Genomic DNA, 144,179 nt, shown 5'->3' with positions numbered 1-144,179 from the left:
CAGAAAATGAAAGTGGTTCAGCTGCAGGGCTTCCGGGGAAGATGGCAGGCTGGCTAGATGTGGGGCATTTCCCTCCCGCCCCCCGAACTTCATGTACTATTGCAGAGTCCTCCCCAAGTGGCTTTTCATAACCATCGCAGTTTTAGCCAAAGCATTTAGCATTCTCTAAAATACTAGATGATATCTTACCCATCTATCTTCTGCTCCCTCTCCTTAGAATGTAATTGGCTCCTAGACAACAGGAACTCTTGTCTATTTTGCCTACTAACACCCCCCACCCCGAGAATGGGGGACTAAAACCTGTTCGGAAGCCCAAGAATGAGGCTTATTATTTTTGATCTTCACTCTAGGTCCAGAGTAATAGGAGTGGATTCTTTGCTGACCCTCTTCCCACCCCTCATCCTTTACCCCCCATGTTAGTATTTTTAAGTATTTAAAAATACTTAAAAATTTGGGCTGTAAGAAGAGCCTTACCATCTCTTACCTGGACGGTAACGTCTAGAAAACTGTCAAATTCTGAGAGCTGAGTGGGGACAGACGCCTGGGAGTTCCTGCATTTAATGTTGTGGGTTTGTTTTTTTAAGTCAACATTTCCACGTTTGTAGACTTGTGAGAGCAGGTCTATATCCACATCGGCTCAGCTCAAGAAATAGAAGCGAAAAGCTGATTGTACCATTTCTTCCCATTTTTATGCTTTAAACTTCTGACAGTTTTCTCCAACAGTCTCTCTTTAGTCCCATTTATCAATGCAAATATTGAGATGTGTCCATTCACTTACCTTAAGTCTTTAACATGCTTCTTGTGGCTCTCTGATCCGACTCTTCCTTGTTCTTCTACGCACCACCCCCTCCCCATGAGTCACACCTTCTCTCTCTATTTCCTTTACACAAAGGAAGCAGAAGCCTCATACAGGACTGAAGCCACATGTATTTCTGATCAAAGAGGAGGAGGTGGAGGGAAAACGAAGCAAGGGAACTGGCTGGAAGGCCAGGAGCTCCCTAACACAGCACATACAGGATGTTTATGGAAAGATCGTGGATTTCCTTAACTCTACCACATGTATATAAAGGTTCCAGCTGACTTTACATGGATTTGATGAACTTCATTTATCCATGAAGTCACATTGGCGAGGAACACGGTCTTCAACATCAACTCCTTCTTTGCTAACCCTTCTACTAATTCTTCAGCTTCCAAGCTACCACGTGCAAATGGGCTGCAAAGACAAGTCACGATCACAATTTCGACAGCATTTATCAATGGGGACTGTGAAACTCTCAGATGATGTTACCTTTCTCGAACAATATTGATACTTTACCTGATGGTGCTTGACTTGATTTTTTTTTTTAACATGGCAGCCAAAACACAAATTTGCTATTGGTAACAATGAAGAAATGTTTTTTAGTAGAATTCTTCTTGGGGAGAACACTGTTTTTGAAGCAATGTCTTGGTAAGGTCTTTTGGGAGTATAAAGCAAAGACTAGCGACCCAAGTATCCATCAGTGGATGAGCAGATAAATAAAATGTAGCACGTACATAGGATGGCATATTATGCAGCCTTAAAAAGGAAGGCCATTCAGACACGTGCTTTCATGTGGATGAACCTTGAGGACACTGCTAGGTTAAATAAGCCCATCACAAAAAGACAAATACTCTATGATTCCACTCAGATAAGGAACTAGGGTAAACAAATTCATTGAGACAGAAAGTAGAATGAAGGGGCCCCTGGGTGGCTCAGTTGGTTAAGCGCCTGCCTTCAGGTGGGGTCATGATCCCAGAGTCCTGGGATCAAGCCCTGCATCCTGCACCGAGCTCCCTGGTCAGCAGGGAGTCTGCTTCTCCCTCTGCCCCTCCCCCTGCTTATGCTTGCATGCTCTCTGCCCCTCTCTGAAATAAATAAAATCTCAAAAAAAAAAAAAAAAAAAAGAGAGAGAGAAAGGAAAGTAGAATGAAGTTTGCCAAGGGCTGGAGTGGGGGAAATAAGATATTTTTAACTTTTAATGGGTAAAGTTTCGGTTTTGCAAGATGAAACAGTTCTGGAGATGGGTTGCACAACGTTGTGAAGATACTTAACACTACTTAACTGTAGTCTACTTAACTGTAGACTTAAAAATGGCAAATTTTATGTGTATTTTACCACAACTAACAAATCTTGAAAACCTGTAAAAAAAAAAAAAAAGACCAAGAAATACAATACTGAAAGTAATCTAACATTTTAAAGGTTTACTGATTTAAGTATAAATCAGTAAATTAAGTACAAATATAAATTAAGTATAAATAAACCTTTTGGTGGCTTTCAAGCTTATACAGTTGTTTCTAAAATAAAAAATATATAATACAGATTTTTAAGAGACTATCTTTACATTCTTTTTCTCATAACTCTTCCTGTCCTCCTGACACTTTTGTACCCCAGTCGCCCTGGATTGGGGCATTGACCACTGTCCCACAGCATTCTATTTGGGAATGGCTGGATCAACCTAGTAAGGTAAAATTAACAAACTCCTGATTTTTGCTGAGGGTGATAGTTCCCAATACAGAGTTGCAGAGCCTCTACATAAGTCAACATAGTAGGTCAAAAAAGGATTGATTGGTTGATTGATGATTGATTGATTTTCTATATATTTTCTCACCAGCAACCTAGGTCCACAGTGGGCCCAGGAATCTGTGTTTTTCAAATGGTCCCAAAGTATTTATGATGATTAGCCAGGATCACCAGACTAGAGGGGAAGCATTAAAATATTTTCATGGACAAGAAAATAGTTGGGAGTAACACTCTAAAGTGACTTTGAAGCTCTTACTAAAGTTCCAAGTTTAAATTAGAAGACTCTTGTCAGGAGAAACCCTTACACTAGCAAATTGTTTTGAAATTCTGTTTTCTCTTACACGAACATCGCAATCATATAAACAACTTGATTTCCCTCCCTCAATTGTTATAGGGTATAGCATAGGCCTAGCTGAAAGCGTGTTTGTATTCTTACCTGTGCTCCTGGGAAAGGTAGGCTCAGAGCTTCCTGGTCTTGAGACCTATGTAGTCATTAAAGGGTCCATACTTAGAAGAGCCCCATACTGGGCCTGATGCCCTCCAGTTGCCATCTTGAAATTCTTTTTGTTTCTTAGGTTTTAATTTTAATTCCAGTTAGTTAACATACAGTGTACTGTACTATATTAGTTTCAGATGTACAATATAGTGATTCAACAATTCCATATGACACCTGGTGCTCATCACAACAGGTGTCTCCTTAATCCCCATCACCTATTTAACCCATCCCGCCAGCCCCCTCCTGTCTGATGTCATCAGTTTGTTCTCTATAGTTAAGACTATTTCTTGGTTTCTCTCTCTCTCTCTTTTCCTCTGTTCATTTGTTTTGTTTCCTAAATTCCACATATGAGTGAAATCACAGGTATTTGTCTCTTTTCAGACTGATTCACTTGGTGTTGTACTCTCTAGTGCCAGGCGTGTCATTGCAAATGGCATGATTTCATTCTTTTTATGGCTGAGTAATACTTCAATATGTATATCAGATTATATATATGCATATATAAAATTATATATTATCCATTATATATGGATATATTCCATGATATATATACAATGTATATATTTTTATATATATGATATATATATCACATCTTCTTTATCCAATCATCAACAAGTGGATACTTGAGCTATTATAAATAATTCTACTATAAACAAGCGGTGCATGTATCCCTTTGAATTAGTGTTTTTGTATTCTTTGAGTAAATACCCAGTAGTGTTATTGCTGGATTGCTATCTTGAAATTCTTTTTTTAATTCTTAATAGCTTTTTAACAAGGGGCCTCACATTTTCATATTGCACTGGGCCCCAGAAATTATCTAGCTGGTCTTGATCTTGGGGTACTGATTCCGAAATATGATGCTCTGGGCTCAGTTGGGGGAAGGGTTATGTGAGCAAAGAAGCAGGATTGTCCCTTTTATTCAAGATTCAATGTAGCTATTTTATACAAAATTTTCATAGTGATTTTGCCATGTAGCATGGCAATACTAACACTAGAACCCACAATTTAAAGAGAATCTAGAGCACATAATAGTTACATACAGTTTCAAACAGAAAGCCTCACAAAGACGGATGTAATTTTCTCATAAATATTTACAAGTTTCAAATTGCTGGCCATCAGTCACTCCATTTATCTTGGTGTTTCTTTGTGAATGAAGTCTATCCAGTGTCTACATCTTATTGAGAAAAATCTGTGAAGCTAATGTAGTAAGATGAATCAAGAATGCCAAAAAAGAAAGTTTCCATCCTGAGCCAAAGAATGAATCACTTGTGCATTCATATGTTGTAGAAATTATGATTCCTTTTTTCCAGTTTTACAAGGCTGACACCTATCAGAAACACTAATTCTTACGGTAACTGATTTAGACGAGGGCTCAAAAGCCATAAAAAGGCTGTTCATGGAAACAAAGAATGTATTTGTATGTTTATCTGGGAATTCTTGCCAGAATCCATTCCAAATCAGCAAAGTAACATTTACTTTTACATTTGTGCTTTAGTGAATTTTATGAACCCCAAAGGTAACTGATTTTTTCTTATAGAGATATAAACTGATATTAGGAGAGGAGACTGGGGATATGACAAAACGAAATGTTTGTGCCTATTTATTAGGCATGATTTTCCTTGGGGCGCCCGGGTGGCTCAGTTGGATAAGCGTCTGCCTCCAGCTCATGTCATGGGCCCGAGGTCCTGGGATGGAACCCCCGCATCAGGTTCCCTCTTTCTGTCAAATAAATAAATAAAATCTAAAAAAAAAAAAAAAACTTTAAAAATCTTTTTAAAAAGCATGATTATCCTTCCTCATCAGAAATCACCATAAGTCAGCTTTCTCAAAAGGCACTGACATTCAACGTCTGTGTTTCACTTCCTCCTTAAGGCACCTAATAATGCTGACACATGAAAAGTACTCAGCAAACCCTCTCTTCACCCTCTCTCTGATTATGGCCTCTCAGGGATCAAGCTCCTCCCTCCAGCTAATTTTTCACCCTTAACTGTCCTGACTGGGCACACCCACAGGTAGCCAACTTTTTGTAGTCTCTCTTGGACACTTCCATTACAATTTACTCATTCTTGGTCCCACTTCTTCTGATTTCCAAAATGAAAATAATCTAATATTAGGATAAGATAATTTCTATGTAAGGCTCATGTTTCGATGAATTAATGTATTAACAATTAGCATTCTATTCTCCTGTTTGTTTTGGGGGATGTCTTTTTACAATAATGGTGTTTCAAGACAGTAGCCAATGAGTGACTGTGAAAGTTGAAATTATGGCTAGGCAACTGGGAGTCTGAAATACCTCTGAGTCTCATAATTTAGACAACAGCCTATGGGCAGGATTGACTCTTTGTAAAAGATGCTTAATCATTTATTTAATCATCAAACATGTCCTAAGGACTTAGCCTGTGCCAGGGCATAACACATTGAACAAGATGATCAGGTCCCTGTTCCCTTGGAACTTACGCTCTAGGCATGTTCCCCACATAAATCTGTAAAAAAAAAATTATAAGGAAATATTTGGTAATGATCACTGCTATGATGAAAATAAGACCTGGTAATGTGAAGAAAAGTGACCACTAGGGCATGGACTGAGGGCTACAGCTGAGTAGTCAAAGATGTCCTCTCTGAGGAGACGACATTGAAGTTAAGACCTGAATGATAAGAAGGATGACATGGGATGGTCTAGAAAAAGAACATGTCTGACATGTGGGAAGAGCTAATGCAAAGGTCCTAAGGTTCCAGGGTCTTGCGGCTAGAATGTAGGTCACCAAGGGAGAGGTAGGCAAGGGCCAGTTTATGTGGAGTCTCAGAGGCCAGGAGGAGTCTTTGGGTTTGATTCTTAGTGTGACTAGAAGCCACTGGAGTGTTTCAAACAGGGAAATGACAAATTCTGCTTACGTTTTCAAACAACTTTGTGGCATTCGGGTTGTGACTTGACTATAAATGCCAGAGAGGGAGCAGAGAGGGCAATGAGGACAGAGATGATGGTGGCTGTGGATCAGGAAGGCACAAGTTGAGGTGTCAGCAGCAAAGTCAGGATATATTTGGAGACTGAGTCAACAGAAATTGCTGCTATATTGCATATGGCAGCGAGGAAAGGAAAGAGGCATCAAGACTGTATTCCTGGGTTTGAGTTTGAGTAACTGAATGTATAATAATAGTGTCATTTTCTGAAATGGAAAAGCTGGGGAGGGGTTTGGTAGAACAAGTTGTAAGGGGGAAATCAAGAGTCACATCTTCAAAAAAAATACAGAGTTTGAGATTCCTGTTAGACATCCAGGTAGAACTGTCACATGAGCGTTTAGATATCTAAGTCCGGAGCACAGAGAAGTCGGGGATAAAAATTTAAATTGGGGACTCTTTGGCATATAGATGGAAGTTTAAGCCATGGGGTTGAATGAGATTATCTAAAGACCGGGTAAATGGAGAAGCTGAGGAGTCAAGAACACTACCACTTAGAGGATAAGCAGAGAAGTCAACAAAGGAGCCATTGAGAAGTGGCCATCGGAGGTCTTTGGCAATCTTGACCAGGTAGTTTCAGGGTGATAGGAACAGAGTGAGGGGATTAAAGAAATATAGACATACTCCCCAAGCTTGGGCAATACCTTCCAAAGCTGTGCTGGTCTAGGAACATACCATTTTTCCCATTTTTTAAAATTATTTTTTCTACACTATGTGGCACGCAGAAAATATGCAACAAAAAAATACTGCAAATTTTTCACTGCCACCTACATCGCTCATAAATCTTGTGATGCCCTGAAAGAACCACCAAATAACCAGCATTAATAATTTTATTGGGTAGCTCTCCAAGCCAGCATGGAGGAATAACTAATAAAAGCAATTGTAAAAAAGGCTAACAAACATAGAAAAGCTGACTGGGAATAACTTATGCCTGACGAATCTCTATGTTGTAATACTACCAAAGCTACCACAAACACATGGTATTGACTTCTGTAGTTAAGGCATTCGCATTATAACCAATCCCACAACTAGCAAAATATTTATCTAGAGCTGTGACAGGCTTATTTCACTCGTCGCAATGTGCTACTGAAAGAGCATCTACTGCGCTGAATTCAACAACTATTTTTGTTGATGATGCAGATGGTGAGGGGAAGGGGCTGTGATTACTGCTGAAGGAGACACAAGGATGAGTCATAAGCTGTTCCTGCCTTCAAAAAGCTAGCAAGAACTCTCCTATCATCGGGGGGCTGCCACCAGGGGCAGGGGCCGAGTCTCTCTGGATTACCATTGCAACCCAACACCTAGACATGGAAGGTGCTCGTCTTGGTCTGTTCAGGCTGTGATAACAAAATGCCAAATACTGGGTCACTTAGGAATAGAAATTTCTCACAGTTCCAGAGAACAAAAAGTTAAGGATCATGGTGTTGGCAGATTTGGTGTTTGGCGAGAGCTTCTGTTTCATAGACAGCTGTCTTTTTGCTGTATCTGCATATGGTGGAAGGGGCTATGGACCATTGTGGGCTCTCTCTCTCTCTCTCTCTCTTTTTTTTAAGATTTTATGTATCTACTTGACAGAGCGAGAGAGCACAAGCAGGGGGAGCAGCAGAGGGAGAAGCAGGCTCCCCAATGAGCAGGGAGCCCAAAGTGGGGCTCCATCCCAGGACCCTGACCTGAGCCAATGGCAGACGCTTAACCGACTGAGCCACCCAGGTGCCCATAGGGTCTCTTTTATAAGAGCTTAAACCTATTCATGAGGGCTCCACCCTCATGACCTAAGTACCTCCCAAAGACCCCACCTCTTAATATCCTCACCTTAGACTTAGGTTTCCAACATAGAATTTTGAGGGTCATAGCAGCAACCCCAGACAACAAATGAATAAATGAGTGAATTTAAAGTACAGAAAGACAAGTGTATCTGGTGCAGAGTAGCTATTGAGCAAACAGCTCAAAATACATTACAGGATAAACAGGAAAAACATAAACAAGGGGATATAGGACTAGGACTACCAGAAAAAAATTTTTTTGAAGACTGTGATTCTTAAAATATGCCTTGAAGGGGGCACCTGGTTGTCTCAGTCAGAAGAGCTTGTGACTTTTTTTTTTTTTTTTTTTGAGCTTGTGACTCTTAATCTTGGGGTCATGAGTTTGAGCCCCATGTTGGGTGTAGAAATCACTTAACTAAACAAAACTTTAAATGGGAGGAGGGGCAGGGAAGAAATATAAGACTTTTGAGCACATAAGGAGATCCTTTAAAGAGGAAAGAGAAAGGATGTACATGCTGAAGGAGGCCCTTCACTGCCGGCCACATGAAGCCTACTGCTTGAGTTCCTTATCTAACAAGGAGCCAAATATCCTGTAGGGACAATGGGCATCAATGTCCTGGGTGGGGTCCTAGAGGGGCAACTTTCAGAGGAAGCCATTTTCTATGAACTAGTACCTACACCCCCCACCCCACCCCTACCTCACCCCCACTGACCTTATCTTCCTGAGAAATAGTGGTTTGGGTTCAGTCACCTATAAATTTTGGATGCAGATGCTCAGCCATCCAACTCCACCTATCATGCAAATAGACTAGAGAGTCTACCAGACAAGTAAAGCTCAAGTCCCATGCCCTTCCGACCCATCTGGAGGCTCAGAGAGGTGTACACGGGCAGCCACAAATGGTTGGCCTTCCTACCCGCTTTCAGGGGGGAGCACAGGCCAGCATCAAGGGCATGGAGGGCTGACTGACAACCTGGAGCCTCCGTGGAATCTTGCCCTGTTCACCCCCTTCCCAGCCATTCAGGGGCAGATGGCAAAGACCCTGGCAGGTCTAACAGGTTATAAGCAGGACAAACTGGGGGAAAGTGCCTCTCGCTCGCTCTCTCCTCCCTGTCCCCCCTGTCTTCAGCTGGTGTCTCAGAAATGTCCCAGGTATGGTTTAGTAGAAGGGAGAGAAGTGGAGCCAGCTTCGTGAGTGTGGGACCTGCACAGTTGCTCAGGGCTCTTGCTTTCGCCGTCTTGAAGTTCTTACCAATCTTTGAACAAGAGACCTCACAACTTCATTTTGCACCAGACCCCACAAATTGTGTGGCCAGTCCCAGAGGCGGGTGCTGGTCAGAATTAGCCCGCGGGGAAGAGCAAGCTCAGGCCTGACTCTCACCTGGGCCTTCCTCTGGTGCTGTTGACCCACTTCTGGGCAAGTTCTTTCTCCTCCCAAGCACACCCGATGTCAGAACAGAGGGACCCAGGGCTCTCTAACCAGGATCTGAGGGAAGAGCAGGGAACAGTTCTCAACTGTGACATTTCTTGCAAGGCTTATATTTTATCCTAAAAAAAGAAAGGAAAAAAAAGATATTTGCATTCTGTCCCATAATATATCTGTTGAGTACATTTTGAAAATAACCTAGGCCTTTCCCCCCAAATAATCTTGACGTAAGACTGACACTTGAAGAAGACATCCCCTCCTTTATCCCTTGTGCATAAGGGCTTTCTGCCCCCTGCCCCCCAAGTAACCTCCCAAGCTGTAGCAATGGGGGCACAGGGCTCAAGGAGAGGCTCTGCAGCCTCCGGCTCAGCAAACACCCCTTGCAGGACTCCAACTTCCTCTCTCTCCTCACTCAGCCCTCCCCGTGGCCTTCCCTGGCACATTATGTAACTCACGCTTTCTGGCTCCTTTTTCTCTGCTCTTCTTCCTTTTCCTCTTCTTATAAAGAAAGTCACATGTGCTCACTAGAACCCAACCCTAAAAGTGCTGTTTCCCCTCTCAGTCTAGAGGTGCCTCTTGGCCAAGCTGGTTGGCATCTGATTAGGCCTCCTGGCTCCTGGTAAGGCTCTGCTGTTCTGGGTCCTCCCCACATCCCAAAGTCCACCCCCCTTCCCTGCTCTGGACCTAAGACCCCCCCGGTGAGGGTTGGTGTGTAACCAACTCCAACCATGATGACAGTCAGGGCTCCCTGTGCCCTCCCCGGTCTGCACACACAGTGCCTTCTTCTCAGAATGCTTAAGGACCCCTACTCATCCTTGGGGCTCAGTCTAAAGACCCCTTCCCCTGGGAATCCTGCCTTGATACACCCCACACTGAGCCAGTCCTCCCTCACTGTTCTTTCTTCCCCTTCGAGGCATCCTTACCACATTGTGCTCCCTACATTCCCGCCAACTTGCCTGTATCTCTCACTAGGGCCCCAGCATGAGCAGGAAAGGGGACCTGCTAGCCTTCTTCTCCATTATACTCCCCAAACATGGCAACAAGAAAATTGTGGAACGCTGTTGAAGGCTCAGCACTACTAAGCAATCTTCATTTATCATCTCACAACAATTCTAGAAGGAAAGGATTAGGTGTGCCTGTTTAGCAGATGGGAAGAGCAAGGCTTGGAGAGGTTGAGTAAGTTGCCTGAGGTCACACAGTAGGAGGTGGTTCCTTCGGGTTGTGAGACCTTAAGGTCTCTATGTTTAACTCTGTCAGTCGGAGCTCAGTTAGAGAAGGAGAACCACCAGGAGTGATAGTGAGGGGTTTGTTTTAGGAATTAGACCTAGACGGGGTCATTGTTGGCGCCCATAAGTGGTCGGTGAGAGGCTCTGGCTCCTGCCTCTGGTGCTGGGCCTGCAGGGCAGATAGTGGGGAAGGAGAGAGGGAGAAAGCAAGGCCACTCTGGAGCCTGCGGACACCCGCGGGACTCCCGTGGGTATCTCCCTGCCTCCGAGCCTGCAGGATCCGGGCGCAGATAACTTCCAGGAGTGGCAGGCACCTCTGTCTGGGGTACACCCCCCCCAGGCCTGGGGTCACAGAGGCTGACAGAGGAGAACTGGCGGGGTCTCCGGAGCTGAGGGCCATGCCACCGAGTGAATCAGCAGGGATGCCACAGTGTGTCGGAGCTGCTGCTGCCTCTCTGGTGCCCTGCCCTGCCTTAATCTGCATTCACTCCCCCTCCTGCTGGCTTCACTGTTACAAACCACAGAATAAGATTTCCACTCCCAAAAAAAAAAAAAGAAAAAAAAAAGATTTCCACTCCCGAAATTCAATGTTTGCAACATGATAAATCACATAAAAGTACGTAGTACACTGATGTCCTCTGTCCTCAATCATTATTTGGAGGCCAACTATATCCCATGATTCATAAGTGGAGGAGGGGAAGGTCCTTGCCTGGGTCAGCCATCCCATCTCATGACTAGTTTTTCAGGGATTTCCCAAAACCTGTACTTGGAGTACAAAACCCAAAGCAGTTTTCCAAGCTTGCCACTCTCCCTGGAGCTCCGTGTGCTCACCAACCCAGAACCTCCCCAAACCCTGTCCTTTTGGGGCTTTACATTCATTTCATAGACATGATTGATTGAATCATTGATCATTGGTCATGATCCAACCTCCAAGCTCCATCTCCCTCTAACCACGGAGGTGGGACTGAAATTACCAACTTTCTATGTTTTATAATAAATTTAAAATTCAGTTAACATATAAGTATTAGTAGTTTCAACGATAGAGCTCAGTGATTCACCAGTCTTATATAACACCCAGTGCTCATTACAGCACGTGCCCTCCTTAATGCCCATCACCCAGTTACCCCTCCCCTCCAGTGGCCCTGAATTTGTTTCCTGTGATTGAGAGTCTCTTACAGTTTGTCTCCCTCTCTGAGTTCACCTTGTTTTATTTTGCCCTCCCTTCCCCTATGATCCTCTGTTTTGTTTCTTAAATTCCACAGATGAGGGCGATCATAGGATAATTGGCTCTCTCTGATTGATTTCTATCACTCAGCATAATACCTTCTAGTTCCATCCACGTCACTGCAAGTGGGAAGATTTCATTCTTTCTGATGGCTGAGTGATAATCCATTGTGTGTCTACAGACCACATCTTCTTTATCCATTCATCTGCCCATGGACATCTGGGCCCTTTCCATAATCTGGCTCTTGTGGACATCGCTGCTCTAAACACTGGGGTGCAGGTGCCCCTTCGGATCATTGCTCTGTATCTTTGGGGTAAATCCCCAGTAGTGCAATTGCTGGGTGGTAGGCCAGCTCTATTTTCAGCTTCTTGAGGACCCTCCACATGGTTCTCCAGAGCGGCTGCACCAGCCTGCTTTCCCACCAACAGTGCAAGAGGGCTCCCCTTTCTCCGCATCCTCGCCAACACCTGCTGTTTCCTAACTTGTTCATTTGAGCCATTCTGACAGGTGTGAGGTGGGATCTCATTGCAGTTTTGATTCATATTTCCCCAATGCCGAGTGATGTGGAGCATTTTTTCATGTGTCTGTTGGCCATGTGTGGGTTTTCTTTGGAGAAAAGGCTGTTCATGGCTTCTGCCCATTTCTTGATTGGATTATGGTTCTTTGGAGGTTGAGTTTGATAAGGTCTTTATAGATTTTGGATACTAGCCCTTGTCTGTTGAGACATTTGCAAACATCTCCCATTCTGTACACTGTGTTTTAGTTTTGTTGTTGGCTGTTTCCTTTGCTGTGCAAAAGCTTTTTATCTTGATGAAGTCCCAGTAGTTCATTTTTGCCTTTGTTTCCCTTGTCTTTGTAAATGGGTCTAGCAAGAAGTTGCTGCAGCCGAGGTCAAAGGGGTTGCTGCCTGTGTTCTCCTCTAGGACTTTGATGGATTCCTGTCTCACATTTACGTCTTTCATCCATTTTGAGTTTATCTTTGTGTCTGATGTAAGAGAACAGTCCAGTTTCATTCTTCTGCACGTGGCTGTCCAATTTTCCCAGAACCATTTGTTGAGGAGACTCTTTTTTTTCCATCGGAGAAAGTTCCAACCTTCTAACCAGATGTCTGGTTCTCCTGGCAACTAGCCCCCTCCTTAGGCGTGGCCCAAAAAATCACCGTATTAACATAACAAGAGACACCTTTAAACTCTCATCACTTAGGAATTTCCAAACGTTTTAGGAACTCTGGGCCCCAGGGGTGGGGGGGTGGGGAGCTTATCCATAAAAGCGCACAAAGAATCAACAACAACCAGGGGACATTTTGACTATAAATACCAAGACTGTCCAAGAACGTTTGGTTCGAGCAAGGCGACACGTAGCTGATCTAAACAGCTCTCCGAAGACCTGGGGGCAGTTAGGCCTCCCTGGTAAGGGCCTGCGGTGGCCTGAGCACCAACTCCTATAAAGATACACTTCAACCGCATTGAGATTTTATTCCTTTCTTCTCTGCTTGCCTGGAATTATGTGATTAATCCATCACTGGTTTGGGGTATGTTATTTCTTTATTAGTTCATTAAGAGACCTTACCCTGTAACGCTCTGGGCTTGTGAGATTCCCACAGCAAACCTGCATTAATTGCTGGCAAAGACAAACTCCATCTCCGAGCATCATCTGCCTTCCAAAACAAAACAGCCTATGATCTCAATATTGACTCTGATGTGTGTGAAGAAATGTAATAAAAATTACATGAGCATGTAAAATAGAGTATACAATTGTCTCTGTCTGGGCCCTCCACTTCTCCTTCAGGTTTCAACTGAGACACACCTTCCAGAAGCCTCCTCTGACCTCCACTCATGCCCACCCCTACCCGACTAGCAACTTCCGTTAGTCTGTGTCACAACATCCTACAATGAACATGGTCATTGAGTGGCTGGTTGTCCGAGCCTTCTCCAATAGAATATGGACTCTATTAAAGTGAAGACTGTTTCCCCGTCTACCACGGCATCCCCAGTGCTGAGCGTATTATGAAAAGTTCAGTAAGTAATTACTGGTGATGAAGGACAGTTGGAAGACAGGTCAGGCAGGGACAAGGGGCTCCCTGCCCCAAGCGGAAACCACCCTTAAAAGGATTTTGCACCCCCTTGGAAGGAGCCCTGCACCCTTTCCCACGTGATGCATAGGTGACCTGACTGGGTGACAGGGACAGGGAGGGGTAAACAGACAGCCCACCAAGGAGCCCATACAAACCCCTAGACTTAGGAACCCGGGTGAGAGCCCCCTGGGGTCCCCTCTCCTCGGGAGCTCCATGCCATCACCCGGCAATGGCTCAGTAAACCTTGCTCACTGCCCACCACTCATCTGGTCTACCAAGTGGCGTGACCAAGAACCATAGGTACCAACGAAGGAGAGATAAAGCCCCGAAGCACTGGCACCCTGACTGGATGAATCAGTTAACCATGAGAAGACAAGAGAATTTGTTTTGGGTATGGTCTAAATGTGTTTATAATTTGATTTTGTGGAATCCATAGTTGAGGGATAAGATTTAGGCTGTTTTCATAAGAACCACGAGAAAATAAATGATTAGATTGTGGTGTCTAAGTGTGGTGTCAATTGGATGAGGGCCCCCAAATATGGGGTGGAACCTGTGGCTGGGAGGGGGGTAAGGATTCACCTGAGGCAGACCAAAGGAGATGGATGTTTATTGAATCCACCGCAAGGGATGGGAGGGCCCTACAGGGAGGGAGGGAGAGCCTGTCTGCCTGGAGGAGGGGGGGGGTGCGGTTGTTAAAGGGGGAAGGGGAGGACGGGGGACAGCAACAAGAAGTTCTCCCTTTTCTGGTGACTGGCTGGTTAGTGAGGGCCTAGGAGTGTTTTGAGGTGGATCCCCTGTATTCAGTCCAGGGCTTGGGGTCACTTCGGGCCCTTGCATCTTGATCAAGTTTCCATTGCTCAAGCCTGTTGTCTAACAGCAGCCTCTATAGCACTTCTGGGCCTCTTGACTACTACTACTACTATTGATCAAGTGTAGTATCCGTTCTTATCAGGTTTTTTTTTTAAGATTTTATTTATTTATTCATGAGAGATTCAGAGAGAGAGAGGGAGAGAGAGGCAAACGGAAAAGCAGGATCCCTGGGGGAAGCCGGAGGTGGGACTCGATCCCAGGATCCCGGATCACACCCTGAGCAGAAGGCCATTTAAAAGCAGCCTCTGCATAGATGAAACAGAAGTTTCAACTACATTCAATTAGTCTCTTTGTCATTCTACTTTATGTACCTCTTTTTCTTCCTTTCTCCCCACTCCCACTCCTTTTCTTTTCAAGGCAAGTGTGGGATATTAACAAGTCAGGGGGTTTGTTTCTCAATTATACAGGTTCATTGTTGTTGTTGTTGTTGTTTAATGAGCCAAAAGATCGCTATTTCTCAACATTTGACACAAAGTAGAGAAGGCAATAGAATTCAGCAATTACACCATTTCCTGAGAGACACGAAGACATTTATCGTCATCAGATGGTTTGATAGCCACATCATCTAATGACCGGATTAAATGCTGCTAAATGTTATGACCTTGGCTTTGGAAACTTGCCTTCTCAGGCCCAGTAAGCTTTCTTTCAAATCTATCATATATATATATATAAAGCATAGCAGGAAAAGTATTTTGTGCTCAGAGACCACGCTTTTAAGAGAAAAAATCATCATCCTAGCAATTGCTCCCTGACACTAAATTATTGGAATTGATAAAAATCTATCGGGACGCGTTGGTGGCTCAGCGGTTGAGCACCTGCCTTCAGCCCAGGGCGTGATCTGGGGACCCGGGATGGAGTTCCACGTCGGGCTCCCTGCATGGAGCCTGCTTCTCCCTCTGCCTGCGTCTCTGCCTCTCTCTTTCTTTGTGTCTCTCATGAATAAATAAATAAAATCTTAAAAAAAAAAAAGATAAAAATCTATCCCACGGTTGGCAGTAGGTTAGAAGATGCTAGCATGTAGAAGTAAAAGAAATAAATGTATATCAGACCTGGAGGTATTTTTCTGGACTAACTTAAATTTCACCCTTGCTTAGATTTTTTCCCGACAGTGGTTCTCAAGTGGTGTGTCAGGGACACACTGGAGTGTGGGATCCAACTTTGATCTGATGAAAGTGCAATTCGGCTTCACTGTCAGTAGGTAGAGAAACTGCTGAGGGAAGAAGGTCATGCTATGCAGTGTAGGATGTGGTCCAAACCGCTAAGGATAAGATGTAAGAGGCAGAAAGTAAGGTCAGGCCAGCTCCCAAGAAAGGTCACGGGTTTCTGAGGACATAGGGTGTTCTCTAGTAGAGAATGTAAGCGACATGAGGGCAGGGATTGGCCCGTCTTGTTCACAGCTGTAATCCCTATTGCAGTGCCTGGCACAGAGTCAGCAGTAGGTATTTGATAAAGGAATGAGTGAGTGAGTAGATGGAAGTGAGAGAGTGGATCAGGACCGTACGTAGGTCTACGCCCACGGTGGCATAGCGCTGAAGGGGAACCATGGAAAGAGGGATGACGGTGGACGCCTTTACAGTCATGCTACATTTTGTCATACTCTTCTAGGAAATACGCTGTGCTTTTTGATGACTTAAATAGCACTTTTCAATCCTTTAATTTTTTTCTGTGTGCCATCAACAATTCTAGAATCCAGGGGTGCCTAGGTAGCTCGGTTGTTATGTGTCCCACTCTTGGTTTTGGCTCACGTCAAGATCTCAGGGTCATGAGATCAAGCCTTAAGTTGGGCTCTATGCTCAGTGGGGTGTTTGTTTAAGGTTCTTTCCCCTATCCCTCTCTCTCTCCGCTCATGCTCTCCCTCTCACTCTCTCTCACATAAATAAATAAATAAATAAATAAATAAATAAATAAATAAATAAAATCTTAAAAAAAAGAATTCTAGGATTCAGAACTTTATCTTCCTGAATTCCTATTCTTTATGAATCTCCTAAGGGAATGCTAACATATTTACAGTTCTACATCCAAGATAAAAAGAACAACTTTGCTTGGATTTTGATAGCTTCCATAGCAAATAGAAAACATAATCACCATCCCTAGAGAAATGCTCATTAAAAAGATGTACAATTCTTAAAGGGGGGGGGGAACAAAACAAAAATAGGTGCAGTACATGAAACAGAGTTCTTGGTTTAAACAGAAAGCTTGAGTTAGGCTGTGTTCTTTAAATTTCTGGGTCCCACTGTTCAGATACCATTCCTTGGTAGTCAAGGAGAAGGATCAAATCTTGGACCTTCATGGACACCATCTAGCTTTTCACTAACAACTTCCATATGCTCTGCTAAATATCATAATCTTTCTATTCTGCAACATTATGAAGTCACTTTCTTCTTTTGTGTTTATCAAATAATGGCAAACCCAGTTTTGGTGAAGGGATAGATCTGATGTGGGGGAGCTGGTGTGCAAGAGGTAGATATAGTGCTGCGAGAGAAGTTCCAGAAGAGTCACACTTGACATAAACACCAACCCCTCTTAGATACATAGGAAGCAGCAGGCAGTGGAAAGAATCAGTGAGTGACATGAGGACAAGATATCATTCATTTTACATGGGAAATTTCAAGAATACATCTTTTTTAAGGCGATTTTTAAGAGCCGTTTTCTGTTTACAATGAAACTGAGAAAGAGGTGCAGAGGTTTCCCATGTACAGGTAATCCCCTGCTTTTCAAAAGTTCGTGATACACCACTTTGCTTTTACAAAAGACCTCCATGAGTGAGGATCTGTTTCTGATTTTTACAGGAAAAGGTGAAAAGGAAAATTAGCCTTCAGTGACCGCTTTGCAGCAAGCCACCACAGAGGCAGCATGCACCCCAAGCAGCGGGAGTGGCCCCACCAAACTCACCGCGCTCAGCCTCTCAGCATCGAGCCTCCATGGCTTGAAGCTTGTCTGTGAGCATCTCCGCTTTATCTTGATTATTGTGTGCATCCAGTAACGAGGTGTGTCCTAAGATATCAGGATATTGTGGGGGGTCTGGGAATGCCCCCAAAAAACTTCCACGTGAGTTAATGACAATCATTTTTTTGTTTTATGCCAGTTAGCCCTATGAAAGTTCTCGTTGGAATGCTCTACTTCGGATAGCGGGGGGAAGCCTGTACCCCTGCCACTACGCATGGGTAGCCTCTCACATTACGAGCATCACTCGCTAGAATGGCACATTTTTCATGGAGGATGAACCTGTCTAGACCCCTCAGAATCATCCAGAGTCCCTAGTTACCTTAGGGCTGGCTCACTCTAGTACGTTCTATGAGTTTGAATGACATATAACCATCATCATCACTGCCCTAAACACCCTTTGTGCTCTGCCCATTTACATACCACCCACCTTGGCACTACTGATCTCTTTATGTCTCCACAGTTTTGCCTTTTCCAGAATGTCATATAGTTGGACTCATATAGTATGTAGTCTTTTCAGATTGGCTTCTTTCTCTCAGTACTACGCACCTAAGGTTCATCCATATCTTGTCGTGGCTTGACAGCTCATTTTTTTCCTAGCAGTGAATCGTGTGCCATCACTGGATTGTACCACAGTCTATTTACCCATTCCTCACTGAAGAACATCTTGGTTGCTTTCACATTTTGGCAATTAGAATAAAACTTCTATAAACATCTTTGTGCAGATTTTTGTGTGGACATGTTTTTATATCATTGGAATAAATATCAAGGAGCAGGATTGCTGTGTTGTATGGTGAGAATTTGTTTAGTGTTGTAAGAAACCACCCAACTGTCTTCCAAAGTGGCCACATTGCATTCCCACCAGCAATGTATTAGAGTTCTATTGTCCCGTGTCCTCAACAGCATTTGGTGTTTCAGAATTTCAGATTTTGGCTATTCTGATAGGTTTTTAGTGGCACCTTATTGTTATTTCAATTTTCATTTCCCTGATGACGTACGATGGGGAGCATCTTTTCATACATTTATTTGCCATCGGTATATCTTCTTTGGAGAAGGGCCTGTCAAGGTCCTTGCCCCATTTTCCAGTCAAGTTTGTTTTCTTATTGTTGAGTTTTAGGAGTTCTTTGTGTATTTTGGATACACAAAAGCACCTGCCTTTGGCCCAGGGCAAGATCCTGGAGACCCGGGATCGAATCCCACGTCGGGCTCCCGGTGCATGGAACCTGCTTCTCCCTCTGCCTGTGTCTCTGCCTCTCTCTCTCTCTCTCTCTCTCTCTCTCTGTGACTATCATAAATAAATAAAAATTAAAAAAATAAACAGACTATTTTGCTCTATAGCATTGCTTTTGTTCCTTTATCAAAGATCAGTTGACTATATGGAGGTCTATTTTTGGACTCTCTATTCTGTTCCACTGACCTATTTATCTCTTCTTTGACCAGTAGAGTACCACTACTTTGATTACTGTTGCTTTAGCATAAGTCTTGAAGTTGGATTGTGTCCATCCTCCAACTTTGTTCTTCTCTTTCAACACTGTGTTAGTGATTCTGGGTCTTTGGCCTTTCCATATAAACTTTAAAATCAGGCCATCCATTAATACCAACAAAATAACTTACTGGGATTTTGATTGGGATTGCATTGAATCTATTGAGCAAGTTGGGAAGAACTGACATCTTGACAATATTGAGTCTTCCTGTCCCCAAACATGGAATATCTCTCTGTTTATTTCTTTGAGACCGTTTATCAGAGTTTTATGGTATTTCTTATATAGACCTGGTACATATTTTGTTGGTTTTATACCTAAGCATTTCATTTTGGGGGGTGCTAATGTAAATTAATTTCAAATTCCACTTATTCATTGTTAGTATATAGGGAAGCAATTGCCTTTTATATATCAACTTTGTATCCTGCGGTCCTGCTATAGTCACTTATCAGTTTCAGCAGCGGTTTTTTAGTCAATTCTTTTGGATTTTCTGCACAATCATATTACCTGTGAACAAAGACAGTTTTATATCTCCTTCCCAGTTGTATGTCTTTGCTTTTTTTTTTTTTTTTCTTATTGTATTAGCAAGGACTTCCAGTATAATATTGAAAATGAGTAGTGGGAGGGGGGACATTCTTGCCTCGTTCCTGATCTTGGCAGAACACCTTTGAGTTTCTCAGCACTAAGTATGATGTGAGTTATAGTTTTTTTTTGTAAATGGTCTTTTTCAAGTTGAGAAAGTTCTCCCTTTATTCCTAGTTTACAGAGAGTTTTTTAATCGTGATTCGGTGTTGGATTTTGTCAAATGCTTTTCCTGCATCTATTAATATGATCACGTAGTTTTTCTTTTTTTAGTCCATGAATGTGATGGATTATATTAATTGATTTTTGAATGTTCAATTAGGTTTACATATCTGGGATAAAGCCTACTTGGTCATGATGTATAAATCTTTATATACTTCTTTAGAGTTGATTTACTAATATTTTGTTAAGGATTTTTGCATCAATATTGATGACAGATATTGGCCTATAGTTTTCTTTTCTTATTATCTTTATCTGGTTTCAGTACTAGGGTAATGCTGACCTCATAGAATGAGTTAGGAAGTGTTCCCTCTGCTTCTATCCTCTGAAAGAGTTTGTAGAGGATTGGTATGATTTCTTCTTTAAGTGTTTGGTAGAATTTACAAGTAAACCCACCTGGGCCTGACTCCATTTGGGAAGGTTATTAATTATTGATTCAGTTTCTTTAATAGATATAAGCTAAAACTTGTCTCCAAAAAAAGAACTTTAGTTATTAACTTGTAGAAAGTTGGTAAGATGCTAACAATTTCTGCTTTGTAAAGAAGATAGCACCAAAGGTTATAGTTTATTGTTCTGTAGAACATTAATCAGATATACGTCTAATTTCACAATAATTTAGAATGACATCAGTATTTTTTTCTCATACTGATGTATACACACTCTTTCTCTTATCTTTCTTTAAATGAGATTTGTTTACTGCTAATTTTCTTGATAGTGAGTTAAAATAAAAACCCGACCTGTGTTTAACTGTATTTGTATGAGAATTCTTTTTTAACATTTTGAAATTACACTTTTGACATTTTATAGGCGTACAACTTGGTCAAATATTTAAAAATCTTAAAAACACACATGCTCTTTTACCTAGCAATTGCTTATCTAAGTATTGATCCTAAGAAGATAGGATGTGCCCAAAGATTTAGCTCTAAGAATGATCATGGGTGTGCTGTATATAAAAGCGAGATAGAAACAACTATGTGACATTAGAGGACTGATTGATACCTAAATTTGGTTTAAGAATGGTTTTTTTCGGGGATCCCTGGGTGGTGCAGCGGTTTGGCGCCCGCCTTTGGCCCAGGGTGCGATCCTGGAGACCCGGGATCGAATCCCGCGTCGGGCTCCCGGTGCATGGAGCCTGCTTCTCCCTCTGCCTGTGTCTCTGCCTCTCTCTCTCTCTCTCTCTCTGTGTGACTATAATAAATAAATAAAAAATTTAAAAAAAAAAAAGAATGGTTTTTTTCTGGGTAAGTGGAATTTGTAGGTTGCTGAAATTTCTTTTATGTTGTTCATATTTTGTGACACTTTTGGAAGAAGAAAAAAGAAAGTTTAAAGATCACAAAGTCTAGTTACACTTCTCATTCTTGTTGACCTCTGTTGAGGTATGTAGCCCATAGCTATAGTCTTTCCCTCTGTTCCAGTTCCTGCCACTTACTCAGGGACCTTCGGCGTCTTTGAGTAGGATTGATCTCCCACTCTCACTTTTCAGTCCTTTCATGTCCCATTTCCAGTGGCCTTCTTCAGTTCTATAATTCACTTCATTCTTCTTCACTTCTGCAATTCAGCACAAAGAATTTTAGACCCAGTGTTCATTCACAACTGTCCATCTCCGATGTTTCTGTGCTTTTTGCTTTGTTCTGCTTTTAGGTGAAAATGCCTTGTTTTTCCGATTACAAGAAGAAATACATTTGCTGGAAAATTTCTTCAGAAAATACAGAAGGTTTCAAAGGAGAGAATCAAAACACTGCAATCCGGGGCATACCACCCAGCATTTTTGCAACCTTTTAAACTTGTTGTCGGGAAGAGTTTTTTGTTTACTTTCCTTTTTTTTTTTTTTTTTTTTTTTATTTATTTATGATGGTCACACAGAGAGAGAGAGAAAGGCAGAGACATAGGCAGAGGGAGAAGCAGGCTCCATGCACCGGGAGCCCGACGTGGGATTCGATCCCGGGTCTCCAGGATCGCGCCCTGGGCCAAAGACAGGCGCTAAACCGCTGCGCCACCCAGGGATCCCTTTGTTTACTTTCCAAAATGGAAATTTTACTTTTATTCTTTTTACTTTTATCATCGTTTCTGCCACTCGATGATTTACGTTTCCAAGCCCATAAATACAGATCTGCATCATCATTATTATAGCTGAAAAATAATTTATTTTATGGATGTAATATTCTTTATTTAACCCAGGATGTGTCAACCTCAGCACTAATATTTGAGGCTGGACAATTTATTATGGAGCCTGTACTGTACATGGTAGGATGTTTTGCAGCATCCCTGCCATTTACAGGTTACATGCCAGTAGCACCATCCCCTTAGTCCTGACAACCAAAAATGTTTCCAGCTAGGGTGCCCCTGGGTGACTCAGTCAGTTAAGCATCTCAGACTCTTGATTTCGGCTCAGGTCATGATCTCAGGATCCTGAGATCCAGCTCTATATCATGCTGTGCTCAGTGCAATAGTCTGTCCTTCTTCCTCCCCACCCCCCATCGCTCCCCCTCTGCCCCTCCCCACCCCCCATGCCTGCAAGCCTGTGCATACCCACTCCATAAATAATAAATAAATAAATAAATAAATAAATAAATAAATAAATAAATAAAATCTTTTTAAAAAACATTTCCAGCTATTCCAAATGTCTTCTGTGGGCAATCTTGCTCCAGTTGAGAACCACTGATACAATCAATCTGCTATTATTCGACATTTACATTTATCTATTTTTTTTTTACAATTAAAAACAATGCTGTTAAGGGCGCCTGGGTGGCTCAGTCAGTTAAGCATCTGCCTTCGGTTCAGGTCATGATCCCAGGGTCCTGGACTCGAGCCCCATGTTGGGCCCCATAGGGAGTTGGGGAGTCTGCTCTTCCCTCTCCCTCTGCCCCTCCCCCCACTTGCGCTCTGCTCTCTCGCTCACTCTCTCTCAAATAAATAAAATCTTAAAAAAAACAAAACCAGTGGTATTAATAAAGATCCTAACACATAAACTCAGCACTTCTTTGAATTACCTGCATAGCTTAAATTCCTAGAAAAGAATATATTTTAAATGTTGAGACCTATTCCCAGATAGCCTCCAGAAGTGTTGTCTCAAGTCATAGTATCATTTAAACAGCAGAAATGCCATTTCCTCAGATCTTGTCCAAGTGCTCTCCATCTTTTAAATCTTTCTTAATGGAAAGCAAAACATAATACTACTTTGCCCTTTAAACTTAAGAATTCAAAAATAAATAAATAAATAAACTTATGAATTCTTTGATTGCTAACCAGTTGGTAGCTTTTGCTATGTTTATTGCTCATTTGTACTACAACTTCTGTGAGCTGCCAATTAATGTCTTTTGTCCATTCTTGATTTTGTAAGAGCTAATCATTCTTTCTTCCAGTTTGTAATTTCTCTGGTCAACATTGATGCTGAGTTTTCCTTTACAGAAGGTAAACTTTTTTCTGTTGTCGAATTATCGGCTCTTTTTTTTTTTTTTTTATCAGCCTCTTTATTGGGGTTTTACTGTTAGTGGTGTTGTATTTAGAAAGATCACCTCTGACATCTTATGTTTTAGTGTTTTACTCTATCAGACCAACCTATTTTTCCTTCTTTCTCATCACACCTTAAGCCTTTGCAACCTCTAGACCAGTGCAAATCAAATTCAAATATGCATATGAATGAATTGGAATTGTACTAAAATTCACGTTCTGATTCAGTAGATTTGTAGTGGGCCAAGGGATCCTGCCTTTCCAAGGGGCTGACCAGCGATGCCAATGCTGTTCCTGGACCACACTTGGAGTCCCTAGGTTTTAGACCTTCAGCCCTCAATCCTCTGTACTCTACCTCCATTCTCTGGTTGGCTCTCCTCTAGATTTGCTTCCCTCCCTACCTACTATGAACCTCAACGTAATTTCAATTATACTTCACCCCTTTGTTTTTCTGGGACAACCCTTGTGGTGTCCACCCAGGACCGACAAAGCCACCATTTCTCCAGTCTCCAGCACCACTGAAGGAAACCCTAGAGCTGCTACTTTCTTCTATAACAAATGTATCATTTCTGAAGTCAGATCTGCAAGCTTTCCCTTTGTTCCTTGTCAGCATCTTTTCCCATTATTATAGTAACTTTGCCTAAATGTGACCTCCTCAACCCCATTCTGTCTGCTTGGAGGCCTCTGAGTCGATGAACAACAGTGAAAGACCCTCTTCGAGCCATCTAGTACAAGCCACATTTAGCACAGTCACTGCTGCATACTTTCTAAAAAGCTGCTCAAAACCCCAACGTCCTGTTAACCCCGACTCTTAGAAGTCTGCCGAAAGGCCTGTGAATGAAACTAGAGAATTTAAACACCACCTCGCCCCAGGGCGCGATCCCGGAGACCCGGGATCGAATCCCACATCGGGCTCCCGGTGCATGGAGCCTGCTTCTCCCTCTGCCTGTTGTGTCTCTGCCTCTCTCTCTCTCTCTCTCTGTATGACTATCATAAATAAATTTAAAAAAATGTTAAAAAAAAAAAAAAAAACACCACCTCGCATAGTCCTTACAACTTTAGTTAGGCAGGTGGAATCATTTCCATTTTAAGGACCAGGAAACGATGGCACAGCTAGTTGACACAACCACTGAGAGTCAGAGCATGGATTAGCACCCAAATCGGGTGCCGCTAGTCTTGGGATTTATCCATCCAGGCTCTGCTGCCTGGGAATCACAGGAGGCCTCATTGTTCCCAGGAGCTCAGTTCTACAATAGTGTCTGTATCCGCAACAAAGAAGAGGCAGGCAAATCAGTCGCAGGTTTCAGCTCCTGATGGCATGTTTGATTCACTCAAGGCACTTTTTAAAAAATGTCCTTTCCAGGACCTCATCGAGAGAAATTCTGTTCAATTAGTTTTCAGTGGGACACTACTATTTTTAACCTGTTGAAGAGGAACGTTATCCCAAATCAGTGCTTTTCAAGCTTTTTAGACTCGCTGGACCCTTGGCATGAACCTCCAATTACTGACAGGTAATGTGTGACAGGTGCGTGAGGTCTTTGCCCTCACCACAGACCGCCTCTCGGGTTGGGGTGCAACCTTTGTTACCCCTAGTGCAAATGTAGACCAGGCCGTCCTCCCAGAAAGCAGCATTTAGGAAAGGAAGAAATTGGCCTAGGGAGGATTGGCGGAGGGAATGTTGGACTTAAAAATCGCAGCTTTGCTTTCTTCCATGTGATTTCTAGTTTTAAATTTACCTGATTTAATCAATCTCATCCGCCAAATAAATTTGTCAGAAATTTTTCTGTACTCCACAATTGGCAATTTAAAACTTCAACACCTGAATCCCAGCGCAGGGCTGGGCAGCCTGGCGCCGTTGGGAGCGCGGGCCCTAAGCTCGGCCGCAGGGGCCCGTGAGGGCAGGGGGGGCTCTCGCCGCATCCTGGGTGCCAGGTGAGCCTGGGCTCGGGGGCCCGTGAGGGCAGGTGGGGCTCTCCCCGTGTCTGGGGCTCCAGGTAAGCCAAGGGCTCAGGAGCCCGTAAGGGCAGGTAGGGGCTCTCCCCGTGTCTGGGCACCAGGTGAGCCGAGGCTCTCCCCGCATCCTGGGTGCCAGGTGAGCCAGGGCTCAGGGGCCCGTGAGGCCAGGTGGGGCTCTCCCCGCATCCGGGGCTCCAGGAAGCCAAGGACTCAGGAGCCTGTGAGGGCAGGTAGGGGCTCTCCCCGCGTCCGGGGCACCAGGTGAGTCAGGGCTCAGGGCCCGTGAGGCCAGGTGGGGCTCTCCCCGCGTCCGGGGCGCCAGGTGAGCCGGGGCTCCGCTCTACGGCTGCAAACTCCCAGCAGCTGGCGACACCCAAAGCCCGCGCCCCCCGCCAGGAGCCCCGCTCGCGGGGAGGACACTCTTCCAGCCCTCGGGCGCCGGCAAAACCTGGGGACGTGACAGTCTTCCGCCGCTCCCCGCCGCCACCCCCGGGACCGCCACCCACCCCCGGGTCCGCGCCTCCGGGACCCCCACCCACCCCCGCTCCCCGCCGCCCCCCGGGTCCCCGCCGCCGCGGGCCGGGATCGCCCAGGTGCGAAGGGCGCAGGGCGCAGGGCGCAGGGCGCAGGGCAGCCCCGCCCCGGGGACCCGCGGGCGCCCGACTGGGCGGGCGGGACGTCCGTCAGGGGCGGGGGCGGGGGCGGCGCCCGGGAGCGGCCGTCCCCCGCGCGGCTATATGTCGGGTCCCCGGGGCGGCGGGCGGCGGGCGGCGGTGCGCACCGGGCAGGGGTGAGCTGGGCGCGCCGAGCGGGGTGCGCGCTGCAGCCGCCGGGGGTCCCGGAGGGGAGGGGAGGGGAGGGCGGGGCGGGGGGTGGGGGCGCTGCCCGGGCGCCGCTCGCACCGGGTCCCGCGGCGGCTTCCGAGGCTCCCTCCGCGGGAGCGGGGCGCAGGGGGCGCGGGGGCCGAGGCAGGGACGGGGGGCTCGAGGTAGGGACGGGGACGGCGGGGGGACCGAGCTGGGGACAGCGGGGGGGGCAAGGTAGGGACGGGGGAGCCCGAGGTAGGGACGGGGCGGGGGGGGGCCCGAGGTAGGGATGGTGGGGCGGCTCGAGATAGGGACGGTGGGGCCCGAGGTGGGGACGGGGGGGGCCGGAGATGGGGACGGGGGGGCCCCGAGGTAGGGGCGGGGGGGAGATGCCGAGCTGGGGACGGGGACGGCGCGGGGGCCCGACGTACGGACGGCTGGGGACCGAGCTGGGGACGGCGGGGGGGCGGCCGAGGGAGGGACGGGGGGGGGGCCGAGGTAGGGCCCGAGGTAGGGGACGGGGACGGGGGCGGGGGCGGGGGCCTGGCGGTGCGCTCAGCCGCGCTCGTGTCCCCGCAGAGCATGCAGGTCGCGCGCCTGTGCCTGGGGCTGCTGCTGCCCGCGGCGGCCGCGCTGGAGTTCGCCTACCACCACCAGGAGCAGATGGAAGCGTTCCTGAAGACCGTGGCCCGGAACTACAGCTCCATCACCCGCTTACACAGCATCGGGAAGTCGGTGCAAGGTAGGGCGCGTCCCGGCCGCGCGGCGCCGCGTCCCCGCCCTGCGGCCCCCGGGGCGCCCGGTGCCGGCGTGGTGGCCCCGGTGCCGCCGCGCGTCCTGCCGTCCCTGTGGGGAGCAGGAGGAGGACCTGATGGATACCAAGCGCCTCCGCTGCCCTTCGCGGTCACCGAGCCCCCGTGTCAGGGACGCCCTTCCGTCGGGCTGGCGCCGCTTGCCCGAGGGGCGCCCTTTCGCTTTTCTTGGTGGATGAACTTTGTGTCCGGAGAGCGTCCGGCTGCTACCGCCTGGCGCTGCCTTCTTGTTGGCTTCCTTACCTGTGGCTTGCAGGTAAGGCTGTGGCTTACCTTACTTGCAGGTAAGCTGTGTGGCTTCGCTAACTTGGTTTTCAAGTCTCCTGTAAGCTGCAGGGATTCCGTTCTGGCGGTGAGGTTTCCGTCGTGTGCAATTAGCCCCAGGACTTAGAGTGATGCAAAAACCATCATTTCTGGGGATCCCTGGGCGGCTCTGCGGTTGAGCGCCTGCCTTTGGCCCGGGGCGTGACCCCGGGGTCCTGGGATCGAGTCCCGCATCGGGCTCCCTGCATAGAGCCTGTGTCTCTGCCTCTCTCTCTCTGTCTCTCTCTGCCTCCCTCTGCCTCTCTCTCTCTTTCTCATGCATAAATAAAATCTTTAAGAAAAACCCATCATTTCTATAAGTTTCCTTTAACGTTAAATAGTATCATTGGTAAGATTTGTGTCCTGTGTAATTAGACCTCTTAAAGTTATGCAAAAGAGTGGCTCTGATCATGATTACTAGCTGTTTTAGAATCACCCATTTGAATAGGACGATTGCCTGATAATAAATGGATGCCAGCAATGACTGGGAAGAGCATTTTCACATTTATCATTTAATTGCTTCGTTGTTTTAATTTAGAAACTATGTATTAAGTATAAATGACTATACGTTGTTTCGTTTTTATAGACAAGAATTTGAATCAGAGAGATACTAAATGTTTTACTCAAGATCACCAGATGGTAGATTTTATCATCAGGACTGGCATTCAGATCACTCTACTTAAAGGCAAAGATACTCTAGGATGCGGCAAATAGTTTATCAAAACATTCTTAATGTTTTTATGTTGGTACCTTTAAAGGGATTACCTGATGCTTAAATCAAAAATTTGGTCAAGTTTATGCATCTCTTAATAAGGTGCGTTCAAACTCTACATCCAGATTTTAGCTCTGAGCCTTTGATGCAAGGAGTGTCTCTTAATTACCATATTCTCAGTCATTTAAAAAAAATTAAAGTCCTGGTTTTTATATTAAAGAAGACCTATTACACAAACTTACATGCAGTACAAAATAAAAAACGCTGGGTCATGTGTGTAATGGTATCTTTTTCAAACAACGTTGCCAGAGAGTTGGTGTCAGAATTACTCTATATTGCTCTAATAATCCAAATTATAGAGGTTGGGTGTGTGAGAAATCGTGTCTTGAATCAGCATATGTACTCAGCCTTTTGAAATCCTTTCCCCCTAGGGCTAAAGAAGAGCAATTTTAAGAGATCTAAGAATACTAATTATCTTAATAAAGCAAATATGGAACACAACTATCTTGAGTTATTGTTCAGTCATCATTTAAACCACAAGATGATGAGGGTGTTGCTAATTTTAAGTACTGAGTGATCTGGCAAGTTTTGGCAATTGGGGAATCTCTTTCCTAATGTGAACCGATCCATCTTGCATGATATCAGACCACAGTAACAGTGAGAGCCCTTAGCCTCCCCCCCTTTGTATGTCTGTACTCCTGTGGTTAAAGGACTGAGAAACTATCATGTAAAAATAAAATCTGATACCAGTAGTCAAATGGCTGTGTTGAATATTGTTCTGAATAATTCCTCTGATTAGGAAAAAGGTTCCAAGAGGTGGGTGTTAAACTGTACACTGTGTCACTGCATGTGTGATATCATGACCATTGAAAATCAGTGCTCAATTGTTGACACCCTTTTCACTAGATAGGCAGTTTTCCCTGGCTGTCCCACCCTCTGGTGTGGGATACATTTGCTTGGCAAACAGCTTTTACCATACATATTATTTATTTTTATTATGAACTTGGGCAATATACCTAGAAGAGAGTAATATTTCCAAATATATTCTTAAGCCAAATATATTCTTAGGTTTTGTAAATGCACATCACCTGTATTTTTGTGCTGTAATCATGGATCCTAGTCTGCCTTTCTCCTCAATTCACACGATTTCATTCCATATTTCTGCAAACTGACAAAGTCTGCAGATGTAAATTGGTTGCCTGCTATATAGTGTTTTATCCTCTTGGCTATGTGAATGGTCTTAGTCATTCACCTTTTTGGGGCATCTAGGTAGCTCTGATCTGTTACAAATCATGATGCTTTAAAAGTTTTTTTTTTTTTTTTTTTTGCTTTAAAAGTTTTGATACAGGTTGTGATGATTATCTTCCATTATAATTGGTGGGTTTTTTTTTTCAATTTTTTATTTCGAAATGCTTGAAACCTACACAAAAGTTGAGTCCACATATACCCTTCACCCGGATTCATCCATAGTATACTGATCATATTTCATTTGAACCTTTTGGAGGAAACCCTGTTATCTAATAACCTAGCAAAATCCTAGGTGAAACAAGAGAAGCAACTCAAAAAACTGACTACCGAATTGAGAAAAACTAGAAAAGGGACAATATTCAGTGGTTTACTCATTCCTCCATTTAGTTAAGTGAATATACCACCACCACCACCACCCCTTTTTCCCCCCACTCCTAACCCCCTCTGTCTAGCACGATGTTGGCCCATATTCAGTAATTTATATGTTTGTTAAATGAATATTTGCTGAGTGAAAGCCGTGGGAAGCAAGCAAAATTGTGTGCCATTCATTGCCTGCCAGTAGGTTGCCCCCTTTATTTTATTTTTAAAAATTTTATTTATTTATTCATGAGAGACAGGCCAAGACACAGGCAGAGGGAGAAGCAGGCTCCCTGCACGGACCCCGATGCAGGACTCGATTCGGGTCTCCAGGATCACGCCCTGGGCCGAAGGCAGACACTCAACCCCTGAGCCATCCAGGCGTCCCTAGGTAGCCCCCTTTAAAGGACAAAAACAACAAATCCCCAACAAGCCTCTTCACATCCCCAAAAATTTATATTTTTCTTTTTGCCACCACTTTTTTTTTTTTTTAGCTTTTTAATTCCAGTTAGTTAACATACAGTGTAATACTAGTTTTCAGCAGTTCTAAACAACACCCAGCGCTCTTCACAAGTGCCCCTCTTAATCCCCATCACCCCTTCTCACCTATCCTGCCCTTCCCTCCCCTCCCCTCTGGTAACTCTCAGATTTCTATGAGTCCATTTCTTGATCTTGTTTCTCTTTTTCCTTTGTTTCTTAAACTCCACATATGAGTGAAACCATAAGGTACTTGTCTTTCTCCAACTGACATCTTGCTTACCATCACACTCAAGCTCTATCCATATTGTTGTAAATGGCACGATTTCATTTTTTTATGGCTAAATAATATCCCGGTGTGTGTGTGTGTGTGTGTGTATATATATATATACACACACACACACACACCCCATATTTTCTTTATCCAATCCTCAATCAGTGGACACTTGGCTGCTCCCCTATCTTGGCTATTGTGAATCCTGCTGCTACAAACATAGGGGTACACATACCCCTTTGGATTCGTGTCTTGGTATTTTTGGGGTAAATACCCAGTAGTATAAGTACTGGAGGGTAGGGTAGTTCTATTTGTAACTTTTTGAGGAACCTCCATTCTGTTTTCCCAGAGTGACTGCACCAGTCTACATTTCCAACAGTGAATGAGTATTTCTTTTTCTAGTTTTAGGACCATTTAAAATGAGATTTTTCTGCCATCTCAGTTTTAAGAATTTTCTATCCTGCTAAGTCTAACCTTTATCTGAATAAAGAAGGTTGCAAAGGGCAAGGAGTAGATAATAAAAATCTATTAGCAAGTGCTTTCCACCTTACAGGTTTTAATACATCACTTCAATCTCAACAACTCCTGAGTAGGTATTGTTACCCTTGAGTTTACAAAACAGGTCAAATAAGGCACAGGGGGGGATCCCTGTGTGGCTCAGCAGTTAAGCACCTGCCTCCGGCCCAGGACATGATCCTGGAGACCTGGGATCGAGTCCCACATTGGGCTCCCTGCATGGAGCCTGCTTCTCCCTCTGCCTGTGTCTCTGCCTCTCTCTCCCTGTCTCTCATGAATAAATAAACAAAATCTTTAACTTCCTGTGCCTTTTTTTTTTTTTTAATTAACTTGCTGAAGCTCACACAGCCAGTAAGTGTTAGAGGATGCGAATACAGATCCGTGTACCTCCCAAGCACCTCTCTTTGCCCTTTAAAGAAGCAGTTTGACACAGATGTAGATAGCTACATGGAGACTGAAGTTGTTAGTGGAGGGTTTCAGAGTCCTGGTTTGGGCACGTTTGATTTGAAAGTATAGCTTCTGCCGAAGATCTACAGCTGGGTTGTCCATCACAGTAGGAGTCACCCGGCTATCCAGCAGTTGGAATGTGACTAGGGAAAATTGAGACGTGCTGAAAGTGATTTTGCAGCCTTAATGCAAAAAAAACAAAACAAAACAAAAAAAACCCAAAAAACAAAAATCTTAATGTTTGTGTTGATCACTTGTTGAAATAATTTAGAACTATAGGTTAAAAGTATATTTAAAATTTCACCTGCTTCTTTACTTTTGTTAATGCAGTCACAGTTACTAGAACATTTTACATGATACGGCTTGCAGCATATGTTGATTGGGCTGTGCTGCCCTAGACGGACATCGTTAGTAACTTTTTTTTTTTTTTTTTTTTGCGTGCAAAAAGAATCCGAGTTCATTTAGAGAATTTGGAAGATACAGCAAAGCACCAAGAAGGAAATTCAAATCTCACTGCACAAAGCAAACCTTTGGTAGGCTAAAACCGCTGGGTGTGCTGTTCTGCGCCTTTCCCTGCCTTGCGCTAAGCCGATGATCGTGTTTGTCCATGCAAACCGTGTTATTTCCAAAATTTGACTTTTAATGCCTGCCTTGTGTCCTACCAATGGATATCTTAGTGTCTATTTAACTTGTACACTGATGGGCATGTAGTTTGTAAAGTTTTCCTGTTAGAAACAATGCCATCGTGTAGACATCTTCATAGCTAAGACAGCAAAAGTTGTTGGGATGTGGACTTTGGAACCTCAGGACCGAGTGCAAATTCTAGACCCTCTACTCTGTAGCAGTGTGACCTGCAGTTGCTGGATAATTGGGGCACATAGTAAGTGCTACATCAAAGCTGCTGCTGGGGATACAGTAGCTGCTACAGAGGGAGAAGTTGCCCCAAAGGAAACTACCAGATTGTAGGCAGTTTAATGTATTTGATACATGTAACCAAATTGCTTTCCCAAAAAGATTGTCTTGACTTTTATGATCTTATAAGAAACGTATGCTAAGAGAAAACAACTTCTCTAAATCTTCTTTTCTTCATAAATCAGTATGGACGTTAGTGGTTTGAAAGGTGACTGTGGTATTTGTCAGTATGGAGTTTGGGTTGTACAAGATGAACCTGTTGTAGAGGGAGGCCTACTTTCCTGCCTAGCACCCATGGTTAACGACACTGTACTGTAGGCCTAAAAATGTCCTAAGAGGGTAGATCTTATGTTGCCTTCTTATAAAAGGCATAATAATAAGGATTATTGAAGGCTCAAATTTTCATTGTTTAATGAATAGGGGAGTATTTCTCATGATTTTCTCCCAACAACACTTACCTTCACGTATTCATTCGATAGATATTAATTGAACTACTGTGCCGGGAGTAATAACCATTTCAGATGCTCAGTAACCCCCTCCCCCAACCCGAGAATTGGTTTAGACTCCTGCCCCAAAGAGGCATGTACTGTGTTCTCCTACACAGATCTTTGTCCACCATCCTGGATGGGGGTAGATTTTAGCTGGTGATTTTCCCTCAGAAGAGAACATTGTGTATAAAACGTTGCCACAACATTTGCCTTTCTATCACACTCTCCATCTCTCAAGTGTGATCATAAAGCCACTTTGCTTGGGACCCTGTATTAAATGTTCTTTTTTTTTTTTTTTTTCTTGAGCAAGAGGGGGCACATATGCACACAAACAAAGGTGGGGGCAGAGGGAGAGTGAGCCCGCTTGACATTCTCCATCTCATGACTCTGAGACCACGACCTGAGCCAAAATCAAGAGTTTAACTGACTTAAACTAAGATGCTTTCCTGACTGAGCCACCCCGGTGTCCCTAAAATGCTTATTATGATGTAAATACTGACATATTGACCAAATATCAAGAAAACCATTAAAATCTAAGAACTTCTGTAATGTATGTGATTTAAAGCTATATTGGTTTGGCAAACCTTTCTGCTCCTTGAACAGTTTAAAAGGCAAAATCCTTTTCTGAAACCTATTACAAATATTAGCTTTGTTTGTGACCATTCAAGGTTTCTTAAAGATCTGCCTTTCTTTTAAATGCAGAAATGATTTAGGGATCCCTGGGTGGCACAGTGGTTTGGCACCTGCCTTTGGCCCAGGGCGCAATCCTGGAGACCCAGGATCGAATCCCACGTCGGGGTCCCGGTGCATGGAGCCTGCTTCTCCCTCTGCCTATGTCTCTGCATCTCTGTGTGTGTGTGTGTGTGACTATCATAAATAAATAAAAATAAAAATAAATGATTTAGACTTCCCCTACGTTTGTTCTATGTTTTATAAGAGGAATGTGAGACCGAATATCCACAAAGTGACATAGAATTTTACTCTGCTTCTTAGATCTAGTAACTATTTTTATTCCAAGTCTCAAACATATCTAAACAGCAACACTTTAGGGACAAGTGGCATTTGAGACTTTTAAAAAATAATGACAGCCAACATCAAGTAAGTTTTACTATTTGGCTGGTACGTTACGTGTTTCACCTGGTGATTCTAACAGTGGTTTGAATACCATTATTATCCAATTTACACATGAAGAATTGAGATTAAATGAGTTGTACATAGTAAATGACAGAGGAACCAAATTTTCAGTAAGTGATTGAAACCAATGTCTGCCTTGTGCCAAATACTGAACCTTCTTTACTATAAAGTTTCTCCAGCTACTTTTTCCTCTGCCCTGTTCCTTACCTCCTCCGCTCTGTATGTCCTGCCCACCCCATCTTGCCTCTGACCCTTGATCTGAAAAAGTTGACAAGCATCCTCAATCATCCAAGAAAAGTCTTATATTAATTTTTTTTAATGTGTTAAGTGATCCTCTGTGGAATTCCCTGACCCCCTTTAAGTATTCGGTTTCATCTAAACCAGTTCAGATTCCATCTTTTGTTATAAAGATAATTTTTTTTCTATATGCAAAACTCTGAGTATGAGGTGAAAGGAGACTTCTGAGATTCTGGTTTGCACACTTAAGGGGCATCCACCCACCAAAATGCCATCTCTTCGGAGACTGGCTATTCTCCTTAAGAGCAGTACCGCCCCCTGGGGGAATTTTGGAAATGTGAGCTGGAGGTTTAGGCCATAACTTAAAAATCTTTGGGGGGGGGGAGGGGAACGGAACCCGTCTTCTGATCTTGTCAGCAATGCACGAATAGTTATGCAGAGGAAAGAAGCTGTCACTCACATTTCCTAATGCCCTCTAAGACCAGTTTACAGTTATCTGAACCTAAAACTACATTCTGTTTTATGTACAAATAAAAATACTTTCCCATAGTCTTAATATAAACTGAACTTTTCAGGAATGTAACTGTATGTCAGTTGAGGGGAAATTCTATTTTCCGCAGCTCTGAACTTGACTGAGCGGGACTTCACATTCATAAAACCCTGACACCAGTGACCACGCAGCTGAATCAGTCAGCCTTTGTAGCAGATGCAAGTGGTGACTTTCAGGCATGGACATAATCATCTCACTTTCTCCTGTCTTCTAGTGAATCATGCCCCAGTTCTTACCTAGTGATCCCATACTCTATTCTAAGTTGTTTTCCTTTTATTTATCTTTATATAATTTGAATGTTCTATTGATCTTCTTGAAATCATGTATGTAAATGTGTTATGCCAGCATAGTAAAGGAAGATAGATTGGACCTGAAGAAAAGAGGCATAAACTGATAGGGTTAGGAACTGTGGAAGTAAAACCACAGACCTAAAAAAATAAATAAATAAAATAAAATCACAGACCTAGATTCAAGTTTATGTAGCCAGCATCCAAAAGGTGTTTGGTCTCTGTTCTTAATCAATGAATATGTGTGTCTGGAGGTAACACTGGCGGTGACAGCGGTGTCTGGAGTCAAGCAATAAAAACTGCCATTAGTCCTGTCTCCTTCTTTTAGTTTATATATCTAGAATGCCCCTTTCTTTAAGAGTACCTAAGATAAAAAGAATTCTAAAGGAAGAAAAAAAGTTTATTTCAAATTCCAACTTGCCTCTGGGTTAGGAGAAAGCGATTTTTTTTTTTTTTTTTTGAGAAAGCGATTAAATCAGATGGTCCTATCTAGTGATTTAAAGCAATTGGTGTTCCTCCTAGCTCCTTGGTGATTGAATGTAATAGAGTATAGTGGTCTGCTGAGAAGTTACTACATCCTAATTTGGGTTTGGTTAAAAGTTAATTATAGAGCTACCCTACAACCCAGCAATTGCACTACTGGGTATTTATCTCAAAGATAGAAATGTAGAGAAATAACAGGACCCCTGCACCCCAATGTTCAAAGCAGCAATGCCCACAATAGCCAAATTGTGGAAGGAGCCATGATTAGGTTTGACAGATGATTAGGTTTGACAGATATATATAATATATATTAATATGTATATATATTTCTCAGCCATCAGAAGAGACAAATACCTACCAATTACTTCGATGTGGATGGAACTGGAGGGTATTATGCTGAGTGTAATGAGTCATTCAAAGAGAATTATCATTGGTTTCACTCATATGTGGAATATAAGAAGTAGTGAAAGGGACCACAAGGGAAGGGGGGGAACTGAGTGGGGAAAAATTAGAGAGACCCCTAAGTCTAGGAAACAAAGGGTTGCAGAAGGGTAACTGGGTGATGGGCACTGAGGAGGGTACCTGATGAGATGAGCACTGGGTGTTATATGTTGGCAAATTGAATTTAAATCAAAAAAATAATAAAAGGAAACAGATAGGAGTTGCACATTAAGAGTGTTTCTCATCTCAGTAAGGATTGCTGCATGTCAGATGTTTTAAAGTACAAACTTTCTGGTCTGTGACCCATGGCATAATAGCTGCAGCAAGCTCAGCTGGAGGGCTTGGTCTCCATCAGAAAAAGGCTGCCAACTTCAAACAAATTGCCTTTAAACTGTCTTTAAAGTCCTTTAAAGGACTTATCGTGAACTTACCCAGAGCTGCAGATAACAACAGCCTTCGTGGGAGGGGGGGGGTAATAAAGGCATGAGCAGGCGTGCTCGTGTATTGGGAAGGGTTACCCTTTCGCAGAGTTCAGTGGAAGAAACCAAGGAAATCCCCCTTCTAAGTAAAGAGCTTCCCACCACTTGCTTTCCCAGATTTTTAATTTCTCTGATAGAAATCTCTGAGGAACCTAGAACCATACTTGAGCAAAACATAAACAATTATCCAAATACATGCCTAAGATACCTTTCTGACAAAGAACACAACTATGTTATGAACACAGACGAAATTTAGTACAATGTCCCATTTTTAGAGTGGGAATGGGTGTCCCAGGCCTTTTGATCACTCATTCAGTTCATTACGGCTTAGTTCTAAATGTTAACTCTCCCTGGAAGCCTTTCTCCATCCCTCGGGCAGAGTTAGCATCTCCCTGTACTCCTCTTCCTAGCACCTTCGGGGGCTTTAGCTCCGTTTGCACTTGGGGGAAGGGTTCAGGCTGTGTTCATCTTCATATCCTAGGCCTGGATGTGTGCTTCTGAAAGGACGAGCACTGGTGTCAACCCTAAAGAGTTTTTCCACCCATAGTAAGTGAAACATGAATATAAATCTACTTTCATACAGTATAGAACACAGTCACCTTATTACACTATATGCTTTTATGCAGTTACATTTCCCATCTCCAGCTTTAGGTATACAACTTTGTATCGGTACATAAATTGTATGTAGTAAGTACTTTAGTCTGTCAAGTATTTTATGGTATTTTTATGGTATTTGAGTGTCTAAGAAAAAAATAAATAGAAAATAGAAAAAAATTAAAAATAGAAAAAAAAATGCATTCCCCAGTTGAGTAGCCTGTATCTGAAAGTAGTATTATGGTGTAAATAAATCTAATTAAACAGTAATGAGGAAACTGTTGAATTGCTCTTTTTATGACAAATAACCTAAGTTGGAGAGGTTGATGCCGCAGCTCCAGGATAAGTCACCGGGGTGTTGGAGGTGGTAGGAGGACATGAGTGTCTTCAGGCAGTGAAGGGGATAATTGAATTATTCTGACAAGCCTAGAGTCATCGGGTCCCCCAAATGCTAACTAAACATGTATTAAAAGAGAGTAAATATAGGAGATATGCATGCTCCTCCTGTAAGAAGACTTTGACTAAATATCCCTTGTTTTATTTGAACAGTGCAAAGACAATTTAAGTGTCTATTTAGAGAATTTAAAAAGAGAGGAAAAGAATCCTGTGATGAAATCTGCCCCCTACCCCCTGACAGTTCAGCAGAGAATGTAAACCTCTCGATTCAAAGTGTCTTTTTTTTTTTTTTTCCCATCCACGCTCAGGAATGTTGTACAGATTTAAGATGAAGACCTCCAGCATGTTTAATTATCCTTGCTTGGAGTGGATCAGAAAGGCACAGGTACTGGAAATTCCCAGGTAGACAGACTGTGGAAGAACCTTAGTTTTTAGGTCCTACTAAATATTCATTCCCTTGCCCACCATTGGTAACTCAGTAAGTTCCACCCATTAATATCTTCTTAAAAGCAAGGGGTAGTAGTCATTTTTGTGAGTATAGATGCCTCAAGATGTGTAGAGCACACAGATCGTTTTAACATGCAGCAATTCAACAGCTTCCCCATTACTTTTTAATCAGAAAGATTTATATGCCCTTTAATAATAATACCAGGTGTACATGCAGTTAAATTTCAGATAAAGGCTACTCAATTGGAGAAATTTTTTTTTCCTATTACTCTTAGGAACTCGGTTGAATAATCTTAACCATCCTAGAGGTAAGCCGAGCTGGTTTATCATTTGCTACTGGTAAGTTCCTCTCTGTTTTTAAAGAAACAAAGATAAACTGGGATATACCACATTCTGGGTTTAATAAAAACAGTTTAATTGGGCTTGGTCATCTTTTGTTTTAAGAACATGTACTTTTAAGTGCACAAAATGTGTTTATGGGATCTACAGCATACACTAGTTCCAAATGCAGAAGTGGGCAACAATCGCCAAGGCCCTGAGGTGGACAGGGTTATTGCTGTGTTCTAGGAACAGAAGCAAAACCAGGCAAGCTGGAGCATACTGAGCAAAGGGAGAGTTATATTGGGTGACGTTGGAGGTGCGTGCAGGGACAGATCGTGGAGTACTTTGCAAGCCAATTCAAGCGTAGAAAGTTCATTCTGTTCTGAGGATAATAGGGAACCATTGGAGGGTTTTAAGGACAGCCATATAAACTGAGGCAGATTTTTTAAAAAGTAACTTTGGCTGCTGAATAGAGAATTAGAAAGGGGCAAGTATAGAAGCAGAGAGAATAATCCAGTTATTATAATCCAAGCAAATGGTGATGGCGGTGATTTTGATTAAGATGGTGTATTAGAACTGGAAGGAAGTGGAAGGATTAGAGATTTGTTCCAGAAATAAAGCCAACAATACTGGCTAATGGATTGGAAGGGGAAGGGGGAGATCAGGAGGGGAAAAAAAAAAAAAAAAACAGGAATGACCTTTAGCTTTTGTGCTTAGCTAACTGAATGTGGGGAGTATGATTGACCAAGATGGGGACAACTAGAAAAAGACAAGTTTGGGTTGAAATCAAGAGGTTTGATTGAGACAATTTTTGTAAGTTGAAGCCCTTAGTAGACAATCATTGGGGATGACCAGTAGTTGGGTATGGGTTTAGAGTTTGGGGGAGAGGTTGGCTAGAGAAATAAACAAATACACTTGAGGGTCATCGATATATAGATAATTTTCAGTTCCAGGAGTTTCAATACTAAAAGTGAGTAAAGATAACAGACCAGGATAGAGCTATAGGGCACTAGGCCATTAGAATCTGGTAAAGGTAGAAGCCAGTTAAGGAGATGAAAAGCAGCAATATAGTAGGAGGAAAAGTAAGAGTGGGGTCACAGGCATCCAGGAAGGGCAGCATCTCAAGAAGCGGTTTTGGGGTCCCCTTGACCACCCACTAGGAGCAGCAGCATAATGATCTACATAGGCAAAGACCCAAAAGGTCGGCATTGGCTTCTTTACTCTCCCTAAAAATCTGTGAGGCCCCCCCGGATAGGTGTTTTTCTCCAGCTGTGAACTGTCCCTCCACCCAAGGAAGGCCACTCAAGTCTTGGCAGTCCAGGGCCCTTCAGAGGAGCTGGTCATGTGACTGTGCAACCATCCAGAGTGCAGGCTTCTGCAAGATACCAGGTGCACCTCATGAATCTTCGTGTTTACTTTAAACGACACTTTGGCCTGGTGCGTCCTGGCCTTCCCTGCACGTGGGGGTACAAAATCCCATCGTTCATTAGTGAACATTTCAGGAGTACAGTGCTCGGAGTTTGGCTGGGGGTCCTTACTGCCACTGCAGGTGTTCCCAGAGATAAGGGAGGAAACAGGCTGTGTTAACTCTTTCCTTGCTGAGGTCGTGGCTAACCCACCATGTGGAATGCTGCTAACACTGGAAATCGAGGGCCCTAGAGTGACGGGAGTTGAATTGTAGATCTATTTATTCCATTGATCCTGAGGACATTTATGGAAGGCCTAATATGGTTTGTGGCACACACTAGCTAGCAGAGGAATATAGAGATAAAGAAGTTAAACATGGTCCCTGCCCTCATGGGCTTGAGGGCCTGAGAAGTGATTAGGAGGGAAGAGGACCCCCCCCCCCAGGAGATAAGGTATGGGAGCCACGGCAAAGAGATGCGCGTGGCTGAGACCTGCAGGCGGCCAGGTGAGAGGGGGAAGGTGAGGCCGTAAACAGCACATTCAAAGGCCTGGTGGTGAAGGAGCATCTGGACCTTGAGGAACGCAAAGTTCAGTGTGGCTGAAGAGGAGAGGGTGGAGGGGAAAGGAGGCAAAGTGGGAGGGTCAAGGAGAGGACCTTGTACGCTTTGTTGAAGATTTTTTTTGCTTCATCCAGGAGGAGCCAGAATCCTCCTAGGGATTCATACCTGACGGGAAAATGACAAATTTGTTTTCTGGATTGGAAATTTTCTGATTACTGTAATACAAAATGAAATGTAAAGTTAAGATACCCTCTAAGAAATGAGGTGGTGCAGCCATTCCGGGGCGGGGGGCGGGGGGGGAGTGTGGTGAGAGTATACACACCGGACTGAGACAATGAGAACACCAACAAGATGAAGTATCAAGTCTGTAAAAATAGCAGTTCCCAAGAACTATCAATGTGAAAACTTCTGATTTAAATCCCATAATTGGATTGAATTCTTCATTTAGAATGTAAAGATTATTTTACCAATACCGTTTATTAGAGACGTTTCAATAGGGACTCCTGGGTGGCTCAGCAGGTGAGCATCTGCCTCCGGCTCAGGTCGTGACCCCAGGGTCCTGGGATCGAGTCCCATGTCCGGCTCCCCGCAGGGAGCCTGCTTCTCCCTCTGCCTGTGTCTCTGCCTCTCTCTCTCTCTGTGTCTCTCATGAATAAATAAATCTTTAAAAAAAATTTCAATACTGTATAACACATACTATCTTTTCTTTTTGCCCTCACAGATCACGTGAAAGGATTTTTTTTAATCAGCAATTTTGGTGATTAAAGTTTCTACAGAAACTGATAAATATTAATATAATAATAATTATTATTAATTATATTTATTTATAATTATATTAATAATTTATAATTATATTAATATTATAATAATTTATAATATATAATTCTAGATTTATAATATAAACCTAGAATTCAGAAAGTAATGCTGGAGGATGTAGAAACAGATACTTTTTTCCCAGCTGTACTGAGATATAAGTATATAATACAGTATCATTAACTATGGTCCCCATGCCATACATTAGATCCTCAGAACTTGTCCTAGAAGTTTACCACTTGATAAGCATCTCCCCATTTCCCATGCTCCCTGGTCCTTGGCAATCACCAATCCACTCTGCGAGTTTTGCTTTTTTTTAGATTCCACATATAAATGAGATTATAGAATATTTATCTATGTCTGACCTCCTTTGGCATAATGCCTTCAGATTTCATCCATGTGGTCTTAAATGACAGGGTCTCCTTTTTGTGGTTGAATAACTTGTATCCCATTATATATCATAGAAAATTTAAATGTAACAGGCAATTTAAAATATTTATAATAGACTGTATACATAGTATGTGTTTTACTATATATGTGTTTTGTTTATCCATTCATCCATCTGTGGGCACGTGGGCACTTAGGCTGTTTCCATGCCTTGGCTGGTGTGAATAATGCTGCACTAAATATAGGGGTACAGATACCTCTTGGAGATAATGAGTTCATTTCTCTTGGATATATATCCAGAAGTGGGATTGCTGGATCATATAGTAGTTCTAGTTTTAACTTTTTTTTTTTTTTTTTTTTGAGGAACCACCATACTGTTTACCATAATGGCTGCACCATTTGCCATTCCCACCAACGGTGCACAGATACTTGCTACTTAAAAATAATGTTGGAATATTGTTCTTATGAAATACAACCATTTGCATTTCCAGGTGGTAGTGGCAGCACTGAGAAGGAACTTAATCATTTTCAAGGGAGGCTATTTGGGAGGAACAGCGAGGATGGGAAATGAAAGAAATGCAAGGGCTGTTTACAGAGCACTTGTTACATCTCAGGCACTGTGCTAGGCCCTTCACAAGTTTTCCTCATTTAAGCTATGTTAAAGACTCCGAATTCTTTACATTTCCATTTCAGAGCTGAGAACAAACAGATTTCAAAGATGAAGCACTTAATGACCCAAACTTTCATCTTGGTAACTAGTAGATTTGGGTCATTAACCCAAATTTGTCTCTTAGTGATTTACTTATATATTGATTCAAATATTCAGGGAGCTCCTGTTGTCTACTGGAATCCGTGTGACAGGATACGAAGAGCGACGAGGCCTGGACCTTTCTCTGTAGGAACTAGAGCTGGAGGCCCTACACCCAATCCCTTTAATGGGAAAAGCACCGTAATGGGGCAATGGTCATTCAGAGGCCTAACTTCCAGGATGCTTGATAAAATGGAGAAAGGCTTATCAGGGGAGCTGATGCTTTGAATGTTGTCAAGCAGACAGGTGAAAGGATGGGAATTCTAGGTATAGTGAATGAAAAAATAGACCACAGCCTGTGGGGCCTGGTGAGGTTTGCTGCCCGAAGGAGCTGGAGCATGGGAGCTGCGTGCCCAGGATGCCCTTGTAGGTATGGTCAAGGATGAAGACCACTTGCTGGTGACTGTTTCTACTGTATCTTAACATCTATGATATCTTAGTTTGTGCTCACTTGAAAATACCAAGTTTTAGAAGGATTCTGGTCATTATGGGGCTTTTTTTTTTTTTTTTTTTTTAATAAACAGATTGTTCAAAGAACAGTGATAAATAGGGAAAATATTTTGACTCCCGTAACTCTGCACTAAATATTTGTAGCCCTGAGGGAATCATGTTTCCATAGGACATTCTGTTCTCTGTCCTTGGGGGAAAAAAAGTTTTAAAAGGAAGAAAAAAGGGTATTTGAGGATTAGTAATAAAGTTCTACACTTTATTGAATGCTTACTATGGGCTGGATACTTACTTGTATGCATTCTTTTAAATCCTGGTATCAGTCTGGGAACTCAGTGGTGGTCTCTCTGTTTTACAGATGGGACACTGAGACTTGGAGAAAGATGAGATGCCCAAGACCTTCAGCCAGGAAGTGGCAGGGCTGGGAATTCATACCCAGGTCTGTGAGAAATCAGACCCCCAGTTTAGTTTTCAAACGGTCTCTAGAACCTGGAGGCTCCTGTTAGGGGGACTTGGGACTCCAACAGGGAAGGAAACAGACAGCTTGGGTTTTCCTTCCCTAACCCACAGCAGCTCAGCTTTAACTTTTTACATTGGATTTTACACTGAAATTTTTATTGAAAAAAAAAAAAAAAAGGTCGCATGACCAGCAATGAATATCCTGAAAATTACTGCATTGACCATGGTACCTTTGCAAGACTTGCCACAGGCAAGACAATGTGCCAGGCTCTCTGGTGGGTGCCAAGGAGTATCACCCGTCCCTGGCCTTTGGGACATACGTGTTGTACAAAGGTTCAGAGGCCTCTGAAACCGATCGAGACAAGATTGTATCCATTACAGAACTTTTTAAAAAAGATTTTATTTATTCATGAGAGACAGAGGGAAAAGCAGGCTCCATGCAGGGACATGGGACCCAACATGGGACTCGACATGGGACTCGATCCCAGGTCTCCAGGATCAGGCCCCGGGCTGAAGACAGCGCTAAACCACTGAGCCACCCAGGCTGCCCACCATTCACTCATGTTTTGTTTTCTGTTTTTATTTTATTTAAATTCAATTAATTAACATATAATGTATTATTGGTTTCAGAGGTAGAGCTCAGTGATTCACCAGTCTTAAAAAACACCCTGCGCTCATTACAGCACGTGCCCTCCTTAATGCCCATCACCCAGTTACCCCGTCATCCCCTTCCCTCTAGAGGCCCTCAGTTTATTTCCTGTGATTAAGAGTCTCTTATGGTTTGTCTCCCTCTCTGATTTTATCTTGTTTTATTTTGCCCTCCCTTCCCCTATGATCCTCTGTTTTGTTTCTTAAATTCCACAGATGAGGGCGATCATAGGATAATTGGCTCTCTCTGATTGATTTCTATCACTCAGCATAATGCCCTCCAGTCCCATCCACGTCACTGCAAGTGGGAAGATTTCATTCTTTCTGATGGCTGAGTGATAGTCCATTGTGTGTCTACAGACCACATCTTCTTTATCCATTCATCTGCCCATGGACATCTGGGCCCTTTCCATAATCTGGCTCTTGTGGACATCGCTGCTCTAAACACTGGGGTGCAGGTGCCCCTTCGGATCATTGCATTTGTATCTTAGGGGTAAATCCCCAGCAGTGCAGTTGCTGGGTTGTAGGGCAGCTCTATTTTCAGCTTCTTGAGGACCCTCCACATGGTTCTCCAGAGCGGCTGCACCAGCCTGCCTTCCCACCAACAGTGCAAGAGGGCTCCCCTTTCTCCACATCCTCGCCAACACCTGCTGTTTCCTGACTTGTTCAGTTGAGCCATGGTGTGAGGTGGGATCTCCTTGCAGTTTTGATTTGTATTTCCCCGATGCCGAGTGATGTGGAGCATTTTTTTCATGTGCTTGTTGGCCATGCGTAGGTCATCTTTGGAGAAAGGGCTATTCATGTCTTCTGCTCATTTCTTGATTGGATTATTGGTTTTTTGGGTTTTGAGTTTGATAATTTCTTTATAGATCTTGGATACTAGCCCCTTATCTGATATGTCATTTGCAAATACTTTCTCCCATTCTGTTGGTTGTCTTTTCTTTCCTTTGCTGTGCAAAAGCTTTTTATCTTGATGAAGTCCCAGTAGGTCATTTCTGCCTTTGTTTCCCTTGTCTTTGGAGACATGTCTAGCAAGAAGTTGCTGCAGCTGAGGTCACAGAGGGTGTTGCCTATGTTGTCCTCTAGGATTTTAGTGGATTCCTGTCTCACATTTAGGTCTTCCATCCAGTTTGAGTCTGTTTCTGCGTATTGTATGAGGAAATGGTCCAGTTTCATTCTTCTGCATGTAGCTGCCCAATTTTCCCAGAACCATTTGTTGAAGAGACTGTCTTATTTCCATTAGATATTCTTTCCTGCTTTGTCAAAGATGAGTTGACCATAGCATTGAGGGTCCACTTCTGGGTTCTCTATTCTGTTCCCTTGACTGTTCACTCTTTTTATAGAGGCTCCTTTTTTTTTTTTTTTTTTTTTTTTTTTTTTTTTTTTATACAGGCTCCTTTAAAACAAGTTTCCATCTGGCACTCACTCTAGGTTTTTAAAGTAAGTGGTAGGGTGAAAATTGAGTGTTTAGCAAAGTAATCTTAATTTTTAAAATCTTGGCAAGAAAGAGATCTTGGTATCAGGTATTAAAATTGAGGAGCTATCAGAATAGAGGGAAATATCATTTATATCCATATCTGTAAATACAGATACTTGAAAGTATCCATACTGTAAATACAGATATTTGAAAACAATCATAAGCCTGTTTGATAGTAGTTAAGACTGTTATGCTCTTCAGTAATCATGATTTTGAGCAAGTTTCTTAGCCTTTGGGGGCCTATTTACTCTTTTGAAAAATGGAAATAACAGTATTAACCTTATGGGTTTGGGAGGGTTAAATACATAGTTATGAAATACTCGGAATGTGATCAGCACATAAGAGATGCTACAGGAGTGCCTGCTGCTATTGCTGTGACATAAACTGGGATATAGAGCAACTCGGAAGCACTGACACGTGTTTTGGTGTTGAAAGCAGTGAAAGCTGCCATTCATCTTTGGGAAGATGCCCAAAGATGAGGGCATCTCTGCCATCTGGCACAGAGAGAGGCAGTGTTTGTGCTTTATCTCACTGAGCTTTTATAGCTCTCTATGAGGTAAATACCAATTGACAGCCTTGGAGACTGACTTGCCAGTGGCTCAGTAACCTGCCCAGGGCCACAAAGCAATTAGTTGGCAGATTCAGAGCAGAGCTCTAGGTCTTCAGAGCTTGGCTACCCCCACACCTGTAGGTTTAGGCTGATTCCTGCCAGCACACCTGTGACCTGGGCCATACGAGTTGTAGCGTCCGAGCCAGACCCTCCATTGGACAAAAGAGGAACATCAGGCTGTTGGATTAAGTGATTTGTCAAAGGTCCCTCTCTAGTTAAACTGTGAAGTCCACATTGGGAAACCAGATCTAAAAATAAGGCTGTGTCTCTCTGGGTAGGGCCCAATTGCTTAAGATCTGTTTGGTCAAGAAAAGACTCAGGATAAGTTGTCAAATACCAAAACACTGATTCCCCTGGGATTCAGCATATACACGCTCAGATACTGGATGACAAATCATCTTTTGCTCCAGTTGGCTTGGGTTTATATATTGGACAATGTCAGTGAACGTAGAATAATAAGGGACTTTGTTTTTCATTTTTTCACTTTTGTATTCGTTTTGAAAATTTGCGTCTTTAAGAAGTTTAAAATCATGTTTAACAATAATGTAATCTTAGGAAAAGACCAACCCATATTTTTATCATTGACCCTCAGCAGATGACAGCTTTCTATTCAATAGAGAAGTACATTGGAACGAAGTATGTTTAAGGATGTAGATTTGTAACCTGACTTATAACAGTAAAAAATGAAAATGATCGTCATCTAACTAATGTTATTAGATTGTATATGTAAAGTAAGACACATTTTATGTTTTACCACAATTTTAAAAAAACAATGTAAATGCCCAAACCATCAAATTGTACACTCCATCCACGTAGGTGAATAGATAATATATGAATTATCTCAATAAAGCTGTTCAAGGGATGCCTGGGTGGCTCAGTGGTTGAGCGTCTGCCCTCGGCTCAGTGACCCTGGGGTCCCAGGATCGAGTCCCACGTCGGGCTCCCTGCATGGACCCTGCTTCTCCCTCTGCCTGGGCCTCTGCCTCTCTCTCTCTCTCTCTCTCTCTCTCTCTCTCTGTCTTTACTGAGTAAATAAAAAAATCTTAAAAAAAAAAAAAAAGAGAAAAGGTGTTCGAAAGTAAAACCATGCATTTATCAATAGGAAATGGATTAGATTAAGCTATGCTCAGTCTATGAAGTCTTATGTAAACTTTATAAAAAGAGATAGATTTATGTGTCTGATAGTGAAGACTATATTGTGAAGGAAAAAAATTCACATCCAAACTTTTTTCTGCCCATGTATATATATGCACATGTCTATAGTTTTGTTTTTTATGAGTATCACTACCTAATAAGTATGGTTATGCAACTTGCCTTTTTCACTTAGGTGTGTTGGGGGTTGGTGCACATAGTACTCCAGGTGTCCCCTGCTGTCTGAAGGTAGAGCGTCCCTATGACCACTTCCCTCAGCCCAAATGGAGTAAAGTGAGTAAATTGAGACACCAGAAAGCATTGGTTGGACATTAATGACTCTGCAAGAACTGGAAGTAAAGTGAGGAAGCACTTACCATTAATTTATATGGAAAATTATTTGAGTGTTCGAGTGTTCACACACCCAAAAAGTAACTTCTCTTAGGCTTTTCTGATACCTTAGGACACCTCTTACTAGCAGATGCACAAAACAGGAGATGCACAAAGGCTCAGAGACCCACTTAGGTGGTGGCTTGATGCTGAGATGCTGCATGTGGTCCGGGGGTAGGAGCATGGCAGGGCCCAGGTCGCTGCTGGTCGGGTGAGCTGCAAAACCAACACCGGATGCTATTGTCTCTGCCTTTTTTCATGAAAATGAAGTTGGGTAATGCAGCCTTTCAAAGAGCCGGAGCAGTTGTGCCTCATTGTCTTTAGCTGCTTCCTACCATGCATGGTTTGATTTTTCTCAGAGTTTATTTAATCATTTCCATATTGATGAGTATGTAGGGTATTTACACCTGGCAGATATCACAATGTTACGATCGATACCCTTGAACAAGCACTTGGCCTCAATAATTTCTCACGGAAGGCATTGCTGAGTCAAAAGGTACATGCGTTTTCATATTTGGTGGGTACTGGCAAATTGCCCTTTGATAAGAGAGATTATTTACATTCCAGCACCACATGAATATGTCCATTTCCCCACATCCTAACCAACACTTAAAATTTTTCCGATCCAATCAGTAGGGGGGAAAATCTCCATTTTATTTTATTTTTTTAAAGATTTTATTTTATTTATTCATGGCGGGGGCGGGGGGCGCAGAGACACAGGCAGAGGGAGAAGCAGGCTCCCTGCAGGGAGCCCGACATGGGACTCGATCCCGCGTCCCCAGGATCAGGCCCTGGACTGAGGGCAGCACTAAACCACTGCACCACCACGGCTGCCCCAAATCTCCATTTTAAATTGCATTTTCGTGATTGCAAATCCTAAGGAGTATGTTTTCACGTTTACTTAATATTAAATAAACACTGAGCCTCTGTGGTCGATGCTGGAGACAGCAGTGAACAAACATAAACCCCTGCCCCGCTGAGTTTACTTTCAAAGGTTATTGGCCATTTGTACCTCCTCGTGCCTTTTGCCTCTTTTTCTGCTTATTTGTAGGCCTTAGATATTCTGGACATTCTTTGTGATACATGTGGCAAATATTTTCACCCATTCTGTGGCTTGTCTTTAATTGTTTAATATGTATACAATATAAATAATGTTTTCAATATTTTTTGGCCTTACATAAGTTTTTAATTTTTATGAAGTCCTGGTCATTAATCTATTTCTTTTTCTTCATGCTTTTATGTTTTATGTCTCATTTAAAAAGCCTGCCTTTGCCCTAAGGTCATAAATATAGTCTATACTTTTTTTTTTCAATATTTTGATAGCTTTAGTTTTACATTTGGCACCTGACTCCATCTGGAATCTATTCTTGTGAACGGAGTGTGTTTGGATAGATTCCACATCCTACATACAGTGTATGTATTTTGGAATGTTCAAATTTTTAAACTGTGTATGATTTCTATAAGCAGAAAGAAACATGGAGATTTTGAAAAGACACAGGTATCTGGCTGACTGGGTTGATAGAGTGTGTGACCCTTGATCTTGGGGTCTCAGGGTTGTGAGTTCATGCCCCATGTTGGGTGTAGATATAACTTAAAAATAATATCTTTAAAAAAAAAAAGGAAAAAAGAAAAAGACACTCAGGGAGTAGATGTCCAGAAGAAAAAGGGTAACATGATGGGAAAGAAGGCTGTGGTCTGTCAAATAAATTGAGTCCTAATGGGTCCAGGGAGGGACAGAGGCAAAACACTGACCTTATGTCCTGGTTGCTCAGGACATACATGAAACTTCTCAAATACATGAAATATCACAGCTTCAGATACAAAAACCGGAAAATAAGCCAGTATGATTCAGAGATTGGATCCTTTGGTATTTCTAGTTGTAATGTAATAGGGTTGTTCATCCATCATATGGGACAAAAAAAAAAAAAAAGACATTGGGATAATATTCTAATTTTTTTATTTTTTTTTAAGATTTTATTTATTCATGAGAGATAGGGAGAGAGAGAGAGAGAGAGAGAGAGAGAGACCCAGGCAGAGGGAGAAGCAGGCCCCATGCAGGGAGCCTGATGTGGGACTCAATCCTGGGTCTCCAGGATCATGCCCCAGGTCGAAGGCAGGTGATAAACTGCTGAGCCACCCAGGAATCCCCATAATATCCTATTTAAAAGTAACCCAACCTTGGAAAAAAAAGTAACCCCACTTTGGATTAATGACTGATTTTTATTTCCATTACTTCTGGATGGACTGCTAACTCACAGGTATGTTAATTAACCCTTTTTAGATTTAAGAGAGCCTCTTCAGGGAGTTTATATTTTACAGATTCTTTTGTTTAATGCATCTGAAAAGAATGCGTGTACAAAGAATTGAGACACCAGAAAGCATTGGTTGGACATTAATGACTCTGCAAGAACTGGGATTTGGGGAAGGTGGAAGAGATTACCTAACTTTTTTAAAAATAAGAAACTACAACCAAAATAAACTGATAAAATCTCTTTTAACCCTTAAGAGTCTTCATAAGGCTCTCCCCATATTTTTATAAAATTAGGGGGCCCCATGTGGCTGCTGTAGGATTCCTCAAGTACAAAACAGAAATAGGGAGGTGCCTGACTGGCCCTGCGGTGGTGAACGCTGTTCCCCCCCCCCCCCCCCCCAGCTTCTTACTGAAGCAGGTCTCCAGCCTCTGAACTTGAAAGAGGATGTTGTGTGGCCCAAACACTGGTGACAGATGAATAAGCCTTCAGTGGATGGATAATTCTTTAAAGCGGGCCGGCGTGGGAACTGGTCTGGGCCAATCCACTCAAAGTCCCCTCCATCCCTTTCTTCCTTTGGACTTAGAACCACACAGCCCTGTGCTGTGTTACACCGGTGAGCCCAGAAATGCCAGTGCATCAAGCACACACAACACACGCGACTGCTTGCTATGCGCCGGGCCCTGTTCTAGGCGCCCTTCCAAGGCCGCTTGTCTTGCTCCTTCCCATGCACGCCCCCCCTCAAGGTACAGGAGTAATAGGTCGTCTTTGACACAGAAGGACCTTCAGACTCCAGGGAGTTCGGTTGGGTGCCCAGGCCAAAATCCCAGCGCCGCCCCAGATGGTCGGGCTCGGGGCGGGCACCGCCACCCTGCTGGTGCCACTTGCCGTGTGCAAGGGGCAGGGCGGCGAGACCTCTGCGAGGGTTCCCAGGCCCCCCACGGCCCATCCTGGCCGAGCCACAGCCCTCCAGGGACCTCCGGAGCCAGGCCTCCAGGGGCCTACGGGGCCTCCCCGAGTGTCTGCCTTGCACCATGCGCGGCGCTGCGTCCCAGAGCGTGGATGGTTCGTATGTGTGCACAAGGGTGCGCGTGGAGCCACACTGGGGGCGCTTCTGGGGGGCTGGGTACATGCCTGCAGGTTTGGCGGATACAATCTCATTGCCACGTGTATGTCCTAAGTCACTAAGGGGTTTGCTTTTGGTTTTGGTGTTTATGGTGTGTGCTGCGCTCAGCTGATCTACAGTGAAAGATGCAAACTCCTGAACGTTCGTGGAAAGGGTGGCATTCTGGGGGGGGCCCAAGGGCTGCCTCTTTTAACTAAAACCCCAGATAATTCTGCTGCAGGTAGTCTAGAGGTCTGCCTGGGGGGTTGGTTTTTTTTAGATTGATTTATTAAGTAATTGTTACCCCCAGCATGAGGCTCAAACCCAGCACCCCGCGAGGCTTGCGCTCCCCCTGCCGAGCCAGCCAGGCGCCCCCAGAGGGTGCTTGTGACATGCAGCACCGCCAGCGCCTGCTCCAGGCCCTGCCTGCTGTGCTGAACTCTGGCCCCCGACAGGCTGCATGAGCACAGCCAAGGATTACTTGGGAACGACTGAACTCCCACTGAACTCCCACTGGATCCCATAGATCTTACATGAATTAAAAAAAAAAAAAGAAATTGGGCAGCCCGGGGGTGCTCAGCAGTTTATCGCCGCCTTCGGCCCAGGGCGTGATCCTGGAGACCCAGGATCGAGTCCCATGTCGGGCTCCCTGCATGGAGACTGCTGCTCCCATCTGCCTGTGTCTCTCCCTCTCTCTCTCTGTCTCATGAACTAAATAAAATCTTTAAAAATAAAAAATAATAAATCACAAAAGTGTAGCAACCCTGTCTAAAATTGCTCCAAGATTTCTCTGAATCTCCATCATCCCCCCAGGAGGGGACACTCCAGCTCCTCCTGCATTAGAAGGGCAGGAGGATAATCGGCAGGTGTGGGAGCCTCTGGCCCGACCCTGTGGCAGCCCCCCACCTGCCTGGGCAGAGGCGCTCACACCTTCTCCCCCCCTCTCTCCCCCTCCCCGGGCTCAAACCGGGCACCTCCAAGCGGCTGGGCTGAGTGGTGGGGAAGCCGGGCGGCCTCCTCCCTCTCTTGCCCTCCAGCCGTCCAGCCTAGCCCTGGATGGAGCGAGGCCGCAGCCCCAGGGCGCGCTAGGCCAGACCCTTTGGGCTCAGGGGATGGGGAGGCACAGGGTAAGATTCGGGCAGGCGCTGCCAGAGGGGTGCAGCCGAGGCAGGTGGGGGAGCAGCCGGGCTGCGCGTCTCCTAGTGACAAAGCGCAGAGCAGAGTCACCAAGCGCCCGGGATGGCCCCCTTGGATTGCGAGCCTTCACCCCCAGCTTCCTGGGTCAGCGCCCGTGGAAAGGTGGGGGCCTCGTGCATTCCCGCGCCTGCAGTCTGTCCTGGGCCTTCGGACCCGCGTCTGGGCCGCTCTTTTTTTTTTTAAGCAGTCAGTGCCCTTGAGAAGCTCTGGGACTTTTTTTTTTTAAATGCTGCTACACAGAGAAGTTGTTTTTTTTAAAATCCCAGTATAGTTACCATCCGGTGTAATATTAGGTTCAGGGGTACAATGTAGTGTCTGTCACTTCCATACATCACCCAGGGCTCATCATGACACGTGCTCTCCTTTATATAAAAAAAATTTTTAAGAGTTTTTAAATTTGTTCACCAGAGACCCAGAGAGAGGCAGAGACAAGGAGAAGCAGGCTCCACGCAGGGAGCCCGATGTGGGACTCGAACCCAGAACCCCGGGGTCACGCCCTGAGCCGAAGGCAGACGCTCCACTGAGCCATACAGGCTTCCCTTAAAATTTTTTTATTGAAATTTAACATATACTGTATTATTAGTTTCAGAGGTAGAATTTAGTGATTCATCAGTTGCTACAACACTCAGTGCTCATTACAGCACGTGCCCTCCTTAGTGCCCATCACCCAGTTACCCCATGCCCTCCCCCGCCTCCAGAGGCCCTCCGTTTATTTCCTGTGATTAAGAGTCTCTTACGGTTTGTCTCCCTCTGATTTTATCTTGTTTTATTTTGCCCTCCCTCCCCCTATGATCCTCTGTTTTGTTTCTTAAATTCCACAGATGAGGGCGATCATAGGATAATTGGCTCTCTCTGATTGATTTCTATCACTCAGCATAATGCCCTCCAGTCCCATCCACGTCACTGCAAGTGGGAAGATTTCATTCTTTCTGATGGCTGAGTGATAGTCCATTGTGTGTCTACAGACCACATCTTCTTTATCCATTCATCTGCCCATGGACATCTGGGCCCTTTCCATAGTCTGGCTCTTGTGGACATCGCTGCTCTAAACACTGGGGTGCAGGTGCCCCTTCGGATCATTACATTTGTATCTTAGGGGTAAATCCCCAGCAGTGCAGTTGCTGGGTCGTAGGGCAGCTCTATTTTCAGCTTCCTGAGGACCCTCCACATGGTTCTCCAGAGCGGCTGCACCAGCCTGCCTTCCCACCAACAGTGCAAGAGGGCTCCCCTTTCTCCGCATCCTCGCCAACACCTGTTTCCTGAGTTGCTCATCTGAGCCATTCTGACAGGTCTGAGGTGGTGTCTCTTTGTGGTTTTGATTTATATTTCCCCGATGCCGAGTGACGCGGAACATTTTTTCATGCGTCTGTTTGGCCCATTCTTTCTTGAGAAAGAATTGCCAGTGGGCAATGTGCTCTGTGACCCAGCTGCCTCATATCCTTGTGAAATTGGCAGGGCATGAATTGCTAAATATCTTATAAACTACCAAAGATCAAGATAAGATGTGCTTTAAAAATGGGTGAGTAAACTCAGGTGGCTTATTAGCAGCTGCATTTCCTCATGCTTCTCAGCCCACATTTTAAAGGGGAGGTTACCTGAGACGTAAGCTTAATTATACAGTTCGATAGTTTGATAAAGCCAAAGAGGTGGTCCTGAGAGATTTTCTGACCTTAAAATAGCCCACGCAACCTTGGATCTACTCTGGCAGGCGGTCCAGAGCCTGACGGCTCATTGCTGCTGCTTTAGGCATATTGAGCAAAAGCTGTAGATACAAGTACAAGGTGGCATCGGTAAAGCCACGGTCTTCAGCTTAGAAAAGACGTAAGGGGAGCCAGCGCTAAATATGCAGCCAGAGAAATAGTTGGGAAATTTAGCAATTTCGAAAATAAATGCTGGTTCCTAAAAAAAAAAAAAAAAAAATGCTGGTTCCTGTGTGTGTGTGTGCAGGCCTGCTTCGCAAATAACATTGACTTTGTTTTTTGAGGGGGTAGGAAAGCGGCCTAAAACGTTTCCTTTTAAATTCAGGTGTATATATGTATAAATAAATATCAGGTGTAGTTGGCACACAACGTTGCACTAGTTTCAGGTGTACGACATACTGATTCAACAAGTCCGTATGTTACACTCACCACAAGCACAACCACCCTCTTTCCCCACATAAAGCCGTCACATTAGCATTGACTGTATTCCCTGTGCTGTGCTTTCATCCAAATGACATCCTCATTCTTTTTTTTTTTTAAGATTTTATTTATTTATTCATGAGAGACCCACAGAGAGAGGCAGAGACCCAGGCAGAGGGAGAAGCAGGCTCCATGCATCCATGCAGGGAGCCCGATGTGGGACTCGATCCCGGGACCCCGGGGTCACACCTTGAGCCACCCAGGCATCCCGACATATTCATTCTGTAACCGGAGGCCTGTACCCCCCTCCCCTCCACCCATTTTGCCCATCCCCACCCCTGACCTTGGCAACCCTAAGTTCTCTGTATTTATAGGTCTGTGTCTGCCTTTTGTTTATTCATCTGTTTTGTTTTTTAGATCCCACATATCCGTGAAATCCTAGGATATTTCTCTTTCTCTGACTTATCTCACTTCACTTCATACCCTGTGGGCCCGCGTGTGTTGTCACAAATGGCAAGATCTCCTCCTTTCCTAGGGCTGAGTCTAGTTGTCCGTACACACCGCGTCTTTAGCCATTTGTCGGCCGCCGGACGCTTGGGCTGCTTCCGTACCCTCCCATCGCTAGTGGCCCTGCAGTAACCCTAGACGTGCATAGGTCTTTTTGAATTCGTGTATTTCCTTTTGGCAAATGCCCCAGATAAAGTGGATTTTCGAACGGTAAGCAGTTAGTTTCTCGAAGCTCCGACAGACCCAAAATCAGCACATGACTTTCCAGAAGACGTCTCTCCTTGATGAGTCCAAGGAGGTGCGTGTCGCCATTGGAGAGTGACTTAAGAGTTGCTTCTGTGTCTGTGTACTGCGTGTGTGGTGTCTGAGTGGTGTGTGTGGCATCCGTGCATTGTGTGATGTGTGCGTGTGTCATATGTGGTGAGCGTATGATGTACCTGTGGGGTTGTGGGGTGTATTTGTGGTTTGTGTGGGGTGTGTGTATTGGTGGCCCTCTCCGCGTCATGTGTGCTCTGTGTGATGTATGTGTGGTCATTGTGAGTGTGGTGTATGTGGTATAGAAGCACATCGAACGTAAGGTGTGTGGTTGTTGTGTTGTGTCTTCATGCATGTACAAGTGTCATGTGTATAGAGTACATGCATGTTGTGTGTTTGCGGTATGTTTTTTGTGCTCTGTGTGGTATTTGTTGTGTATGTGAGGTGTGTGTGGCATATCAGTGCACACACCACATACACCAAACACACACCACAATAATACCACTCACACCACCACAATAGCACTCATATACACCACACAACACCACATATATACCACCCATTCATATACACCATACACAAGACATACACTACAATTACCACACCCGCATCACACAACGCCCACAACTGCAAAACACTCCTATATACGCCACATACACCACACATACCCCCCAAACAACACACACAGGTCACACATGTACATCACACACACACAACAAATACAACATAAAAACACAGGCCTCACATGGGTCTCACACACACACACACACACAGCCCACACTCCCCAACACAGGCCATACGTACACACACCACATACAACACAGACACACAAGTTGCTCTTGTGGGGTGGGGAAAGGAGTGAGGAAGATGAAGCTCTTGTTCATCTTGGGAGTTAGATACCCCATGGGTTAGGAAGCGAGACACCTCAAGTTCTCGGGTTAAGGACAGTAACTATCCCAGCTGAGCTGGCAACGATTTCTCCACTCGGAGGAGCCCCGTAGGCCAAACATCGGTCTTAGTGTGAAGCAAATAAAAACCACTTAGGCGGGGATCCCTGGGTGGCTCAGCGGTTTAGCACCTGCCTTTGGCCCAGGGCACGATCCTGGAGTCCCGGGATCGAGTCCTATGTCGGGCTCCCTGCATGGAGCCTGCTTCTCCCTCCTCCTGTGTCTCTGCCTCTCTCTCTGTCTAACGTAAATAAATAAATAAATCTTTAAAAAAAACAAAAACAAAAACCACTTAGGCTCCAAGGCCCAGCCCGTTCCCCTGCCTGTAGAACGAGGACAGTGATGCCTGCCTTACGCATCCCGGGGGCTCCTGTAAGGACTAACTACTCTGATGAAGTGCATGAAAAATGCCCTGGAAAGTATGTAAAATACCAATATTTTAAGCAGATAGGATTCCCTAAAGTTTTCGAGTTGTTCCTCCGACTTCACAATAAGACATCACTTAAATAGGCCCCTTCCTTGGCAATCCTAATGATCAAACTCTCAGTGAAACCCTGGAAATGCCCAAGATGAGCGGAAACTCCTCCGAGGGCAGTGAGCTGTGACCCCTGTGACATCGTGCAGGACCCTCCTCGGCCCATCGCTTCGTAAGCCTGAGAAGCGTGTCCACGGTTTCCCAGGTAGGGCTGTGGCAAGGCCCTCAGTGCCTGGGCGCTGGCTCTGTTTAAGCCAGTGTTTGTATTTGTGTCCACTTTGTGACAATAGGGACAAGCAAACTGCTACTTTGTTAGAGGAATTAATCAGCACCAGCTGGGGCGCCTCCTGGGGTGGAGCCGCCACTCTTGGTCTCGGGGTCATGAGTTCAAGCCCCACATTGGGTTAAGAGATTACTTAAAAATAACATCTTTATTTTCATTTTTATATTTTTAAGATTTATTTACTTGAGAGAGAATTAGAAAAAGAGTTTGAGCCCAAGGCAGGAGCGGAAGGAGAGGGACAAGCAGATTCCCCATGGAGCAGAGAGCCTGACACAGGGCTTGATCCCATGACCCCCCTTGAGATGATTATGGCCTGTGCCAGAGTCAGATGCTTATTTGACCGAGCCACCTAAGCACCCCAAAGATAAAATCTTAAAAAAAAAAAAAATTAGCACCAGGGATGCCTGGGTGGTTCGGTGGTTGAGCATCTGCTTTGGGCTTGGAGTGATCCCCGGGTCCTGGGATCAAGTCCCCCATTGGGCTCCCCGCAGGGAGCCTGCTTGTCCCTCTGCCTGTGTCTCGGCCTCTCTCTCTCTCTGGGTCTTTCAGGAATAAATAAATAAAATCTTATTTAAAAAATTAGCACCAGCTGATGGTGCTGGGTACCACCCAGAGCTATAGTGTTGAAGTATGTTCATATTCTTGGCTGCATTAAAAATGAACAGAAACAGAAATGTAAGTAAATCTCATATCCACCACTACTTTGAAAGTGCTCGAGTGATAATCATATAGCTTCTCAGGTTCATTGACCTAAGAAGCAAATACGTGCTGTGGTTTTGTTGTTGTTGTTAAAGGATAAATTGAAAGGACCTGTGAAAGCCACAAACCTGTGGCCCTGCACTGACGTCCGTGGGGTCAAGTAGGGCCTCTCCTGAGTGTCTGTGGGGCCGAGTGACAGTGGTAGGCCCTTGTCACTCAGACTGGGCAGCTCAGCAGCCACTGTCCCTGCCCCCCCTCACCTTCCCTCCCCCGTAATAGTTTTGCTGCTCTGTTCCAACAAAGGCCTGCAGGGGAATGGTGATCAAATTGAGGCAGATAGAAGAATTCCAACCATTTACATTCCTTTTTCCCCCTGATCTGAAGTCCAATCTTGAGGAAGAGATGGGAGTCATGATTCAGCTGCCCAACACCCAAGCTTTCCCGATTCTTTATTTGTATCCTATGTTAGTCACTTGGCCTTTGTGGGCTTCATGGCTTGGGGATCCGAAGGCTCAATGGTTACATAAATCATGTGTGTAAAAATATTTTTGTGGTTTGTTTTCCGGTTGTGGTAAAAATTTAAAAAAAAATGTCCTTTAGTTCACATTCATGTTTACACTGGGATGATTTTTCTTATTTGTGGAGCTGTAAGAAGCTAACTCGGTGCTTTGGTTTGAGGTAGTGGACCTAGTAATTTCTTAACTCGTTTTGGAGAATAATTCTGTGTTTTCTTTGGGAAAAGGCATCCTGTGACTTTTTTTTCCTCCAGGACCCCACTCCCTTCCTGATGGCCTCACCTTTCAGGTGAACAACTCTGACTTTCCTCCATCCTGCGTCTCACCTTCATACACTGCAGGAGCCAGTGGGTCAGGCCATGATCCCTCACCTTTACTGTTTTGGAACCTCCCTTCTCCCCAGCTCTTTATTTTGCAGTTTTTCAAACCTATAGAAAAATTGCAAACGTAGCAAAATAAATATTCACACAGTCTTCATGTAGAACCACATTTGCCTTGTCTGAGTTCTATCGGTTTTGCTAACCTATTAGAAATGGTAAGTGGCATGCCACATTGTCTCTAAAGACTTCAGCATGCGTCACCAAAATGACTTCATCCTACCTTACCACAACACACCGTTATTAAACTAACAAAAATATTAATGAATAACATATTCCATTTAAAAGTTCTCCAATGATCCCAAGAATGCCTTTGTATAACTTATGGGTTTTTTGTGGGTTTTTTTTTTTTCCTTAAGGATCCAGTCAAAGTCTACACGTTGCATATTGTGTTAATGTCTCTTGGAGTCTCATAATCTGGGACAGTCCCCTCCCTTTTGTTGATTTCGACCCACTCCTATTGAACCAGTTTTATGTCATTGGTTCCTTAATGAGCCAATTCTTTATCTACAAGCTCTTGGGTTGTGCTCTTTCAGGGATGAGTTGGAGCCTCTCCAGACTGGAAATCCTAACGTGGTTTTCAGCCTCATTAGCCTGGAGATAGTTTTAAAAAAAAAATCTGTGTGATGGCTTCAATCCCTTTGGCAATAAGACACGTAAGAAGACGTGAAAGACGTGTTTATGGTTAATGGTTCAGCGCAATTAGCTGAGGTGACCGGTTTCCTAACCTGCCCTCTGGCCCTGTGTGCGTGCAGATTCCAGGCTTGACACCAACCTCAGGCATCTCATCCTGGGAATTCTCCATGGGACTCAGGGCTGGGATTGAAAAAGTAAACTCACTGGATGTCTGGTGATGAGAATGTTTGTGACTGTTTGCTAACAGATTTTGAAGGACCTGTTTTCTCAAGATAACCCCTTCTACTTTGTGGGTCCATCCTTCTATTTAAAAAACAAACAAAAACAAAAAAAAAACCCCTTAAGTGGGTATTGGTCTTTCTGAGCATATCTGAGCTGCAGATCTTCTGGAACATACATTGCTGTTGACTCTTGGCAAAAGGTCTCTATCCATATGTATGGACACTTTACATTTGAAATTTTTCTTTAATTGCTCCACTGTTGCGTCACTGCTAGAGCCTAAAGTTTGTCTTCAGCCAGTTCTGTGCACTTGAGGCCCTCCAGCAGACGTGCGCTTACCACGTTTCTGGCACTGTCCATAAAGCTTGTGGGGATTAAAAGAGAGCAGCCCCATGAGGTGTGAGTATTCTTAATCCCATAACAAAGACAATAAAACTGATCCAGTCAGGCAGATTAAGCAACTTGCCCAATACCACATGGCTAATAAGTGGCCAGGGGTTAAACCCTGGCAATTTGATTCTAGAACCTGCGTCAGTATATAAAGTGCCGCCATAGGGATACTGAGTATCTTTTAAGAAATCCCAAATGCTGTCTGTTGACAGATGAATGGATAAAGAAGATGTGGGGTGTGTGTGTGTGTGTGTGTGTGTGTGTGTGTGTGTACACACGATGGAAGATTACTCAGCCATCAAAAAAATGAAATCTTGTCATTTACAGCACCGTGGATGGAACTGGAGGGTATTATGCTGAGGAAAATAAGTCAATCAGAAAAATACAGTTACCATATGATCTCCCTCATATGCAGAATTTAAGAAACAAAACTGGATCATAGGGGAAGAGAAGAAAAAATAAGATGAAATCAGGGAGACAAACCATTAGAGACTCTTAATCATAGGAAACAGAGTTGCTGGAGGGGAGGGGTGGGGGGATGGGATAACTGGGTGATGGGGATTAAGGAGGGCACCTGATGTAATGAGCGCTGGGTGTTAAATAAGACTGAGGACTCACTGAGCTCTACCTCTGAAACCAATAATACATTATATGTTAATTGAATTTAAATAAAATAAATCCAGATGCTGTTTCGAGGCAGATGGTGTGTCACTGAAATACTGGTTTTGATGTCTTTACTAAACTATTGATTCCTTTACGAGATTTAAATCTCAGAACAGCGGTACTAGTGAGAAGTCCACCTTCGTTAATCCCACCAATCCATCAGGTGCCCTGGCTTTTGGCTGAGTGGAGTCCTTGAAGGAACCTCATCTCGGGTTGGCGACTGCGGGGCTCCTCCTGCTGTCAGGGGCTCCACATCCTTCTGTCCCGACTCCGGCCCACTTCACTCTCGAATGAAAGTGTTTTAGGGCACAGGTGCAGGGAGTGGGATGATGGAAAGGAAAAGTTCTGTCCTCCCAAGTAGCTCATAAGGAAACCTATAATAAATTGCCATTATTCCTTGCCACTAAAAGATGAGTTTTTTTAGGGTCATAATAAATAGGAAGGAGAAGCCAGCCTCCAGCAAATGATCTTTTTCTGGGTCAGATGGATCTGCGTTGACCTCCTCACAAATCACAGCTCTGTGACACCTACAGGAACTCCTAAGAAATCCAAACAACTGGGAAGAAAGAACTGGAACATCAATACTGACTGAGCACGCTCCTGACGCACCATCAAGGAGAACTCTCAAATGGACAATTAATGAGTAGCACTAGCTGTAATTATTGCATCCTTTAAAATAAGATTTTAAAAATCTCCTTAAGTCCTGTTTGCGTTTTAAGTTAATAGTCAACGTGGCTACTATGATTGCTCAACTGTGATGATCTGATTACGTTTGACTTCTCTCCCCGGGGACCAAAAAGGGAAGTTCTCAGCTTTTTATAGTATGAAGCCTCTAGAGGTTTTCACTTTGGGGATTCAAAAACAAGTTTCCTGTCTCTATATGAAAAAAAAAAAAAAAAAAAAAAAAAGACGACAACGAAAACTAGAGAGGAATATAGGGAGATTACGGTGGTTGGGGTATGAGAATGATGGCCAGTCTTAAAACTCAATTTTTAAAAACTTCTTATAATTTACAGCTCAAAAACTAAAATGTTTAGAGGAAGGGGAACAGATTCAGCCTCTGACCTGGGAATAGAGCGGGAGGACTCATGAGGGTAGATTTGCCAGAGCAGAAAAGCAGAGGAATTTCCTAGGATCCTCTTGTTTGGGTTGCTGGTTGATGATTAATAAGACAAGATGCTCTGCTTCTCTGGGAGTCGTGACTAGTTTTGAAATTTAAGAAGAAAAGAAAGTTTACCCGAACTCAATGCATCTTCAAGTTTTTCCTGTTTTTCAATGAAACAAGGAAATGTCTCTCAGCAATCAGAAGAATCCTTGACTTGGAAACTGAAATCTCCAACACCCTCTCCCATCCCATTCACCTGTTCAGGAAGAAATAATATGGAACCTAGATATCATTTCAGAACATTAGTGCCACGCTTCGGGACAAATGTGTAAGCAGATGAGATCCCAACTCCCATAATGTGGGAAGAGTCTCACTCAAAGCCAGATATTTGGTTTGGACATCCGCACGCTCCCATGGTAATGCTCCAAGAGGGTTCATGTGCTTTGGGATTGCAGTCTAGGAAATTGGATTCTTTTCAGATCCCACCCAAATGGTACTTTGTAGACTAGCTGCAGACTTTTCCATCTAGTCTCTGGACCAGGGGTGACCGTAGCTCCAACTGGACTTCTGAGTTGTTGTTAATTTATCCAGTCACCAATCCACTCAACGATCATGTATCGATCGTCTACTACGTATGTGCCAGGCACTGTATGAGGTTCTGCAAGCCCAAAGATACACCATCCCTTGTTGCAGGAAAACCTGTGGTTTCAATAAGCGTTAGGAGAGAGGCTGCAAAAGTCCCATGAAGGTTCAGAAGGGAGAGTAACTCAGGCTGGCAAGGGATAGGACCAAGGGAGGAGGAGAAGGGGAAAAGTGTTGGCTTTTTGGTTGAGCCTTGAAAAGGCCAGTGGAAGGTAGCTGCTTTGGTGGGTGGACAGAGGATTATTTATCCATTATGAAGAAATAGCATGCATTCCATGTGACATGTATTTAGGTCCTTTCTAAAGGAGCAGGTGGTTGGCTCCTTTGAGGACGACACATAATTAAGAATGCCTAGAGCCTGGTGTATGGGATTGTGGTTGTGGGGAGGATGCTGAGGCAGCAAGTGGACAGACTGAGGACAGACGTGCCATGCTGAAGGCTTGGGTTCTATCTTAATGCCCTGGGGAACTATTGCAGGATAAGCAGCAGAGCCATGGGATTTGTTTTTTTTTTTTCTAAATTTTTTTTTAATTTTTATTTATTTATGATAGTCACAGAGAGAGAGAGAGGCAGAGACATAGGCAGAGGGAGAAGCAGGCTCCATGCACGGGGAGCCCGATGTGGGACTCGATCCCGGGTCTCCAGGATCGTGCCCTGGGCCAAAGGCAGGCGCCAAACCGCTGCGCCACCCAGGGATCCCGAGCCATGGGATTTGATTCACATTTGATTGACCCCTCCTTCCAAATAATGGAAAGTTTATAAGACATTGTGCTTCATGTGGACTTTTTTCCCCCCAAATGATGAGAGTGACCTCAGAAATCAGAAAATCAGGGGACAGCCCGGCTGGCTCAGTCAACAGAGGGTGAAACTCTTGATCACAGGGTTGTGAGTTCCAGCCCCATGTTGGGTGTAGAGATTACTTAAAAAAAAAAAAAAATGACATCCCAAAGTACTTGAAAAAAATAGAAAATCAGTGTTTTCCAGGCCAGTATCATCAGTGACTTACAATTGTTCCAGCTGACTAAATGCCAGACTCAGGCTCGGGACCCCATACCTATTTATTGAATGAATAAATGGGGAAATGGAAGACTAAGCCTTTGTACGGGACAGTAGCTTTCACGGTGAAGATGTATCTGCTTTTTGTCAGGCCCGGACCAGGCCTTCCAGACGCATCTGTAAGCAGGGAAGCACTTAGTCCAGCAGGGCTGCAGCTGCTGGCTACGGTGCTGGCTGCTGCTCTCAGCTCGGTCTCCTAGCCGTGGGTTAGCAAAGCCTTTGCTGGCCTGTTCCTGGCTCCTGAGGTCAGGCAGGCCTGGGTTCCAGGAGCCACCGGGGCTACCGCTTTGCCTATGCCTGTGCTTTAGTGCATTGGTTTACCTGGCTTCAGGCCATCCCACGTTGCTTCCATGTGACATGTATTTAGGTCCTTTCTTGCCCATTTTTGTCGATTCATGTCCAACTTTGCACTTCTGGAACTCAAAGTATTATTTCAGCTCTGGAGTCGTGTCTATGTACAAATACTATTTGATGATACAGGCAGATATGATGAGATGATCCGGGGGGAAAAAAATCCTAAGAGATAGGCTTTGCCAATGATGTCTTACCATGATATTATTATTATTTATTATTATTATTTAGAGTGAGCACAGGCATGGGGTGGGGTGCAGGGGTTGCAAAGGGAGAGGGAGAGAGAGCAGACTCCACGCCCTGCATGGAGTCTGACGTGGGGCTCGATCCCACCACCCTGAGATCACAACCTGAGCCCAAACCAAGAGTTGATGGCTTAACTGGCTCAACCACCCAGGCGCCCCCTCCCCACGTGAGCAGTTTTAAAGCAATGTTTTTAAACTTTCCTCACCTCTGTGTCATCCCCACAAAACCTGTCTGGGGGGAAAAAAATTGCAGATAACCAGTGTTTTGTCTTAAGAATGATGAGCATTCGGTGGCGGGAAGGATCCCTTGGGGTGGGTTTGTTACGGAGGGCGTAACAGATAGGAGAAGCTAAACTCTACCCCAGAAACTTTTAAAACCCCAAATCTCAATGGGTGATGACAACAACATGAAGGCTTATATCTTTCTCACATTACACGTGTATCACAGGTCAGTTGTGACCCTGTTCCCTGCCGTCTTCCCCCAGGACCTAGGCTGACCGAGCAGCTTCTGCCAAATGCTGCCTGTCTTGCGATGGAGCCAAAGGAGGTGGCCACCCTACACGGCTCCTGTAGCTTCTTCCCAGAAATGCCACGTGTGTCATTTCCACCCACATCTCATGGGCCAGAGTAGGTGACCACACCTGAGCTCAACAAGGCCCCGGGTGTGGCGTCAACCGTAGTGACCCAGGCCCCTGCTGGCCCCACCTGAACCCTGGTGGCTGGCCATGGTGTACGGCAGCCAAGAGAGGGGGCTCTGACCGCGCAAGCCGTGCCGACAACACTGTTGAGAAAACAAGACTGTTCATGTGAAACCCTTAGAAAACCAACCGAAAGGGAGAGTTGGGTTTTATGGAGCCATCACTGCCCCGGATGTTCTTCTAACACCAAAGTGTGCAGTGTCATTTTATAGAAATACCTTAGAGGAGAAATCAGCGTGGATCTGAGCAATCCGGGGAAACTTCTGGAATTAGGTTTTGGGGAATGCACAGGATTTGAAAAGGCTGAAAGTCCAGTGACGTGTTCTAGGGCAAGATGGTCAGCAGCAAGGACGAGGCTGAGCCAGGGGGCACAGCGAGGGGCCTGCTGCCGGTGAGAGCACCTGTCCGCAGGTGGTGAACAGTCTGGGCGGAGGTAGGACGAGGGAGGAATTTGGATCTGATGTGCCAGAATTTACAAAGAAGTAGTCCTGGAGCCGCTTCAGTAACCGTGGAAGGCTGCGTAGACATTTATTGGCCACCTGCTGCGCACCAGGCACTGTTAGCTAAGAGCATAGCTGCGCGCTGAACGCGCAAACCCGACAAATAGTGAGCACGCGGGGGGTGCTCTGGATGTTGCGTTCTAGTCAAGACAGACATTATGCAAGGGAATAATTAAATTTACAATCTTTTTTTTTAAGATTTTATTTATTTATTCATGAGAGACACAGGCAGAGGCAGAAGCAGGCTCCCTGCGGGGAGCCTGACGTGGAACTCGATCCCAGGTCCCGGGGGTCACGTCCTGGGCCAAAGGCAGGCGCCAAACCGCTGAGCCCCCCTCCCCCCCCCCCCGCCCCCATGTCCCTAAATTTACGATCTTTTTTTTTTTTTTTTTTTTTTTTTTATTTATGATAGTCACAGAGAGAGAGAGAGAGAGAGGCAGAGACATAGGCAGAGGGAGAAGCAGGCTCCATGCACCGGGAGCCCGATGTGGGATTCGATCCTGGGTCTCCAGGATCGCGCCCTGGGCCAAAGGCAGGCGCCAAACCGCTGCGCCACCCAGGGATCCCCTAAATTTACGATCTTAATGAAAAATGCATGAAGAAGAAAATACACAGGCTTGGGGAAGGACCGGGGTGGCCGTGGGGGGTCATGTCCGGCCAGGGGGATGGGCCGGGGAGGACCGGACGGCAGGGCTGGCACACTCAGCGGACCGCCACCTCCTCGTCCGGGCCTGGCCACGGGCAGACGGCATGCGGGGTGCCAGGACGAGAGGCGGCGGCCCCCTGGCATCTGCCGCCCGCGGCTTATTGGGAAAGTGCCAGGGCTGAGGCTCCGGATCCGGGGCCCGGGCTGTGGGGCCCGCAGCGCCCCTGGGCCCCCGCACCAGGACCGCCCCAGGGCGGCAGGAACTCCTGCCCGGGAGTTCCCCGCATGGCAACCTGCACTCAGACCCATGGTCCTGCATGGCTGTGGGCATCGCCCGGCCGCCTCCAGGCAGCTCCCCCGGCCCTGCAGCACTGGGGTCCCGGGGCGCCCTGGTCCCCGTCTGCAGCGCAGGCCCTGCCGCCGAGCCCCTCTGGCCCGGACAAGAGCAGCCCCATGAGGATCCAGCGGCTGTCACTGTGGCTGTGCGAGGACCAGCTCTTGACAGGGTGCTCCTGACCCCCACCTGAGCGCCGCGGGGGTCGGCCACCGAGGGAGGGCACGGGCGTGACCTGGGGTCCCAGACAGGCTGTGCGGGGTGGGGGGTTGCCCGGTGTTTTCTGTCGCTCCCACGGGCAGAGGGCGAGCGATGCCGGGAAAGCCCCCAGCGCCGGGTGCCCCGAGGCGCACCCACTCCAGATCCCCCCTCGGGGGGCCGAGGTCCCGGTCCGGGAATCAGGGAGCTGTCTGCAAAGCCACGGGAGCGCGTGATAGCCTGGCCGTGTCCACGCCGCCTCCTGGGCCCTCACCATCCTCCTCGGGGTCCGGGTCCCCGCGGGGGAGGGAGGGGGTTCCCGACAGCGCAACCCATGCCTGAGGCCTGGGGCGCCCGCCCTTGATATTTCTGGTCGTCGTTGACATTTTGCACATCGTGGGGAGCTAGAGCACATCGTGGGGAGCTAGAGCAGCGCGGCACTGTGCTTAGGGGCGCGGTCCCTGTTGGGGCGGGTTTACAAACCAGGGCGCGAGCACCCCCGGGCTGTGAGCTGGGAATGAGGATGTGGCCGAGCAAGCAGAGGCAACCTGGAGACCTTGGCTTTTGGTCCCTGTTTGCCCGTGTGTGTGTGTGTGTGTGTGTGTGTGTGTGTGTGTGGTTTCTGGAATGAGCCCCTTGGCAGGAACCTCTTTGCCCCCCACTCCAGAGCCGGGGGACACATGACGTTTGGAGGCCAGGCGTTTAACGTGGCTCGGGTGGGCAGCGGGCTGTGTTCACCCCGCCACTAGCTAACGTGCGGCCTCGGAGCTGTGTGCTAAGCTGTGTGAGCGTGTGAACGGGAACGTGCACCAGTGAAATCGAGGCCGTGGCGTCAGGTGTTTGGCTCCCCCTGGGGAAGGCGAAGCAGCCTTAGCAGAGCCCACGGAGCCCGCCTTAGCCCCGGGTGGGCACCTGGGGGGTCAGCGGTGCCGCATCCCCGGACACCGGAGCGTCGTGGCCTCGCAGACACACGGACAAGCCTCATCAGCCCGGCAGCCCCCGGGGACCAGGCCGCCCCGTGGGAAACCGTGGGAGCAGAGAGCCTGACCCGGGTGCCAGCCCTCAGGCCGGGGTCTCGTCCTGGCTCAGTGGGTCGCAGCCAGGTGGCAGCCGGCTGATGCCCCCGGTGTGACCGTAGCAACACGACATTGAAACAGCTGCTGGGAACGTTTGCCCCGCGCTGAGGCTGCCTCTGGCCCGCCCGGCACTTTCAGGCCCGTGAGAGCAGCCTGGCATCATCGGAGGATTACGGGTTTCAGAATCACGCACACCACAAAAAAAAAAAAAAAAATCATCACACACCTGGGTTTGGGGCCTGGTGCCACCACCCAAGTCGGTTTCCTCAACACTAAACTGTGGGTGTTGCATGAGCTGCGGCTCAGGAACAGGGCTCAGCACCGGGGCCGCTGTTTAGGCTCTGATAGAATTTGGCGTTTTGTTTTTTAAAAAACTGGAAGGATAGGGAAGTGGGAAAAATTTTTCTTGGCTTCCCCCCCCGCCCCGGTCCTCCAACCCTCATCGCTCATGGTGAGCCGCCGTGCACTTTGCAGGCTCGTCTGTTAACGAGCAGTCTGTTGTACGTGGCCCTACGTAATACAATTGGGTATTCTGACTTCTTCTGCATGATGAAATAGTGTCGTCAGAAATTCTGTATGTCAGTTTGGCAGCGATGCTGTGATTCGCATAAAACTGCATATTTTTGAACACCTAACAAAAGGGCATTGGCTGAACGCAAGTGCTAATATAGTCAGGTGTTAAAATATTAAGCAGCCAGTTAAAAAAATGTAGAAGTTTATTTTGTTAACATAGAAGCATGTGACTATATGCAAAATGAGATGGTTTTGCCTAAAAATCAAGCGCCTCTTGATCTGTCTGGAGATTCACTGCCTCAGTCTCACAAGCTTTCAATTTTTAACGGGCCTCAGAATCACCAAGGGAGCCTGATAAATGCAGGTTTTGAGCTTTACCCCTAGAATTTGATTTAGCGCATGGGGCTCGGGGGTTGGCATTTTTACAGGGATCCAGGTGGCTCTGATCTGGGCATGACACTTCTCCCATTTCTACTCTTGAAGCTGTACTTAATTCTCCAAACTTCTCCATCTGCTTTCTCCTGAACTCCTAAAAAAGTACTTTGTGGCACTTATCACCTGCTGTTCTTGTCTTTGGGGTTTTGTGAATCCTTAGAAGTTATAAAGCGTTTCCTGATCTTCCAAGCAAACCGTGTCACACCCCGTGTTGGGCATCTGTGTCACACCCCTGGAATTTGTGTCAAGCTCCCAAGTTCCCGAATATAATATAGATACAAAAATATTTGGAATCCGGGACGCCTGAGGGGCTCAGTGGCTGAGCACCTGCCTTTGGCTCAGGGCATGATCCTGGGGTCCTGGGATTGAGTCCCACATCGGGTTCCCCACCGGGAGCCTGCTTCTCCCTCTGCCTGTGTCTCTGCCTCTCTCTCTCTGTCTCTCATAAATGAATAAATAAAATCTTTAAAATAAAATAAATAATAAAATATTTGGAATTCAAGTTTCATTTACTTTGTAGTAAAGGGAAAGGCCAAGCATTTCAGAACTCTTCAGCACACCAGGTATTAGAAAGGGGAAATAAGGGTAGCCTTTCCGACCTTGATAGGGGAAGAAAATGATGGTGTTTAAATTAACCTTACGCTGGCAATCGTGCTGTGAAACGTCAAGTTTGTCCTTTGTGCATTTGCTCTGGTCTAAGCCAGGGGTGGCCGGTGTTCATTGGAAAGGGGAGTTAAAAGCCTTCAAAACGCTTGTCATTCCAAAAGCATTTGTGTGAATATCTTCCAGGGTTATTTTTTTAAATAATAAATTTATTTTTTATTGGTGTTCAATTTGCCAACATACAGAATAACACCCAGTGCTCATCCCGTCAAGTGCCCCCCTCAGTGCCCGTCACCCAGTCACCCCCTCCCCCCTTCCTCCTCCCCTTCCACCACCCCTAGTTTGTTTCTCAGAGTTAGGAGTTTTTATGTTCTGTCTCCCTTTCTGATATTTCCCACACATTTCTTCTCCCTTCCCTTATATTCCCTTTCACTATTATTTATATTCCCCAAATGAATGAGAACATACACTGTTTGTCCTTCTCCGATTGACTTACTTCACTCAGCATAACACCCTCCAGTTCCATCTACATCGAAGCAAATGGTGGGAATTTGTCATTTCTAATGGCTGAGGAATATTCCATTGTATACATAGACCACATCTTCTTTATCCATCATCTTTCCATGGACACCGAGGCTCCTTCCACAGTTTGGCTATTGTGGACATTGCTGCTAGAAACATCGGGGTGCAGGTGTCCCGGCATCTGTATCTTTGGGGTAAATCCCCAACAGTGCAATTGCTGGGTCGTAGGGCAGATCTATTTTTAACTCTTTGAGGAACCTCCACACAGTTTTCCAGAGTGGCTGCACCAGTTCACATTCAGAAAAGACCCCGAATAGCCAGGGGAATTTTAAAAAAGAAAACCATAGCTGGGGGCATCACAATGCCAGATTTCAGGTTGTACAACAAAGCTGTGGTCTTCCAGGGTTATTGGTTGGTTTTCATTCTCAAGCTTTGTGCCACTGAGGTTACTCAAGGTAAATTTCTCATCTTGCAGTTCATTTAGGGGCCATCTGTGCTAAAATTGGGATTGAGTTACCCACCAAGTATTTTTTCACTTAGGTTTTATCGCTCTCCCTCCTTCCTTAAGCCAATTGATACCGGATAGCTGTGTCGTCAGGTTTCGTTGTCTTTTTTTTTTTTTTTTTTTTTTTAAGATTTTATTTATTTGAGACACACAGACAGAGAGACAAACAGGCAGAGGGAGAAGCAGGCTCCATGCAGGGAGCCCGATGTGGGACTCGATCCTGGATCTCCAGGATCATGCCCAGGGCCGAAGGCGGCGCTAAACCACTGAGCCACCGGGGCTGCCCAGCTTTTGTTGTCTTACCCTAGTCTTATGTGACAGACCAGCTGTTGCAAATTGGTTGTTATGTCGTTATAAATATTATGTTGAGATGATAATGAATTTTCCCCCTTGCCTGTGAAGCAACTAAATCTTCTTCTGTACAAATCCATGATTATTCTAGCTTAAAAAGCATTAAGAGCTACCAAAAAAGAATTCCTCAGAAGGAAACCTAGAAAACCAGGTTTATTAGCTCACTCAGAAAAAGCTCTTCCTTGGGGCGCCTGGGTGGCTCAGTCGGTTAAGCATCTGATTTTTGATCTCAGCTCAGGTCATGGTCTCAGGGTCGCGAGTTCAAGGCCTGTGTTTTTTATTGTGTGTTTTTTTTTTTAAGTAGGTTCCACACCCAGCCTTAAAAAAAAAATCCCCTTCCCACCTCTAGGGGCTTACATGAAAATATTAACTTTGTAGAATTGAAATTCTAGATGACCTGAGAGTTCATATCAGGCAATAGAAGGTTCTGGTTAATGAAGTGGTTCTGGGGCAGCCCCGGTGGCGCAGCGGTTTAGAGCCGCCTGCAGCCCAGGGTGTGATCCTGGAGACCCTGGATCGAGTCCCACGTCGGGCTCTCTGCATGCAGCCTGCTTCTCTCTCTGCCCCCCTCCCCCCTCATCTCTATGAATAAATAAAGTCTTTAAAAAAAAAAAAAAGAAATGGTTCTGATGGAAAATCACTGGACGGATTATACTTGTCCACGTGGCAAACGTGGGAACCTTCTTCAAAACCCTGCTCAGAAGGCATCTATAAACTCGTAGATCTGTAAACCTTTTCATGATCCCCCTCCTTGGAAAGAATGAACCATTTCTTTGATTCTACATACACAACAGTAACTTCTACCCACTTCTTTGGCCGTATAGGTCACCGGCTAATGTAATTATGTGTTTGCACACTGCTATTCTCCACTAGATCAGAAACTCACTGGAGTCTGGTCACCTGCCAAAATGCCCGGATACGGTAGTCCCAAGTGAAGGAATGTGTGAGCTAATGCGGGTTCTGTTCTAATCAGTCCGATAAACGGCTTTTTGTGGGTATTTTCTGAGAAATCCTGCAGTTACTAAATTTAAAGCGTCACCCTGTCATGAAAAACTTCCCTAAAATATTAACAGTAAATGAAGAATGAATGGGGAAGGGGCGCCTGGGTGGCTCAGCCAAGTGTCTGCCGTCGGCTCAGCTCATGATCTCAGGGCCCTGGGATGGAGGCCTGCCCTGGGCTGCCTGTCTCTCCCTCTCCTCTGCTCCTCCCCTTGCTCATGCACACACTTTCTCAGATAAATAAAATCTTTTGATTTATTTTTTTAAAGATTTTTTTTTTCATTGGGGCTGCAGCATCTGTGCTCCAAGAAGCCACCCCGATGCGAGGCCCAGGGCTCTGCGCCCCCCCACCCACCGCAGCCATCGGGGGACCCAGCGAAGGCACAGGGTGGTTTCTCCAAAGCACCAGCATTTGGGGGAAATGCGGAGGCTGCAGCCTGAGGCTTGTTGGATTCTTGGGAATCGCATCCTGGGATCAGCGGGGAGCCCGGAGGGGGAGGGCTTGGGCTGAGGGGCCCCCAGGACTGTGAGCCTGACCCACAGATTGTCGGTCTTTCTCCCCCCGCCCCCCGGGACACAACTTACTTTTCTATCCTTTTCTATCCTTGCTGTACAGGCAGGAACCTGTGGGTCCTGGTGGTGGGGCGCTTCCCGAAGGAGCACAGGGTCGGGATCCCGGAGTTCAAGTACGTGGCAAACATGCACGGAGACGAGGTACGTGTGCGGCCCGGACTCCGAGCGCCCTGGGGATGCGGAGGGCAGTGCCCACATCCCCGAAAGGCCTTCGAGAGGGTGCAGGGAACGGGCCCGACGGCCCGGCAGCTGGTCCCGCGTGGGGCTGGGGGAGCAGGGTGCCCGAGCCCGCATGGCCCCCCCTCCCCCAGCCCCTCCCTGGGTCCCCCAACTCCTCCCCGGAACCCTCCCTGGGCCCCCGGACCCCTGACCCCTACCCGGGCCTCTCCACCCTTCCCCAGCCCCCCCCCGACCTCTCCCTGGCCCCCAACCCCTCGGACCCCTCCTCAGGCCCCTTGGAACCCCCCCAGGCCCCCAGACCCCTACCCAGACCCCTTGGACCCCTCTCTGGGCCCCCCAACCCCTCCCCAGACCTCCTCCCCGGACCCCTCCCCGACTACCCCGACCCCTCCCTGGACCCCTTGGACCCCTCCCCAGGCCCCCGACTCCTCCCTGGACCCCTCCCCGGACCCCTGACCCCTCCCCTCCCCGGCGGGCCTTCCCACCTCTAGGGGCACCAGGGTGCCCCAGCCCGGGGGGCTGGACTGTTCCTCACGCAGGGGATCCCAGGAACACCTGGGCTTCTGAAAGCCTCGGGCCCCGCAACCGACCCAGGGAGCCTCCCCGCAAACCCTATCCCAGTGCCCGCCTCTCCCCCAACTTCTCAAAGACAAACTGGTTTTGTTCCGCTTTAGCTGCCCCCGTTTGGTTTGCGACACACCCTCCTGGCCCTGCTGCTGGGCTTTGGGCGGGACCCAGGCCTGCTGTCCCCGAGCGTCCCAGCCGCGGCCCCGAGGACCGGCCACCTCGACCCTCTGCTCCCGGTGCCGCGGGGAGCTGGGGACAGGGACGGCTCCGCGGGAGCCGGGGCCTGAGCGGGGGCTCCAACCACCCCGGGGCCCGCGTCCTCTCTCCCACCCCTCGGAATTGAGAGAGAGTCTTGAGCCCCAAGCCCCCAAGCCCCACTGCGGATGACAGCCAGGAGCTGGGGACCAAAGGCCTCTTCTCCATGAGCGGAGAAAAAAGCTGCACGGCCACCCTGTGGGTGCGGCCCCCACCTCCCTAGCTGGAGCCCTGCTGGGGGGGGGGGGCGGCCCCCGCCTGCGAGCACTGGCCCTGGCTCCTCCAGGACTCTGTGGGCCCCACACAAGCAGCTCATGGGGGACGTAGGTGCACTGAGGGCCATGGGGGACAGCACTGATCACACTTATTTTTTTTTTTTCATTTCATTTATTTGAGAGTGTGAGCTGGGTAGGGGATGGTGGAGAAACAGCAGGGAGCCCAAGGTGCTGCGGAGGGGGAGGCTCGATCCACCCCGGCACCTGAGCCGGGCAGACACCCAACCACTGAGCCCCCCAGGCGCCCCGATCACTATTTTGAAAATATTGCCTCTCTTACCTGGACCCCGCCCCACCGAGGACTGTGTACCGCCTGTGTCAGTACCCGGCTGGATGGTGGCAGTGGAGGCAGCAAGACCTGGTTCTGCTGATCAGACCCGCTATTTGCCTCCATGAACTTTCACCTTACGTCTTTATACCTTGTCTTAGAATCAGCTCTTTAAAGATTTTATTTATTCATTCATGAGAGACACAGGCAGAGGGAGAAGCAGGCTCCCCGTGGGGAGGCCAATGTGGGACCCGATCCCAGGACCCCGGGGACCACGACCTGAGCCGAAGGCAGACACTCAACCCCTGAGCCACCCGGGCGTCCTGAATCAGGTCTTTTTGAAATTAAAATCAATTTGTTGTTGTCATTATAAAATCAGTCTTGTGCATCTCCAACAAAACATCAACCACCACCAACAAAAACCTTGTGTATTGACCTTCCAAAAATCAGTAGTTAATTCTCCTAGTACTGTTTATCCTTCCAGATGCTTGTGCGTGCGTGTGCGCACTTTGGTTAAATGAGCTATGCTGATTTGCTGTTTGTGACATTTCACACTAGCTACCCTTTCAAGTTAATAAGAGTGTATCCTATCTTTATCTCCTATCCCCCTTTCTAGTTTCTTAAAATGTCCCCCAAATTGTCTAAATCAGGATCCAGTCCAGGCCCAGGCACCGCATGTGATCGATATGACCCTTGAATCCCTTTTGTTCTGGCCTTTAAAGGATCTTTTCACGACTCTAGATCTAATAAAGAGACCTGATCAGTTATCTATCCTGCAGAATGTCCCACATTCTGGATTTCTTCCTTCCTTATGGTATCATTGAACTTGGGCTTCTAGTTCCTGTTTCCTTCCAACTGGAAGCTAAATGCAAAGGTTTGCTGTATGGGTGTGAAACATCTTGGCTAACGTACCCTTAGGAATCGTGAGGATGGATTTGGCTGATGCTGAGGGTTTGCAGAAAGCAAACCGTGGCAGCAAAATCAACGTAGGATGGCCCCTTTGCAGGCAAGGATTGTTAGGAAAGATGTGATGCTCAGCCTACGCTCGTGTAGTATCTTGCTTGTCTTGGGTCACCTTGCTGTTGGCTCCCGTGCTTCTGATGACACCAGCTCACTGAGCCACGGTGATGGGACTGGCGAGCTACGTCTCCGCGGCGCTTTACAAGAGAATAATGAGAATAGCCCACGTTACGGAGCATGGGCCACATTAAGTGCTGGGTGGGCAGAGCTTCCTTTTTTTTTTTTTTTTTTAAGTATTTATTCATTTGGGAGGATGAGAGAGAGCGCACGCGAGAGAGGGAGAGGATGCAAAGCAGAGTGTGCGCTCATCGTGGAGCCCAGCGTGGGGCTCGATCTCACGGCCCTGAAGTCAGGAGCTGGGCCGAACCAAGACTGTGCCCCGTGGCCCTGGGCGTAGGCTGAGCCCTTCTGCAGCAGGCAGGTTGGTTAGGCCCGGTTCCCCGGAGGGAAGCAGCCGTGGGCTCGGTCACGGGTGTCTAAACCCAGCGCCGAGCCCCACCCAGCGTAGGTCCACCTCCTTTACCCTTTCTGCTGCCTTCGGAGTGTTCAATGCCATTGGATGAGAAGACTGGGTCTCCCTCGTCGTGTAAAAGAGGCCAAGCCCTTAGGGTGACCCTGGCTGTAAGTCCAAGTCCCCTCTCTCTCCCGTCCTTTTTTCTGCGCCCTGCTTGCCCTCCTTGATCGCCAGGAAGTCACGCAGGGTAGCCAACTGCACCCCTGGGCCTTTGCCACCTGGGCTTCAGGCTCTTTTCAGAACAGCGAGGGAGAAGTATTTCTGAGTTTCTACCTTTCGCCCGTGTTTTTCTCAGTCACCTGGGCCATCTGTTGAGACACACGCTGACCCGTCGCATTGTAGAAGCCCCAATTCTAGTTCTAGTTTCTGCAGGCTCCTAATGGGCGGTGTAGACGCATCTCAAGCCTAGTGATTGTCGTTCAGTGGAAGGGACGCGGCCGGCACACTGAGTGGGCTCCCTGTAGTTCTTTACTCCACAAACACTGGCGGAGCTGGAGAATGGGGTCTTTGTCTCCGTCCTCCTCCTTCTGTGACTGGTCCGCTTTGCAGTGAGCTAGAGCCATCGACAGAGTCATCGACAGAGTTCCACTGGAGACTGGGACCAGGCCCCAAGGCTGGGAACATCTGGTAGCCTCAGCCTCAGGGTGGGCGGGGGAGGTGCCTTCCCCAAAGCCGCCTCATCCCATGGTTTTTAAACTCTGTAGGAAGAAAAAAAGTCTTGGTTAATCTCTAGATTGTTAAGACCTCTCTACTTCCTAATAGAAATACTGAAGTGAGGCCTGACTATGTGTTGAGAAAGTTGAGTGCTGATAGGTTTCAGCTAATCCAGTAATAGGCAAAGTACAGGTCACAAGCTGGGGTCACTGGGTTCCCTTGACCTCAGGGCCATGGTCTTCAGCAGGATGGGAGCAGATAGTCACTGTGTGCTCATTAGGCTTAACTGAACTGCCAATTCAGTTTCTTTTGTGTCCCCCCACCCCCCCAGTCCCAAGCTCCTATTTCTTAAACATCAATGAATTACTTTTACTAGGGTGGGTTATTTGGGTAGCCTTTCGAAATATCCACATCACACTTAGAACTTCACATTTGGGTGGCATTCATTCGTAGTTCTTATGTTTTAGGTATATAAGCTAAAAGCAAAAACAATCCCTGGATAATAGTGACCATATTTTTTAACCTAAAAATACAGGATAAATGGATAAAGGATTCTCACATACACCTTCTAGGCATATAAGAGACGATTTATGAGATGCAGTTTGTGTGCTTAGATGTTTGTATTTAGAGGGTATTTAATGATTTATATGAACACCAGGCCATAATACCTTAATTTTGCCTCGGCTGGAAAATCTGGGATGTGTAGTCAACATGCAGTACAGGTTCCAAATGTACTAAAAAAGAAAGTAAAGCTTGTCCTTCCAGATGTCATTTACCAAGTTCTTTTTTCCACCATTATCCCAGATGGTAGCAAAATACCCTCAGTTAGGCAGTGTGGCTTTAGATTGTTAATTTTTTCCTTTTGGAGTTAGAATTAATCTTTATTCCAAGTGAAGGGTCTGATTCCTTTTAAGCATGTATTAAATTTCTCCTGTAATCGTGCTTTTTCTCTCCATCTCCGCTTTTGGTGAGGTTATGCTAGGGGACCAGGTACCTTGAGTCCCTGGCATTACCTGAATTGTATGTAAGTCCCCGCCCCTGTGAAAGTTGTTCTATATTGAAAATCGTTCAAAGGAAATAACTTGATGGTTGGTACATCTTCTGCCCTCGTTTAGCAGCTTAAGTCTTCACGTTTTCAGAAATTTCCTCCTTAGAATAGTCTTGACCTTGTAGCGGGTTTGTCAACAGTCTTCAACAATCGTTTACGGAGAACATGCTATCCTCAGAGCTGGGCAAGTTATGGGGCTACAGAAAGAGCCTCTCAGGGTCCCTGCCCTCAAGGCTTAGAGGAGGGAGTGGGGGGCAGGGTGATTGGTCAAGGTCGGTGGGGCCATTGTAGATGTATGGGTGCTATTAGGGGAGCACAAGCCTGCAGAGCTCTGGAACCCTGGGAAAAGTGTGCTAGATAATGTAATATTTAGGCTAATATCTAGGCAATCAGACAAAAGAATTAAATCGATAACACACTGTTTGGGGAGCCCCAGAGCTCACAGGCTTATTTTTCCACCCAGAAGCTGCACTATAACGTAGCATTTTTAAGACAGATTCCGTCGTCGGGATAGCTGGGTTTTGCTCTCGCTCTCACATGTTGCCTAGATTGGTGACTCTTCAAAAATTTATTTCCACTGTTATAAAACATTCTTCAAAGAGCTAGAATGCATATTTTGTCTCTGGCAGATTCCACCTTGACTGGAAACTAGAACTGATGGAGAATTTATTTGCTGCATTTGGATTATTACCATTTTAACTGGCAGATGAGTGATCAGGGAAAGGCCCCCAAACCTGGCATGTGCGCCCAGCCTCTCAGTGTCTTCGGGAGGGATTCTCATATTCAGTCTACACCCTCACAGGAAGTGGGCGTGCTAAACGGAAAGCTGGTGAAGCTGTTGGGATTGCTTTGACCGTGATCCTTTTTAAAATTTGGACCCTCTAAGGTTTCATATTCAAAGACTTAATTTTTAAAGAAGGGAAGTTTATGCATAAAACATGAATGAGTGCTTGAAACATTTATATTAAGGTTGGGAAGAATTAATTTGAATAATATTTGACCTAAATCTGCTGTTAGGAAGGCAGCGAAATACAGCCCCAACAGAAAGAGAGACTTTAACTCCCTGAAATTTTAGCTGTTTAAACTCAGCCTTTTAAAAATTATTCTCTTACTTGGTGTTTTACCATTTTTCCAAGATTTTTAGACTTTGTCCTCTGCAGTTAAGGACTTGTGATATGTTTTTGGGATATGGAGACAGAAAGTACTTTGGTTTTACATTGGTTTACTTGAAAGAATCCAGATTTTCTTGGTCTCGTAAAAATAATAAAGGTTTTCTTTAAAAAAAAAAATGATGCCAGAAAAATAAAAGGAGTAAAAATCATTCAGAATACTAGCACTCAGAAACAACCATCATGAATAGTTGCCAGATATCGTTCTAGACATCTTTGGATTTCTGCAGTAAGAGAATGAGGAGGATTCAAAGGATATAAAATAAAATGGGGTGTCAGACTACGGTACCCTTTAAATAAGCATGAGATTTCATGTTATGTGAACAGAATAAAACTGAGGTGAAACTCAAGTAATTGGTAGACTTGATAAATATGTTCTCAACCTAAGGAATTACCGGGTTCTTCCAAAGTCAAGAAAGAAAATTGGGGAAAAACTTTTTGAAATTGTAATCATTTTTAAATGATATATCATTTATATTTATATAGCATTTTTGGGGATGCCTGGGTGGCTCAACGGTTGAGCATCTGCCTTCAGCCCAGGGCGTGATCCCGGAGTCCTGGGATCGAGTCCCACGTCGGGCTCCCTGCAGGGAGCCTGCTTCTCCCTCTGCCTGGGAGAGGCGCGCGCGCGCACACACACACACACACACACACACACATTTATCATTTTTAGCTTTTGATGGGCTCTCATGCCCCCTTCCCCACTGGGCAGGGAGCCTGGTTTGGGGCTCGATCCCAGGTCTCCGGGATTATGACCTGAGCCCAAGGCAGACGCTTAACTCACTGAGCCAGCCAGGTGCCCCACAAGCTGATAATTTTGACTGTAAACACAAAAATCAAGGTAGTAGTAGTAGTAGAAGATAGAAATAAGTAGGAAAAAAATTGAAGTCAAAATTGAATATATTCCCGCTCTGGACCTGATGGCTACCTGTAAACATATAATTCACATATTCCAAATTTTCTTAGTCCCAGTTCCAATGGTTCCATGTTCATGGGGATTTCAAATTCATAAAATGTAGTTTCTTTGCTTGCCAACGAGGGGACTACAGTGAGAGATTGCCATTCAAGGCTTGCTCATCCGTTGTCACAACAGTCAATTCATACGGTGGGGTTTTCATTGGAAACTCCTGTCCTGCTCATGCCTACACTGGCGCCTCTACACCGCGGCCCTAAATCACCCGGTGCCCCAGATTTCCCAGGGACTGACCCCACAGCAGCATCTGATCTTAGGTAAGAGGCCAACGTTCCTACAAGGAGATTTCCTTTGAACCCAGGATTCTAGAGACAAGTTGACATAGCCTCGTCAGGCTAGTTCTATAATCAGGTTGTGAACTGCAAATTACCTTTTTTTTTAATAAAAAAAGTAATTCTCACTATTGAGGATTATGAAGCAAGATCTCTCATGGGTCTTGAGGTCCCCACTCGCTGGTGATACATCAGATAATGGTAGCTGGATATGATCATGTTTATTTTCATGGTCCTGCTTTTCAAACAAGGCCCATCAGAAACCTATCTGGCAAAATGGTTAAGGACACAAAGGTTTTCTTTTTCTTGTAAGTAAAAGTGAGCTGATTTAAAGAAAATAGAAACTAAGCAAGAGTATAGATAATATGCAGATATGGCCCCCCCCGCCAAAAAAAGCATGATGTGCAAATGGCTGAGGTTGCAGAAACCCAAGAAGGCGGCAACCGGGGCTGCACAGACGGGGCTGACCTTGCTCACTGTGTGGATACTTATTACCAAACAGGACTCTTCCCTCTTGGAACCCACGTGTGTCTGAAACATGGCCCGTGGGTCGCCATCCATGTGTTCTTGGGGGCCGGCTCCTGCCCTGTCCCTGCTCTCCCCCTCCAGTATTTCAGAAGGCAGAGAAAACGGAGACGATAATAAGAATAACCTTTATTCCACCTAATTCATTATTTTTAAAAAAAAAAAAAAAAAGAAATTCTTGGGGCAGCCTGGGTGGCTCAGCAATTTAGCACCTGCCTTCAGCCCAGGGTGTGATCCTGGAGACCCGGAATCGAGTCCCGCATCGGGCTCCCTGCATGGAACCTGCTTCTCCCTCTGCCTGTGTCTCTACCTCTCTGTCTCTCATGAATAAATAAATAAAAAATTTTAAAAAATACTTTTTAAAATGCTTTTTAAAACATTAACTTTTTTTTTTTATTTTAATACCATTCGCCGCTGCTGCCCCACAGGCCGCTGAGCGGTGGCCCCCTGCCCGAGTGCCGCATGGGGAGGTCACCGTGGTGTCAGAGCAGGCGTGGGTGGCAGTGGGAGCCCTTGTTGGGGAAACCGTGCCTCCGGACGACGCTCCTCACCGTCCTCCGCCCTAGTAACACCCCGTTTTCTCTCTCAACCTGCGCAGACCGTGGGGCGGGAGCTCCTGCTCCATCTGATCGAGCACCTCGTGACCAGGGATGGAAAAGACCTGGAAATCACGAACCTAATCAACAGCACCCGGATGCACTTCATGCCTTCCATGAACCCCGATGGGTTCGAGGCCGTCCGGAAGCCCGACTGCTTCTACAGTAACGGAAGGTGAGGGGGGCCCCGGGTGCCCCGGGAACCAGCCCTGGCCTGGGCCGCTCAAGGTTTCAGGCGACTGCCGGAGGCGGACGAGTGAGGGCCGGAGAAGGCGGCCTTCCTCCTGGGCCACCCGCCGGGCTCCCCTGCCCCCCCGGGCCGCCCACCGCCCAGGCCTCCTCGGGGATCCCTCCTGACTGGGCCCAGCACCCGTCTGTGAGCGCCCCGGGAGGGGGCAGGAGTCCTGCGGCCCGCGTTGTGCACTGTTAAATCTCGGGGCCTAAGTCTGCAGCAGGGACCCTGGGAATTACCAGTTGGTTTTTTAAAAGCCAGGACAGGAACTGATCAAAAGAAGAAGAGGGGGTCAGGGGGTGCCTGGGTGGCTCCTCAGTTAAGTGTCTGCCTCCTGTCCTCGGCCCAGGGGCAATGTCAGGGTCGTGGACAGAGCCCTGCGCTGTCGCTGCTTCTCTCTCTGTCCCCCCCACCCCACTGTTGAAGGGCATGTCCCCGCTCGCGCGCTCTCTCCCTCCCAAATAATCTTTTTTTAAAAATATTTATTTATTCATGAGACACACACACAGATACACAGGCAGAGGGAGAAGCAGGCTCCATGCAGGGAGCCCGATGTGGGACTCGATCCCCGGTCTCCAGGATCACACCCTGGGCTGCAGGTGGCACTAAACCGCTGTGCCACCGAGGCTGCCCCCTCCCAAATAATCTTAAAGAAAAAAAAAAAAAAGAGAAAGAGAGAGCCTTGTACTATTTCTGATTTAAACAGTTTATTAAAAAAAATAAAAATAAAAAAAAAAACAGTTTATTTTCTCACAATGGCCCCCGGGAGTTGAGGATTTCTCAGGGGTCTGCTGAACACTGATATGGGGGCAAACGTTTGTTTGCTTTTACCAAAAATAAATATAACCTCACCAGTCGATGACCCGCTATGTCGGGCCATCCTGCGGCATAGGGACAGCGGCGGCCCCCAGGAGGGGTGGGCACTGAGGAGGTTCCTGTGGCCTCTCCACCCGTCGCTGGGGAACCAGCACCGGCCTCAGCGACCTGGACCCTCCCTGTTCACTCTGGGCCCTGGAAGGCGGGAGTCCGGGGAGACTCAGTGGCAGCCCCCAGTCGGGCGGCCAATGGGGCCCTCGGGCCTGGGGGGCGGGCATCCAGGGCAGGAGCCCCCGGGTGCCCCAGCCCACGGTGAGTCCCTGGGCGGCCACTGGGGGCGACTTGGGCCTCCTGGGGGGGTGTCCAGGGCGGGAGCCCCCCGTACCCCCAGCGCCCCGCCCACCGTGAGTCCCCAGGTGGCCGGTGGGGGTGACTCGGGCCTCCAGGGGGGCATCTAAGGGCATGAGCCCCCACGTGCCCTGCCCACCGCGTGTCCCCGGGGCTGCAGGACGCCCACCGCCCAGACCCGCGCGGCCGGGCCCCTTCCCCGCCTGCCCCGGCGCACCCCGACTCCTCCGTCCTCCTCCCGAAGGGAGAACAGTAACCACTACGACCTGAACCGCAACTTCCCCGACGCCTTCGAGCCCAACGACGTGTCGCGGCAGCCCGAGGCGGCGGCCGTCATGGCCTGGCTGGAGGCCGAGACCTTCGTGCTCTCCGCCAACCTGCACGGCGGCGCCCTGGTGGCCAGCTACCCCTTCGACAACGGGGTGCCGGGTAAGGGGGCCGTGCGCCCCGGGATGCGTGCATCTGAGGCCTGAGGGGGGGCGGGGGGCCCCGAGGAGCCCCGGCCTCGTGGGGAGGAGGGGCGCGGGGAGGCCCCGAGGAGCCCCGGCCTCGTGGGGAGGAGGGGTGCAGGGAGGCCCCGAGGAGCCCCGGCCTCGGGGAGGAGGGGTGCAGGGAGCCCCCGAGGGAGGCCCAGCCTCGTGGGGAGGAGGGGCGCGGGGAGCCCCCGACGGAGCCCCGGCCTCGGGGAGGAGGGGTGTGGGGAGCCCCCGACGGAGCCCCGGCCTCGTGGGGAGGAGGGGTGCAGGGAGGCCCCGAGGAGCCCCGGCCTCGGGGAGGAGGGGGAGGAGGGGTGTGGGGAGCCCCCGAGGGAGGCCCAGCCTCGTGGGGAGGAGGGGTGTGGGGAGCCCCCGAGGGAGCCCCGGCCTCGTGGGGAGGAGGGGTGCGGGGAGCCCCCGAGGAGCCCCGGCCTCGTGGGGAGGAGGGGCGCGGGGAGCCCCCGAGGAGCCCCGGCCTCGTGGGGAGGAGGGGTGCAGGGAGGCCCCGAGGAGCCCCGGCCTCGTGGGGAGGAGGGGTGCAGGGAGCCCCGGAGGAGCCCCGGCCTCGTGGGGAGGAGGGGTGCAGGGAGGCCCCGAGGGAGGCCCAGCCTCGTGGGGAGGAGGGGTGCGGGGAGCCCCCGAGGGAGCCCCGGCCTCGTGGGGAGGAGGGGTGCAGGGAGCCCCCGAGGAGCCCCGGCCTCGTGGGGAGGAGAGGTGCAGGGAGACCCCGAGGGAGGCCTAGCCTCGTGGGGAGGAGGGGTGCAGGGAGGCCCCGAGGAGCCCCGGCCTCGTGGGGAGGAGGGGTGCAGGGAGCCCCGGAGGAGCCCCGGCCTCGTGGGGAGGAGGGGTGCAGGGAGCCCCCGAGGAGCCCCGGCCTCGTCCGGGAGGAGGGGCCTTGGCACGGGAGGCGGCGGCGCCAGGTGCTTGGCGCTGGGCGCCCGCCGAGACGTGTGGGTCCCCCGCAGCCACCGGGACGTCCCACTCCCGCAGCCTGACCCCCGACGACGACGTCTTCCAACACCTCGCCCACGTCTACGCCTCGAGAAACCCCACCATGAAGAAGGGAGATCAGTGTAAGGACAAGATGGACTTCCCCAACGGAATCACCAACGGCTACGCCTGGTATCCGCTCAGAGGTGGGTCCCCCCCCGCCGGGCTCCTCGGCCCTGGGAATAGGGGGGCAGGTGCGGGAGGGCACGGGGACCCCCGCGCAGGGATCCCAGGGGCGGGGGTGGGTGGGAATGTTCCCATAGAAGGACGAAGGTAGGTGGCAGCCCGGGGGTAGGAGGAGAAATGCAGGCCAGGAGCAGCGGCAGGGCCGGAGGCCCGCGCCCCAAGGGGAGCCCCCCCCAGAGCTGCCCCCCGCAACCGTGCGCACTCCCCATGGTGGCCTGGGAGGCCGCACCCGAGAGCCCCAAGCGGGACCTGTGCGGCCTGGCCCCATCGGGGTGGCCCTCCGTCCTACCCCCCCCCCCCCCGCAGGCGGGGTCTCTAACCCTGGGGACGAGCTAGGAACCCTGCGTGCGCAGCTCCCACCGGCTCCGAGAGCCCCCCCTCCCCAGGACTTGGCTTTCTGTCTCTTCCTCTATTTCTTGGTGAAAACGAGGTCAGAGAGAAACACAAGTACAAGCCTTAGAAGGGAAGTAAGTACCAAGAAGGGAGAAATCCTTCCCGCTAGAATCTAGACCTCCATAGCTGCTACTTAACGTAAATAACACGTTGATAATTGTTTGACTATTTTCTTAGCATGAGGCTTTTTGCTAAGTCAGTACTTCCCAAGTACCCTGCTGGCCTGCAGTGATTTCACCAAATCCAAGATGCCACTGAGGATAAAACACCGTACCTCCAAGGATGAAAGAAAAACGTTTCTGGCCAAACTAATGACAACTGGGTTTTTCAGCCATCGAGTTTAACACACCTCCCAACTCAGAGATTTTTAAATATGAAAATTTTTGCATCTTAGAAAATATGAAACAGGATTATGACCCTTTCGAAATAGTCTCCATAGGTGAGAACTGGACGGTGAGCTTGGATACCAGCGGCCTCAGGGGGCCTGGGTCCCTCCGCTCCCGAGAGCCGCCCGGCACCCTCTCTCTCACCCCCAGATGCAGCTCAGCCTAGTGGGTAAGAGCACGGGGCCTGGACAGGAGGGCCTGCGCACTGGGCTCTGCGCTCACTGGCACGTTCCTTGACATCTGTGATGGTCTGTCTGTAAAACCTGGGGAGTAGCTGCCTAACAGACTCCTCAGCTAGTACCCACTGAAGGCACACGCTCGCTGACCCTTAGCCATTGGCATTCCTCCGAATGAGTGTATGTAGCTTCACATAATAAATGTAGTTATGGTTTCTAAGCATTTTTTTTAGAAGTATCATTCCATATCTGTCTAGGATGTAACTTACAGAAGAAATGTACACTGATAAATCCTTTTTGTAAGTTATGATTGGAAAAAAAAAAACATAGGACTGACCCTTCCCCTCCCCTCAGGTGGCGCACAGCTGAACTTTAGTCTGCTCCGACCCAGGTACCCACGTGAGAGTGTTAGATCGCCTGTTCACGCCTGGCTAATAAGATGTCAGGTCCTGATTCTATAATGCTAATACGTCAAGTTCATCTTCTCCTGTTTACATGTACTTTCCTTGTAACTGTCTGATTCACTTGTCCCCAAGGCTTGGGATACTTAACACTATTTCAATTTCAGACTTAAAAAATTAAATATGCTTGTGTTTAGGTGGAATGCAAGATTACAACTACATCTGGGAGCAGTGCTTTGAGATTACGTTGGAGCTGTCATGCTGTAAATATCCTCATGAGGAGAAGCTTCCGTTCTTCTGGAATAAAAACAAAGCTTCACTAATTGAATATATAAAACAGGTGCACCTAGGTTTGTAAGATTTTTTTTTAATTTCTTCTAACATGAAACATTATATCTGGCACAAACTTTGGGTTGAAAAAATGCAAGCCTCTATTGGTTTTTCCGGGTACAGCCTCATTCTGAGTACCAGAACTAATGATTAAGACTTTTCTCTGCATGAATATCTGCAGCATGTGAGAAATTCAGTGCTGATCAGTTCATATAAGAGAAAGCATGATGTATGTTACTTTAATATGAGGGTGGAAAATCCAGAGTACTTCAAAATCTTCATGTTGACTGACTGAGAAGTCTGGCAAAAGATCTAGAAAAACAAGTTATTACTCCGGCATTTTCTAGATGGGTGATGATTCAACAGTTTGCTTGTCACACAACATCATAGATTCAGAGGACACTGGACATGCCACTTTGCATTTTTCCTAGTACTGTATTCCTAGTACTGGGGTGGTGACCTAAACCCCACACCTGGCAACTCTGCCAAGTGACCTGGTCCTGACAGTCTTCCCGGCATTTTCTAGATGGGTGATGATTCAACAGTTTGCTTGTCACACAACATCATAGATTCAGAGGACACTGGACATGCCATTTTGCATTTTTCCTAGTACTGTATTCCTAGTACTGGGGTGGTGACCTAAACCCCACACCTGGCAACTCTGCCAAGTGACCTGGTCCTGACAGTCTTCCCAGTCTGGTCTTTTAGACAGCTATCTAGCCCTTAACACAGATGGATGGACTAAATGGGATAAGGGTGGTAGTTCTCAAACCTGTACAGCAGACTCACTGGAGGGTTTGTTAAAGCACAGATTGTCAGCCCCATCCCCATGACTTAGTACATCTTGAATGGTTCACCTTTCCCAAGGAGATGCTGCTGGTCCCAGGAACCATGCTTTGAAAACCGCTGTACCGGAGAAACACAGTGCTTGTGATGGTGGTGGAGTCATGCAGTTCAAGTTTATTGAACAAGGCTGTGTCTCTGGGCAGGGTGTGGAAGGCTCTCCTGCATTGCCAGGGTATAAGTTATTTTTCTCCATTCAGGATGGCTTGGGGAAAGAAACCTCAGAATTTGCTATCAAGTAACTGGCACAGTAGTTATGCTACTAAGTCAAGCTAAAGTAGGTGTGGGTTTGGGTCGAGGAGGTTTTACCTCATAGGCCTGCTACATAACTGCACAGCTCCTGGAATTTTCTGCATACTTCACACCAAAGCTTTCCACCTGCTAAAGAGATGAGGGAAGAGTAAGAAGCATAGGGGCTCCAGAGCTGAGCTTCCCTCCCCAATATGAGCCCATATCACCAACCTGGGTGCCCCTCCAGCACCCACCCCCCAGAGCATAGGTGTGCAAAGATTACTGGTGAATTCACAGGGCTGAGACATTCATGAAGTAGGCCGATTCCCTGTGATAAGGGATGTTAAAGAAGTCACTTTTCATCAGCATCTTAGCATTTATTAAGATTATTGAGTCCTCTCTCGATTAATATTCTGGTATTTTGCTCCTAGATTTTCCTCATGAGTCACATACTAATTTAGCCTATCATATTTCTGTATTTAGTGTTACCCTGCCTAATATAAATTTCTCCTTCACCTGTATCAACGTGGGAGTGCAACTGAAAATGAAATATGCTCCACATAACTGCACTACTATTTTTGGAATTGCAATCTAGCACTAAAGGTTATCTTCCAAGCACTGAATTAAGGTGGGCTCTGAAGTATCACACTGACCTAATAATGCCAGTGAAGGAGCTTTGTAACTGTGAAGTAACATGCAAATTATAGCATGACTATTATTAATCTGGAGAGCTTACAAGTCCATTTACACTAGGTTTTATAAAGAATATGTATCTCCCTGTCCCTACAATCAGGTATGCACAAGCTACCTAAAATATATATAAGCACACCACCCCTGCCCCCTTGTGGTTTAAAACAGAGGCTTTTTTTTTTTTTCCAATTTAATAATGAAACCCGATGTCCAGTTACTTGATAGGTTCTCTCCATTGCAGTGTCTGGTAGGAAGCTTAGAGATGATGGGTGCAAACACCTTCTTACTGGTATTACTGTGGTTTAAGGAAAAGTACTGATATTTGACAAGCGGTGTTACAGTCACTGGCTTAGCTTCCCCACTTGCTATGAGACATCTGAGACTTTGACCCATCTGGAAGTCTCTGGCTTACCTTGCCTGGAGAGGAAAAGCCTCCTAAGCCAGTAGAAGGGCCTGGAAGGTGGTACATATCACTTCCATTTTATAGGTGATGAAAGTGAGTCTTGGGAATGTGTTGTGACCTGGGATTTACACTGTGACCTGACTGGTACATATCTGTACTTACCTAATGTGTCAAAAGACCTCCTGAGAAGGGCACAGTGAAAACATTTCTTCAAAGAATAATGCCACTGGTATCCAATGAATAAATGTGTAATTGGGTTGTTAAATCATGACTGATGTTTATGGTTGGGTCCTACCTAAAAATCCAAAGGATACGTACCAAGTAGTAGGAATAAATATAGATGAAACTTTTAGAAAAGGCAGGAGGACAAATTACCTGAAAACAGAGGTTACACAGCTGCTACATGTTGAATATGTGAGAAGGAAATACGGCATTTAGTAATTTCTGTGCAGGGGGGGCGGGTGGGCACAGGCAACAGAGTCAGTTAGGAACTAAAGCAAAAGGCAATGCTTAACCTTTGAGACAAAGATTTTGTTGCCAAATGTCAAAACTTTTACATTTCATTTTCAACTTTTCTGAAGGAAAACAATCTATGTCTCGTAGTTTTCTGCTCCAGTAAATAATTACTAAGTATAATGACCTGGGAATAGTGCATGGTCATTTTTTTTCATTGTAGCTTCTTCTCATTGGTTAAGATGATTTGTCACTGAGTGAACAAACTGGAATGTGACGTGTAACATTTAAAATGGCCTTTTCTTAACTGTATTCCTGAAATTCTGAGATGAGGGGTATGGTGTCCGGTTCAGTGTGGACTTACAGCCCAGCTGTACCACTCAGCTCTAGGAGCTTAAGGTTATTTAATAATCCAAAGCCTTAGTTTCCTCATCTGCAAAAGTGTGATAATATTGCCTACATCAGAGTTGATGTGAGGAGAACATGCATGGCAAGCACTTGCCACAGAGCCTGAAATATACTAACTGGTCAGTAAATGTTCACTCCTGTTGTTAGCAATAGACACCATTAATTACAAGAAATCTTGTGATTGTAACTTTCCCATGTAGTTTGTAGTTTCCCACGAGACAAAACTATTGAGTCCCTTGCATAGCTAAGTATCTTATTGTAAATTAATACACTGGCATTTTTTAAAAAGTAATCTCTAAAAAAAAAAAAAAGTAATCTCTACATTCAACGTGGGGCTCAAACTCATGACACCAAGATCAAAAGTCACATGCTCCCCCAACTGACTCAGCCAGGTGCAACCACCTCCTCCCACTTTTGTATATACACTGGCATTTTTTAGTTTAGGATTTAATGAACTCCACCAAGAGCAATGCTACAGTAGTTTGGACAACTTGGAAAGGACAGGAATGGATTTAGGTTGTCATCAAGGTTCTCCCATTTTGCTAATAGGTGCTATAGATGGAATATCTGAAATAAACTTTTAAGTTACATCAAAATACCAAGTTCTGGTTCAAGATGGCAATGTAGGAGTATCCTGAATTCATCTCCTCCCACATTCTGTGGGACCAAATACACCAAATCTATAGCTACATATGGGACACTTTCCTCTGAAAGAAACCAAAAACTGCCTGAGCCATTCCCATGCATTGGATGAATGAAAATAAACCTATGTTGCAAAAAGTAGGAGAGGTTGAGATGTGATCCTGCCATACGCCCCATCCCTGGTACAGCAACCCACAACAGGAAGGTACTCACAACTCCAAGCTTCTCTCTGAGCAGCAAAAGGTATGAACCCCACCCACATCTGGCACCCCAACTGTTAAAAGCTACACCCAAGAAACAATCCCTGAAAATATCTAGCTTTGAAAGCCACTGGGGCTTGCATCTACAAGACCCTCAAGGCTATAGCAAACTGGGAAATAGTTCTTATAGGTCTGCACAGGTGCACCTGGTTGCCTGCGAGGGCCCAGTGCCAAGCCAGCCAACTGAGAGATGCCCAGTTTTTCTGCAGAAGAGGCCTACTTGCTGGTCTTAAAGCTTTGGCTTGAGGGGCAAGTATCTAGCTTAATACAAATCTAGGGGTATCCCAAAATAGTCTCCAGAGATAGAAGTTGGCAGACATCATATTTGCACTCCCTCTCCCTCCAGATCAACAGTCTCTCCCAAAAGGGGGCCTGTGCACGCATATGGTGCCCCAGTTTTGGGGCTACAACCAAGTGAATACCTCTTAGCTCTGGTAGCCAGTGGGGTCTGTGTTCAGGGCTCCCAACAAGAGACTAACAAAGAAACCGGTCTTAACTGGCTATCACCCCAGGGGGTCAGTGTAAAGGGGACAGGGAGACACATCCATTCTCCAGTATTGCCCTAAAAGAGGTTTATTTGCATACTTTAAAAGCCTCTGCCTGAGGGTCTGGCATCCAATCAGCCTGAATCTGGGTACCAATAGGTCTTGGCACAACCTCAACTACTGGGAACTCCTAAGAATAAAGTGGGCTGTTTAGACAATCACAAAGATTTGAGAAACAACCAAGAGCTAGGTCAGAGTTGAAGGATAAGTTTCATTAACAAAAGACCACTCCTCCAGGACTGGAAGAGGTGTTTTATCTAATGTATAGAAACCAACATAGAATCAAAGAAAATGAAGAAACAGAGCAGTATATTCCAAACAAAATAAGATAAAGCCTCAAAGACCTTACTGAAATGGAGATAGTGATTTACCTGATACAGAGTTCAAATAACGATCATAAACATGCTCACTGAGCTCAGGAGAACAATGCATGAACAAATGAGAATTTCAACAAAGAGGGACTAAAAGACACCGCCAAATAAAAGTCACACAGCTGAAAAATACAGTAATAGAACTGAAAAATACAACAGAGGGGCTCAACAGCAGACTGGGTGCAGCAGAAAAATCCATGAACTTGAACACAAGGCAATGGAACTCATCTAATCAGAGCAGCAAAAAGGAAAGAATGAAAGAGTGGAGACAGCTTAAGGGATTTATGGGACAACATCGAACATACCAATATTTATATTATAGGGGTCCCAGAAGAAGCAATAAAGGAATGGAAAACTTTTATAAAGAAAGGATGACTGAAGAGTTAGTTCCCTAACCTGGGGAGGGAAACAGACCTCCAGATCTGGGAGGGCCAGAGAATTCCAAATAAGATGAACTCAAATCCACACTAAGATACATTATAATCAAAGTGTCAGAGGTTAAAGACCGAGAATCTAAAAAGTGGTAAGAGAAAAACAACTTGTTATATACCAGGGAATCCCCATAATATTATCAGTGGATTTTTATTTTCAGCAGAAACTTTGTAAGCCAAAAGATAGTGGCACAGTATATTCAAAGTGCTGGAAGAAAAGAAATTGCTAACCAAGAATACTCTATCTAGCAAAGCTGTCCTTTAGAATTGAAGGAGAGAGAAAGAATTTTCCAGACAAGCAAAAGATAAGGAATTCATCACCATTGGACCAGCCTTATAAGAAAGGTTAAAGTAACTTCTTTAGGTGAAATGAAAGGGTACTAATTAGTAACAGAAAACTCACTGGTAAAGGTAAATCTTTTTTTTTTTTTTTTAAAGATTTTATTTATTCATGGGGGGGGTGCGGCGGGGCAGAGACACAGGCAGAGGGAGAAGCAGGCTCCATGCAGGAAACCTGACATGGGACTCAATCCCAGGTCTCTAGGATCAGGCCCCTGGGCTGAAGGCGGCACTAAACTGCTGAGCCACCCACCTGGGCTGTTCTGGTAAAGGTAAATCTTAAATAAAATTCAGAATAATCTAATGTTGTAAAGGTAGTGGTTAATCACTTACAAAGCTATTATGAAGATTAAAAGACAAAGTGGCAAAAATTACTATAACTACAATAATTTGTTATTGGATACACAGATAAAAAGATGCAAAATGGGCACCTGGGTGGCTCAGTGGTTGGGCATCTGCCTTAGGCTCAGGGTGTGATCCTAGAGTCCTGGGGTCCAGTTCCACATCAGGCTTCCTACAGGAAGCCTGCTTCTCCCTCTGCCTATGTCTCTGTCTCTGTCTCTCTTTCTCTGTGTGTCTCTCATGAATAAATAAATAAAATCTTAAAAAACAAAAAAGATGCAAAATGTGGGTGATGGGAATAAACATGCAAAGGTTTAAAATGAAATCAAGTTATTATAAACTTTAAATAGACTGTTATAGTTATCTAAGTGTCAAGGGAACCACAAAGCAAAAACCCTATAGATACACAAAAAAAGAAGGAATCTAAGCATACTATAGAAAACCAAGAACAAAGGAATTACAAAACAGCCAGAAAACAATCATCAAAATGGCAATAAATACATACCTATCAATAATTACTTTAAATGTAAATGGACTAAATTCTCCAATCTAAAGACAGAGTGGCTAGGTGGATAAAAAAACCAAACAAACATAAGATCCATCTATATGTTGCCTGCAGGAGACTCCAGATATAAGGACACACAGAGACTGAAAGTGAAGGGGTAAAAAAGGATATTCCATGCAAAGGAAACAAAAAGATAGCTGGGATAGCTATACTGGACAAAACAGACTTTAAGACAAAGACTAATAAGAGACAAGCTTATTACAGAATTATAAAGGAATCAGTCCAACAAAATGTTCTAGCATAGGAGTACTTAACTATATAAAGTGAGTATTAACAGACCTAAAGGGAGAATAGACAGCAATATAATAATAATAAGAGGCTTTATTATCCCGCTTTCATCAATGGACAGGTCATCCAGACCGAAAATTACTACAGAAATACCTTAAATGACATAGTATTCCATCCAACAGCAGCAGAATACACATCATCTTCAAGTGCACATGGAACGTTCTCCTGGATAAATCATGTGTCATGCCACAGGATGAGTCTCAATAAATTTACAGATATTGAAATCATATCGGCTATCTTTTCTAACCATGGTGGTATAAAACTAGAAATCAGTTACTAGAAGAAAATTGGAAAATTCACAAATATTCAGAAATGAAACAACATGTAGTAACATAACCAATAGGTCAAAAAAATAAAAATCTTGAAATGAATGAAATGAGAATACAACATACCAAAACTTATAGGATGCGGCAAAAGCAGTTCTAAGAAGGAAGATCACAGGGATAAATACCTACACTAAGAAACAGAGATCTCAGAGAATTGTTGAATCACTATATTGTATACCTGAAACTAATATAATACTGTATGTTAACTATACTGGAATTAAAATTTTTAAAAAATCTCAAAACAACCCAACTTCATACCTCACCAAGCTTAAAAAAAGAATAAAATAAGCCTAAATCCAATCATGAAATGGGCAAAAGACATGAACAGAAATTTCACAGAGGAAGACAGACATGGCCAACAAGCACATGAGAAAATGCTCCGCATCACTGGCCATCAGGGAAATACAAAACAAAACCACAATGAGATACCACCTCACACTAGTGAGAATGGTGAAAATTAAGAAGACAAACAAATGTTGGAGAGGATATGGAGAAAGGGAACCCTCTTGCACTATAGGTGGGAAGGTGAACTGGTGCAGCCACTCTGGAAAACTGTGTAGAAGTTCCTCAAAGAGTTAAAAATAGATTTGCACTGCTGGGGATTTACCCCAAAGATACCAATGCAGTGAAACGTGGGGACACCTGCACCCTGATGTTTATAGCAGCAATGTCCACAAGAGCCAAACTGTGGAAGGAGCCTCAGTGTCCATCGACAGATGATGGATAAAGAAGCTGTGGTCTAGGGATCCCTGGGTGGCGCAGTGGTTTGGCGCCTGCCTTTGGCCCAGGGCGTGATCCTGGAGACCCGGGATCGAATCCCACGTTGGGCTCCCGGTGCATGGAGCCTGCTTCTCCCTCTGCCTATGTCTCTGCCTCTCTCTCTCTCTCTGTGACTATCATAAATAAATAAATAAATAAAAATTAAAAAAAAAAAAAAGAAGCTGTGGTCTATGTATACAATGGAATATGACTCAGCCATTAGAAACAACAAATACCCACCAATTGCTTCGAAGTGGATGGATCTGGAGGGTATTATGCTGAGTGAAATAAGTCGATCGGAAAAGGACAAACATTATATGGTCTCATTCATTTGGGGAATATAAAAAATAGTGAAAAGGAATAAAGGGAAAGGAGAGAAAATGAGTGAAAATATCAGTGAGGGTGACAAAACATGAGAGACACCTAACTCTGGGAAATGAACAAGGGGTAGTGGAAGGAGAGGTGGGCGGGAGGTTGGGGTGACGGGGTGACAGGCACTGAGGGGGGCACTTGGCAGGATGAGCACTGGGTGTTATGCTATATGTTGGCAAATTGAACTCCAATAAAAAAATAAATAAAAATTAAAAAATAAAGCCTAACATTAGGAGAAGGAAGGAATAAAGATCAAAGAGGAAATAAATGAAATAGTAACTAAAAAGACAAGAGAAAAAAATCAATAAAACTAAGAACTGTTTTTTTAAAAAAGATAAACCTTTAGCTAGACTCACTTAGTTCAAAAAGAACTCAAAATCAGAAACAAAAGAGATATTACAACTGATAGCACAGCAATGCAAAGGATCATAAAAGACTACTCTACACACCAAAAAAGTGGGCAACCTAGATGATAGTTAATCCACAGAAGCATCACCTACAAAGACTGAATCATGAAAAAACAGAAAGTCTGAACAGACCTTTTACTAGTAGGGAGACTTTTGACATGTTTTTGATTCCTAATTCAAACAAAAGCCCAAGACTAGTGGCTTCATTGGTGAATTCTACCAAACATTTAAATAATTAATACCAATCCTCAAACTCTTTTCCAAAAAACAGAAAAGGAGAAAACACTCTCAAACCCAGCTTTACACTGATAGCAAAAATGAATGACACTCCAAGAAAATTACAAGCCAATATCCCCGATGAATATAGATGCAAAAATCCTCCAACAAAGTATTAGCAAACCAACTTCAACAATACATTAAAAGGACCTTGATCAAGTGGGACTTATTCCAGGGATGCAACGATGGCTCAACCTCTGCAAAGTCTATCAGTGTAATATACCATATCAACAAAATAAAGATAAAAACAATATGATCATCCCAATAGATACAGGAAAAAACCATTTAACAAAATTTAACATCCATTTATAAAACTCTAAACAAGAAAAATCCTGAACTATGTTAACTAGGTAAATTGTGATCATTTCACAAATATACATATATCAAATCATTATACATCTGGAACCATTGTTATATCCCAATTATATCTCAATTTTTTGGAAAGGTTTACCTTCCCTTAAATACTTTATTATCATCATTTTAAAATAGCTTAATAAATAATTGGGTGTATTTTTCTTAAATACTTACAAAAAATTTTTTCCATAGGTCATAAAATGTGCTGTTAACATTTAATGCTCTTTTTGTCTTGCAGGTGTCAAGGGTCAAGTTTTTGACCAGAATGGAAATCCATTACCCAATGTAATTGTAGAAGTTCAAGACAGAAAACATATCTGCCCTTATAAAACCAACAAATTAGGAGAGTATTATCTTCTCCTCTTGCCTGGGTCCTATGTATTAAATGTGAGTATATAGCCCTCATTATTGTTATTAAAACATTTCAGAACTTGCAGTACTTACCCAGAAGGAATCTGAAATAAGTCTGCAAAGTCCCAAAAGTGATTACATCAGGATAGAAGGAAAGGACATCACCAGACTTAAATTTGGCAGGGAGTAGAAGAGGTGAGAATGATAGGAACAATCCAAACAAATCACTTTTTTCCCACCTGGCAGTGTTAACAGAAGCCAAATCCTATTTCTTGTGATATATTTTATGATGAAAGGTGGAATGAACTTTATTATTAATAAGAATAATTAAACAATGTAGCCAAAGTGCTTCCAAGCTTCGTGGAATACCATTTTAACACCCATTTCATGAAACATAATTTCTGCTATTAAAGAATGGATTGGGACACAAGTTCCTTCAAATTCATTATAAATAACATTTGATCCACAAACTTTACCACTATATAAAGCAAGTGGTAGACATACTTTGCAGCCCTTTCATAAGCAAATGATGGTGAGTTCCAATCAATACAAGTAAAATTCCAGGTTTAATTCTATGAAGGTGTTTGAGTCATTTCCTAGAGGGAGGCTTGGGTTACTTTGTGCCCAAACAGATGTATCTGAATGAACTAAGTGAATTAAGTACCTGATTTAATTGGCCAGACTGTGCTTCTTCCTCTTTGATGCGACTTTCTCTAAGAATCTCAAGATTCTTCTGCTTGCTTAGTGGGTCTGATGCCAGCTACAAAGCAGTCTTTCTGTACAAAGTGACTCCTTGGAAAAGGTGGTCATCTGCTCGGTAGTAAAAACTGGCTTTGTATTTTGTTATGTCCTGAAGGTAAAATGATGAAAAGCACGTTTTTCAATTCATAAACGTTTAGGATGCAGAGCTTTTCTATTCCTATAGGTTATTCCCCTGGTGCCCAGCAGTGGGGCTCATCAACGGCTAATCCTCTTAAGAATCGCCCCTAGAACTGGAAAGGCCGCAATTCACTGTGACTCTGTGCCTAAAAAGGCCCTTTATTTTCCTGTTATAGTGACCTTTCTATTCCATGAAAAAAACAAAAAACAAAAAAAACGGGGGGCTTTGGGGGAGTCCTTGTAATGAGTCTAAATTATCATGTATGGGATCCCTGGGTGGCGCAGCGGTTTAGTGCCTGCCTTTGGCCCAGGGCACGATCCTGGAGACCCGGGATCGAATCCCACGTCGGGCTCCCGGTGCATGGAGCCTGCCTGCTTCTCCCTCTGCCTGTGTCTCTGCCTCTCTCTCTCTCTCTCTCTGATGTGACTATCATAAATAAATAAAAATAAATAAATAAATAAATAAATAAATTATCATGTAATCCCCAAAATAAGCCACACCTTTATAAAGTTATTAATTGTTCATTTCTATTTAGACTAAGTACCTGTTAGCCTTAGCTACTAGTTCTAGGACAAGGGTGGAGGGCAAGACTGGAAGTTGAAATGAATGACTAAAATATATACCATCTGCTGCTTATGTAAATAATTGTCCCCATTCTCTTCCTTCTCCATATATAATAAAAGTGTTTCTCAGGGGTGCCCAGGTGGTTAAGTATTTGCCTTTGGCTCAGGTCATGATCCTAGGGTCCTGGGATGGAGCCCCACACCACCGGGTTCCCTGATCAATGGGGAGCCTGCTTCTTCCTCTCCCCTGCCCTCCGCTGGTACAAGTGCTCACTCTGACGCACGTGCTCTCTCACTCTCGCTATCACTCTCGCTCTCTCCATGCTCGCTCTCCTGTCAAATAAATAAAATATTTTTAAAAGAAAATATTTCTCAGTGGACATCATCTGTAGTTTGGCTTTTGTCCTTTCTCCTGATTTCTTCCATCAATCAATCCAGCTTAAGATTCAGGCTCAGGAAGAAAGCCAGGTAAAATCAAAGCCTTTTGAGGAAGCAATAAACTTGTACACTCAGATCAGCTACAAGGAAAATGGAATAAGTTGAGAACAGAATTCCACGTATAATCTCGATACCCAATCAGGATATTAAGTATAGACTTGGGACAAAGGGAAACAGTCAACTTTACCTTTGCTCTCCATAAAAAAGATGAGAGAATCAACCTACAGGTTCCTTCTCTTAGCTTACATCTCCTGATAAAGGACCTGTCTTTACTGCACTTCATAACTCTGGGCAACAGGCATTGGACAACTCATTCAATGAGTAGGCCTAAAGCTGTTACTAGCCTGGGAGGCCGGGCAGATGGTTATGTGTGACTCATAAAGGCTGTGTTTTAGTGGTGGATGTCGGTGTTTTTAGTGTTGGCACCACAAAACATCTGAAATCACTCAGATTGTTTTTTTGTTTTCCTCTCAGGTTACAGTCCCTGGACATGATCCATACCTCACAAAGGTGGTTATTCCAGAAAAATCTGAGAAATTCAGTGCTCTTAAAAAGGATATTTTACTCCCATTCAGAGGGCAACTGGATTCTATCCCAGTATCAACTCCTTTATGTCCTAAGATTCCTCTGTATAGGAATTTGCCAAGCCACTCAGCTGCAACAAAGCCTGGTCTGTTCATATTTCTAGTGACTGCCTTTCACATATTTGTCAAATAAAGCAAAATGTGAAATACAACCCCCCATCATCACCTGGAATCAGGGATTTCATGCCAGGTTACTGCAACTCTTAACTCCCCCTGTGGGATCTTGACTGAACAAACTCCATGGCCCTTCCCAGAGAAGAGAAACAGTGGTTTTCAAATCACAACAAGCAACATGTGGTGGTGATAACAAAAGGAATGATTTGATCTTGATGAATGGAAGATACTGACCTTTCAAGTAGTCCACTTAATCTTGAAGTTGTCTTAGAAATTTGTAAGAAAAACTTGAGAATCAAGAAAGAAGTTTCTGCAAGAAAAATATGAAGCAAATTTTGTACACAGAGAGCCAGCTGAATATAAGCAATGAAGATGAACATTCATGGATTACCTACTATATCCGAAATCTTGCCATGAGTGCTATATGTGAAGATAGAGGAGGTGCCATTTATAATTCATTCCCAGCACAGGGGAAAAATGATGATAGGACTGAAATATTTCATTTCATAAATGTTCTAAGGAAATATGAGAGAAAAGAGGCAACCAGGTCTCAGTGGCCCAAGAAAATAAGGGCCTAATGGGATGGCAAGGTTCTATCTACAGAGCCCCAAAACAACAGGTCAATTAGGCGTCCCTGCCTTTCTGCAGATGCAGATGCCATAGTTCAGTCATGCTGATGACCCCCAAAAGTGTAGCTCTAGCATCTCGCTTGAGCTTCAAATTCAAGTGCAGCTTCTCACTATACATATCCACCTGGATGTGACCCACAGGTACCTCAACTCATCATGTTGAAATTGAACATATTTTCCTCCCTGGAGCTGCTTTTCCTCCTAGATTTTCTCTGAACCACCAAACGAGAAACCTGAGAGTCGTCCTTGATACTTTGTCCTCTTTCCTCATCCCATATATTCAGTCACTCGAGATTGATGTTAATTTTAAGTGTTATATTATAAATTATAAACCCTCTCTCCATGGCTAGTAACATTGTCAAGTTTAGGCCATCACAGCTCACCGGCACCACTGCAGCAGCTTTACTGGTCTCTGCTCCCAGGCTTCTCCTCTTCAAATCCATCTTCCACACAGAACTTGGGAAGTTCTACTTAAAACAAAAAACAATCAACTTGCTTAAAATTCATGTTTATGTCTTCAGAGCCCAGGACAGAGTAGAAACCAAATGAATGAGTAAACAAAGAGTTCTAGGAACCTATAGTCCCAGTCCCTCCCACAAGCTGTGTTGGGCTTTGAGTCATTTTGTCAGATGAGGGCCTCTGCGTTGGCAATCTCCAGCTTAGTAGTCACACTGACAGAAGAGTTTTCAATTATGTCTCAACAAATAAATTTGAATACAGTGTTTTTACTATGCTTTGCCTTTATCCTAAGGTTCATAGTAAACGTATTGTTACCTGTTAACAACACAAGCTACCTTCTTTTGTCATCAGAAAACAAAAGTTCTACCATTGGTACTCAACTTGAAGCAACTGTTCTCCACCTGCTATCATGAGAGTTAACCTATCTTAGAACATTTTATCTAAGAATTGAGAGGGGAAACATCAAACAAAAAAACAGCAACTCATAAGCAGATGTCTAAGTGCTATATATTGCTCATGGAATGTAAGTTGCCTTGGGTCTTTCAACTGAGAGTTCTCTAGGATCTGAAAACGAAACTATACTGGGCTTGGCACGTGATGAGTACGTGAGAACCACAAACGAATGGGAGCTATTCCTGTGCCAACCTTATTCCATACACACAAATCATGCTTGTTAATCTAAACAGAATTTGTGATCTTCCTATTTCTTATAAAAGTCTGGTAATAACTTGAATTATCTGGATCATTTTTATTTAAATAAACTAATTTATACATGAATGTATTAATATTACAGAAAATGATTTTGGTATGCTATAAAGCACAGAAAACTCGATTTATCATCAAGCCTTGTTTTTCAATCAGTCTGAGTCCCAACTTTTCTACAATACCAATTTTCAAAGGGACATGAACCAAAATCTGAACTGGTTCACAAGCCTTAATGTAATTTCCTTAAGGAAATAATGTTTTAAAATCAGAAATTTTATCAAAATCATTTAGACACAAGTAAAACAAAATAATCTCCAAACTAAATCTAAACCAAACCTGAGTTTAATACAGAGCACGCTCAGGGTACCTATTTTGCAGCAAAGTACTCAGAAGTAAACTTTGTAGTGAGGGTTTAGGATAACCGAATCTCAAGTATACTCTCCACCAACCAAGTTCAGTGTCCAAGGGGAGAAACCGGAATTCCAACTCTCCTTAGACCAGAGCCCCAAATCTCCCTGCATGACCTCTTTCCTACTATCTCTTACTCCCTTATGGTGGTTATGCTCCTCAGCTTCTAAGTTCAGGTATAAATTCCTTCTATGGAGAAAACAACATGGTAAAATTTTACAAGATAAAAGAACATGGGAGTTAAATTTGCAAGAACCCCACGTTCAAACCCATCCCACGTTCAGTTTCCTTACTTGTAAAATGAAGACCCTTGCTTGACTGTTTCTGTGACTATCTAAAAGCTGTGGTTTAAGATGCCTTATTTTGATGTCATTTTTGGTGCTTGCCCAGGCGCAGAGAGGATAATTAACACTAAGTGGCATAAATATTTTGAAGGCAGCATAATATATCTTCTTAAAGACCAGGTCTTTTGCCTCAGATAACAAACAGAATTGACCGGAGAACTGAAACACTGGTTAGCTGGGATGGGCATTTACTGTTTAAGGAATCTCCTGAACACAACTTTTTTTTTAATCTATCTAAATTATGATAAACGTTAACGTGAATAAATCTAAATGGAGGGGAGTACTGTAGAGAAATGTGAAGTCTCTACAGGTAAATGTCAATTTGATTTTGGTGCTTAATTATCATGTTCAGACTTGAGCTGTTACATGTATCAGAGATATTAAAAGCTTCTCAGCATTTTTTAAAGTCTAAGAAATCAATGTTGTGTTTTGTTCCAGAAGCAAATTTGCATTTGTAATTTTTTTTAACTGTTGTAAGAAGTTACTTCTAGCTTTAGAAAGTAATAATATCTGATACTGGATTGGAAATAATCTTTTCCTAGAGAATCCAGAAAAAATGAGCATAGTATATTGTCTCATTACAACAGTTGCTTATCGAGAAGTTTAGAGACATTATGGTTGTCTTTTTTATGACAGGTCCCTTATATCTTCCTCGTGGCTTTAGAAGGGGGGAGAGAATGATTATTGAAGAACCAAAAAAAAAAAAAAAAAAAAACCCAAAAACCCAAACACCACATCACAATACGTAAGTAAAATAAAAGTTTAGGAAAAGAGTTTGAGTTCATTAGAGACTTTACATTATATCACTAATAAGATCCTCTCCCACTCAGAGAACATTTTATCCTACTTTAGCATATGAACTATTCCACAGTGTTTTATAGATGTTTTACAGTTGATTTTGTAAGTTTTCTCAGTGACTTTCTTCTGTACTATAAGAACGTTCACAAATTGTCTAAGACAGTTGTGTCTAAGACAACCCCTACTGGGTAGGGGTCATGACTACCTCTGAACTTAGCAAATTTAGAATATTCCTGGTCCTTCCTTTAAACAGATTTTTATTTGAGAGAGAGAGTGCACAGGAGGGGTGGGGGCAGAGGAAAAGGGAGAAGCAGACTCCCCACCAAGCAGGGAGCCTGATGCAGGGCTCAGTCCCAGGACCCCCGCTCATGACCTGAGCTAAAGGCAGATGCTTAACCATTGAGCCACTCAGGCACCCCTCCTGATCCTTGATAAAGAATATTCTTATAAGCAATGAATACTGTTTATTTGCATTACTGTTACCTTAAAAACAAGCAAATATAACAAAGTCCACATACTACACAGAACTGATTACCACCAAATAAAGCCTGGACAAGACCAAATTTAATGATCTTTTTGTGAGGCAATAATATTACAACAACTCTTCAAAACCCAGTCCCTCCAGAGCAGCTATGATATATAGCCCACCCTAAATCACTTTGTACCATGAGAGAAATGGCAGATGAAAAATGTGCCTTCTGATTAAAAACAACAAGAAAACCTTTGCAACCGTTGAATACACAAGGTATTTAATGTATAAATGTAAGTAAAAGTGCTGAGAAATTATGCAGGATTCTTAACATATTTAGCCAGAGAACCATTACCTTAAATAATTTAACCTAGGACCATCCCTCTGAACTTAGATTCCTTGATTACCAAACACATTTTGGGAAATGCTGGTATAGGGAGAAGTCTTTTGTCCCAAGTATTAAATTTTGACTTCGAAGTGCTTTTGAGGGGATCCCTGAGTGGCTCAGCGGTTTGGCGCCTGCCTTTGGCCCAGGGCACGGTCCTGGAGTCCCGGGATCGAGTCCCGCATCGGGCTCCCAGCATGGAGCCTGCTTCTCCCTCCTTCTGTGTCTCTGCCTCTTTCTCTCTCTAGTTCTATCGTGAATAAATAAATAAATCTTTTTTTTAAAAAAGTGCTTTTGAAACACAGAGTTATAAAAGATTTGCCTTCTGTAGGCATTTGAAAATTAACATCCCTTAACCCTTATCACTGAAACCCCTGATGTCAAATTTCTAGCCAAGGAAAGAGGCTGGACTCCAGTTAGCCTTCTGAGACATTTTATACAATAGTTTAAATAAGACATGGCTGAGTACAAAATGACTTAGAGGTACCAATTTCTAAAAAAATAATGAATATCCCAACTTAGTGGGGCACCTGGGTGGCTCAGCAGTTGAGCCTCTGCCTTTGGTTCAGGGCATGATCCTGGAGTTCTGGGATTAAGTCCCTCATTGGGCTCCCCATAGGATCCTGCTTCTCTGTCTGCCTCTGTGTGTCTCATTCATAAATAAATCTTAAAAAAATACTCAGTAAATGGGAAAAGTTTTTTGATTTTCCAAAGAATTCATTATATATAGGAACCCCTTTGGCAGAAGTTCCCTGGAACATTTTAGCTAGACTTCAATATTTACAGCTCTTTAGAGGGTCCATTATTCCCCACTCTCCCCAAAAGCAAGGTACAATTTTAAAATGAACAAAATTTTTAAATATTAGAGTAGGGGAAATGAGTAAAACAAGTGATTAGACCATTCTTTGGATAGCAGAATTCTGTGCTTTTGTTTTTCCTACTTCATTTTTGAATCTATTAGAAGTTTCCAATTTCTATTTTTTATGAGAGAAAAGCAAATAAAGAATGGAACCTCAAATTTTAGAGGCACCAGTTTACATAGGTAATTGCTACCCCCTCCTATGTAGTTATTAATTTCCAGCGTTCGTGCTGAATTAACACTGTTAAACTTAAAAATCGTTTTCCTTTATTGACCAAAGACATGAAGTTCTGAAGGATGAATACTGAAGGATTTCAAGACCAAGATGGCAAGTTTGTGTTTTAACAACTGAGTGCGTTCCATCGCATCTTTGCTCTCTAAACCAGCAACCTCTCCCCGGAGTGCTGGGTCCCCACTGTTAGGGGCCTTACCCACCCCCCATTACAGGATGCCTGCAGAGAACTCCCGGAGTAGGAGTAGGGCTTCCACTGCTGGCTAGCAAAGTGCTTAACTAAAGAAAGACATTTGGTCTTCCCACTTGCCTCTTTAAAAAGAACAAAATAAATGTGAGAAAAGGGGGAAAACTTTTATACAGGGGGTGTTTTAAGCAAAGGTTTACCAATTCTGATACTGTATAAACCTTTGAAAACCACTGTTTTGTCAGACTGTTTCTCTTGCCATGGAAGTAATTTATTGCAATTATTGCAATACTGCAGACTAAGATTACTTTTTCTGGATGTTTTTTAAAACTGTCTTTTCCTCTTGTAAATTTGAGAAAACTCCATAGCTGTTTTTCCTTGACAATCAACATCCTTTACTGAATGCCCTCTGTGCATTCAATAAGCTACAGTAGGCAACCTGGCGGGGAAGAAGATACAAATGGATGTTACAACCTGCTTTTGCAGAGAAGATACAAAGCAACCTATGAATACATTTAAGTGTGAACAACTTAGCAGTAATGCAGTTGAGACAACATAGAAGGGGAAAAAGAGTTAATTCAAGGCTACTTCAGCTAGATTTTGGAGTGGTTATGGTCATAAACAGATACAGAAAAGTATTATTAAAAGCTGCCATTTTAAGTCTTTACTACCTGCAAGACCGTATCATAGGCTCCATAGATTCGTCTTTAAGGTCACAAAGTACCATTTTGAATTTAGCCATTCCCACTCCATTAGGATAAAAATAACTCATGAGAGAGGATGCAAATGAACTTTGTTGTGGCAAAAGAGTTTAAGGATATGGTGAAAGTAGCTGTGTCATAGACATTCATGTCTAAAAGTCTAAAACACCCAGAACATTTGAGATAACATCCAACAAGAAATAGAATCATTAAAGTTTTTTCTGTATTTAAATCAAGGAAGTAACATAAAGCTACCTGTAAATTATCTATAAATGAACTGAAAATGGGGGAGACCAAAGGCAGTGAAGTCAATTGGGGGGGGGGGGGTGCTGTGATCTTGGAAGAAGGCCTAATACAGGGTGTGACCTGGAAAGGTATAAACCAAAATTAACACATAAAAATACTAAAATTTAACTGAGAAAGGTTTATTTTTTTTTTCTGAGAAATGTTTAAATGGAATTCATTCAATATGACAGGAACAGAAAAATGAGGAAAAAGGCTGAAATTTTGCAATTCGGAATATTACTGTAATTAGTTGACTGTTAATCTCATTATAAATATATATATTTTTAAGATTTTAAGAGAGAGCAGAAGGAGGAAGGAGAGGGAGAAGCAGGCTCCCTGCTGAGCAATAAGCCCTATGTGGGGCTCCATCCCAGAACCCCAGCATCATGACCTGAGCCAAAGGCAGACAACCGACAAGCCACCCAGATGCCCCAAATAACTGTATTTTGAAAGCAGATCTGTGGAACTGAAACAGGATGACAGGAACACATCTATCAATTTTTAAAAACTTTAAAAAGTTTTTTAAAGAAGAATCTTTAAAGAGCTGTAAAAAAAGAATAAAAATTCATGTTTTAGGATCATCTCCTAAAAATAATCAATAGGAGTCTCTTATCCAAAATATTATTCTAGAAGGTTAGTACATCATTTCAAAGGTATTACATATAATAAATTACTGAACATGTAGAGTCTCCCATCTGCTTACACTTGAGACTACTCCTATGTTCTTTTGCCTTTTTATCAAGTTCCTGTTAACAGTCCATTTTATAACTGCACCATATTCAACACTTCTGAGCACCTTATGAGCTACTGCTTTGTTTTTCCAAAAAAAAAATTTTTTTTTAATTTTTATTTAATTAAGATAGTCACACAGAGAGAGAGAGAGAGAAGCAGAGACACAGGCAGAGGGAGAAGCAGGCTCCCATGCACCGGGAGCCCAACGTGGGATTCGATCCCGGGCCCCCAGGATCGCAACCTGGGCCAAAGGCAAGCGCCAAACCGCTGCGCCACCCAGGGATCCCTATTTTTCCAAAAAAATTTTAAAAGATTTTACTTATTTGACAGAGAGAGAAAGTACAGCAGGGGCAGAAGCAGACTCCCACTGAACACAGAGCTTGATCCCACAACACTGGGACCATGACCCGAGCCAAAGGCAGATGCTTAAAAGACTAAGCCACCCAGGCATCCCTATTTATCTTTTTAAAGCAGTATTTCTAGGGGCATCTGGGGGGGCTCAGTGGTTGAACATCTGCCTTTGGCTCAGGGCATGGTCTCAGGGTCCTGAGATGGAGTCCTGCATTGGGCTCCCTGCATGGAGCCTGCTTCTCCCTCTGCCTGTCTCTCGCTGCCTCTCTGTGTGTGTCTCATGAATGAATAAATAAAATCTTTTTTAAATAAATAAACAAAGCAGTATTTGTAAATGTCAAAAATTCCCTACCATATAAAAGTGAAAGCTGGCTCTGTATGGTAGACAATATGGCCACAAACTTTTAAACAGCTGGTAATTTTTAAGCTGAAGATACTTTTTTGTAAAGACGAAATCAAACCCCAGTTCAAAATCCAAACAGCAAGTGCAACTATGAACCTTCCTCCATGCCATGACAGCTTGCAGTTACCACCCTCAACCAACAGATGTCTACATACGACACACTAATCAGTACCTTTAAAACCTTCATTAAAAATGAAAGTGAACGAAATGATGCCAACAGCTAACCCTGGTCTGGCTTTAGAGCCCACAGACTCCTGCTTTTAAGTCCGCTTCAAGATAGGTCCCAATGCTTTGAGATTCACTCAATAAATTCTTATTGATCACCTATATGTCAGTGTCAGAATCAAAAAGAGGTTGTTGGCCTCATGGAATTTAGCTTCACAGATGATGCAGAGAAATTACAGAAAATTACAAAGGGCTTTTCATGCTGACAAGTAGCAGGGTGCTTAGCTCTATCTCCCCTCCCTGGCCCAGTTACATCCCTTCCAGAACATTCATCATCACTTCTTGAGAAACCAACCTGCCATGTGATAACACAAGTGGAACAGGAGAGAGAAAACAGCATTTCATGGCCCTACTAAACTTTGTAACATCGTTCTCTCAAGTTGAACCTTATTCAATGCCTTGGAGGCTCCCAACTGCATCAAGCTGCCACAGTGGACAGTCTTGGCCATTCCAAAAATAGAAGCACAGAGTTGTACCTTTGATTACCCAAATAATATTCAGTATTCAAGTTTAATTTCTATTTTAACAAAACTCATTACAAAAATAGTTTTTAAGACCCAATAATCACATTGTTGAAACAATTCTTAATCATTTGACATTTTTATTTGTAAATCAATAAATAATATATACTAAGCCTAAAAATTTAGACAATTTAACACATAAGCATGGTAAATGAAACTATCTGCAGATTTGAATGTTTTGTAAGGACCATAATCACTGCACAACATATGCTGAATGTACATATATTTAAATATTCTATTTATATATTTTTTAAAACAGATACTTCTCTAAATTTTAAGAAGTGGAAATCATTTAAAATATGAAGAGTAAGGGTTAGGGATGAGCTATATATCCAATTCGAATTACATTAAAACCCAAATATAAAATATAAACAAAAGTGAAATTTTTCTAAAAAAAAGTATTTACTATTTCTCCTTCCAAAATAGGTAAATTACACTACAGAGAAGAAATCTATATGTACAGATACGAGATCCCCCTTTGATATGTGTAAAAAAACAATAATTTTATGTTGTCTAAATTTTTAGGGTTATATAGTTAGAAATATAGAATTCTACTTTTATAGACATGTCCATTAGGGGAAATAAGTTAGCACAATCATTTGAATTGGTTGTCTACATACTGGACAGGGCTTATTCCTTTTCTTTAGCTTCTTTGCACACGTGAAGCATGCCATAAGATGTCCTGTTTTGCCATGAACAATGCAACCGTTTTTAGGTCGACCTTGGCAAATCACACAAGGTTCAATGGCATTAAGGGGAAAACTAGATTCCACAATTTCTTCTTTGTCTTGTGTTTCTTCTCTCTCAAATTCTTTGACATCTTCTTGGCTGCTATAAATGATGCTGTTAGAAGTTGATGGCTGAGAATAGTCCTCACTTTCTTGGGAGTGGGAGGCTTGTGTGATTTTATCATCAATTTCCTCAGCACATGATTCTCTGGAATCACTGGCTGCAGCTTTTTTACAATCAGGGACATCAAAGCCCTCTTCTACTTGTGTTGAGTTTTCTGGTGTGGCTTTCTCAGGGATTTTCCCTTTATCTTCAGGAAGCCAATTCTCACGAAGGGCCCAACATCTATTGCAATGAGGTGGAAGAGGAGGATTCATTTCATTGCATGAGGTACACTTCCAATAGTCCTTCAATGAAAAAAGAGAGTTTCTGTAACCCTTTAACAACTAGTCATAGCCAACATGAGCAATTTCCAAGATGTCTGAGGTAAAATCTACCATACAGTTCAATTTCCAGCATTTCATGTTTTATATAAAACATTTGACATGTAACAGTCTTTCCTCAAGAATAATTATAAAGTACAGAATTTTTTCCCCAAACCATGCTAAAGAATCCAAAAAAAAAAAAAAAAAAAGTATTCACCATGATCTTAACCATGTACCAAATAGTTACGTTTAAGGACACAGATACAGTTGGCTCATTTAGCTGAAGCAAGCATGATGCAGTCTTACTCTGAAGTGAGGCCTGTATCCACTTCACTCTCTTAAAGGTTTAACCCTAGATACCATGCCCAATGCCCACCCAATCAATCTAGATGAAACTACTGCCCAATGCATCATTGAGACTGCCTTAGAAGTGCTCTAAAACCTGGGTTCAACTGAGTGTTCCCTAACTTCATCCACAAAGGAAACACTAAAACATTCGTCTCAGCAATCTTTGCCTGCTAAAATCTGTCATCCTTGTCACTATCCAAAATATATGCCCCTTATCCATACTCATCTCTGTGTGTATTGCTTCTCTCATACCTCAACCTACTTCCCAAACCTTTCTGCCATCACAGAGTTTGGATAATAAACTCCCTCCCTTAACATCCATCCTCAGCCTTTTTCACAAGCACATCCTGAGATGCCTGGGTAGCTCAATGGTTAAGTGTCTCCCTTCTGCTCAGGTCATGATCCTGGAGTCCCAGGATCGAGTCCCACGTCGGGCTCTCTGCATGGAGCCTGCTTCTCCCTCTGCCTGTGTCCCTGCCTCTCTCTCTTTCATGAATAAAAAAATAAAATCTTAAAAAAAAATAAGGAACATATCCTTATCTTAAATGAAGCATGATTTTTGCCTGAGGACAATGTCCATGTAAAACTTGCCATGAACAACCATTTTTAAATTGCCTCACAAATGACCTAAAAAATTAGCAGTAAGGATGGAGACTGTTCATTCTCCCACATGAGTTCTTTCAAGTTCCCAAAACAGGCTGCTACCCAACTGATAAAATCAAAGGCAAAATTTTTGTAATATGGGAGAGGAAGTGCTTCAAAGAGCCCAATAAACTGCAGGATCTATGTCTGACATCAAATGTGTCAACTAGTTACTTGAATTATTTTCTAATACAGTAAAAATTTTTTCAAAAGTTTTACAATTTCATCTTTTTTGCATTTGGATAATTGTTTTCAACTCAGCAAAAAAAAAAAAAAAAAGAAAGAAAATGAAATTTCCTATTCAAATATAATTAAAGGCAGTATTAACAAAAATTAAAGCATTAATATTCAGTTAAAAATCCTTCCATAAAATAAATTAATTAAAAAAGAAAAAGGAAAAAAAACAAACAAAGGGTGGTAGAAAGGGAGGCGGGCGGGGGGTGGGGGTGATTGGGTGACGGGCACTGAGTGGGGCACTTGATGGGATGAGCACTGGGTGCTCATTCTATATGTTGGCAAACTGAAACCAATAAAAAATAAATATAAAAAAATAAAATTAAAAAAGAAAAAAAAATCCTTCCAATACTTCAAGAACCTCCTGAAGCATGAAACATAAATGTTTCAAGTCCTGAATTCTTTCTTTCATTGTTACTTTTTTTTTTTTTTAAGAGAGGAGAAGAGAGAATTCTAAGCAGACCCCACACCCACCATGGAACCTGATACAGGGATAGACCTCAACAACAACCTTGAGATCATAACCTAAGCTGAAATCAAGAGTTGGAAAACTTAACTGAGTGAGCCACCCAGGTGTTAGTCCTGAATTTTTTTTTTTTTTTAACATTTTGTTTGAGAGAGCATGCATGCATGGGGGTGGGGGGGCGCAGAGGGAGAGAGACAAGCAAACTCCGCCCTGAGCACTGAGCCCAATGTGGGGCTCGATCTCACAATCCTGAGATCATGATCTGAGTCACAATCGAGTCAAACACTCAACTAACTGAATCATCCTGGCACCCCCCACCCACAGTCCTGAATTCTTACAAGGCAAATCCTACACAAATCAGTAAGACTGGCAAAATGTTGCTAACTGTCAAAGCTAACTGTCAAATTTCAAGTACATACTTGAAATTTTCAATTAAAAAATGTTCAAAGTTCCAATCCTGGCACCAAAAAAAAAAAAAAAAAAAACCTAAAAAATGCAGTAACAGATTCCAACACAAAAAATAAAGACAAAAATGCTTTAAAACTTTTCTAGAAATTACCTCACGTCAGGAAGCAGACTAGGCATGTTTTTCTAACCTTAACCTCTGTATTTTCTTGATTCCTTAAAAAAGCAGATGTATACTTACAGCTAAGGAAATTTCAGGATCTTCTTCAAATGAATCTGTATCACTCTCCCCTGCCTGATACACAGTTACTCGATACACCTAATAAAACAAATCCATTAGCATCAATCCATCACCTTTTTTCCTTAACCAGAAAGGCTTCTTAGTGATTAGTCCTAAACGAATAGCATGTACTACTGTGTATGAGAAAAATCTGAGACAGAGGTCAAATGGAATAAGTGAGTATGAAGGGGGAAACGTGAAGGACCATGAAATCCTGACCCATTATGGTTAAAAGGCAACAGACACAGGATATTTAAAATGAGTAAGGCAAAAAATTCAGGATAAGCATTTCTATTTTATAAGTATGGAGATATTAAATAACTGAAATAGCTAGCAATGTTGAAGGTGGTCACCTCCAATGAGTTTGACTGTATACTGTACTTTTTTAAAAAGTTAATATTAAAAGAGGGAAATTTATTTAAGCAAATTCTACCCCCCAATGTGGAGCTCGAAGTCATGACCTCAAGATCAAGGGTTGCATGCTCTACCTACTGAGACAGCCAGGTGCCCCAAAGAGGGTAATTTTTTAAAAAGTAAGACTATTATAAGAATGTTCACTAAGGACTATTGACTTTTTGACACTTACAGTTACAAGTATATAAATTGAACCAGAAGGAACTACCAAAGCCTTAAGTCCACAAAACAATATTCTAATTTGAACAAATCAAAAGTCAAAGATTAAGTGAAATCAGAAGACATTATTTCAACTATCATCAATGAATATAGAAAATATTGAAGAACTTTAGACTGTAATTAGAGAAATAAAACTACCTCATCATCTTCATCTGAGAGTTCTTGTCCTTCTTCACTAAGGCTATAATCTTCTGAATCAAGAGACTCAACTTCAAATTCTACACTGAATTGATCTGAAACTGAATCCTGATCCAACCAATCACCTGAATGTTCACTTACACCAGCATCAAGATCCTAAAATCAGAAGGGAGAAAAGTTGTTAGAGTACATTACCTGTTGGCCTCTGTAACAGCTTCCTAGCTCATCCCCATAGTCCTATTTCCTCCTTAGATCCATACTACACAATGACATGAGATTAAGATTCTGGGTTATTACATTACTATTTATTTTCCCTGTTCAAAATCTCATTTCATAAAGGAATAAGACCAAATCCCCTGGACATTCCAGGTTCACACAGTAGGACCATATTAACATTTTCATCTTATCTCCAACTAGACACTCCTCTCCACCCCCCAAATATGAACAATCAGCCAGATGTACATTTTTATCTAAACCAAACTTGGCACTTCAACTTTCACACATTCCTTCTCACTGGAATTACTAAGTCCTACTCATCCTTTTCTGCTAAAGCCTCTGTCATTTCCACTTCTAATTATCTTCACTACTTACATATTTAACGTATTTTTATGTATAGATCTATAATTATAAATTTTGCATGTCAATTATGCATACTTTTGCATACATGAATCTTAGATATCTGAGTTAAAAACGTGTTAATCTCTTTATATCTTCAGATTAGTAGAATGCTAGTAGCTACAACCCCACAGTAATTATGAATTTTTTTAATGATTTTATTTATTCATGAGAAACACAGAGAGAGGCAGAGACACAGAAGAAGAAGCAGGCTCCTTGCGGGGAGCCAGGTGTCTCATTATAAAAATTTCTTTTTTAAAGATTTTTATTTATTCATGAGAGACACAGAGAGGCAGGCAGAGACACAGGCAGAGGGAGAAGCAGGTGCCCAATGTGGGGCCCGATCCCAGGTCTCCAGGATCACACCCTGGGCTGAAGGTGCCGTGCCGCTAAACTGCTGAGCCACCCGGGCTGTCTTGAAATGTATTTTTTAATAAACTTTTGCTAATTTATTTGAAAGAGCTTTCAGGCATAATTTTAAAAATTTATTTTAAACATTCTGTATCAGCTCATATGGTTCCTCAATTTATAATGTAAGAACCATAATAAAATGATTAATCCCATAATATTTGCTGTCAGTGGCTAAGAATAGGCTCATATCAAAGCCAAAAGCTAGAACTAGGAAAAGTACATTCCTCTAAGAATCAGAATACAAACTTTCTTCTTCTTAATTTGCCACTAAGTAGCTATTTACCCTTGGACATATTTAACTTGTAAAGACCACAGCTACTTCATCTATGAGAGGAGTCTGGATTAAATGATCTTTAATATTTCTATTATCTATAAAAACAAAGTATTTTACAAACATTGAGGTCAAAAGACTTTTAAAAACTGATGTTCAGGGCAGCCCCGGTGGCTCAGTGGTTTGGCGCCGCCTTCGGTCCGGGGCCTGATCCTGGAGACCCGGGATGGAGTCCCACGTTGGGCTCCCTGCATGGAGCCTGCTTCTGTCTCTGCCTCTCTCTCTCTCTCTCTCTCTCTGTCTCTCATGAATAAATAAATAAAACCTTAAATAAATAAATAAAACTGATATTAAGAAAATAGTAGTAAAAGCAAAATTGACCATTTACAGTTCTAATTCTTAACAGGGACTCTATAATAAAGTAACCTAACAAACTGGATACTTCCATTAACTAGCATTTAGTGTACTAGGTTTAGAATATGAGGATAAATCACAAGACATTAAAGTTTCAGCAAATATCTTTTTTTTACAAAGATTTCATTTATTTATTCATATAGAGAAAAGAGAGAGGTAGAGACACAGGCAGAGAGAGAAACAGGCTCCATTCCGGGAGCCCAATGTGAGACTTGATCCCGGGACTCCAAGATCACACCCTGGGCCAAAAGCAGGCACTAAACCGCTGAGCCACCCAGGTATCCCATTCAGCAAATATCTTCTATGGTAAGTATGGCAAAATATGGCCTACTACTCATCTGTTTTTATAAATAAAGTTTTACTGAACACAGCCGTTTCCTGTTCTCTAACAGCTGCTTTAGCCCCACAGCAGATGTGAGTAGCTGCAAAAAAGACAATGGGCCCACAAAGCCCAAAATAAATTACTATCTGGCCCTTTACAGGAAAGGTTTGCTGGCACTGTTCTAGGGTGCTATGGAGAAGGCAGATTAAAAGCTATTTTTTTAAAGTTGTGGCTAATGTTCGAAAAAGAATGACCCACCCAAAAACTTTAAAAATACTGCACATGTAAAAAGCATCAGACAGGCAAGATCTGGAAAGATTAATTTTGAAGTCAGAAGTCCGTGGTTTTGCCTGAATTCCAACTATGACAATTATTAGGTATGGGATCTTAAACAAGTTATTTTAAACCCGCAAGCTGATCTTTCCCATCTATAAATGGAATTTGAGGCTGCTGAGATAATATCATGTAAACTGCCTAGTACAGAGCCTAGAATAGAGCCTAGTAGCTTCCTCAATTTACTAAACCCAAAAGAAAGAAAGATGGAAGGCAAACGCATGTTCCTTTAACCCCTTCACAAATTGGTGAACGCCATCACCAAATGAAGACTACAACATTCTCAGATAAGCTAAGATGAGGGAAAAAAAATCCTACCTTACCAAAAGCTTTCACAACTAGAAACTCAGCCTGAAAAACCATTGATTTTTAGTAGACAAGTTTTATTTTTTTTTTTTAAGATTTATTTATTTATTTATTCATGACAGACACACAGAGAGAGAGAGGCAGAGACACAAGAGGAGGGAGAAGCAGGCTCCATGCCGGGAGCCCAATGCGGGACTCGATCCTGGGACCCCAGGATCGTGCCCTGGGCCAAAGGCAGGCACTAAACCACTGAGCCACCCAGGGATCCCCAGTAGACAAGTTTTAGAAGACAGGAAAGGCTAGGACTAACAAAAAGAAAATTATCCTCTGTTGCTTTGGTAACAAGGCAGTGTCCCAGGTAGAAAGCAAAAACAAGGACTTTAAATGTCATTTAACTAGAATTCTGAGACAACTTTAACAAAGACTAAGTTTAAAGAGCATAGGAATTCTATTTAAATCATCTGTAAGGCTTTCTCTCCCCCTGAGCGGCCTGAGGTGACCTCCGGAGATGGTTCGCTACTCACCGGACCCAGAAAACCCTACAAAATCATGCACGTTGAGAGGTTCAAATCTTCATGTTCATTTTAAGAACATGCATGAAACTGCCCAGGCCATCAAGGGTATGCATATCCAAAAAGCCACCAAGTATCTGAAAGATGTCACTTTGCAGAAGCAGTGTGTGCCATTCCGTCACTACAATGGTGGAGTTGGTAGGTGTGCGCAGGCCAAACAGTGGGGCTGGGCACAGGGTCGGTGGCCCAAGAAAAGTGCTGAACTTTTACTGTACATGCTTAAAAATGCAGAGAGTAACACTGAAGTTAAGGGTTTAGATGTAGATTCTCTGGTCATTGAGCACATCCAGGTGAACAAAGCCCTCACGATGCGACGGAGAACCTCATGGCCGGATTAACCCATACATGAGCTCTCCCTGCCACATTGAGATGATTCTTACTGAAAAAGAGCAGATTGTTCCTAAACCAGAAGAGGAAGTTGCACAGAAGAAAAAGATCTCCCAGAAGAAACTGAAGAAACAAAAACTTATGGCCAGGAGTAAATTCTGCATAGAATAAATGCAAATAAAATTTTAAAAATAAATAAATAAATAGATAGATAGATAGTAAGGAGTACAATTATCCAAACATGAAGCTTGTGTCCATGTCAAGCTTTCTTTAATTGGATTCAATTTTCAGATTACATGCATGTGCTCTCAAGAACCTGTGTTTTCCCCCACAGCATTTACTCCACATCTTAATTACCTGTTTATTTTTTTTATTTTTTTAAAATTTTTATTTATTTATGATAGTCACACAGAGAGAGAGAGACAGAGACATAGGTAGAGACAGACAGAAGCAGGCTCCATGCACCGGGAGCCCGATGTGGGATTCGATCCTGGGTCTCCAGGATTGCACCCTGGGCCAAAGGCAGGCGCCAAACCACTGCGCCACCCAGTGATCCCCTTAATTACCTGTTTAATTGTTGATGCCACGTCTCCCCATGAGGGCAGGGCCAATATCTACCCTGACTACCACTCCACCCCACTGCTAGACAGAACCTGGCACAGAAAACACTTACAGACCCACTGACTGAAGAAATTGCTCTCAAGGCCATCTAGTGGCCACAGAAGTAACAGCTCTATGAAATTCTAACTACAGGGCACATCTGTATCCTTAGAATCACTGAGTTGGAAGACAAAAAGAAAAATGTAAACAATGTTAAGAAGTAACATTACAGAAAAACTAAAAATAAGGTTACTAGCACGCAACTTCATTCACTCCCTACACCTTCCAAGAGATATAAAACGATCACTAATACCCAGAATAATGATCACAAGGTGCCGGCATATCACAAGTTCCATTTTTAGTATTTTAAAGACAAATATGGGGAACCCCAGGTGGCTTGGTGGTTTGGCACCACCTTCAGCCCAGGGCCTGATCCTGGAGACCCAGGATGGAGTCCCGCGTCGGGCTCCCTGTGTGGAGCCTGCTTCTCCCTCTGCCTGTGTGTCTTTGCTTCTCTCTCTGTGTCTCTCATGAATAAATAAATAAAATCTTTAAAATAAATAAATAAATAAAGACAAATACTTAATGACCAGAAAGAGAATATTCCATTTGTCAGGCATTCTTGTTAGCAAAAACTTTTTTTTTAACCAAACTATTTTCAATGACATCTCTTAAGAACTTCTAACGCTTTGGGATATCGTATTAATAATCAAAAAGTACTAAAGTACATCCATGCAATAACATACCTATATTCCACAGCCTTAGTAACAGACTTTTCCTGATATCTAAGCCTATGTACGACAAATGTGTAGCTTAGACTCTGCTGACTGATTTGCTGGTAGCTATAATAAAAAGATACTGTTACTCTCAATATTCAAAACAAACCTGCCTTAGAGTTCTAAGATATTTAACTGAACCAAATTTGCTTTTTCCCTTATTTTTTAAAAAGTAAAACTATAAATCCTCAGACCACTCTACACTCCAATTTACTTGAATTGAGTTTACTATTGGTACAGGGGCCCACAAAGATTCTCCAAAATGTAGGATGATACTAACAACTATTAATAAAGGTACAAATTTTATTCACACACCCCGCAATTGCTTATCTTCCACCCTTCTCTCGAACCTGGGGTTTTGGGAGTAGAGAAAATTTATACGGTTGTTTTATTTGACAGAAAAATTTACCACAGCGTAGAACAGCAAGTGCATAGCATACACGTATGTGTATTCTGTCCAAGTGGACTGTTAGAACTAGATTTTGAAAATAAGAGTCTTGTGTTACTTAAAATGAAAATATTACCGGATTTGATGGCGTCCCTGTTGACTCACTGCTACTGCTTCTTTCACAACATATCTCCCTTATTACACACAGAGCAAGGCTTTCATCAAAGGAAAGGGAAATACTATCAGATTTGTGGCGCTTTCTCTGCCGTTCACCAGGTAAATCATCTGCATGTTCTTCTGTATGCATAAACAAAGACAAATCAATTAAAACCCCATACTAGGATTCAATTTAGCAAATGAGCTCCCTTGAGTACCCAGTTGTACCAAAATTTAAGTTCAATGGAATTAAACAGAGAAAAGAGTCAATTACTACTGTTTCAAAAGTCAACACTTCTAGTGGATCTGTCCAACTGAGAGCTACAACAGAATGCTGTATTTATTTTAGAGTAAGCACTATGCCAAATGTGGGGCTTGAACTCATGACCCCAAGTTTAAGAGTCACAGGCTCTACTGACTGAGCCATCCCCAGAACACTCCATTTTATTTTTATTTCTTAAAAAGATTTTATGAAAAAAATTTATTCATTAGAGGGAGAATGCTCACAAAGGGAGAAGCAAACTCCCCTGCAGAGCAGAGAGCCCAATGTGGGGCTCAATCCCAGGACCCCAAGACCACAACACAAGCTGAAACCAAGAGCTGGATGCCCAACCAACTGAGCCACCTGGACACCCCCTACTTAGAAGGTATTCTTAACATTTCAATTTCCTCAGTACTCTGTATTTTCAACAGGAATCAAAACCAGTGAAAATATAGTATATTTTGTTTTAAAGAATAAATGATCTCTGACTTAAAGTCAGAATGTCACCAAACCTGTCAGGAACATAAATAAGAGTCCTACTGTGTAGTATATCAAATATAAAAATAAATTCCAAGTGAATTCAATAACCAAACACAAAGAACAAAATCATCCAGATACTTGTAAGAGAACATTCTTATAATACCGGGGTAAAGGGACCTCTGGGTGGCTCAGTGGTTTAGCGCCACCTTTGGCCTAGGGTGTGAGATCCTGGGGTCCCGGGATCGAGTTCCACATCGCGCTCCTCACATGGAGCCTGCTTTTCCCTCTGCCTGTGTCTCTGCCTGTCTCTCATGAATAAATAAACCTTTAAAAAAAATTTAAAAATACCAGGGTAAAGAAGTATGATATAGCACTACAAAACCTTCAAGAAAAGTTTATCAAGATTAAACTATATCAATTAAGGCCTATGTGGCAAAATAAACAAAACAAAGCAAATGTCAGACTAAAAGAAAATATCCGCAGCATACTTAAAATGGTTACTATACATTATATACACCAATCAAGTAAAACAAAACAAAATTTGATTAAAAAACAAAAAAAGTCAAAAGGCACCTGGTAGCTCAGTCAGTTAAACACCTGCCTTCGGCTCAGGTCTTGATCCCAGGGTCCAGGGATCAAGCCCCATATTGGGCTCCCTACTCAGCGGGGAGTCTACTTCTCCCTCTCCCTCTCGCACCACCCCCCGTTCCTGATCTCTAATAAATAAAATCCTTAAAAATAAAAAAATTAAATTAAAAAAACTCAATGAAAAAGCAATTCACAGAATACAAAGAATAAACATGAAAAAAAATCCCCTACCTCCTACTGACCAGGGACACATAAATTAAAACAAGATACCATTTTTTACCCACAAGAATTACAAAAATTAAAATGAAAGACAGTTTCAAGAGATTTGAGAATACATTTTTATACACTGTAGAAATCTAAAATAATACATTTTGTGGGCAATCTCTAGAGATAGAGAAATACCTGCAATATTACTTTAAAACGTAGGTAGCAAGGGTGTTCACTGCAGCCTTTTACTGAAGTAAGTACCAAATAGGGTTATTAATTAAACTATAATCCATATGCCCGAAACAGGTACAACTCGCATACTTCTGCTCACTCCATGTCCTTCTCTTGACCATCCTGGCCAAAAGACATTTTTCCCTCTGAATTCTCCACTTTTATATCCTATATTTTAAGTAATTTTGCGTTGATCTCCACAACGAGATCACAAGTTCTTGATCTAAGTTCTTAATCATGTTTTATTCCTTATAAAAGGTGATCATGGTTGAAGCCTAAACCATGTTGATTCATAATTTTTACTTCCATTAAAAATAGTAATTGGGGCTTTTCCTGATTATTAAAATATATACTCATCATAGAAATATTTAAAAAATAGAAAATTTTTAAAAAGTAAATTATTTCTAGTGCTACCATAAAGATAACTACTAACATTTTACTGTAATAATTTTCCAGTTTACATTATTTCTTTTTTTTTTTTTTAAAGATTTTATTTATTCATGAGAGACAAAAAGAGAGAGAGAGAGACAGAGACACAGGCAGAGGAAGAAGCAGGCTCCATGCAGGGAGCCCGACATGGGACTCGATCCCGAGTCTCCAGGATCACACCCTGGACTGCAGACAGTGCTAAACCGCTGAGCCACCTGGGCTGCCCTTATTTCCTTTAAAAAACATATTTGAGGGACCCCTGGGTGGCGCAGTGGTTTGGTGCCTGCCTTTGGCCCAGGGCGCGGTCCTGGAGACCCGGGATCGGGTCCCACGTCAGGCTCCCTTGCATGGAGCCTGCTTCTCCCTCTGCCTGTGTCTCTGCCTCTCTTTCTCTCTCTGTGTGACTATCATAAATAAATTAATTAATTAAAAAAAAACATATCTGAATCACACTACGTGTACTATTTGGGGGTAGTTTTGTCTTAAATCTTCCTTTATATTATTTTTAATGGCTGCAGAATATGGGGTCTGTGACATAGGTTCATATATTATCTTTTTTTTTTTAAGATTTTATTCATTCATTTGAGAGAGAGAGAGTACATGATCAGGGGGGAGAGGCAGAGAGAGAAGCAGACCCCCTCTGAGCAGAGCCTGACGTGGGGCTGGATCCCAGGACCCAGAGATCATGACCTGAGCCAAAGGCATAACCGACTGAGCCACCCAGACGTCTCTATACTGTTCATTACAATTCAACCATTTAGTCCACAAATCTGAGCACCTGCTTACTGTCTGGCACAGTGCTAGGCAGTGAGTATATACAAAAGTGAAGTCAACTGTCATCCCTGCCACCAGAAGTTGTTTAATTTCAAACATCAAGGCAATTGAAACATAATTATTTACAAGCTATAGTGAGTACTATGAGGAAACAAGCAGGGAGCTAAGGAAAAGAAAGAATCTGCTTTTCTGGCTGGTTAGAGACAGCCTCTTTCTGAAGGTCACATTTAAGCAAAAACAGAAAAAATGAGGAGCTCACCTCATACACAAAGATAGAAGAACTCCTGGCAGAAAAAAACTGTGTGTAAACAGCCTTAAGGCAGGAAGGAATTCTGACTTGAGAAACCAAATAATCAATACAATGGAAACAATAAAGGTGGAGGGAAAAGGCCAAAAATCAGGTTAAACGTAGATCATGGCCTTGTAGGCCAAGGTAAAGAGTACGGGTTTTATTTGAAGTAACCAAAGTGGCTAAGCAAGAAATGATATAATTCAATTTACCTTTTACCATCTCTTTTGGTACTATGTGAAGGAACACAAAGAGCAGGAGTAAGAAAATCGGGACACTGCTGCTGTGATCAAGGAAGACAGGGCAATGGCCTGAACTAGAGTGATGACATTTTCTACCATGTATGTCTTCAATTATAAATGATGCTGTAAAATTAGTGTCTCTAAATATATAATCTTTGAATTTGTTTATATCTCTAGGATAGATTTCTAGAAGTAGAGTTACTGGGATAAGGGTAAGAACTCCAAGCCTTTTTAAATCTGTAAAGGTTTAACACCAACTTATACCAACTGATACACCAATAGTCTATCACTGCCAACACACAAGTTAATAAGGATGAGTCTGACATGGGGCTGGATCCCAGGACCCAGTTTCTTTGCAAGAGTTGCAATAATTTGATAGCCTAGAAAAAACACATTTGCATTTTTTATTGTCTATAAAGCAAAATCACTAAAATCCACCCCCCTTTCATATTTTAGTCATTTTATATTTACTATGAAAAATTTGGGTTTTTGCTTTTTTAGCGATATGGATCTTTAATATTTTATTCAATTTGAGGGAACTTTTTATGTGATAAGGGTATTAACACTGTCAAATTTAAAGCGAATATCCGTCAAATATCTTTTTCATTTATCTTTTAAACTCATTTGGAATTCATTTTCATATATGGTACAGATAGAACTTGTTTTTTCTTCCCCAAATAACTAACCATTTGTTCCAGTCCCATGCAGTTAACAAATATCCTCTGTCCTTTCCGCTCTCTGCCTTCATGGACATACGAGTCTGGGTTTTTATCTATTCTATCTCACTGATCTGCTGAATTCTTCTTTCATCTCAATCACAGTTTTAGTTATTATGAATTTTGATCAAGCAATAGCCTTCTCCACAATCTTTTCTCTATAAAAATGTTCTCCGCTATTTTATCTCATTGTCAGTTCTACGATATTATTTACTTTGGTTTTAAACTCAGTGCTGTGTTTTATCACTTATTAGAAACAATAAATATTTTAATCGCTACAATAATTAAGAATAAGGGCTAAAATAGTTTATATACTTGTCCTCTATTACCTTGAATAATAGACAGCTGGCTAACTATAAACTCCAGTGGGGCCCAGGAAACTGTGCCTGCTATAGTCAACCAGAAAAATGTTGCTAAGAAATTTTTAAGCCAAATAAATCATATAAAAATAGGTATGAAAGAAACTCAGAAATGCATTCATCTAAAAGCAAAAAACCCCACACAATTTCATTTAGTCTAAATGCATTAATTTTATTAGAAAATAAACAGTCAAAAGCTATTTGAAAGTGCCAATTAAATAATCATAAATACCTGTCTCACTAATTGTTCTCCTTCTAGATGAGGTAGATGGTCTAGAAATCAAATCTGAAGATGAAGGTTTCTCTTCCTGCAACTCTTGCACAGGGTCCTTAAGCATTCAAGGCGGGGAGGCGGGGCGGGAGGGGGGGGCAGTGTGGAGGGGAGAGAAAAAAACAAAAACGAACTTGTAACACCAGGAAGCTAAAAATTACTTGTTTAAAATAATCTAACTTTCAAAAAACATTATAAAATGTGTTCATTCCCAGATTACCTTTTGATCACTCCCACCTTCACGGTGACAGCTATTTTCACTCACAGATGTGCCTGAATCTGATGGTTCTGATGGGGGGGTGGGGGGGAAGGTAACAACAACAAAGAATTACAAACTAGGAAAGAAACTAGTTTGTCAGGCCAGGACAAACTTACACAATTTAATCTTTCAACAAACATTAAATGTGTATCTCCCAGGAGCCAACCTCATGCTAGATATCAGAGATGTAAATAATTCAATTTTAATACAGAGTAGCATTACATTAGAAGTAATAAAAGCATAATAAACACGATAAAAGAAGTATTGTAAGATAAATCACTGGAGACGAGAGCAATCTGGTAGGGATAGGGCAGGTCTGAGGAATAAGGAATCAAGAAAGGTTTTACAGTAGAATATGAAGAAGTAGGACTAAGAAAGGCTATTCCAGAAGAGAATACTCCATGAAAAAAAGCATCCAGAAGTGAATTACCAATGTTTGTTGCAGGGAACTATAGGCAGTTAATTATTACCGGCATGTAAGAAAGCTCATAAAGGATTCTGTGTGTCTTGTGAAACAGAACAAGGATGTCAACAAGTAGCCCTCGTGCCGTCAATCCTGCATCGTTGCATCCTTCCTGGCTGACACTTTAGAATCTGCCCAATGGCACTGTTGCAACCACTCACCGTTAAAAATGTTTAATCCAATAGATAAAACTGATTTGCAGTACACAGCAAGTTTTTTATCCAGAGAACAATAAGGAACCCCTACATGGTCACTTTAAGCAGAGAAGTGACATATCACTTTGGCAAAATAGAGGGGGGGGGTGGGGGGGGGGAGAGGGGGAGAGAGGGAGAGAGAAGCAGGGAAGCCAGTAGTAGACAGTAACTGCAATAATACAAATGCCAAAGTATTAAAGCCTAAACTGGGGCATGGAAAAGAGATCAATTCCAGATAAGTTAAAAAGGTAAAAACCAACAAGGCCAGGCATCAGATACACGAGGCAAAGGAGAAAGGCATTATGGAGGATGCCAAGATTCTGCCTTGGGTGGGTAAACAGGATCATTCACCAAGAGAGAAACTTCAGAAGATAAACAAATTAGGATGGAAAGATAATGAACTAAATGCATGAAACTCATTCTGGTAGGTAGGTTTAGCTTGTAGTTGGATGTACAAGACGTGGAGTTCAGAAGTCAAAATTTCAAATACACACAGAATATACACAGTTGCCAAAGATCATAATCAAATACCCTGTTACTCCCTCGGAAACATCCTCACCTTAATGGGAATGTCAGGCCCGCTCACTAACATTTTAAAATTATGCACATTATCATAACAGTTTATTTCTTTTTATCACAGGTTATGTGGATTTTAAGTTGTAGATACAGACAAGCTATATTTCATTTTAATATAATAAATAATATATATTATATTAATATGTTGTTATATCTGTATTATGTTACAATGCAGATTAAATAAAAAGGAAATTTTGAGAAGTGATAGGTTGATAACAGTTACAGAAGTGCAGAAATGAATTCTACTAAACTGAAACCTGAAACAAACTCAAAACGGAAATACCCAAATAATCCACAGGTTACCAACTCATTAATATACAATTTTTCTAGTAATCTACCCAAGGTTTCTTTACATGAATGAATCAATACATCAGGGTAATATTTAAGAAAACTGAAAATGCTACTACAATACTATAGTTGCTTGCTTTATTTGCCTTCATTTGAATTCATAAAGAGTTTTTGTAAAACAACAAAACATGTCACCAAACTAACAGTCACTTCTACTCTAGGATAAGACAGTGATGTCCTTTTCTGGGTCTTAAGTCCTAGCTTTGGAAGAGCATTCAACTCAACACATTTATTAAACATATTAATAAAACACCATACTGTTAATATATAATGCAAACCTGCTTAGGAAACAAGAAACAGAAATACAAACAAGTATAACAAAAGAATGTAACAAAACCTAAATACACAACAGTGGAAGCACAAAAGAGTGGTCAGTTCATTGTACGAAGTAAACAAGCTTATGAGAACAGTTCTTAAAATTATAGTTGAGGGGAGGCTATAAGAAGTCTATGTTAAAAAAAAAAAGTCTATGGTGTGCTGAGAGACCGCTCCTACCCGTACTCAAAGCTGTGTGCCTCTTTTTACCAAGTCCATGTATGAAGCCTGAAAATGGCCAATGTATTTACACCATGGGATCAGAAAACACCATAAATCAGGGCATTTCCCCAAAAAAAGTGGGTTGTTAAAGATTTACCAGTATATCACTGTATATGTTTATGTGTATCTCTACTAAAATAAGAACCCAATGCTTTCATCAGATTATCCACGGAGTATGTGACCTAAAAATAACCAGTTAAGAACTGTAAGTCTACAGGTAGGGAAATGCCATTTTTAATAAATTGATAAAAGTTTTGTCTATTATAAAAAACACACACAAAAAAACAAAAAAAACAAAAACAAAAGAGGACTCATTCATTCATTCATATTAGATATCTATATAACCTCCCAAAACCTTTCCAGTACACATTTCAAGGGGTGTTATACCTCTAATAAGCATGACCTCGAATTTATCTACCTTTCAGAAACAACAAACGTTGGTAAAGATGTAGAGAAAAAGTAATCTTCATGCACTGTTGGTGGGAATGCAAAATGGTGCAGCCACTGTGAAAAATAATATGGAGGTTTCCCAAAAATGAAAAATAGAATCACCATATGATCCAGTAATTCCACTATTTAACCAAAGAACACAAAAATAACAATTCGAAAAGATATACACAGTATTCTTTACAAAAACCAAAATATGGAAGCGTCCAAAGCGTCCACCAATGGATAAACGGATAAAGAAGATGTGGTACATATCTATACAGTGGAATAGCATTCACCCATAAAAAGAATGAAATCCTGCCATTTGCAACACTATGGATGGATCTAGAGAATATAACGTTAAGTGAGATTAGTCAGAGAAAGACAAATACCATATGATTTCACTCTTATGTGGAATTTAAGCAACAAAAGCAAGAAAACAGATTCTTAACTATAGAGAACAAATGATGGTTATCAAAGGGGAGGTAGGTGGGGGAATGTGGTTAAACAAGTGATGGGGATTAAGGAGTCCACTTGTCATGATGACTGTCAGTTAATGTATGGAATTGTTGAATTACTCCATTGTACAGTTGAAACTAATATAACACTATGTTAATTATACTGGAATTAAAATAAAAAGAAAAATTTTAAAAATATTTAACAAATACTTGTGTACTGCTCCCCAAAAATCCAGAAAAGAAATATTTCTTTTTTTTTTTTTTTTAATTTTTATTTATTTGTGATAGTCACAGAGAGAGAGAGAGAATGAGGCAGAGACACAGGCAGCGGGAAAAGCAGGCTCCATGCACCGGGAGCCCGACATGGGATTCGATCCCGGGTCTCCAGGATCGCGCCCTGGGCCAAAGGCAGGCGCCAGACCGCTGTGCCACCCAGGGATCCCCCAGAAAAGAAATATTTCAAAACAAATTCTAATACTGATATTCCAAGGCTTAAATTGGTGGAATAAAGGTATTTAACTTTACATATCACAAATCTGCATTAGAACCTTAGTATTATGTTGCTTTAGTTCATACAATTCATTTCTTCCTGTTAAATGACTCCACATACACAAAATGTCTTTAAAATATTTTACAGTGCTTATTTATGGTATTCAAAATTAACTTACCATGCTGATTGACTACTACCAAGTTTCTGTAGATCATTGTATATATTTTCCTAGTAGGGACAGGGAAAAAAGGAGATGTACATCTTAAAATAAAAATATATTAAATAGGACTTCAGATTTTTATATACACGTTAGCATTAACTAAATTGTACATAAGCTAAAAATTTTAAATCACTGCATTCAAACTAAGTCACTGGCAAGCAAGGTCCTAAAAAAAGCATCATGATAATTAGTTGTCCAATGATTACATAGTTACTCTTATTAATCACAAAGGTCTCTCTCACTGGAAGGATTTCCTATCTCCATTTCCTGAAATGTGTCTTGTTTGGACTTTACCAAAAGACCCCAGAGAATGAGTGTGAATGCAGAAACAGGGTTGATAGATCTATTTTCAAACAAAAAAGAAAATTTCTATCTCTGTGCTTAAAGTTTAAAAGTAGACTGCCTAGGGACACCTGGGTGGCTCAGCAACTAAGTGTCTGCCTTCAGCTCAGGGCGTGATCTCGGAGTACCTAGAACAAGTAAGTCCAAGTCCCATGTTGGGTTCCCCACAGGGACCCTGCTTCTCCCTTTGCCCATGTCTCTGCCTCTCTCATGAATAATTAACTAAAATTAAAAAAAAAAAAAAGGCAGTAGACTGCCTACAAAGACAGTGGATCATGCACAATTGTAATTTTGATTTCTATCAACCATGGACCAATCACCTAATGGATTTTCTTTCTTATATTAAAATCTATTAAGAGATGAAGCTTCCTTCATTCATTTATAAACACAGACTGAAAACCTATGATGAACCAGTCACTATTCTAGAAACAGGAAAAAAAGAAATAAAATGGAAACAAATCTCTGCCCTCATGGAGCTTACATCCCAATAGAAAGACAATTCACCTATTTTAATTTTCACTGATATTATGGCATACTTTCTTTTAAGCTAATGATTTTAGACAATGTTACTGGTCACATGATATAATTTCTAATTCTCATCATTAAGGGGAAATACCACTCCCAAATATTTCTTTTCCCCTTGGGACTAATGATACAGCTCCGTAAACTTATAAATATCAATATTCCTATTCATATTCTTTTTCCCAGTCAATAATTTCCCCACTGTTCAACTATTCAACATAGTAGAATTCAAGTCAAAGATAATTTTTTAAACTATGCCTTCAATCTGAGAAACTATAAAATCATACCCCAGAACATTATCAGAAGATTCAACACTCAAATGGTACCAAGTCACCAATACAGTTAATTCTTTTTTTTTTTTTTTTTTTTTAAGATTTTATTTATTTACTCATGAGAGACACACAGAGAAAGACAGAGCAGAGACACAGGCAGAGGGAGAAGCAGGCTCCATGCAGGGAGCCCAACGTGGGACCCGATCCCGGGTCTCCAGGATCACACCCTGGGCTGAAGGCGGTGCTAAACCGCTGAGCCACCCAGGCTGCCCTAATTTTTAAATTTATACAATAAAGCCTAGATCCCAAGGCCAAATGCAAAATAGGAATATAAATCAGATAAATATTTATACAGTGTTAAATTAAAAAGCATGACAAAATTAAACATAGTATGTTCACAACTGAGTCAAAACACATCTACACGTAATATAGAAATGACAAGTTAAAAATACCATTTGATAAAAAAAATAGAAATAAAAAAATAAAAATAAAATAAAAAAATACTATTTGATGACAAACTAGACTTTTTTTTTCCTATTCTTCATTTTATGCCTTTTCCTACTGTCCAATAATGAATACATATTATGCTTATATAATGAAGTAGTTTCAGAGTTATAAATTTTCCATTTAAATACTATCTTTTTAGCTACACTATTATTGAACATTATACTAGTAGAATCTAGTTGTTTCATGTGAAAGAGTATTCCTCCCATTTATTAAGCTACACATCATACTAAGGCTCCACATGGACTGTACTAAACCAAATGGGAAAAGGAATTCTAATGTAAGGAAAGAATGACTGAAAAAACAGTCTTCAATTCCTAATAGAGTAATTCTAGAAATGTTAGCTGGGTTAAATTTAGCCGATTAAGTGCTATGATGATGTATGACAAAATATTCTCCAAAGTAAGGCTCAAACTTAAACCTTTACCACAGTGTGGCCTAAAGACTACCTTTCAAAGTAACTGCAATAATATTTTTAAATACACAGTAATTGTGACTAACATTTTTTGGGTAAATATTTATTTATGAGAGTATACACAAGCCGGGGACAGGGAGAAGGAGAAGGAAGAGCAAACTCCTCACTGAGCAGGGAGCCTGACCCAGGGCTCCATCCTAGGACCCTGAGATCATAACCTGAGCTGAAGTCACCTAGGCACCCCTGTGACTAACATTTAAATGCCTTCTCTGTGTCAAGCACTGCTTCTTACACATTGTTTCTTCGTAACTTACACATGAGGTATTTATATTATCCCTACAAGTAGGATAAACTGAGGCTCAGAGAGGGTAAATCAATTTACCCAGTCACACAGCTAGTAAAGGACTGAGCTAGGTCTCAAACCCAGATTTATTAGATTCCAGAATTCAGGTTCTCAAACAATATGCTATATTCAATTTCTGCATGCAACAATTTTTCTCTAACAAAAGGAGGAGGTAAACTGAAATGTTTGCCCAGCTGGCTTTTTACAACGGACTAAACTGAAGAATTTACCTGTGCTCTTTCACAGAGAAGCTTGGCACTCCAAACAAATCTCCTAGAAGATCATTGGAACAATACACAATATGCTGTTGCTTCTCATCATACAATCGTTTAGTCATAATATACTGGCCAAGATAAAATATCACCTGAAATAGAAATAGGATTCTGAGATTAAAGAAAATTAAATGTTAGTTTCAAATACATTCAACTTCTCATTTATCTAAAGATGGTTAAACCAGCAACCATACCCAAAATGGTCTAGAATAACAACTATTCTGTACTCTTAAAAAAACCTTCTAAATCTTTTCCTTTTAATTTATGGGAGTAGACACTGCTTCTCCAATTTACTTAAATTATGTATGTGTAACGGACTTTAACTCTGCCCAGATACCTAGGTACTACGTATATACATACTAGAAGGGAAAGGGCAGCAAAATGCAAAACCACTGAGAGCAATAAAAAGTTACAAAATCAAATCATCAACTGAAATATAGCAGTGACCTAAAGTCATTTATTAAATAGTCCCAAACACCATACAGCTCAACAGCCTGAGGTCATCACAGGTGAGGACGACAGGAAAGTGACCAATTACATCTACACAACAGTTTGGAAGAATTTGGTGAATAAAATAAACTCTTGAAGACATCAATATAATCTATGCAACAATAAATAATCAAAATAGTAACCGTGAATCATGCATATACAGTTAAATATTGTATGCTCCACTAAAACAATGAAATAAATGATACACCTTAAGACATCCACATACAAACCTATTAACCACCTAAATATCTATGGTTTTTTTGTGTTTGGTTTTTTTTACAGTTTAAATGTACTTTAACAAGTACTATCTCATTCTTCTGCTACTTCATAGATTTGTTTTCACTGTATTAGAGATAAGGAAATGGGACCTGGTCTTCTGACTCCTAAGTCCAGAGTTCTTTCTACTTCCCCATACTAGCTGTCATCACTCTCCCACATGCCCCAGAACAAAGATCCCACAACTGGAAACTCAATAAAGCTTTCTACACCTTTATAATGGCCTAATCAATTTCCCCCTTATTTCTATCTACTTTTAAATGTATACCTTTTGTTTCCTTAACCAATTACATAATGATGAGGACAAACCAAGTTAACAGCCATAAATACAGCTTTAACCTCAAAAACATCCTTAACCTCCATGCTTCCCTGCAAGCTACCCTACTGTCTGTAGACTTAACTGGTTAAACCGGCCTCAGACTTAAAAGAATATTACCTGGTGACTATGGATTGAAGAAGACAAGTTGATAGGGGGAAAGGAAGAAGACTCCTACACTCCTACCAAACATCCCATACAGTTTATAAAAAGTGTGGCTGAAAAAGAAAAAGGTGCAGAGTCTCTTCCTGACCCACTAACCTGATGTAGATAAGGTACTTCAGTGTTTTGAGCACTCTGGGCCCCACAAACTAAGTGGGAGAGATGGGGAAAAGGCAAACTTCATTCACAATGAAATTGTGCCTAAGATGGCCCAATCTCTCACTGAAAATCATGGTTCTGTGCACAAATTTAAGGCTAGAGAACAATACATTGAAATGTATCCGTTAAATAGAACATATGTTCATGAAGCAGCTCACCTCTATCCCAGAAAGATCAGTATACTGTACTCATGTATCTCTAGTGCAGAAGTTCTTAACCTGGGATCCATGGATGCCCAAGAAGTCCTTGGATAGAATTCAGGGGATCCATTAATTTGGATGGAAAAAAAATTTCTATCTATATTTTCATTACTTTTTAACTGAAATTTAGCTTTTCCTTCAATTATGAATATAGGCAACAAACCACAAAGTATTAGTAATACCTGTGATTATGTCACCAGTAAAAATCACAAGTGTTTTCATATCATACTTTGCTTGGTGTAAACATCTCAAAATAGTAACTATCCTCCTCACTACTTTGAAATTACATAAAATCTCCTGCTAAATCTTATTATTCAATGTGCTAACACAAAAAAGCACATATCACAAACTTGTTTACTATTTTGATAACTGTATTCTACGTAATTTGTTTTCCTTTGTAATCCTATACATTTTGGTTTATGCATTTAGAAACTAGATTCTGAGAAGACTTTTCCAGTCTGCCACCTAAGTCCACAGCACAAAAATGCTAAGAACCCCTACAAAGCCTCCCTTCATCTCAAGAATTCCTACCTGACAAATGATATTCAAGTATAATTAGAATTTCAGCTTCAATTTATAATCCAAATGACAATACTTAATATTGCTGCTTACTAAAAAAAACAAAACAAAAAAAAATTCCCTCTATATGGTCAATTTCTCCCCATGGCCACATGTAACTAACAAAACATTAGTTATCTTGTTAACTCTTTATTTAGCTTACCTCTTTCATAGTATAAGTGTCTTTTTGTGCACCTACAGACTTCAACAACTTCAAAAGCAATGGCTTTGGTCTAACCTACAAAGAACAAAAAGCTGCTATTATACTTCCAAAATTATTCCAGAGCTATAATCCCCACAGCAAGCATGTCCATGAAGAACTTCAATAAAGGTAGATGTTGTATTTAACAATCTCACAAGATTAGAACTCAAAAATTAAGTCATAATGTTTTCACTAAATGTAACAGACAATAGAAACTGAAGATCATAGACTTATCAAGGCAGTTGGGAAAAAATGCTGATTTCATTACTATGCAAATAATCACAGAATCCTCAAGTATCATCAGCTGCAATCAAACACAGTATCCATGCCAAGGCAGTGAAAACTATTCTTTTCCTCCAGCTCTTTCTATTATTTGCTTACTACCTTAAACTTAGCTATAAATGGAATACTCCAATAAGATTACCACAAACTAAATTGCAAAGTCCAAGAGAAAAGAGTAAGTCTTTAAGGTAATTCTGTTTCCCAATCTTTTCTTCCCACACATTAGGCTCCTAAAGGCTAGAGGATTTAAATAACTCAAACTGACAAGGATAATTAAAAGCAGATCTGAGGCTGCAATTCACAACCCTCAACTACAAACCAGCATTTTCTTCCTACTATATCATGCTGCCTCTTAGGTGATCTACATTTCAAATACCTACTGACAAGTATTTACTGAGCTTCCACCACGCACCAGACAGCAGTAGGTACTGGGAGGGCAAATGGTAAATAAAACATGAGCTGTGTTTAAGGAACCCACCAAATAGATTGGGAGTCAATTTTTTCTATAAAGAGCCAGATGGCAAATATTTTAAGACTTTCCTGCCAGGTCTGGATTCAAATACAGATACTGAACCCAATGGCCATGGCTACACAAATAGGCAGGAGGTCAAATACAGCCCACAGGCTAGGGTGTACGTGACCCTGATCTAGAGATTTTACAATCTCTAGATATTGAGGAAATGACTGGCAAGGAGGTAGGGATATAATATTCTCTTTCTCCCTAACTGATGCTGCATCAAAATCTGTAAAACTCAAGGGTCTTTACAGCTTGCCACCTCCACACAGACAGGTGCCTCTGTTCCTCTTCTCAATATACTCTTTTCCTTTATCTAACTTTGAAATCTAACAGCATCCCAGTTTGGAATAGAACTCTCAAAACTAGATTTAAGAAAAACTGCCTATTTCTAGCTAATCAACAGAATATTATCTAATAACCAAAACACTTAAAATACACAGTAAGTGTGGTATTGAATCTTTAACTTTTCTGCTCGCACTTCTGTGTGTGTCCTTACATATACACTTCACTTTTAGACTTAATGAACTCTCTCTTGAAAGATAAATTTTTTCTCCTGAAATTTTATGTATGCTATATTAACTTCAAACTACAGAAAACTCAAAATAAAAATCTGTAAAGGAAAGCCATCAGTTTATTAAGACCTAAAATACGTATAAGAAAACTACAAATACCATTCTTAATCTTACATTTAATAACAAAAAGAAATACAAAGATAGATCTAGATGTACTACAAGAAAATACAGGACTCTATCTGTATAATCTTGGGATGGGCAAGTTCTTCCACAGCATGATATGAAATGCGAAAACCAACAAGTCCATAAACTGGACTTCACTTAAACATTCTCAATAGGAAAAAGACAACAAAGTTCTATGCAATCTTTGTAAATGACAGATGTCTAATACATTTGAAACACAAAGAACTACTACAAATTATTAAGAAAAACACAATAGGGCAGCCTGGGTGGCTCAGCGGTTTAGCGCTGCCTTTAGCCCAGGGCCTGATCCTGGAGTCCTGGGTTCCAGTCCCACATCAGGCTCTCTGCATGGAGCCTGCTTCGCCCTCTGCCTGTGTGTCTGCCTCTCTGTGTCTGTCTCATGAATAAATAAATAAAATCTTTAAAAAAAATAAAATAAAATGTGCATGTATGTATGTGGATACACAGAGAGAAAGACCTAAAAGACACCGCCAAAAGAGAAGACTAGAATTTTCAGCTTCCAAGCTTTTTTACATTTCCCTGATGCCCAAAAATCTTTACAAGCGTGAGTTAACTTTTGTGATTTTCAAAAACCGTTTCAAAGAGTTAAACATTGACAAGTCAAAACAGAAAACAAATATTGGTTTGTAACGAACATGACCTCAGCATCCACGTTTAAGAATGTAATGGAACTCAATTTTATATCCAGAGTGATAAAGGACCCAAGAGAGAAAACAAGTACCGATTCTTACGGGCTGCTTCACACCTGCCCCTGACTGGCACAGTTTAGTTTCGCTTGGAGAACCGGGCTATAAATGCGGGTCTAACAGAAGTCAGTTGGTCACCCCCATAAATACCAACCAGGGTCTCCTGCTCCGAAGCTGGAATCTGTGAGGTGCTTACAGCACCATCAGTAGACACAGACATGTTGGTATTGCACATTTGCCTACAAGTGGGGAGAAGAAAAGAAAAGAAAAAAAAAAACACAAGATAAAAACTCGAAATAATGAAACATCTGCGGGGAAAAACAACAACAAAGTCACACACACGGAAAGGGGATAAAAATAACGCCCTTGAGTGCTGTCCCTGTTAGAGCAAAGGCAGTAGAGTAAGCGGGGCCTCACCTGGATGCGGGCGGAGTCGGGGCCGCGGGTCGGGAGCACAGGTCCCTATCTCTGAGCGCAGCTGGGGACACGCGCGGCTTAAATAGCCGCAGCTGGAGGCAAGTCGGGGCTTAGCTCCAGCTCCTGCGTGCGCGGGACGTGTCCGAACTTGACCCGCCCCAAGGGAAAAGCTGAGTCAACCTGCCCACGGGACCAGCCCAGACTCGCCCAGACACGGCGCGCGGCCCGCGGAGGCCACACGACAGGCACCTGCCACCTTCGGGGCCCCGAGCCGGGAGACCGGCCGCTCCAGCACAGCTCCCGCCCCTCGCCCGCGCGCCCACGTGACCCTGACCCCGACCACCCGCGGAGACCGGGGGGGGGCGCAGAAGGGAGGGGGAGGGGCGCCCGGCTCGCGGCCCGAAGCCCCGCCCTCCTCCCGACCAGCAGCCCCACGGCCCACGTGCCCGCGCCCCCACCCGGGCGCACAAAGGCCGCGAGCCCCGGGTCGCCCGACGAGCCCCGCGGCCCGTACCTGCTGCTCGGCGAGCGGCCCCCGCGGCTCCCCTGGGCCCCTCACGGGGCGCGCAGCAGCCCGCCGCCCCCGGCCCCGGCGGCCATGCCCCTGGCGGCGCTCGGACGCCCCGGTCCCGCAGGGAGGCTCCTGGCGGCGGCGCGGGCCCGGCTCAGAGCGGCGCGCGCGGCGGCCCCATGTCCCCTCGCCCAGCCCGGGCCGCGCAGGCCCCAGGAGCCCAGCCGCCGACGTGCGGCCGACGCGCCCCCTGCCGCCCGCCCCGCGCCGGAAGTCGCCGCTCATCCGGGCGCTCTGCGCGCGCGCCCGCCCTCCCACGTCTGCCGTCGGGGGCGGGGCCTCCGGGAGGGGGCGGGGCCGCTCGGGGTGGGGGAGGGGAGGGGAGGGGAGGCGGCTTCGCGGGGCAGGAGAGGGCTCCGGGAGGCTGGGGAGGGGGGCGGCGCGCGCAGCTCCCGCGTGGGGCCGCCTCCGCCTGGCTGGTGGGGGGGGAGGCCACCCGGGGGGTGTGGGGGAGGGGGAGGCGGCCTGGAGGTGGGGTGGGGTGGGGAGGCCCCCAGGGGTTGCGGGTAGGGGGGCGCGGGGGAGAGGGAGGGGTTGGGGGAGGGGAGAAGGGAGGAGGCGGCTTGGGGTGCGGGGGGGAGGAGGTCCTGGGTGGCGAGAGGCGGGGCGCGGGAGGAGACCCCCAGGGGGATGCGGGTAGGGGGGCTGGGGTGGGGGGGTAAGGTGGGGGGTGGGGGGGAGGGAGGAGGCGGCTTGGGGTGCGGGTAGGGGCCCGGGGGAGGGGGGAAGGACGGTCGGCTTGGAGCGGGTGCGGGGTGGGGGGGAGGAGGCCCCCCGGGGCGGTGCACCGACCCCAGTCCCCCCCAGTCCCCCCCAGTCCTCCCCGGGGCGGGGGGCTCGGCCCAGGCCGCCGCAGCTCGCTTGGCGCGCGACCCTTGGGACTCTAACCGTTGCGCTATTTCTGTATTTCACGTGTTTACCACCAAACTGCAGGCACCGGGCGTATCTAAGCGCCGCTACCAATAGAGAAACCAAAATTGACAGCTGTGCGATATATTAAGCCCACACTGCCGGCCACTGGAATTGTATACAAACGAGTTATTTCAAGACTTCTATTTTTTTAAAGGACGATCAAAAACACTACAAAATAGTCCTGTACGCGATGCGTAGAAACGTTCTAGTCGGAGAAATAGAAGCCTCTCGGCGGCCGCCCTGATGGGGGTGGCGGGGGCAGTAAAGAACCGAGGTTACTTTATGCTTCTAGAATGTTTGGGTTTGTTTATGTGACATTCCTTCTCATTAAAAGTATATATTTATATATTAGGAACTCAATAATGAAAGACCTTGCCACTTTCGGCACGTAGGCGTGGCAACTTAAAAATAAGGACCTAAGACTTGAGGCGGCTCGACGCAAAAAGTAGTCCTTGTTAAGAACAAGGTGGTTTGGCCAGGAAGCAATTAGTTTCCTTTTTTATAGGGGCTTTTTTTTATATATATAACTTTACCTTCCACTCTCTAGCCTACTAGAAAGGAATCTTTCATAAACATACTGATCACTCAATTTTTTTTTTTAAGATTTTATTTATTCATGAGAGACGCACAGACACAGGCCAGGGGAGAAGCAGGCTCCCTGCGGGGAGCCCGATGCGGGGCTCGATCCAGGGACCCTGGGATCAGCCCTGAGACAAAAGCAGATGATCAACCACTGAGCCACCCGGGCCTTGATCACTCAATGGATTTAATTGTTCATATTATTTTCAGGGATTTGGTTTGGCTTAAAAAAAAAAAAAACCTCATCTTTATCATATCAAGTATGCTGAGGTTTGTGGTTGTGACACTGTGCTTGACACAGGATAAAAGAAAATGTCGAGAGATGGAGAAAATAACAGAAATAGGGAAGATGTAATCAGATTCAAAGTATTGGGGAGAGAGATGGATGAGGTAAGGATTTGATCTTTCAAGGCTTTGGTACTTAAAACTTACCACGTGTAACAAGCACTACCCAAGGCCCCAGGTATTGAACAAGATAGTCATACTCCCTGCTGTCCTAGAACCTACTAGGCTGATAAATTTCCATCCAAGGCGAAGGATGATACCACTGACAAAAGTCTGGAGAAAACGAAAATTTGGCTGGTTGTTGAGTTTTGCATGATTCATCACAGAGCAGAGTTCAGTGGTAGAAAACGTGGAACTGAAGCTCAGGCTAGAGACCGAGCTCTTTAGGTGACAGTTGGCTCAGAAGGGAAGAAGGGATGAGTTCCTCAAAAGAGAGAAGACATTGGACTGGGATAAGGCAGCAAGGGTAGAAACAGCAAAGAATGAAAGAAATGACCAGAAAGCCACCCAACACAGGCCACATAATGGTGTCCCCAAACAAGATGAGTCAAGTAATGATACTGAATACTGCAGGAGTCAAAATGAGGAATGAGAAATCACACTGGATCCTCTCTAAAATCTGGGTCCTATTGTTTGTAACTTTACCATTAAAAAAATAATAATAAAATAAATTTTAAAAAAAGAGGGCAGCCTGGGCAGCTCAGCGGTTTAGCACCACCTTTGGCTCAGGGTGTGATTCTGGGGACCCAGGATCCAGTCCCACATCAGGCTCCCTGCATGGTGCCTGCTTCTTTCTCTGCCTGTGTCTCTGCCTCTCTCTGTGTCTCTCATGAATAAACAAATAAAATTGTATAAATAAATAAAAATAAAAATGAATTTAAAAAAAAGAGGGGGCACCTGAGTGGCTCAGTGTCTCTTAGTTTCGGCTCGGATCATTATCTCAGGTCATGGGATCAAGCCCCACATTGGGCTCCCCACTCAGTGAGGAGTCTGTTTGGGATTCTCTCTCCCTCTTCCTCTGCCCCCACTCGTGTGTGCACACGCATGCCCTCTCTCAAATAAATAAATAAATCTTAAAAAAAAAAAAAAACGCTGCTGCCATTTTCTTGCATTCCAGTATTATCCTATGTCATTCTGCTCTTCTACTGACTCCAAGCTTTTCTGAGAACAAACTTCTTAATTTTTAGAAGCATTGCTCTCGATACCCTCCTTTGTTCCAAGAGATGGAGACACCTTGAGTATCTTATATTCTTTGGAACCTAAACTCTGTGAACACATTTGTAATCGATTTTTGTCCTGGTCCCAGGGCCACTTCTTACTTGCATTTACTAATGATAACTGATTTGTCTTTAAAGAATGGGGGAAAATAAACAAGATTTATCTCCGGAACAGTGTGTAAATGGTTTAGAGTGCTGAAAGTTTCACAATATTTGACTTATGTTACAGAAGTAGTTCAAATTCCACTTATCTTTCCAAATGTCTGGAGATGAATAGTGTTATTTAAAAAGCAAAATCCAAAAAAAAAAAAAAAAGATGCTCAGCGGTTGAGCATCTGCCTATGGCTCAGGTCATGATCCTGGGGTCCTGGGATCAAGTTGCCCATTGGGCTCCCGGCGTGGAGCCTGCTTCTCCCTCTGCCTCTCTCTGTGTCTCTCATGAATAAATAAAGTCTTTAAAATAAATAAAATAAAAGCAAAATCCCACCAAATGGTGAACATAAACACCAGCTTTTTGTTTCTATTTTGAGAATCCACTTTTTGTTTAAATTTGTCAGTTTAGGGGCAGCCCTGGTGGTGCAGCGGTTTAGCGCCACCTTTGGCCCAGGGTGTGATTCTGGGGACCCGGGATCCAGTCCCACATCAGGCTCCCTGCATGGAGCCTGCTTCTCCCTCTGCCTGGGTCTCTGCCTCTCTCTCTCTCTCTCTCTCTCTCTCTCACTCTCTCTCTGTCTCTTATGAATAAATAAAATCTTTAAAAATAAAATAAATTTGTCAGTTTAAAATATGCAGGAACATTCACAGAACAATTAATACCTAACATAACCACAGCCTAGAATTCACATTTGTCATTTCTGATACAGATACACTTAAAAAATGGAATATTTTTAAGTTGAAATCTCCCTATTTTCATTCTTAATCCCATTCCCCTTCCTTTGTGAGGCAATTATAACTGTCAATTTGCTGTACAGCCATTGAGTCCATGTTTTTATAACACTAACTATAAATTTATGAATCTGTAAACAGTAGGCTGCATACATACAAAAGAAATGACTGAGCCATAGGGTAGTAAGACTTATGCTGAGTTTCAAAATCTAACAAGAAAAGCTGTCTTTTATCTTTTTCAGTATTGTTTTGGCTGTTCTTGGTTGTCACTTCTAGAATCAGTTTGTCTAAATCTTAAAAAAGAATCCTATTGGAATTTTTATTCAAATTGCATTGGGTCAATAGATTAGTTTGACATCTTTTGAATCTGGATTCTTCATTGTCCTAAAGAAGAGGACTTTTTTTTTCCAGGTCTCTCTTACCATATACTTTAACAATGTTTTATCATTTTCTCTTTAGAACAATGATTGACTTTTGTATTTTGATCCTACAGCCATTAATACTGCTGTATTTTGTTTTCTAAATACTGCTAGTTTTTCAGTAGATGCTCTTGAATTTTTTATGAAAACGGTAATATCATCTGTAAAAATCACCAATTTGCCTCCTCCTTTCTTATATCTTCTTTTCTTGTCTTACAACCATTAGAGCATTTATTTTGTTATGGAAGAGAAGCAAAGACAGTGGACATCCTTGTCTTATTCCTGACTTTAATAAAAATGCTTTTAAAGTTTGATGTAAATTTTCAGTAGGTGCCCTTTATTACATTCTAAAAGTTTCCTTTTTTTTTAATTTTATTTATTTATTCATGAGAGACACAGAGAGGGAGAGAGAGAGGCAGAGACACAGGCAGAGGGAGAAGCAGGCTCCATGCAGGGAGCCCGATGTGGGACTCAATCCCAGGACACCAGGATCACCCTGGGCCAAAGGCAGGCGCTAAAACTCCTAAGCCACCCAGGGATCCCCCTAAAAGTTTCCTTCTGTTCATGTTTTGGAATGAGTGTTCAATTTTATCTAATACCTCTTTATGTATCTGGAGATGATCATGTGGCTTTTCTCCTTAATCTCTTAATATGGTAAGGCTGTAGTGATAGATTTCCTAATATTGAACCATCCTTGTATTTACTCAGAGGACTCTACTTAGTTATAATGGATCTTTTTTTTTTTAAATACTGATGCACTGAATTTGCAACAGAAATAGTGTAGCAGGATATATAGAGCATAAATGATAGCTTATCCTGTCCTTAGAGGGATTTAAGTCGAGATATTGTCCTGTTGAGAACAGTTACTCAATTCTCCAAGGCTAAATTCAGATAAGGTCTAGTTCTTGACCTGAGATTCTGGTTCCCCCAGAGCAATACAGGCTCAACCGGTTTTATGACTTTTAGCATTGACAGTTTTAAGAAAGGACCAGGAGCAAAACAGGTTACCTTCTGGAGGAATGAAGAGTTTATAACCTCCACTCTCTGCTCCCCAATCGTATCTGAGACTTGGGGCTTATCTGAACGTTGTGGAGCCACTCAACTGGCAAGAGACATAGTGAGGTTGCATAGCACCCCCTGCTTTGGTGTGGAAGGGTTTCAGGAGCTTCTCACAGGTCAGGTCCTTGAAGAAGATGGCAGTGGTATAAGGAGTTTTGCTGGTAGCCCCCAAGATGCCCACTGCCTTGGTAACAGAACCCTGGCAGCAACAGACACTATAAGATGTCCGTTGATGGAATGTCCTGAGATGGGGCAAAAAAGTTGAGCTTCATCCAGGTCCAGCCTGTCCGCCTTCCCGCCGGGACCCGTGCCATAGATCCTTTGGAGAACTAACTTTTGGATACCCACCACATGGAGGGAACTCATATCCAATTTGCATTAAACCAAGACAGACCAAGAGAGACCAAGACAACCAACAGAAAGAGGACAGAAATGTCTCCATCATCTAGCAGGGATTTTTTTCATATAAAGAAAACATGAAGGGCACCTGGGTGGCTCAGTGGTTGAGCATCTGCCGTTGGCTCAGGTCGTGATCCTCAGTCCTGGGATCGAGTCCAGCATCAGGCTCCCCGCAGGGAGCCTGCTTCTGCCCATGTCTCTGCCTCTCTCCGTCTCTTATGAATAAATAAAGTCTTTAAAAGAAAAGAAAACATGAATATGTCCAACTAATAAAAATACAACAAATTTCAAGGGCAATCACGTAAGGAAAATCATTTCCCCCTCCCCCCTCAGGGCCAGAGGAGTAATGTAGCAGCCTTCTATTGCTGTGCAATGAATTACCGTAACCATCGTGGCTTAAAGCAATACAAGTATGTTGGCTCATAGTTCTATGTGTAAGAAGTCCAATAAGCTTGACTGGGTTTCTTCTCTGCTCCAGTTCTCACAAGGTCAAGATGAAGATTGGCCAACGTGGGTTCTTCTCTGGAAACTCTAGAGAAGAACCTGCTTTCTAGCTCATTCAGATTGTGGTCCAAGTTCAGTTCTTGGTAATTGTGGAACTGGGACCTTCTTTTCCTTGCTGTCGGTGGGGGCCCTCTCTCAGCTGCCAAGGCCACCTACATTCCTTCAAGCCAGCAACAGGTTGTTGAGTCCCCCTTACACTTCAAATCTCTGACTTACTTCTCTGTGACCAGCCAAAGAGACCTCGGAGTTTAAAGGCTCTTGTGATGAGAATTGGCCAACTCAGATAAACTCCTTTTTGTCATGTCATGTAACAGAATCATGGGCATAATATCGCATCAAATTCATCACTTACAGGGCAAGGATCGTTGAAGGTCATTTCTGGAATTCTGCATACCAGTTGTAAGAACAGGGAAGAGGATGTGGGATGTGACTGATCCATGCCCCACATCCTCATTTCCAGTTCCAGGTCACTAGAGCCAAGGATTTAGCCCTGTTCTAGTGCATGAGGAAGGAAAGCTTTGACTCGACTATTAATTGAAGTTTCAAAATGAAGGAGTCAGTCCTAATAACTGAAATGAGACTGTTTTGGGCACCTGGGTGGCTCAGTTGGTTAAGCGTCTGCCTTCGGCTCAGGTCATGATCCCAAGGTCCTGGGATCGAGCCCCAGGTTGGGCTCCCTGCTCAGTGGGGAGTCTGCTTCTCCCTCTACCGCTGCTCACTGCTAGTGATTGCTCTTCTGCACTCTCTGATAAATAAATAGAATCTAAAAAAAAAAAAACTACATAGACTTGCCAGTGTGCTGCTGATGTGAAGGGAAAGAGGCTTCAAAAAAAGAAAAGAAAAGAATTGAGACTGTTTTAATAACTAAAAGAACTGAATAATGATGAATTTGGGTTTGAGGTGTCATTGAGGGAAACTGCCTCCCAGTGAAAACAGATTACATAGTGCAATCAACAAAACACATTTGATTGAGGTAAAACTCCAATAAGAAACTCTTTATAGGGGCTTATAAGCTTCTGCCTTCGGCTCAGGGCACGATTGCAGTTTCCCAGATCGAGCCCCAGGTCAGGCTCCCCCCTCAGCCAGCAGTCTGTTTCTCCCTCTCCTTTTGCCCCTCCACCCACTTGTGCTCACATGCTCTCTCTCTCTCTCTCTCTCTCTCTCAAGCAAATAAATAAAATCTTAAAAAAAAAAAAACTATTCTAAATATTTTAATTTGGATTTTTTTTTTTGGTCTAGGTTTTTGAAATTGGTCTAAATTGCTCTTATATACTCGTTTCGATATCGAGGTACTAATGGTCTTACAAGTTGAGTAGTTTTTTTCTGTTCTCTGAAACAGCTTATATAAGAGTGGAATTTCCTGTCATTAGAGGCTTGGTAAAACTGGTCTATGAAATGATTAAGGCTTGAAGATGTCTTTTGGTATTGGAAATTTTTGACTATTAAAGAAATTTCAATTTCCCTAATGATTATTGTTTCGATTTCTTATTTCTCCTGAAGTTAGTCTTGTTCATTTACATTTTTCCTAGAAAATTATGCATTTTAAGCTCACGGCTGATGTAATTCGGTACTGAGCAAATAATTGTGGTACCACCCAGACCTGGCAAATCTGACACCTTTGGCAGAGATGAGCGTCTCTGAATGGCAGGTTGGCATGAGTTTTGAATTAAAATCTCAAAAAAGTAGTATTGTCTTACAGGACTGTAGAGCGGCATTGAAGTTTTTCCTCCCAAGGTAAGTTGGGTGGTGGTTGCCATCCAGGGTGGATGCTTGGAGTGGGTCAAAGAATTCCTGCCCTGCAGGTCAGCAGTCTCTGCTGACCATTCAGATTTATGCTGTTGCTGGTCTCCGAGTTGTTGGAAATGAACAATTACAGCTGGATTCAGATGTTTCTTCAAAGTGGTTAAAAAACACCTTGCCTCCTCCATGATGAGGAGCTGCCTCATAGACATATGGGGCTTCACATTTTTTCTCATGTGGCTAGATCTAGCAGGGGATGGCTGACTTCTCTGTTTGTCAGTTCTGTAATTCAGGTCACTGTAACACTTGGTTTTGGTTTTGGTTTTAAAGTCACCATAGTCTTTGCTTCTTCACTGTGAGCCAACACTATTAACTTACATAGATTATGTCAGACATTTTGGGTCAAACTGTTCCCCAGAACCCAAAATAAAGGACAGAAAGTTAAGAAAAAGCAGCACAAATAATTGGCCTTGTAAGTGCATGCTCAGCCAAAACTAGCTCAGGATGCCCTCATTGATCAGACTCTTGGCAGCACCAAAAACTTACTCTCTTTGGCTAGACACACGGGCACTGAACACCTGGGGGGGAGTAGATCTATAAACAATACATACTGTAATAGTTTTTTACTAAGTAGAGAGGTTGCATGTTTACTTCACTACAACTCAGGCAGGCAAATAAAAAAACAACGTTATGTTTTTAAGATTTTTATTTATTTATTCATTAGAGTCAGAGAGAGGCAGAGGAAGAAGGTGGATCCATGCAGGGACCCTGATGTGGGACTCGATCCCAGGTCTCCAGGATCACACCCCAGGCAGGAGGGTGCACTAAACCACTGAGCCACCCGGGCTGCCCTTTAATTTCACCTACAGTCATTGTAAAGGCTACACCTGGACTTTAATAGGAAACCTAAATGTCCAATTTTATTTAAATCTGGTTGGATGTGATCATTTAAGCAGTCAATTTAGACAGTTTCCAGTCTCTTTTAAGTAGAATTATTTATAGGTGCTTGTGGCATTTAACAGTTTCTCTTAAGGATTTCAGTGAGTCGTCATGCAATAGATATTCTGGTTTAAAAAAAGAGATGGATTGGGGTGCCTGGCTGGCTCTGCTGGTGAAGCATGCGACTCTTGATCTCGGGGTTGTAAATTCAAGACCCACCTTGGGTGTAGAGATTACTTAAAAAGAAAATCTTAAAAAAAGAAATGGAAAGAAAAAGAGACAGAAATGCTCAGTCTCTTAAATTTCCCTCAGTCTCTGCTTTTCTAAGTTTGTATTTTAGTGTGAAGAGGGTAGGTGCTCTGGCCTGTTTGTCCTTTGTCAGTTCTGCACACGTGCACTGCTTTCCAGCCTGTCCCTATCAGGCTCCTCCACGTTTTGTTAGCTTCTCATGCTGCTACTAGAGGCTAATCCCAGTCTCCACTAATAAAATCTAACCCCATTCTCTTGCTCTGTGAGCCTCTTGGCTACAGCACTTACACTTAGATTTGGGAGCTCCCTTTTTATTGCTGGTACAAAAAAGAAAAATCTCTCTTAGTTTCAAGTTATGCTATATATGCATACACGTGTGTGCTTAAATTTCTATTTATAAGTGTATAGATATCTAAATGTTGGTATTTTACGCATCTATGTTTAAAGGGAGTATAGTGTTTCACCTTCAGCAGTTACTCACCAGGAAACCTACTTAATTTTTAAAAATAAAATTGAGGGGCCCCTGGGTGGTTCAAGTTAAGCATCTGCCTTTAGCTCAGGTCACGATCCTGGGGTCCTGGAATCGAGCCCTGTATCAGGCTCCCTGCTCAGCAGAGAGTCTGCTTCTCCCTCTCCCTCTCCTCCTCACTCGTGCTCTCTCTCTCTCAAATAAATAAAATCAAATCTTTAAAAAAAAATAAAATGAAATAATACGTAAGTTCTTTTAAGAAGGGGACAAGGGGAAATAAATAAATAAATAATAAATAAATTAATTAAATTAAAAATTTAAAAAAAAAAGAAGGGGGCAAGGACAAATCCCCTTCCAGCCCCATCCCCATCCCCATCCCCATCCCCATCCCTCATCATCCCAGGGGCAACCTGGCTTATCAATTAGGTTAGTTTGCTATCGGTCTTTCTTTCACATATTCACACACATTTACATGTGTTCCTTAGGCAATCTGTAATTCCATGCTGCTATCTAGTTTCTTTTTATATAAAACAGCATCTGCCATATATCTGTTACTTGCTTTTTTATCCAGTTGGGCCCAGTGGAGAGCCGTGCAGGTGGGCACCGACTGTGGGACCCCTCTTGCAACGGCCTCATACTGGTGCTTACCCAGTTTGAGGGTGCACTTGGTCAGCTCTTGTTCCATTCCTAAGTTCAGTGTTTCTAGCTTTTCCCTAGGAGGAACTCTGCAATGGGCATGTTTGTACATGTTTTCTTATGCACAAGTGTCAGTGTTTTTCCAAAGTAGACAGCAATAGCTGGAATTGCTGGCTCATAGCAAACATGCATTTTTATGTCACTCAGTATTGCCAAACTGCTCCTCTCCATGATGTATCATTTTATATTCTCATTAGCAATGTGTGTGTATGCTTTCCCACACCCACGTCAAGACATTTTATTAATGTTTAATTTTTGCCAATAGAACGATTGAAAATTATCCAGATGTTCTAAATATAATTACTTTTTTCTTGATAATTGGTGAGGTTCAGCTTCTACTCCTATGTTCATTGGCTGATTATATATTTTTTAAAGATTTTATTTATTTATTCATGAGAGACAGAGAGAGAGAGAGGCAGAGACACAGGCAGAGGGAGAAGCAGGCTCCCTGCTGGGAGCCCGATGCGGGACTTGATCCCAGGACCCCAGGACCACAACCTAAGCCAAAGGCAGACGCTCAACCACGCCACTCAGGTGCCCCTACATATATATTTTTTATAAATAACTTCTATTTTTTTTTCCACATTCCCATCTGAGTTTTCCCTTTTTGTAGGAGTGCTTTACAGATCTAAATGCTAATAACCTTTTGTCTGCTATACATTTGGCGAATACTATCTCTTAATCTGACACTTGTTTTTTGACTGTGCCTCAACATGTTGTACGTGTTGTTCACGCTCATCAATCTTGTAACGTTATTTATGATGCTTTTTGTAGCAGACAACTTTGACAGGCTGTTTGCGTTTATCAGCCTTCATGGAGTCAAATTTATCAATCTATCCCTTTTGCATTTAGGGTCTGGTTTAGAATGACTTCTAATTTCCCAAAGTCATAAACATTCTCTCCTATGGTTTCTTCTGATTTATGTAGAGTGTTGTTTTTTGTTTGGGTCTGTAATCCCTCCAGAGTAGTTTTGTGAATGGTTTTAGATAGACGATATAACTTCCTTTTCATCAAAACAAATGATCAGTTGTCCCAATGCCACTTACTGAATTTTAAGAGTTCCCCCACTGAGAAGGGATCCCATCTTTATTGTACATATCACCCTAACGTGGACAAACTAGCCATCCATAGGAATAATCCACACTAAATAAAGGCTTACACACAGGTGGTTGAAATTAGGCAAACACCCCAGACTTAACTAAGTGATCAGGGCATGTCCTTCAAACGAAAACTGTAACTTAGTTATCTTAGAGACTGTCTGAAATAATATAAAAGACTATTCTATTTATATAGAGGAAGTATGTAAAAAAGGGAATTAAATAGTAAGAATTTGATCATGATTGTCTGGCATGGAAATAATTCACTAGAGAAAAATAGAATTTTTTTTAGGTCTTTCCATGGCTTAAAAGAAATCACTTTCTACATTAGTCGACTTCTTTACTTCTGATGATATGCCAATTTAAAAACTTTCTGGTAGCCTATCTAGTTTCAGAGGTACTTTGATATAAAAAGAGGGGATGCCCATAGAGAAGAAATGAGTATTTCACCTATATCTACTCTTCTGAATTGAGAAGTTGATACTCTGGTGTACGTATCAGTCCCTTAAGAGACTTTAAACAACTCAGGCCATATAGTTTTCTGAATTTCTAACTCTGTGGTTTTATCTCTAGTGCTTGTATAATGTCTGGTGCATAGAAGGTATTCGGTACATTTGGAGAATGAATGGATGGCCAAACCATCACTGTTGTTTTCTAAGGTTAACATTTTAAATGCTATGAATCACAGTCATCCCTTTTCCCCCTTTGTATTACTGTGTAAATGATTTCTTTCTGCAGAGGGATACAGGCCTGTAAAGCCAATCACATTCAAGGCACAGCACAAATATCTCATTCATTCATTCATTCATTCAATAAGAATCTGCTAAGAACCCATCATGATGCTAAGCTCTGAGGAATACAATAATAATAA

General features: G+C 43.5%; 2 protein-coding genes and 2 long non-coding RNA genes across 11 annotated transcripts in view; 2 read left to right on the top strand and 2 right to left on the bottom strand.

The window, feature by feature from the left end:
* LOC144322953 (uncharacterized) overlaps positions 1-2,302 on the top strand; it is a 3,645-nt gene extending 1,343 nt beyond the window's left edge. Inside the window, exon 3 of the long non-coding RNA XR_013388533.1 lies at positions 893-2,302. This is a non-coding gene — a long non-coding RNA (uncharacterized LOC144322953). The remainder of the gene's footprint in view (positions 1-892) is intronic.
* Positions 2,303-25,907: 23,605 nt separating this feature from the next.
* Positions 25,908-118,486, top strand: CPM (carboxypeptidase M). 4 transcript variants are annotated; one of them, XM_077913777.1, is made up of 9 exons: positions 25,908-25,993; positions 26,589-26,751; positions 71,094-71,191; positions 79,369-79,541; positions 81,007-81,191; positions 82,204-82,374; positions 83,968-84,120; positions 93,644-93,792; positions 118,323-118,486. In XM_077913777.1, exons 2-9 carry the CDS (start codon positions 26,592-26,594, stop codon positions 118,341-118,343), a joined length of 1,110 nt encoding a protein of 369 aa, XP_077769903.1. In that variant the 5' UTR covers positions 25,908-25,993; positions 26,589-26,591; the 3' UTR covers positions 118,344-118,486. The 4 variants fall into 4 exon arrangements, with proteins under 4 accessions (XP_077769903.1, XP_077769901.1, XP_077769902.1 ...); XM_077913775.1 differs by lacking the exon at positions 118,323-118,486 and adding an exon at positions 96,112-98,200; XM_077913776.1 differs by lacking the exons at positions 25,908-25,993; positions 118,323-118,486 and adding exons at positions 25,996-26,016; positions 96,112-98,200.
* Positions 84,118-94,410, bottom strand: LOC144323382 (uncharacterized). Its single transcript, XR_013388810.1, has 2 exons — positions 86,430-94,410; positions 84,118-85,324 (listed from the first exon to the last, which is right to left on the bottom strand). It is a non-coding gene; the product is annotated as an uncharacterized LOC144323382 (long non-coding RNA).
* On the bottom strand, positions 105,089-131,952 carry MDM2 (MDM2 proto-oncogene). Of its 5 annotated transcripts, none has more exons than XM_077913770.1 (11): positions 131,803-131,950; positions 131,026-131,110; positions 128,632-128,706; positions 126,267-126,400; positions 123,597-123,646; positions 119,888-119,955; positions 119,629-119,725; positions 114,800-114,960; positions 109,329-109,484; positions 108,519-108,596; positions 105,089-106,164 (listed from the first exon to the last, which is right to left on the bottom strand). In XM_077913770.1, exons 2-11 carry the CDS (start codon positions 131,104-131,106, stop codon positions 105,601-105,603), a joined length of 1,464 nt encoding a protein of 487 aa, XP_077769896.1. In that variant the 5' UTR covers positions 131,107-131,110; positions 131,803-131,950; the 3' UTR covers positions 105,089-105,600. The 5 variants fall into 5 exon arrangements, with proteins under 5 accessions (XP_077769896.1, XP_077769897.1, XP_077769898.1 ...); XM_077913771.1 differs by lacking the exon at positions 131,803-131,950 and adding an exon at positions 131,289-131,500; XM_077913772.1 differs by lacking the exons at positions 131,026-131,110; positions 131,803-131,950 and adding an exon at positions 130,907-130,995.
* Between the last annotated feature and the right edge of the window lie 12,227 nt (positions 131,953-144,179).

This window comes from Canis aureus, chromosome 11 (assembly GCF_053574225.1).
Source record: "Canis aureus isolate CA01 chromosome 11, VMU_Caureus_v.1.0, whole genome shotgun sequence".
NCBI lineage: Eukaryota > Metazoa > Chordata > Mammalia > Carnivora > Canidae > Canis > Canis aureus.
Note: the sequence above shows the minus strand (reverse complement) of the source record. Positions and strands in the feature narration are given on the sequence as shown.

Bases quoted from the DNA above. Each gene is read 5' to 3' on its own strand.
- CPM (XM_077913775.1), top strand. From the start codon at position 26,592: ATGCAGGTCGCGCGCCTGTGCCTGGGGCTGCTGCTGCCCGCGGCGGCC. The intron at 79,542-81,006 runs GTGAGGGGGGCC...CTCCTCCCGAAG, and splicing joins TGCTTCTACAGTAACGGAAG to GGAGAACAGTAACCACTACG. The intron at 84,121-93,643 runs GTTTGTAAGATT...TTTGTCTTGCAG, and splicing joins TATAAAACAGGTGCACCTAG to GTGTCAAGGGTCAAGTTTTT.
- MDM2 (XM_077913770.1), bottom strand. From the start codon at position 131,106: ATGTGCAATACCAACATGTCTGTGTCTACTGATGGTGCTGTAAGCACC. The intron at 119,956-123,596 runs GTAAGTTAATTT...CCCCCCCATCAG, and splicing joins GGTAGTAGTCAATCAGCATG to AACCATCAGATTCAGGCACA. The intron at 119,726-119,887 runs GTAATCTGGGAA...TGAATGCTTAAG, and splicing joins AAGGTGGGAGTGATCAAAAG to GACCCTGTGCAAGAGTTGCA.